Source organism: Artibeus jamaicensis, unplaced genomic scaffold (genome assembly GCF_021234435.1).
Source record: "Artibeus jamaicensis isolate MK-2021 breed Jamaican fruit bat unplaced genomic scaffold, CSHL_Jam_final scaffold_537, whole genome shotgun sequence".
NCBI lineage: Eukaryota > Metazoa > Chordata > Mammalia > Chiroptera > Phyllostomidae > Artibeus > Artibeus jamaicensis.
In genome coordinates this window covers 23,753,682-23,875,577 of record NW_026522047.1, presented here as the reverse complement: position 1 = coordinate 23,875,577, position 121,896 = coordinate 23,753,682, and the positions used below count along the sequence as shown (strand labels likewise).

Genomic DNA, 121,896 nt, shown 5'->3' with positions numbered 1-121,896 from the left:
CTAAAATAGACCGGAAATTCAAAGACCAAGGTTTAATTCCTTTGAACTGATTCTTTGGTATATGTGGTATGCCCAATAATAAATGAGCAGCTCTGTCACCTGCCAGATGAGCAGGAATTTTTCTAAAAGAGAAAACTTCCAGAACCATTGCATTTTAGATCAGAAGGAGATTTTAGGAAACATAAAACAGTATTTCTTGAAGTATGTTTGTTCATCAATCAAAGTCAGAAATACCCAGAGTTCTTATTAAAACCTGGAACCCACCTCAGACTTAGGAGTCTACACTTTCACAAACGAATAATCCAATCCAAACCTTTCATTTTATAGGTAAGAGAAAGAAACTTCTAGGATGCAAAGAGAGCCCTCTCAAGTGAGACCACATAGTTGATAGGACTCTACCCATTATTTAAAAAAGTAAACAACAACCCATAAAGTTGAGATTTGAGAGAAAACACGCCCTTTGTTTAAAGAGACAGCTGAAGGGCCACACAGAATAACATGTTTCCCTGTGTCGTCACTACTTCATACGCCCCACCTAGTCACAAATGAGTATGGAGACCATGAACTGCTAACATGAAAGTCTTAACCTTCCCCTTCTGAAGTTACTGGTTTTCAGCTACTCTGTTTTCCATCTCTATGTTTCCAAGGTGGCTCTTTTGGGCTTGATTTTAGAAGCATAATTATAACTCTGGTTTTCAAACTTCTGGACCATGTAATCAAACACAGGCTGGTCATAGTGGAAAATAACCAGTTCTTAGCTCTGCCTGCATCGACAAAGAACATGGTTGGATCCCAATTCAACCCAATGGCATGTCTTTAGCAGGGCAGCTTCCCCCTAAACGCCCCCAAACGAAGTCCACATGGCTGGGGGGAATGTAGACAGGCAAAGGGGTTGAAAACCAGCCTCTCCAGCAGCACTTTTTTGGGGGGGATCCAGCAAAATAATTTAAATATCTGGATCATACTCTAGGAGACAGTTTTTTTTTTAACTTCAGTGCAATTCATTGTTAGATGGAGAAAGAGCAACTTAAGAAAAAAATGTCTAGTATGAAAAATGACATACACAGTGTCCAGTTTTTCTGCTTGGTGGGAATACCCAGTGGATTATTTATCTGTTTAGATTCATGCTGTTCTTGAATCCAAATGGCAACCTCATCAGAATAACATCTGCTCCAGAGTTGCTCCAGGAATATCAACCCTGTGTACAGACTGGGTATTTAAAGCTGTAAATGATTTGATATTTTTATAGTAACTTGGAGAGGAGAATGCAGATGTTATCTTTTATTATCAGAGTTTTCTTTTTATGATAGGATTTAATCTTTTTATTTTTTCTTGGAAGAAGGTTCTCCAGCCCTAATCAAGGCCTCAGGTATCTGCAGTCCTGCCACATCTTGGTTACAACCAGAGCCAGAACCACCCAGAAACGCAGCTCCTAAAAGATTTAATCTTAGTGCCAAAATAAATCCTTTGTCTAGTGCACCCCCAGAATTGTACTTTATCTTTACCTTTTTTTTTTCTGGAATAATTCAGGAATGTGCATAATACAATTAACAACTGCATCTGCAAACTGATAGAATGATTAAAAAAAAAAGTCTGTTAACCCTGTAAATCAAACTGTTCTGTTTTCCAGCCAGACCTTGCAGTAAATGAAAATCCATCCCTTGGGTTTGTGTTTGAACTATCACAACATTACTAGAGATACATCACGGGGAGAAGGCACGCAGATGCCAGTTTCTTTATTTCTGGAATATTCTCTAATTCTTGGAGCATCAAGATGGAAACCCAAGCCGGCTTGGACTAGAGGTCACTTTAGAGGGCTCCACTCACAACCCAAGAGTGTTTTTTCCACACTCAACGTCATGGCTCTCTCAATGAAAACAACGTTTACAAACCCGGACCCCAGCTGTCATTTCACCTGTGTCGTCCCCTGAGCCGTCTGGCTTTTGACGTGGTTCTGAGCCAACAGATCACGCAAGCAGCCGCGCTGCTCAGCATCAGCTGGGCGCGCGGCGCGGCCGCCCCTCCTCGCAGTGGTTTCTCCTGCAGCTCCCCTGGGCTCGGCAGCGGGTAGTGCAGCCCGCCCAGCGCTGCTGGCCCCTCTCCTCTGGGTGGCCCCCGCGCACGGGCGGACACTCATTCCACCCGGGAAGGTGAGACGCGAGGAGGCTGGTGCAGAATTTGCCGCCCTAGCGCAGCCCGGCCAGCTCAGTCCGGGGGCCAGGCAGACAAAAGAGGCCGCCCTTGCAGAAAGGCACGGGCGATGGCCGGGCGGAGAGGCCGGGCGCTGCTGGCGCTGTGCGGGGCACTGGTTGCCTGCGCCTGGCTGCTGGGCGCCGAAGCCCAGGAGCCCGGGGCGCCCGCCGCGGGCATGAGGCGGCGCCGGCGGCTGCAGCAGGAAGACGGCATCTCCTTCGAGTACCACCGCTACCCGGAGCTGCGCGAGGCGCTGGTGTCCGTGTGGCTGCAGTGCACCGCCGTTAGCCGGATCTACACGGTGGGGCGCAGCTTCGAGGGCCGGGAGCTCCTGGTCATCGAGCTGTCCGACAACCCTGGTGTCCACGAGCCTGGTAAGCGCGCTGTCCATCCCTCGAGAGCCGTAGACGGTTGGACTGGTGGTGGTGGGGGTGCGAGGGAAAGGTGGGCCCAGCGGTGCTAGTGGAAAAGGGCATCTACGGTGGAAGATGGGAGTTAGGGGGAGGGATGGAGATGAAGATGAGCCTGACCGAGAGCGTTGTGGTTTGCCGGTTTCCAGTCTCCGCGGTTCTCCCTCCCTCCCCAGCCCCAAGCCCTGCCCCAGCCGTTGGGCCACCTTTTGGTGAGCTTAGGCCAGAGAGCCTAGAGGGATGGAGGTAGGAGCACGTAGCAAGCAAATCTATGCTTTCGCCAGCCCAGCGGTCACTCTCACTTTGCTGTATCAAAGACCCGAGGGAGTAACAATCCTCAGGAAGAAGGTTGACCTCCCTTGCATATAGGAGTAGAAAGAAAGCTAAGGTGCAGAAGGCGGGGACTTAGAGGGACCAGGAAAAGCCATTTATCATTTGCTGCCGAATTTCCGGAGCACCAGCTTTATTCAGGCTCTGCATACCCATCTCTACCTGTACGTGTGTATTAGGCGCACGAGCACTGTCAATGCGCAGGAAATGTTAAGGAAATTAGCAACATTGGGAGGCTCAGATCCCATAGACCCTCCTCCGAGGGTGGGAAAGTGGCTTCTGACAGGCATTCGGATTTTGAAACTGGACTCCACCTTTCTAAGGAAAAAGGAATATTCTGCTTTTGATACTTGGGATGAGTGGTTTGTGACCAGGTGTTTATTTCAGGTGACGTTTCCTTACAGCTAGTTATCTTACACATCTTCCTCCTGGGTATTTCATTTACGTTAAATGTGACTCATATAATATTAATCAGCAGTATTTAAAACTGCTCTTGGGGCTTCCCCCCATTATGTTTCTGATCTGAAGAGTTATCTTCAAGACCGAGGCTTCTGATAGAAAAAGTAACCTCAGCTATTTTTTCAAGGAAATTATAGGAAAGCTAATGCTTACTTTCGTTGTCCTGTTTCAAGTTTAGAAGTGAAAGTCTAACATAATGTCACTGTTTGAAAGTGATACACTTTTGAAAATGAAAACAAGAATTCTTTGGCTTGAATATCTGGAATGTATAGTTTGTCAAGATTTGTAAATATGTCTTTCAGACTGCAAGCTCTACAAGGTAGGGACCCCTCCGGCCGCTCCTGCCCAAATCTACAGCCTGCAGGTGCCCAGCACACATTAGGGAGAAGAAAGTGGATCAGTCCTTTGTTGAATAACACAGTATCTAAAAACGTAATGGTCTGTTCCTCCTAAACACAAAATACACAGGTTTAATTCATTTTATGAAGACAAACTCAGAAATGTTTTTTGTTATGTGCTTTATAATTTCTTTTTAAGCGAAGCAAATTTTAAGGTCATGGTATTACTTAATAGTTGAATATGAAATGTTTATTGTATTTTTAATTGTAATGTATTATTATGAACACTACATAATCTCAAGCACAATAGCTTCCCCTCTTCCCCCACCCCACCTTTTAAGAGGACATAAGTAAGTTAGAAAGCTTCTGGGAACTAGTGTTGTAAAACAAAATCCACCTGAGTAAGTTTGAAAGAACTTACTGGCTTTATCCAACAATGCATGAATTGGGCAGCAGATTCAAAGGAGCTCCAAGGTGCTAAATAAAATGAAGACTTTCCACAGAAGAGAGCGAGAATAAGGAAGCTGTAGGCAAAAAAAAAAAAAAAAAAAAAAAGAAGCAAGTTGGTTATTGCAAGGTTGCTTTCCTTTAGAGGATGGCAAGGGCTTATCAGGCAGCCAACCTAACTACAGGTGATTCCTGCTTGACTGGTTTAAGATTCCATTTCTGGGAGAGCTGAAACTATAATTGTCCTGGTTTGGTGACATGGGGCTTAGCATAAGTGACTCCATTTTGGGTCCATTGTATTGTTTTTAACACTGGAAAGTGGAGAAGTCTGATCAATATATGTTCGATAATGCATGAATTAACTTTTTAGGAAGTTTTGGATAAAGGAAGCATTCTTAGATGGCCTTTAAATTCCTTTTAGATGAAGATATCTTAAGAAATAAGAAATACATGCTTCATTTTTTTTTGAGCACCCCACACACTCTAGGTGGGCCAGGTTCTGTGGGCTGTGCAGTGATGTACAAGACAGTCCTTGCCCTTTGTGGAACTGGGAATCAGTGGTTTCAAGGACAGTGTAAAGGATGTGAAAGGACAGCAGGGACCTCAGTTCAGGAGGATTTGGTCACTGAAAAATAAGTGACTAGAAAGTAGGAACTATGTTTATAGAATGCTGAATGCTGAAATTTACCAGTTCCAAGGTGGCTCATAGAGGGTAGATGTTTTAAGAGGCCTCTGCTTTTGAAAGAGGGCAACTGTCTTAACTATTTTCACCTTATAAGACCGTTTTGTTTGAAACAACATTTGTGATTAAGCTAATGGGAAATGATGGTTAGCTTGACAAATTCATTTACTTGACTAAAACTTTGATGAAGTTGCCCAGGTATCGAGTTTGTTAGTTTTCTTAATCTAAATTCTTTTTCTGGATTAAAATAAAATGTAGCTTGCCCCAGCCAGGTGGCTTGGTTGGTTGGAGTGTTGCCCCGCTCGCTGAAAGGTGGAGGGTTCCATCCCCGCACCAGGCCACATACCTGAAGTTGTGGGTTTGATTCCTGGTCAGGGTGCATATAGGAAGCAACCAATCAATGTTTTTCTTTCTCTCTCTCTCAAATCAATAAACATGTCCTTGGTTGAGGATTAAAAAAATAAACAAATAAATGTAAAAATGTAGCTAATGCGTAAGGATTTAGTTAGCATAATAGAGGAACCTCTCCCAAAACAAAACATACACACACAAAGCCTTGCCAGGAGAGCTGGCAAGTGAGAGGTTTACTTGGTTAGATTAGTGGATTATGCAGAGAAGGTATTTGTTCGTTCCACCAGCTCTCTTCCTGAGCAGAAAGAGGTGATCATCAAACTTGTGTGGTACCAGGCTGTGGTCTGAACTTGAACTTATCTCCTGAAAAAGATTCATTCTCGTAGATATTCTACATTAGAATTCAGCAAAAGGGAAAGAAAATTCCATTTTGAATTGATCAGCAAGGACTATCCATGCTTACTCTGTTATGACACAATGGGAATCAGCTTGATTGCTGACTGGCTAAATGTGGAGTCTCAGTTTTCATTTTGTATCACTTTGGAGGCCTGCACAAATCTGTTGGAGGAGGGTTGCGGATGTCAGCCATCCTCAGGAGAACTGGGAATAGTCTTGACCCCAGTCTCATTGCCTCACATATCGTGATTCTGGGCCCCAAAGGCGGGACAGGCGTGAAGCCTGAGCTGAGATTGAGTCTTTGCACTCTGAATGGCCTCTTGGCTGATTCTAGGTGCTCAGATGTGTTTCCATTAGATGTGAACCTGCCAGGGCTCATCATATTCCCCACTTTTCCTTTATATTTGTTTATATTTTATACTTTAAAAATATTTCTATACATAGGGACTCATGTGCTCAAACCCAAACATTTGCTCTCGCAGGCATGCATGTTTCTCGTTGCAATACTCATAAAAGGAACCTTTTTTCAGTTATGTCAAAGCAATGGAATCCATATTCCCAGACCACTCCTCCCAGAGTTAAACATGAGTCAAGATTAGTTTGTTTAAAACACTAACTCTTTGATGTGTACTTTGGGATGGCTCTCGGGGAGTGATTTATAACCAAAATGCTATCTTAGAAACATTCTTTAGAGCATATATTTTTCTCTCTCAAAGGCTGGAATGATTATTTTGGACTCATTCCTCCCCAGATCTGTTAAAATGTACAATGTATGAATGCCAATGTGTATTTGCCAAATATTGTGATGGAACACTTAATACTGGCAAAATTTCTACATAACAAACGAACCCAAGAGAAGGGGGGATTTTGGTTATTTGATATGGCCTCCTTTCATGCCAGATCAGAATGTATTAGTGGAAAGTGATTACAATTGAGCAGCACTTTGCAATGAATGGCTGTGGATATTAGATTCTGGAGAAGGATGTAGATGTACCACATGTGGTCAAGAGTTATTTTTAGACCTGAATGAGTCAGTGCAGCTCTTGCCAGAAATAATGCACTTGATTGACTGGTGATTGGCTAATGGAAGAGAAGAAATCGGGCTGGCTTCTCACATCATATCCCAGGCTAAGATAAAATAGGCGGCTTTCTATGGAAACTGATTGGAGAGGTGGGAAAGGAACCATCCGCCAGCACCTCCCATATTGGCACAGCAGAAGGGTGAAATCCCTGCCTTCACAGATACTTCCTTGGGGAAGATACTTTGGACAAATGCAAAAATAGCCCATGTGGGGTTGACACATCACCCATCTTTTCCCAAAGTGTATGCAATGGGAGATTTGTTCAGCTTGGTTTGATCAGTTAGCTACACAAAGATAAACAGGTTTGTGCGTTGTAGGAGTTACCAGAACCCTTCATATGGTGATGTATGTTTCATATCTCCAGGTCAGATGTGTATTAGATGGCATTTCCCTGCCTTGTTTCACCATGGAAACTCTTTGATTTTTGGAAGGAGCTTATCTGGGAATTAGTGTTACACTGGTTTGAGAAATGCGGCCTTAGCCCATTATCATTCACTATATTATGAAGGAGTAATTTGGTAATTCTCTAGCAGAGTGATGCATACAAGGAGTTCTTTGGGGGTAGAACACATGTTATCCATTTTTTGCCCATTAGGTGCCAGCATAGTGATTTATGCAGAGTGAGCTCTTAAGATATGCTTATTGAATTAAGAACCTGATTCTGAGGTAATGAGACACATAATTTTGACTAGAAAGATTAGAGTAACAAATGCCATCCCATTCTTTTATCAAGTAGCTTCATGCTTTAACTTCTAGTTACCTCTTTTTCTTGTCTATAAAATAGGGATACTTTAAAAACTCATACTTCCTAGGGTCACTGGGAGGCCAAAGCACTATCGTCTATAGAAAAGAATTGAGTGAAGTTGCTTGCATCTAGTTACGAAGATGAGCTAATTTGTTAAAATCTTTCTTCACTTTTAGCCAGCCTGGAAAATGTGCCCCCACTGGCCTTACTCTCGTTCAGAGCCAGCCTGTGTGGCCACACCGCCACCGGTGACCATCTCCCTATCACGGTGGCATTGCACAGGCCCACCTGGTAGCCCCTAAGGCCTCTCTCATCACTGCCTCCTTGTTCACAAATGTTTGCCCTCTGTTGATTTTTAAAATGCAGGTCATTTCTGCTTTTATTCAGCCTGACATCTTCTTTTGCTTTATTCAATAGGAATAGTGAAAGTGTTTGTCATTTTTTGAGCATGTTTTTATGGTTGTTTCTTCAGGATATTAAATAAATCTAGGGCAATTCCAACATTTCCTTTGGCAAGACTAACTTATTTTCCTGAAGAATTCGATGAAACTACTCAGGACCCGACTAATTTATTCTTTTTCAGACTTGGTATAACTGAAAGATCGCCGAAATCATCTTTGGAATCCCCGCCCATCTTCTCACCCCCACGGGGCTCCTTTCTTTGTTCTTCCACAGTCCCCTGCAGAGTTGTGATGTAAAGGTTTACCGTCTGTGCTCTGATGTCAGGGGATCCGAGTTCAAATCTTTTCCTATTTGTAACTAAATGTTCTTGGGCAAGTCATGTCACTTGTAAGTCCCAAATTCATTGCCTATGAAATGACAATAATGTGATGATTAAATGAAGTAGGAAGTATAAAGTTCTTTTTTTTTTTAAAGATTTTATTTATTTATCTTTAGAGGGGAAGGGAAGGAGAGGGGGTTTGGGTCTGGTGGGTTCTAATTCAATATGTGTCATCAATTATTATTACCTTTATTATGGCATTTTTCCATTGTTGGTCTAAGTGTTCCCCTGGTAGACCACAAGAGCTTCTGGCTAGGGGTTATATTTTGTTCAAACTGTCTAGCACTATGCTTAGGACATAGTGGCCACTCAGTGAATGTTTGTAGAATACATAAAATTTCTCAAATCAGCAGAAATATGCATCACAAAACAAAGCCATATTGAAGGTCAGTGTTGACTTTTATGTATGTTAGCATGACAGAAGTATGGAACAAGAAAGGATAGAAGTAATGTTTTTCTTATGTCTGTCCCGAGATGAATGCGGTCCATCCCGTTGACATAATGGAGCGCTCCCTCCACGCTGGCCTCTCCAAGTCTCAGTGGAGCCCTTGTGTGTGCTGTCTGTTACAGCTGCACTAGCAGGAGGCTCTTTTCCTCTTGAGACATTTTAGGAAGTCAGACTGCTTTTTAAAGGTTAAGTCCAAGTTCTAAAGATATTAAAAGCTCCAAAGATAATCGGTAAAAGTTCACTTTGTAACATGTTTGACCTTTTAAAAATCTGCATGAGTCCTTCGTGTTACGAACTAAGAACTGAGTGCTCTTTGAACACAGGCGTCTGGCACTTGCAGGTTTTCAGTCCCCTGTCCCCCAGGAAGTGGCATTCAAGTCAGACGCTTGTGCGAGGACGCGCCAGTGTACCACACCTTCTAAAAGGTGGTTCATGGGTCAAGCGAGCTCCAGTTTGAAACATGTTTACATTTGCTCTTTCCTTCCCTTCTCCTTCATTACTGAGTTGCTGCCAGTCCATTGCTCTGTGAATGTTTCTCTTTCTTTAAAAATTCAGGATATGGGCCCTGGCTGGTATAGCTCAGTGGATTGAGTGCAGGTCTGCGAACCAGAGGATCGCGGTTCAATTCCCAGTCAGGGCACATGCCTGGGTTGCAAGCCAGTTCCCTGCAGGCCAGTTCCCAGCAGGGGACACACTAGAGGCAACCATACATTGATGTTTCTCTCCCCCTCTCCTTCCCCTCTAAAGATAAATAAATAAATATTTAAAAAAATTCAGGATATGGCATTTTGCAGGCAACCCAGCAGGCAGCTCTTTCTAATAAATTGTGGCCTTGAAGAAGAGCCTATTTGTGTTACCAGTACCTTTTATTATATTCAAATGGTTTATCTACATCTTTGTCTGTCTCCAGTTTGTAATTTTTGAAGGATAAGGTGGCTTATATATGTATTACTGGGCTGATTCTTAAAAAGAAATGAGTTAATTATATAAACCCTGGAACAACTTTCTCCCAGTAAATATTTTTTTTCAAATATCTGTTTACTATAAAATCACTGCTGACCATGGTTCCTGTACTGAGGCTTTGAAAGGTCATAACTCAAATGTCAGAGTTTGAGGGAAGGACAAGTTGATTGATTAAGAAGGTGCCAGGAGTGAAGATGGGAGACTTAGGGTGTCACAAACCCGTCTTGCTCACTGGGCTAGTTTAAGGGTTTTAAGAGGTTATAGGGAACAGGTAGGGGCAAATTTGAATTGGAGGATCTTGGAACTTGGCCATTTATGGTAAGGGGTATCCATAATGGATCTTCCTGGTCAATGGACTGTTCACTTTGAAAGGGTTTCAGGGTTCAGGTTCTGGATATGTCCTGGTCCTTTGGTTTTCTCTGTGTGTGTATTGTGTGTGTGTATGTGTGAGAGAGAGAGACTGGTTTCTGGTGCAGCTGGTGGTCCAAGTTCTCTCCTCAGTGCATCCTTCACCTGAGTGACTTGCAGTTTTGGTCTTCTGCCTCTGTAAAACAGTGCAGTATCTCATTAAATAGAATAGGACTGTTCTGAGCTGATTTTACAGTTACAATAATAATAATATCCCTTATTTTTAAGGCATTTGATTTCAAATGAAGGATGATTATTTTAAAAATGGATGCAGAAGACTTCTGCCAAGATGGAGGTGTAGGTGGAAACACTTTGCCTTCTCGCACAACCAAATCTAAAAATAACAAAGTTTTAGCAACAATAAATGCAGCCAAACCACAGAAAATTGAACAATACGGAGTCCGACAACGAACCACTCAGCCACGCTGGTAAGGGGCAGAGCCAAAAGCCTAGTGGGGTCATGCAGGAAAGATCCCCCAACCCAGGCAGCCAAGGGCGAATCCCAGGTGTGGGGTAGTGACAGGCAGACCCAGTGAAGGTGCAAGGTGGCTGGCTGACCAAAGTCACACATTTGCTCGCAGATAAACCAGCGAAGGAGCGAGCATTGAGACAGACCGGGCAGGCCCCAGCGTCGAGAAGAAGCAGAGGGGACCACTATTGCTCCCTCTCTGACCTGCCCCCACATACAGCATCACAAACCAGTGACCTGGGTGCCCCACCCTGGTGAACAACTAAGGCACCTCTCCTCATACGTAACAGGCATGAATAGATCAAAACATAGCTCAAGAAGAACTAAGAGCCCATAAATCTAAGTGAACAAGAAATTGCCAACCTATCAGAGGCACAGTTCAAAACATTGGTGATCATGATGCTCACAGAACTGGTTGATTTTAGCCACAAATTAGAGGAACATAAGAAGGCTAAACTAATTGAAATGAAGGGGAATGCACAGGAAACCGATAGTAATGGAAAGGAAACTAGGACTCAAATCAAGGGAGTGGACCAGAAGGAAGAAAAAATGACCAAACAGAAAAATATGAAGAAACAAGAATTCAAAAAAATGAGGACAGGCTTAGGAACCTCCAGGACATCTTTAAATGCTCCAACATCCGAATTATAGGGGTACCAGAAGTGGAAGAGGAACAGCCAGGAGTGGAAACCTTATTTGAACAAGTAATAAAGGAGAACTTCCCCATTCTGGCAAAGGAAATAGACTTCCGAGAAATCCAGGAAGCTCAGAGAGTCCCAAAGAACTTGGACCCAAGAAGGAATACACCAAGGCACATCATAATTACATTAGCCAAGATTAAAATGAAGGAGAAAATTCTAGAAGCAGCAAGAGATAAGGGGACAGTCACCTACAAAGGAGTTGCCATCAGACTGTCAGCTGATTTCTCAAAAGAGACCTTACAGGCAAGAAGGGGCTGGAAAGAAGTATTCCAAGTCATAAAAACCAAAGACCTACAACCAAGATTGCTCTATCCAGCAAAGTTTTCATTTAGAATGGAAGGACAGATAAAGTGCTTTTCAGATAAGATCAAGTTCAAAAAGTTCATCATCACCAAGCCATTATTATATGAAATCTTAAAGAGAATTATCTAAGAAAAAGAAGATAAATAAGAAAGGACAGCAAACTCACAGTTATTAAGAACCACACCTAAAGCAAAAGCAAACTAAGAGGACAGCTAGATCAGGAGCGAACCATAGAAATGAAGATCACATGAAGGGTTAGCAACAGGGGAGTGGGAGAAGGAGAAGGGGGGAGAAGGTACAGAGAATAAGTAGCATAGACCGTAGATAGAAAATAGATAGGGGGGAGGGCAAGAATAGTAGGTGAAATATAGAATCTAAAGAACTTGAGACACGTGGTCATAAACTAAAGGGGGGATGGTGGGGGAGGGGTGTGCAGGGTGGAGGGGAATGAAGGGGGGAATAGAACAACTGTGATGGCATAATCAATAAAATATATTTTTAAAAAAAGATTACACCTAAAAAATGGATGCAGACTACTTATTTTTTAAAGGAGACTAAATATAACCTTTACTAGGTTGCTAAAAAAATCCCTGGTTTTCCTGTGGTTACACATATCAAGGTAATTGGGAAAAACAACAATTAGCTCATATATTTTCGTATGCAGGCCGCTCCTCACGTTCGGATCCAAAGTGATGCTGTGTGATTGGGCCCACCCAGTTTCGCTTCCCATTTAGCCTAAGTGTTCCAGACCGGAAAATCTTCCCTTACTATGCGGCTGCTTTTCACTCCCATTGTGTAATTTTTTCCCAAGAAATATTTTGTTTCTAGAGTTCAGTTCAACAACTTGCATAAATCATAAACTTTGATCATGAGTGTAGGATAGTAAGACTTCATTGTGAAGGTTGGACTGTCCCTTCCCTGACCAATGAGTGGCCTGAACACTTTTTTTTACCTTTTTCTACCCGATCAGTAATTTTACAACAGCTTTTTCTTATGACCATCAAAAACTGCTGCATGGTTTTCTACGCTAAAATCAATTTTCCAATATGAGAAGAAAATGTCAGCTTTTGTCCATATAGCTACCACTTGCAACTTAATTTAGGGAATATTTAATGAATATCTACTATGTATATGGCCTTTTACTTTGTCAGTCACTCCTTTAGGCAGAGACTTTGCTTCTATTGAAATGCAGTAATTCATTTCCTGCCTTGGATTCACTCTTTCATGCACGTGGAGCTTAACTGGCACACGGTATAACCAGGGGGCACCTTACCTGATTCTGGAAAATGTGTGTTCCAGGGTCGAAAGGTTCCTCATGCGGTTATTGATGCAGCACGCATAAAGACAATACCTACAAGGGAAGCTACTGGAAATGCAGCTTGCCATCACATGTTGCAAACTAAAATGTGATTGTTGTCCTTCCTGTGTTTTCAATACACTGAACAACTGATTTTAAAGTACAACAATCCTATTGAAATAGTTTCATTTGTCTCAAGTTGTGACATTGTTCAGCACCGGTTTTTTTTAAGTTTATTGGAGCAAATCAGTCTTTTTTTTTTTAAAATTTTAGTTATTTTTCAAGTACAGTTTTTTGTCTATTTTTCCCATCCCAGCCTCCCCCACCCCTTGCTCCCCACCTCCCGCCCTTTGCCACCCCCCTTAGTTCTCGTCCCTGTGTCCTTCCTATTTGTTCCCAAATCAGTCTTATTCATTGTGGGAACTCAGTAAACGTTAAGCCAAATTCCCTATATAACCAGCATCATGGGATTTAAGTTAACACACTTTTGAAAACTGCATTAACTTTACAAAGTCAAAAGGACCTTTATAGCACTCACACAATGGGAAATTCACTTGTTAAATGTATTTTCTCAACTGTCAAATTCAGTTTTTGGATAATGTTAAAGCAATAGAAAATATGGACAGGAAATTCTTGTGTGAATATTGTATAGATATATAGTGAATATACCATATAGATGAATAGACTAACATACTATGTAAACATATGGGTTTTATCTTGGCCTTGATGATGGCAAGATAATCATCAGTGAAACAGTGGTTTTAAATTGTTTTAAATTTCAGATTGGTGTATGTGTTTATAGATTTCATTCACATCTATAAAATAGCCTTCATTTCTCTTGTTTTACTTCTATGTCTACCTATTGTCAGCAAATTGGCTGGTTTTCTGTTGTATCTAAGTGGCTTACTCTTTAAAAAATCATTTCTCCAAAAGTTTTTTCTTTCAGGGAGTTTTCTTTGGCTGTTATCGCCCTCTCCTACCACGTTCAGGTAGCCTACCAGGGCTTTCCATGCTTGGCCGAACTCACCTTTAGTTCCACGCAAAGATCCCAAGTCAGGTACACCCTCTGAGCCGGTCCGGGAGGACCTAACGGGCTAACGTGGCCCCACAGTTTCTCTTCCTTTTCCCTCTTTGGCTTTTCATCTCTTCTGTGGATATTAAAATAAGACAGTAGTCATCTGAATATCAGTTGGAAGCCTTTGTCTGATAACTTTGGGTTGTAAACACACAGGGATGTATAGATGTATAGATTTACCATCAACCTTTCCATCTCTATATAAATGACCTTTAGGTTTGTCCCAAATTAACAGCTTTTCCCTACCTATCACAGATGAGGAATTAGATGTTATTTATCTTTATGGGGATGTAAAGATGCAGGAAGAGTCTGCCTATTGTTGAAAAGAAGTATTTAAAAGAAAAATTAGGAATGAAGAATTTTGTTGTGTTTTAAAAATTTATCACAATGATCTTAATTCCCTGTAAAATGCACATAAATTGTTCTTATTTGTGCATTAGGAAAATCTTTAAATATGTTAAGAATTGTGACACTATAAAAAAGGTAACTTGAGGAGTTAAGTTTTTAAGAGGTTTAAAAATGTTGGTTTCTCATTCAAGTATGATTGGTCTTTTTAAAGAGGTTTCATGGAGGTGCGGAAGGCACACCTCGCCTGCACGGCCTTTGTTTATCAGACAGAGGCCGCTTGCTCTCAGCTGTGTAAGGAGCCCTTTCCTGGTTTCCCGGCTTCCCTGTCCTTTGCCCTCTGCCTTTTGTCTCCTACAGAAGTCACTGGTGAGAGGAGGCTCTGAAAACATAGTTGTAAACTGAGTTATGATTTAATAGTTTAAACATTGCTTGTCTGAAGTCTTCTTTGTCTCTAGAGGACCACCTGTCCTGCTGATTGCTATTTTATTTTAATTATCGACATTGGGTAATAACATAATATAGGTTTCAGGAGTGCCATTCTATATACGTCATCTGTATATTGTATTGTGTGTTCAGCACCTCAAGTCAAGCCTCTTTCTGTCGCCGGTTGTCCCCGCTTTACCTTCCTCTACCTTCCCCCACCCCCTTTCTCTCTGGTAATCACCACACTGATGTCTGTGTCTATGAAGATTTTTGTCTTTTGTCTTGCTTAATCCCTTCACCTTTTTCACCCAGTCCCCAACCCCCTCCCCTCTAACAGCTGTCTGTCTGTTCTCTGTATCTGTACATCTATTTCTACCTCGTTAGTTTGTTTTGTTCATTAGATTCCACGCATAAGTGAAATCATATGGTATTATACTTGTTTTCCTCTGACCAGCTTTTTTCACTTAGTATAGTAATTGCCAGGTCCATCCATGCTGTAGCAAAAGGTAAGATTTCCTTTTTTTTCACGGTTAAGTAGTATCTATTGTGTAAGAGTACCACAGCTTTTTTAGCCACTCATCTACTGATGGACACTTGGGCTGCTTCCACATCTTGGCTGATGTAAATAATGCTGCAATGAATATAGGGGTGCACATTTTCTTTTGATTTAGTGTTTTGCGTTCCTTCAGATATATTCCCAGAAATGAAATTGCTGGGTCATAAGGTGGTTCCAATTCTTGTTTTTTTCAGGTGACTGTACTGCTTTACACAGTGGCCGCACCAATCTGCATTTCTATCGGTCGTGCAAGGGGGGGGGTCCCCCGCCCTGCAGCCTTACCAACACCTGTTGTTTGTTGGTTTATTGATAATAGCCATTCTGACAGATGTGAGATGATGGCTCACTGTGGTTTTAATTTGCATTTCTCTGATGATTAGTGACATTGAGCATCTTTTTGTATGTCAGTTGGCCATTTGTATGCCCTCTTTGAAGAAGTATCTATTCAGGTTCTATGCCCATTTTAAAAATTGGATTGTGTGTGCTTGTGTTGAGTTTTATAAGTTATTTATAAATATTGGATATTAATCTTGTATCAGATGTATCATTGGTGAATATGTTCTCCCATTCAGTGGGTGTCTTCATTTTGTTGATGGTCTTCTTTGCTGTGTGAAAGCTCACATGCCCACCTTGAGTACATTAATTTTATTCATCTGTCAGAATTGGGAGGCTGCGTGTCGAGGATAACTGTAAGCCTTGCACTAGCAGTAGAAACCATGACTTATGTGATAATTATTTTAAATATTTTTGAGACCTCATTTTTATTATTTCTGGACTTCTGCACATGCCTTTTATAGTTGTTTAGATTGCTGGATAGATGTGAGTTGGGGGCACCTTGTACTGTTGTAATAAACATTTCCCCTTCTCTTTTGACTCCATTCCAATCAGCGCAAACTGCATCTTTAAAAAATTACATGGGATTGTTAGGAACACCAAGTTTTTTTTTTTTTGACTAGTTTTAAACCTCTTACTGTTGCTGCTGTTGTCATGTGGACATTGAGGCTGAACCCTTGGTTGTTACAATTCTGTGAGCAGTGTATACAGGGAGAGGGAATGAATGACAGTGTGTTTCTTGAATGAATGTACATATGGGTGAGATTGGCTGGTGGTATTTCCTCCACAGTTCATAGAATAAAGGTCATGTGTGCACTGACTCTGTGAAGACAGTAGCAGAAGCAAAACACTTATATCTGTGCCAACATTTCCAAGGGTCCAAGAAGGCCCTGGTTTGTAGAACATACCGTATTTTCCATGGTGTTCTCAGCTCTCAGACCAAGGTAATAACAACACTTTATAATAAAAAAAAGCCTGTTAACAACTCACAGGTATAAATCTCTCTAACTGAATAAATTACTAAGAATTCTATAGACATTTCCTTCACTAGGCATTTGGAAGTACCAGGTAGAAATGCTATGAAGCAAGTTCATGTTGGAAAATCAAATTCGGAGTAGTAGGGAGCAGCAAAAGAAGTACTTTCATTATTGTGTGCATTGTTGTTTTCATAGCTCTAATGAACTCATTTAAAATGACAACCAGTGCCTGCTATGTGGGTGACATTCTGAAAAATTGAAGAGGTACTTATAAAAATGGAGCAACAAACAATAGTATTTTATCAAATACTTAATATGGAGGTATTGACTCAAATTCTGCAGAGAGCTGAGAGAGAGACCATGTCAGAGACCCTCAGGGGAGGGCTTCCGGAAGGAGGCAGGGGCAAGAGCAGGACTGCAAGGCTGAGTTGTATCTGGAAAGTAGAAGAGAGGGCTTCATTCTCTGTCGTAGAGTATCATTCACGCTTCTTGTGTTTTTTCTTCACTGTCCCCAACAGTGATGGCATGTAAGTATTCGACAAGAATTGTGACATAATTACATTCCATTGACATGAAATTCCCACCTTGTTAGAGAGAATGTAATTTTTGGGGTTTTGTTGTTTCCTGTTGATTTCACTCATCATCTAGAGAATAAAACTACTCAGGAGGATAAAGATGATGGGATAGAGATTATGCTAACATTCTCCGTATATGTAAGTTAAACATAGACTATAACATGATTACAATTTGTCAAATAAGTATAAATATAATTATATTAAGCATTAATCATTTAGTATTAGTATCTTATATATCATATAATTATATTAAGCATATAATAGATACTATATTGTAATAAGCAACAATTGATTACTAATACTTTCTGCCTTTCCTGAGTATATTTTTTAACACTTTTTAGTAATTCATGTAGTAAAAAGAAGTTAGTTTGATTTTGTTAGGCCAAGCGTTAAATATTGCTCAATTAGTATTCTCTGTGACCATGTATTTCAAAAACTATGTCTAACAATACAATAACAACAAAAGTAAGAACAATAACAAAAGTAAGAAGAACAACAGAAAAGCAACGCAGCTTGAGCTGCTGAAGGAGAATTCAGCCAATGGCTTTTCTCCTTGCATCGGCAGCCATTTCTGAGCATGTCTCCAGCTGCAGTTGTCTAATGCTGGAGTAATGATCATGCAGTTTGTCAGATGCTTTGGGGAGAGAAGTTCGCTATGCAGAAATATTTAGCATTTAACTAATTTTTCCAATTATAGATTTTTGATTAGGGGAAATTTATTTTGAATTACCCCTAATGTTAAACACAATCTTCATTAGTGTTACATAGAACTGTGAAACATTAAAATTATAGATTTATTTCCGAGCTGGAAAGAACACTTTCATTTAAAAATGAGTCGATTGAATTGAGCTTCAGAGAGAGAATAAACACCCTGCCCAGGGTTGTATAACCTGGGAGTCTCATTTCCTGCTGTACGGTTAGGCTTTCTCTTTAGAATGTTTCCTTTAACAATGTATAGAGATGGGGGAATAAACATAACTATTTCTTGTGTGGCCACTGACAGTCATGAACTACTTACAGGGACTGAAGTCTTTGAAGGCGTTCACAGGAGTGCAATTTACTGAGTGTTTCCAATTCCTTAGGGCAGAGTTTCCAGACCATATGTTGTAAAATGGGCATGGGTGTGCCGGGGGGTGGATGGACTGGGCCTGGGGTGGCGTGAGAGAGTGTAGGGTGGCAAAAAAAATCAGGAAAGGACTGAAATAATCTACTTTAGCATACTGTAAGTATATATAGAAGATACTATTTTTCTTGGCAGTAAGATCCAATTCTCTAGGAAAAAGCAAGCTTTTGTTGGAAGGCGGCTCTGATGAGCCCTTTTGAAGCTAGGGCTGGATGACAAGGAGAGGAACGTTTGCAGGGGCTGTGTGGAGAGTCAGAAGAGGGAAAGGCTCAATGGCCAGTGGTTCCAGAGGAACTCAGGGAAGAAGAGAAGTGTGGGACGGGGATGGTGGAGCAGATTACTCTGGGAAGTGGGATGTTGTGCTTACTCCTGTTTCAAATTAGCACCCGCAAAGCCAGAGATTGTCCAAGGGAGGACAGTTATATACAACTGACAACACGATGATGAGAACTTGTTAACAAAGGCTGGCTGCACACTCTACCACAGCGCTTCCTAGAACACACGAAGGCGGTGTTGTGGAAATGAGCCAGACATCTCCACCCACTGACCATTTACAGTAAAGCCTTAGGTCCCCGGGCTGTTTTCTGAATTCGGATCCTGGTCCCAGGAGGGCGTAAACACTGGGACAGAGCCTCTGGGAGGGTGATGTGGTTTTTATGGCCAACTCAGGGATTGTGTGAACCGTGCAGAATGAATCATGTGTTGCTGGAAGTTAGGGGTGCAGAATATAAATAACTGAAACTGGGTAAAGTTTTCTTTTAAAAAGCAGTACTTGTGCTGACTTTTTAATGGTCTACATTAAATTCTAATGTGAACAAAGTTATTCGTGCTAAAGAGGGTTGCATATTTGTTGAGAATTTTTCTAAACCAATATTCGGCACCCAGTTTTTTAAAAGAATTTTATCTCCATGTGTGTGAATATTTATTTTATAAAACATGTTATAGTAGTATTACATTACATTGCCTATCTAATAAATAGCCTTGTTAAAAAGAATATATATGTATAGGAACTATACCTGGAATAAAGTACCCCCTTAAATTATTATACAGACACTAGTGGTATATGTTATTGTAAGAATTTAAAAATATATGTGAAACATATGTGGGTGAAAATTTTTTGTTTTGTTTTGTTTTGTTTTTGCCTTTGAGAAACTCTACCAAGATGATTAGATGAAAATTTCTGTTGGTAATTTATAGTCAGGATATCGGCAAGCAAACAAAAAAGCCAAATCTTCAGGCTGATGTTTGAGTGAGAGGATGTGTTCTCATGAGGAGGAACTAGACTAGGTATACAATGAAAACACTTGTGATAATATTACTGTGAATTCAGGGTAAAATTACTTTCATCGTCATATAATTTCGGGTGAAAGTATTTGGTCTGAATTATTCAGATAATTGCTTTAATTCCCCATTGGATCTGTGTGTAGCCATGACTGTTGGGCGTTAATGGGGTGGGGGGAGTCCAGAGCCTAAGCAAGGTCAGGGTCAGGAAGACGGGGTCTACTTGGGTCAGGGTCAGTGAATAATGCTGGTACTGATTCGAGTTTTATTAGCTGCCATTTCTTTGCCAGTCTAATAAAACATGACTTTTTAGGGTAGTTTTCCAAGTTCTCTCATTTGGGTTAGAATACAAAGAAAAGAGTATAGACTTAAGCTCCATCTTATTTCTGCTTTCTATTAAGTTATACACTCAGCTTAGAAGCCACATGGACAACTCAGAATAAAACTTGACATTGTAAATGCTGCATATTCCACATAGTTCAAAGGCGTTATGTGTTATTTCACATACAGAAATAGTACAAGGATCTTGGGAAATGTTTTTCAGACCTCAGAGAATGCCAGCTGGGCACATGCAAGGCCTGTGGATGCCTGAAGTACTTCAGAAGTAGAATGACTAAAAAAAAAACCCTTATAGAGAAGGGTTATGACAACCCAGCCTCACACGTATGAGCCAGGGCACTGGGCTAATTCTAATATGAAGAAGAGTGTTTCCGTGTCTTAAGTGAATAAAAAACTAGATCGATTTTTATTTTGTCCTTTATTCTAAGAACATTGGTACTTTTTCTCCTTATACAAAGAAGAACATTTTTTCCCTTCTTACAAAAAAGACGTGGCCCAGAGATGGCCCATTTACTTTTCCCTCTTTTCCCTACTCCCTTCACACGAGCCATCAGGTGTTGGAAATGTCCAGATAAGGAGACAATAAAGATGATAAAGATGGTTAAAAAACAGTTACGACAGACCCTGAAACATAACATTTAAAATAAAAGAAGTGAAACAAACTTGAAAACATTAAACACAGTATAAGTAAGGTAGAAAATAAAGTTTAAAGATGAAATAATGATAAGCAAAAGTATCAAAATGTGAAAAAAATAGGAATTTTTTGCTCATATTTATGTAATACTTAATATATGCCAAACACTGTTTGAAGGCTTAACTCATATAATTCTCAACCCCTGTGTGGTTGGTACTGTTATTATCCTCATTCCATAAACTAGGAAACTGAAGCCCAAGAGATATGTGATTCGTTTACTGTCACAGGCTTGTAAGTGGCAAAACCAAGATTAGAATATATCTATGTTATTAAGTAAATACCCCAAATCAGTACATTAGACACATATCTGCATCACCCCTTCCTCCTCCTGAGACTAGCTCCTCTCTTCTCCCTTCCTCTCTCTCTTTTTTGAGGAAATTCTCCTCCTTGCCATGTGGTTTGAGTGGGAGCTGCTGACAAGCTCTTCTTACTAGACATCTCTCTTTTTGCTTCCAAAGTAAGCATTCTTTTGGCCCCACCACCGTGTCTTGGTCGATCTATATCAAAACGTTATCAGGGATTCTCTGCATTTTCATCAGGTAAACAACATCATGTCCCTTGGGGCAAATGATCATTTCAGTTTAAAAATGGAGCTGTATTAACAATAAGATTGTTATCTTGCATTCATATTAGGTAACTTAGAGGCTAGTAACAATGAGAATATAATTCTGGTCTTTTCCACATTATTTGTTTCCTTGATTAAGCTCTTTAAGCAGATATAATTTTAATAATAGACTGAGCAGAGTATGCACCAGTGGCCCTGGTCGGTGTGGCTCAGTTGGTTGGAGCACTGTCCCAGGATGGGGCAATTCCCAGGTTCCTTTTCACAGGTTCCATCCCCAGTCAGGGCACATGCCTAGGTTTCAGTTTCATTCCCTGGTTGGGGCGCTTACAGAGGCAACTGATTGATGTTTCTCTCTTGCATCAATGTTTCTCTCCTAATCTCCCTCTCCCTGTCTCTTTCTTAAAAAAAGCATGCACTGGTGAAAATATCCTAAGACACTGACATTTGTTATCAAATTTAGGATCATTAGCTTACAAGTGCATGCAGATATACATATATACTCATTTTAAACGAAATGTGATTGTTTAGGATATCAAGAAAGTTAAAAATGGAGTGTACATAAGTACTTTTAAATGGAAGAGCAAATAGCTTTTCATAGGTACACCCGATTTGAGGTGAGTGAAAAGATCTAGGCATATTTTAGCCAAAGTATTGACCATTATACCTTAAGTGTTAAGGAGTGTTAAGATGGGTGGCTCATTTTGCTTGAAAATACAGTATTTTTTTCTAAAGTAGGTGTTGCTATGGTGACAGACTGGCTTAGCAACTGAAGACTAATTTCATTGGTTGAGTGTCTGCAGACTGGCTTGTTGAGTAACATTAATATGCTGCTTCCTGCTCTTTTTTATTGAGGAGACCATCTGGCATTAGCCATGTTTAAAGGCACAGTTCTGTTTGAGAAAGAATACTGGGTGACGTGCACTGAGGTGTTAAAGATAAGTATTGCACGCAGTCGTTGATTTAACTAATCAGTGAGGAAGAGATTCCACTTCACATCACTGCCTAGTACAGCCAATTCATTCATAATTCTAGGCTTTGACACTAGGAGTCAAAGGGCTGCACCTTTGAGCTTGCATATGTTATACAAATTTAGTTGCCTAGATATACACCTTTACATAACCATGTCAATCTCGATGTGCCTAAAAATGAAACCATTTGATAAACTGTTCTCCCACATTACATGTCCATAAACCATATAGAGATATATTTTTAAAGTAGTGATTACTGAGGATGTTTTATATATTGGAATATGAATAGTTGTCATTTTTTCTTTTGCATTTGAGGATGATAAACATAATGGATTTTCAAATTAACAGTGAAAAGATGTGAAATGCATTTATTATGCAAATACTTATTCATTCTAAATAATAAATATCTGTTGTGTATCCGTTAAGAGTTATACCCTATCCTGATGGAGCTTCCAACATGGTAGGGGGGGTAAGATGCATCTATATGATAATCAAGACAATGTGGCAAGGACCTCAAGGGAAATACAAAGTGAAGTTTGAGATTAAGGAATGGAGGAGGAGCCATTCAATAGGATACCAAGAGGTCCCTATGGAAGAAGTGGCACCAGATTGGCCTGGACTTTAGCCAGTGCGGATGAAGAGAGGATTTTAGATAAAGTAGTAGAATTCATTAAAGTTACAAGGCCAGCTGTTCTAAGAGTGGGCTCTGATACAATGTTCAGAGAATAGCAATAGCGTACTTTGTGCACACCATCAGTGTATGAAGGTTCCGATATTTCCACATCCTCCCGAAGTTATTTTCTATCATGTGGGTCATGGCCATCCTCCTGGGTGTGAAGCATTATTTCATTGTGTTTTGATTTGCACTTCTCAGATGGCTTATGATTTTGAGCGTTTTTTCATGTGTCATATATGTCTTCTCTTTGAAGAAATGTATTTTCAAGTCTTTTTTCCAGTTTTAATTGGGCTATTGTCTTTTTATTATTGAGTCATAAGAGTTCTTTACATATTCTGAAATCAAGGTTCTTTTTTTTAAAAAATATATTTATTTACTTTTAGAGAGAGGGGACAGGAAGGAGAAAGTGAAGGAGAAAAACATCAGTGTGTGGTTGCCTCTCATGTGTCCCCCACTGGGGACCTGGCCTGCAACCCAGGCATGTGCCCTGACTGGGAATCAAACCAGCGACCCTTTGCTTCACAGGGCCTCGCTCAATCTGCTGAGCTATACCAGCCAGGGCTGAAATCAAGGTTCTTATCTTACATGTGATTTGGAAAATTTTTCTCCTGTGGATTGTCTTTTCACTTTCTTGATGGTATTCTTTGAAGCACGAAGATTTTTAACTCTGATGTAACTCAGTTTATTGTTCTTTTGTTCCTTGTACTCTTTGTGTTGTATCTACAAAACTGTTGCTTAATCCAGGGTCACAAAAATGTGTAGCTATGTTTTCTTCTAAGAGTTTTATAGTTTTAACTCTTAAACTTAGATCTTTGATCCAATTTTGAGGCAATTTTTGTGTAGGGGTCCAGCTGTCTTCATTTGCATGTGGCTATTGAGCTGTCCCAGCACCATTTATTAAAAAGACTATTCTTTAAAAAAATTACCCTCTGTCCCAATATTTGCACCTGTTGTGGATGGGTCTTTATTTGTTTCCCAGGCCCCAGGGGTTGCTGTAACTCTCTGGGGCCAACGTTTTCTAACCTCCAGGCTACACTATGGGAGGAAAATGATCTATTTCCAACTGAAGGGCGTTGTTTGGCAAACAGCCGCAATAGGAAGTTTCCATGATGCCATAACGTGTTCCCAGTGAGTATGGCAGGATTTGCAAAATGTTGGATAATCTTCCCCAATGAAGTGTATCCCCCCCTTGGTGTTTTATCTGATTTTCCTCCTTACTCACCAGCTACAAGTAGCGGTGGTGTTTCTTGCAGATGTGATAAGGTTTGTTTCCCAGTGATTGTGTCTACTTTCCCTATTTCATTCAGTTCATTTGGTTCAACTAAGTATCTGTGTGGAGGGCAAACTACTTTCAGAGAGTTAACAAGATACTGGGGTTAAAGGTAGGAAGTAGAAAGACAGTAGTATTTATTTAGAACTCATTATACATCAGGCTTTGTTTAATATCCCCTCCACTTCATAGATGAGGAAAGGCAAGTCAGAAATGTCACATGGCTTGCTAAAGTCATCCATGGTGCAGCAGGAATCAAAACCTTAAGATTATTTGTTTCCAAAACCCATACTGTTCAAATATGTCAGAATTCCCAAGCTTGAGCCTGCATCAGAATCGCTTGGAGGACTTGTTGAAACACTAGGTTGCTGAGCCCACCCTTAGGGTTTCTGATTCCATAGATCTCATGTGGGGCCCGAAAATTTGCATTTCTAACAAGCTGTTAGGGACCCCGATGCTGCCAGCCCAGGGACTGACTGCGCTTTGATAGTCCTTATAACCCGCTGCCATGATTCTCCTGTGTCTGGTTCCTGATTCAACAACAAGAGCTTTCAGTTGAAGGGAAGGAGAGTCAAGAAAATAGTCTAAAGTCAGTAATAGTTACAAAGGGCTAAGAGTGAATAGAGAAGGAAAACATTACTTCTGATAAGAGGGTTGGAAGAGGTTCAGTAGGAGACACGGGGATGGATTTGTTTATGGATAAGCTCAAGCCTTTACTCCCAACTGGTGAAATCACGAAGAAGCTACTGTCCCTCCTTACATTTGTTTGTCACAAATGTGCCTTGAGCAGCGAAGCTCTTGAGCACATGAGCAGGCTTGCTGTGGAGGGGGCTGGCTCTGCGGTGGCTAATGTGAGACGTGCAGAGAGAGCGGCCAGACGGTGAAACGATACAGCAGAGTAATGCGGGTGAGACTGGTTAGACTTCCAGGGACTCGTCTGTCCCATGGTCCCTCTCGGGGAATGATGCCATTTGTGGGAGAGACTAAAAGTAGATAGTGGACTTAGTTTGATGATTCTTTTTGGCTGAGTCTTTCAATGTACAGATGAAACCTTGATAAGGAAAATATCGACAATAGCGGTATATCACTGCTTTTCTAAGAACTTGTGAAATGCTGTGTTGATGTCATCCTGCAGCAAACATGGGTGGACCAGTCTTTACTGAATTGTTTTATACTATAGTTTATTTCAACTTTATGCTCACCCATAACCTTCATATTGCTGAATTCTGTAAAGTTTCATTGCAGACGCAGTATTAATGGCATATACATGCTCTCAGGATTGTCTACCAGTTGTCCCTCTTTCTGAAGTATTTTTCTATTAACCATCCAAGGCTTTTTAATAAACTAATTTTAAACATCAGCGGTCTTAATGGGTCGATCTTGAACTATATGAACAATTCACTCAGAAGAATACTTTCAATTTATAAAGGGTCAAACAAATAATCCTTGAGAGCCTGAGCTATGAACTGATCTCTTTTTAATGCCACCTGATTATCAATAGCCCTATTCACAGCTGTGCCCAAAGTAGAACTCACACCCTGCTGGGTGAGTAAACGAAAGAGGCCAGTAACTCTCTCAGCTGCCAAAGACCCAGCTATTAATGGAGATTTATTTTTATTATGTATTTGGAATCTCGTCATCCTAGAAGGTGCTAAAATAGAATCTCAGTAATACTTGACTTAGGAAGCAGAGGTTTTATAAGTTTTCAGCAATTAGGAAAAATGAAAAGATAAAGGACAGGGGACCATATTTGTCTTTGCATTTGTTCCTTTCCCCAGACGGAAGGTGGAATAACTTGTTAGAAGATATTTTAAGAGCCCGGCTGAGAATCGGGGATTAGTTTAGAAAACAGGAAAATCTTGCTCCGAAATCGATTTCCTGTCCTCGGTGCCACTACCCATGGGCGCATGAGTGTGTGTGCACACCCCTTGTGTGTGTGTGTATTGGGGTCTCCTTCCCGCGGATGCTGTAGGACCTGGGGCTGAAGGACAACAATGTGGCAGCAGATGCCACTTCGGGGGCATGTCCGAGGTAGTTTCCTGGACGCACTGGTAGGGGATCCAGGACCAGAGGGAGTGGAGAATGGAGGGGACTACACAGTTTCCTTCAATCTTGAAGGAAATCAGAAGTGATTGCTTTAGGGAATCAGTTGCTTCAGTATTGCTTTAGGGAATCTTGCCCATAATGTTACTTAATATAAAAATCTAGCTCATTGTTTCTGAGAGCTGGCTTCTTTCTTCTCTCTTGGAGGGACTATTTCCCCTGCTTTTCTCCTTGGTGGAAAGAAATTATTAAAACAAAAAATCGTTATTGAAAAGAGAGTTTGTTTTAGTACATAGGAGAGGTACTCCCAGTACTTACTTACTGAAAAAAATGGACATTCTTTGTCAACTGTTTTCCTTCATCTTTCCTTCTTTTTTCCCTTCTTTCCCTCTCTTCTCTGCTTTTACCTCTTTTCTCTGGATCACTTGTTTGATTTACTGCATCTCATTCTGTGGAGCTCACAGACAACCGTCTGGGAGAGTGCACTTGACATTCTACACAGTTGGTAAATCAGTGCCGTGCCAATTGCGTCATCATTGGCCAAGAGCAGCCTTGATCAGTGAATGCATCCTCTTCTTCTTATTTTTTATTGAATGAAGATGGAAACCAGCTTTCTTCTCTTTTGGGGGTTATGGCCACTTGAATTCTAATTCTTCACTGTATGCCATGGAAACCTGGTGATGTGCTTTTCTCATGGGTGTCTAGATACCTGTGAGGGTACAAGGCAAACACCTTTTGTTTATTTGGCCAAATGGTTAATGCAATAGATGCTTTTATTCAAAGTGAACAGCGTGCAGTTTTTACAGGGTATGTTAAATCATTTAGTGGATTCTGGTTCTGCTAGATGAAACACTACTCCTATTGCCGATGATTTGAGGAGGAAACCTTTTTCTATCAGGAATGGGTATAAGATCAGTGTGGGGAAGAGAGTGGGCCTGAGTATCTTAAATTGCTCCCTGAGAATAAAACAGCCTCTTTAAATAGGGATGCACTTTCCATGAGGGAACCATCTTTGGAATCATTCATAACTTTTGGTAGAGCAAATGGCCCCTTAGCAGCTGCTGTTGGCTGAGCTAATACATCTTTAAAGATGTCGAACCTACATCTAAGGGAAAACTTCTCTAGTGGAACAGTGTCTGTCTACATGCAGAACAGGTTTAGGTGATTTTGGAGTTTCAGCCAGTTTGAAAGTTAGGATTTACAAATGCATTCAGCAGAAGTGTTGTTTACAAGAGTAAAGCACATTAGAGAAAAGTCAAGGAAGAAACAGAAGAGAAGGATGTCAATTGACTTTTATATTAAAAAGACAGATGTGTGATTAATATAGAGACTTTGAAAAATATGTAGTTCGGTGGTGAGGAAAGTTTTAGACATTAAATGTATTTTATGGTGATTGTGACACCTTACAAGTACATAATCCTCTATAATTTTCAAAAAACCCATTAATATTGGTAAACACTTACTGCATACTAGGAACAACCTAGATGCTGGACATAAGGTGATAAATAAAACACATTTTTCCATTAATGCCTCTGAACAAAACTTATGAATCAGATCCTAGTATTATTTCAACTTGACATGTCAGGAAACTGAGGCACAGAGAAGAGATATGACCTGTGCAAAATTTCATGCTCAGGAAGGAGAAGAGTCTGACTTTCTTATTCCGGAGCCTGTGTTCTTGGCCACCACACCGTCCCCTCTCTGTCACTGTTACTGTGTACTTAATCTTGAAAATAAGGCACGGTAGGTGTTTTTCTTCACATTTAGAAAGTATGAAAAAACATTAAGAGTGACCCATTTAAATTGGTGTGTCAGGAAGAAGTTCTAGAGTCTTCTTCATCTCTTTCCTTGATTAATACCTCAGTCTCCTCCGTGCCAGCTGCTGACAGCCGGGTCCCGTCATTTCTTTTCTCCCATTATCACTGAGCCATTTTTCTCCAACACAGACAGAAGTCTGTGTCTCCCCTCAGCTTAAAACCCTCCTGTGGTTCACGTGTACCCAAACTCCTCAGCATGTTCTCTCTCTCTCTTATAAACTGAGGTACAGTGGACATGTAACACTCTGTAAATTTAAGGGTTACATGCGTTGATTTGATACATTTATCTGTTGCAATATGATTGCCACCCTAGCTTTAATATCTCTATCATGTCACATCATTGTCATTTTTTTGTGTGTTGAGAACATTTAAGATCTCGTGGCAACTTCTGAGTTTATAGTTCAGTATTGTTGACTACAATCGCCATCTCTGGAGACTTCTTGGTGGGTCCCTGCCTCGTCTGTAGCTCTGTCTTGTCCCTGGTTGCTCTGTTCTTCCCCCTGTGAGCTGTAGTCCTACTGAACGTTGGCCTTTTAATGAGACATTCTCTTCCTTGCTTCTTTCATGTTATATGTTTCTTCTTCCTTAAACATCTTTTCTTTTCCTCCTCGTTTCTTCTCTTAGTCTACTCTTCTTTTTTTTTTTAATATTTTGTTTATTTATCTTTAGAGGGGAAGGGAAAGAGAGAGGGAGAGAAACATCAATGTATGGTTGCCTTTCGTGCGTCCCCTGCTGGGAACTGGCCTGCAAGGAACTGGTCTGCAACCCAGGCATGTGCCCTGGCTGGGAATCGAACCGCGATTGTCTGGTTTGCAGGCCCGTGCTCAATCCACTGAGCTACACCAGCCAGGGCCTCTACTCTTCTTTTTTAAGTAGCTAAATCCTAGTCCTTTTTCAGTCTTTGTCTAGAGACCACCTTTACACAATGCAGTTGTCTATTCATCACTTTCTTCACTGGACTGGAAACCCCAGGACGATGTGGCCAAAGTGGGGATGGAGGGATAAGGGAGGGGGGCTTCTCATAGTTCTGTCCAGCACCCAGCATGGTATTGCACAGTTTGTTGCATTAACACATTTAATCAGTTAACGGACACCCTTTGAACACGTGCTTTGGCTAGATGTTGAGCAGAAGTGGGGTATAATGGAGAATTTGAATGTACTGGTAATCATATAACTCAACTGAATTCTAGCTTTGGCTTCATCACCTGCTACTCTTGAGACTTTAACCCAGTTATTTAACCTTTCTGAATTTGTTTCCTCAAATAAAAAGTGAGGATCACTAAAATGGCTTGGAACTGTTGTGTGGGCAACTGAGTAGTAAGTAGATAATTATGGCGCATGCGATGTGTTGTGGTACAGGCGCTGCCAGTGGAGGGAAACCAGCCCCACCCCGGGGACTGGGGAAGACGCCGGTGAAGCTGCTGCTTCCTCCTTCAGAGCTTCTGGCCTAGACAGGCCTGGGGACACCCGAGAACTGACCAGCTGTTCATCTCTCTGAAAAGTATAGTCCGTGATCTTTCTGAGCATGAAGATGGAGCAAGTGATCTTCCAGTCATAAATATTTATGAGTCTATTCTAAGTTAAATTATTAACAGCATCTGGGAAAATATTCTATTTTTAATATGGACAAAAATGTTCACATTTTGTTTCGTGAGTATGCTTGCTTATAGCATACTGGGAAAAATGTCTTAGCCCTGTTAGTTTCTCAAAAGACATATATATATATATGTTTGAATATAATAGTAAAGTATAGTCCATTACTACTTGAAGAAAGTCTTCATCTATCAGTCAGATGGGCAGATCTAGAAAATAGTTCTTTGTCTTTAGGTAAAATCTATTTTATTCTAGAGAAAGCCTTTTTTTTATGAGAAGTAAAAATAAAGCTATAAAGTTTTAAGAATCTTATAGTGAATAGGGTGACCTGCTTTAAAGGAGGTTGAGTTGAAATCTGAGTATATTTGTGCACAATTTAAAGCCAGATGTTTTTATTTGAAAACCAAAATTTGTGATGCTTCTAAAAATAGTTTTTATGTAAGAAAAATAAAAACACCGGCACACTCAGGGCTATGAACATTTTCTTGCCTACACAGTGTGTGTGTACCAGCTCGAACATGTTCCCTTGTTGGCTACTTGGCTGCATCATTATGGTAATTTGGTGAAAATCAACTAGTGTACACAATTTGTCCAAAGAAGTGCTGAACGAAAATGACCTGAATGACGTGTGCATGTGATGTGAAGACTCAGAAGATGAATTTAGAAATAACAATGAACTTTAAAAGCACCAGCTGACTTGCCTGCAAGGACAGCTGGTTGTGAGCTTAAGATAATATTTGCATTTTGATGTGAACTACAGTGACTTTGCAATGTGCCAGATTTGGGGAGCAGGAAACTAATTTTTAAAAACAAAATGAATACTAGAAGAATAAGTTTTCCTGTAATTATCTCATTATTGTAAGGAATGATGCTTTATACTTGGTAAGGGCTATGCCCGAACTTGAACCCAGTTGATTAAGAATCCAAATCCAGGATGATCTTATCCACAATGCACACTCTTCCAGCAGGGCTGTCTTCAGTTTTTATAATCTCATTGTTATAAATTAATTCCAAGCAAATATGTTTAAATGCAACATTGATCTAGAATCTTTATAATGTCATTAACCTTGCTGCTCAGAAAGCATAAGCAGGTACTGTTAGTGAGAATGTTGGTAGAGCCAAACAGAAAACCGTCTGCAGATCAGTGACCTTCTGATTGGTGGAATAGCCTTTGTGGGAAGTTTGCTATGGGCTCCCACAGCAGCGAGCTAATCTGCTTCTTCCCCCAACGTGGGGGCGGCAGACGGGGGTGTGTTTTGGCCTGTCATTTTCTGGGGTCCATTGTTCTCTAAGAACTGACTTGAATTATCTTTTCCCCCCTCCTATAATTCATTCGTTCACTCATAAATATTTATTGACAGTAAGTGTTTTTCATCATTAGTTTTGTATTTTTTAAAGACTTTATTTATTTATTTAAAGAGAAGGGAAGTGAGGGAGAAAGAGAGGGAGAGAAACATCAATGTGTGGTTGCCTCTCACACAGTCTCTACTAGGGACCTGGCCTGTAACCCAAGCATGTATCCTGGCTGGGAATTGAACCAACGACCCTTTGGTTTGCAGCCTGCACTCAATCCTCTGATCTATACCAGCCAGGGCAGTTTTGCATTTTTTTGATGGTAACAATTGCATTTCATTTAGAGCCATGATTAATTTTTTAATTTAAATAAATTAAAAAGATTTCAGTTTACATTCAATATTATTTTGTATTAGTTTCAGGTGTTCTGTATAGTGGTTAGACAAGTACATACTTTACAAAGTGTTCTCCCTGATATTTCTAGTACCAGACTGGTGCCATACGTAGTTATTATAATATTATTGACTAAATTCCCTGTGCTGTAGTTCAGAACCATGATTTTAATACAAAGAAAACCATGTATAAAGAGCACTAAATTAAGTAGATCATGTGACTATAAATATGAAACTTCATCATTTTACTCATCTAAAAGTGTCTAGGGCTTCAAGTTCATTTCCTTTTATTTTAACTGTAATATCTTGTCTTTTTTTTTTTCTTAAGCCATTGAATCCCCAGCCCTTGGAACATGGTTGGCACTTAGTAAATAATTTATAGTGGATGAGAGAAATTAGAACCGTAAGTCATTTTCTGTTCAGTGTTAACAAAGTCTGCCCTTTTTTTCTTGCTTCTGTGAAAGGGGCATTTCACTGAGTGTAAATTATGGACTTGAAGGATCCAAGTTACAGTCACTGCTCCACTCACTATTAGAATTGAATTCCTAGGGGACCTGGGAGTTCCTTGTCCTCTGAGCCTTTACTCTAAATGACACCAATGCGGGTAGTCATTTCAAATAATAGGAGCAGGAATTGAATAAATGTATTGGCATCAGCCAGCAGTGATGCAAACGTGTTTTATAGGAAAGAGAACTTAGTCCACTGATTGACATGCAAGACCCATTGGGGGAATCAGGAAACAGGGGAGTGGGAAGAGCGAGCCAATGGGAGCAGCGATGGAAAAATGCAGAAGGCCAGAAGGTGGTGCGAAAAATGCCAGACAGCAGACTGGGGAGAAAAATAAACGAGACGAGAAAAGTCCTATTTGGCATTAAATGAGACAGATGGTGACAGGAAATATTCAGGGAGGGGCGATTGTGCTAAAATCACCAGAGACTATAAAATTATTCATCTGTAGTTTGAGGTCTGGGGGAAAAATGAACACTCTTTGCTAGTATTACAAGAGAGGGTGATGGTACAGAAACAGAATATTAAGTAAGTGTGTATTTGTGTCAGGATGCTAGAAGTGTGAGATGCAGTATTTCATCAGAAAAGAAGTTTTGTCGCTTAGAGATTGTGACCAAAATTACAAAAAGTGTTTTTGTTTTGCATAAAAAAGAGTTGGATTTCTCTTAAATCTGTGCCTTTCACATTTTTTTTCCTTTCACATCTTTGATGTAAGAAAGAATTCTCCTAAGAATGTTAATAGGTTGCTATGGTAGCAATAATAATTTTCTAACTGAAAGAATGCACAAAACATTCTTCCTTTCTTTTTTCATTTCTAAAGAAAGGTCTTTGGAATGTAGGAAACAAAAAAAATGACAATGCTGAGGTTTAAAGTAAATACTTTAAATTTGAAAGTTGAGAAAAAATTATAGCAGAGAAAACTCATCATATAGAATGGTATAGGAGGGTTTGAAAAAAATATTGTGAATGTTTTAAGATAGACATGGCTGAACATTTAGAATTGGGAGTCATTTTTAAATAAAGGCCCTGATTTTCTGTGCTTTAATTTTAATTCAGAGCTACTTATTCCACTTTCCCATGGTGCTGTCCGACCTATGTAATCAAATAAGCCTGGGTTTTTACAGTTCCCTTCTAGACCACTGAAGCATTTCTGCTTGAATATGTCTTTGATTTCATTCATCAGAAATATTAGATATTTCTGAAGAAGTAGTCAATAATTTCATGTACTGAATTCTTAATCTACTTTAGTTGTTTTACTCTTAGGTTTTTAACCACACTTACCTAAGTGTAAGTACTGTGTTTTAAGTTTAAATGAATAAAATAAAAGGCTGGGAGGTGGACTGAGGGGTGATGCTTCTGCCCTTTTCCTTGAGAATGGAAGGCAAAAAATTAAACATATTATGAAAATTTGTTTTATGTTTAAAAACATTTTTTCCAGACAGAGAAACAAGCTCATGTATCAGGACATTTTTAAATGAACTAGAATCATGAAATCTAGACACTTTGCACACGTTATTTTATGTAACCTCAAAACACCATTTTAACATAGTTATTATTCTCATTCTCATTTTATAATTGGGGAAACAGGATCATAGGAAGCAAGTCAGTGTCCAAAAGTCACACACCTTCACTTTAAGTACTAAGTAACGGAGTCAGGCTTTGAACTCAGTTCTTTCTGTCTTCCAACTCTTTCCATTGTGCCCGTGCTTCTTAATAGGAAAAGAGGTGTGCACATACGATCACTTAATCCTGTTGTCCATTTGACCATGCATTTGACCAGGAGTGTGCGCAGGCATATCCATATTGAAGAAGTTTTGGAGGAGGTTCTGAATCTAACCTTTAGTTGGGGACCGCTGGATCCAAAATTTCGAAAACCAACCAACCCACCCCACTCACCAGTCTACTTATCGTTTGGTGGTAGGTAAAGATTTAAACATGATTTTCTGCAAGTTGCCAGTTAATAAATTCAACCTTCTTCACTAAATAGTATTTTTAAGTCACAGATTAAAATGTCTTTTCTTAAAAGGTATTAAGAAACATGAAAGGTTATTTCTCGGAAATGCATATATTGTGTATATACACACATATCTGTTTCTTCCTGTGCTTTTATATTTTTTCACTTTTATGGTTTTTCATGGGTTAGTATCGCTTAATATGTCAAAGGATTAGTTCTATCCTCATTCTCATACATCATCTCTTCAATAATATTCTTTGTTTTGTTATTCTCATGATTTCTGTCTTCCAGGAGGTCTTCAGAATCATTTTATCATGTAACAAAAAATGCCCTCTTTTATTTTGACTGAAAGTGCATCAAAACATGAATCTGGGCAAAACAAAAATATATCTTCTCTTTCTCAGAAAATTCTAGCCGTTTTGTTTAATATTGATAGTATACTTCTCATTATAGGCATTCCTATACAAATAGTATACAGTTTTTTTTTCAGAAAATTATTTTATTGAGGTCTATGTATATATGAATATAGTGGGAAATGGCCCTGTTTTGGTCTGCATCATACAGGAAAATGATAGGTCTTAACACTCTGCCTGATTATCAGTTATTTCCCCTTTACTGCCAAGGCTGCTCAAATCAAGCATGATGTTAATGTGGAAACTTATTGGGTGCACAATAATAAAGTCAAAACCACTTTCCAATCCCACCCTGCTTTTTTCTGTTCCCTCTGTACTAGGAAGTGGAGACTGTTCCTTGCTCTATCGAAAGGTGTTCTTTTAGGACCTACATGCCTGGTAATAGCTCCTTGTCCTCCAGTGGGCAGAGAAGGAACCGAATCTTAATTTTGCTGTTCCTTGTGTGATTGGGCAGCAAGCAACCCCTGCTGCTATTCCACCTCTTGAGTTTGGTGGTTTATAGCACCCACCCCACCGCTCTCACTGTCAGAGACAAGGCTCATTCCCAGAGAGGTGAACTTCTTGTTCTTCTCCAAGGTTGACCAATGGGCTGACAAGCCCTCTGTTTTTCCTGTTTTTATGTACATTAGGGACCCTTGAAGTTTCTTTGTCTTCCTTTAGACAATTATATAGAATAGCTTTTGACCCAGGAAAGGACCATTTGAGTTGTTCGTAGTCACAGAATGCTCATTTAAAGTTTGATTTAGGTGAAACATTTTGTGCGCACATTTCCATCCAGCTTATAAATGAAAAGCTAGTTAATATCATCTTGGATTTAAACTCCAAATTATATATAAACAAGAAGGCATGTCTGGCCTTTGACTGCTTTCTAAAATTATGTTCTCTCATTTTAATTAATGTGCAATTGTGCATAACTTTCCATTTTAACACATTGTTTTCATTTATTGTTTCTAATCTAATTATTTTATTTTTTCCATTAATAGTTTTGTCTAGCAGTTTGTCTAGTTCAACATTTCACAAGCTGTTCTCAGAATACTAAAAAAAAATGGCAAGCGAGCTTGGGAAATTGTACTAAATACCCTTCTTGAGGGCTCCGAGTCAAAGTACATATTAACATAAGAAAAGATCTGAGAAGTTTTAAAGTAAAGGGAAAACATGTGAAGTCTATTTAATGTTTTAAAGAACTTAAAAATAAAGAACTTATTTGTGTAGAGGAAGACTTTTTCTTGGCACAGTTATTGATTTTTTTCCCTGAACACCAATTTGAGAAGTGCTAGTCTGTTTCATCATCATTCTTACTGAAATAAAGAGCTTTGGAGTTTATTTATTCAACTCATTACTTTCTTTCTTCTTACTCTTTTCTTATACTTTCCTTTACTTTTTATAGGTAACTTTTACTCTTTTTATAATTTAAAAATAGTTAAGTCCATTTCTTTTAATAATTAATATTGAAAGAAGTTAAAGCTGTGATGACGTCCAGGTATACTTTTGGCCAATCCTAAAGATTTTGACACTTAGCAATCTCATTATTGCTATTTTAAAAAATAAAATGTTTTGTTTTTAATATTTTTCTTTAATCTCACACTTTTTAAGGAAAAGTTAAAAAATTTCCAGTTGTATGTCTTTTATAGATGAATTTTCAGTTCACATATGGTTACTGAGATGTGATCTATATTCTTTCATATTTGTAAACTTTTGCTGTTTAAAATTTATTCAAAAAAATTTTAAGACCAATTTTGTAATTAGCCATTATGTTTCATGTGTACATTAGAAAGATGAATTCCATTTCTAGATTATCGAGTTTAGTATTCTTTGATTAATTTTATTTTTTCTTAAAAAATCTTCACTAACCTTTTTGTCTATTTGACTTACTATGAAGACAGGTTAGTTTTTTATGTAATTGTACTTTGATTATTTTTCACTCATATTTCCATAGGTGTTTGCTATATATACTTTTCTTGGTGCATTATTCCAAGCTATTTGCTCAGTAGATAGTATAACTTTTCAAAGAACTACTTACTTTGCCTTCTAAAAACATTTCAAGGCAACTGTGCGGAAGTAATTTACTTTTCTTTTTTGGCTTTGCTTGGTATACATGTACATATTCTGTGAGGTCTTTTTTGTTCTGGTCTTTTTTTCCATGTCATTTTTTCTCTTGACATCATAACCTAAAGACAACCTAGTCTTCCCTATGTATGCCTTACACATTGTATCAGTTTCCTGTGCTCTCTGTAACAAATTTCCACAAACTTGGTGGTTTAAACAACAGAATTTTACTCTCTGCAGTTTTGGAGGTCAGGATTTTGAAATTAGTCTCACTGAGCTGAAGCCGAGGTGCTGGCAGGGCTGCTCCTCCCTCCTACGGCTCTAGGGCAGAGCCCCATCTTCCCTCTCCCAGCCTCAGGTGCCTGCCCACATTCCTTGGCTTGTGGCCACAGTCATCCAGTCTCCGCCTTGGCGGTTGTGTTGTCCAATCCTCTTCTGTTACTGGAATCTCCCTCTTTATAATGATGCATGTGACTGCATTTAGGACCCGCCCAGGATAATCCAGCATAATCTTCCCATGTCAAGATTCTTAATCCCATCTGTAGAGACCCTTTTTGTTTTTGCTGCATAAGGTAACATTCTCTGGCTTCAGGGATTAGGACATTGAAATCTGTTAAAGGGCTCGGTTTATTTTTTCCAGCCCACCACACCATAAAGACAACAGGTCCAAAATGGACTCACTTATGTTAAGCCTCATGTCACCAAACTTAACCTAATTACAGTTTGAGCTGTCCCAGAATTGGAATCTTAAACCAGTCAGTCAGGAATCACCTGATCAGCGCTTATGAGGTCAGCTGCAGGAGAGGCCACTGCCGTCCTCTGAAGCAGGGGTGTCCAACCCTCAGCTTGGGGGCCACAAGAGGCCCAACACAAAATGGTAAATTTACTTAAAACCTTTTTTTTGCTCATCAGTTTTGATTAGTGTTTGTGTATTTAATGGGTGGCCCAAGATAACTCTTCTTCCACTGTGGCCTAGGAACACCAAAAATTTGGACGCTCCTGCAAGGAACTTTTCAATAAACAGCCCACTTTTTTGTGTGTGTTTGCCAAGTATAACTTTCTTGTTCTTGCTCCCTTCTGCCTATCCATTTTTCATTTTGTACAGCTCTTTGGAGCCCCTTTCTATTCGCTAGATTAGATGATGCCTGATTCGAATCAAACATGTCGACATGCTTCAGTTTACCTTTTAACTACACCAGTCTTTAATCTGTCTCCTACCCAGTCCCATTACTCTTCTCCCTGTGTCTGTTATCTATCTCTACATAATGAACCGTCCCCCAAATCTGTGGGTCAGCCTTTTGGGCTGGACTCAGTAGGGCCGCTCCTCTGCTCCTCTTGCCTGAGTTCACGTAGAAGCAGGCTGGTTCAAATGCCTTTACGTACATCCGACTGTGCGGACTGTGGTTTTCTGGCAGCGGAAGGGACTGCACAAGCATGTGAATGCAAGGGGTTGTGATTCTTTGGAGGCCATTATTATAACAATTCCTGCATCTCCCATTTTCAATACTTTCGGAAGTTCAAGTTTATATGAAAGTATTCCCAGTGTAAGCATATTGGAAAGATTCTTTGTTCTTTTGTACACACTTTGACAAGTATTAAACTCCTCTCACATTACCAACCCTTCAAATTTATGAGAAAGATTAAGTATATTTATATTATATATAAAATGTAAAAACAATAATAAGCAGCCAGGACTATTATAAGGAATTACAAGTCCTTGTTCATGTTTGCGTGTGTTTTTGGTTATATTTTTATGCTGTACATACGCTTCACAGGTGAGAAAAAAAATGTTATGCTTAACATCTAATCCCTAGGGAAGTCATAACAGCTGGCACCAGGCCGGCCACTACTGTGCGGGGAGCCCTCCTGCAGGGAATTGCTGTGCACCTGGAGGATTTTGGATGCTTTGTTTCAAAGCTGAGTGAAAATGTCAAAGAAAAATAGAAGTAGTGTTATTGTTTTTCCTGTTGTGCTTTTTAAAATGAATTGGTTCTAGTCTCTTTATTTTTCTACCAGTTTTTAATAGCTACAGAAATCCCACAGCCTAGAGGTAGTTTTTATTTTTTAAAAATTACTGCTTGCAAGTAACCATATGTGGCCAAATTGATTGCATGTGTTGATGCAATTTTTGGAAGAAATAATCTTAGTCATATTTACTACAAGACCTTCTTGTTCTCTGAAGAAAATGTCACTTTGGGGAAGTTGCACAAAAAATAATTTATTTAAAAGCAATGCAAAACAACATGTGACCAAAAAAAAAAGTATTTTTTTGACCTGATTTCAAACCTAGGTGCTTGGGATTTCAGAATGATGTTCTACAGAATCCCATTTCTGTGACATTTTGAAGGTAATAGCCTAAAAGTTTTGCCAATTAATTTTTAAGTTACATCATTTCTAGTACAAATCCCAAAGGAAGATGATAAGGACTTTCTGAAATTCACCATATGATTGATGGTTATAACTGTCTTATAGTAAAGTATAGTTTTCACTCCTAAAAAATGTAGATTTGTATGAAAGTGGTTTTTATTTACATTTAACATGTACCTTACAAAAGAAATGTAAAAAAAATTGATTTAAGGATATATACCTTTTAGGCCTACTAAGAGAAGAGTGAAATTTATTAGGGTGAAGAAGTGATATTTCCAGAAAAAGCAAAAAGAACAATCGGAAAAGGGTTTAAGTTGAATATTTGGATTTAGCCTGAAGGATGCTGGCACGGTCCGGAGGAAACCAAGAACTCAGTGGTCCAGTGGACGAGGCCTGTGTCCCCATCTCGTTTCTACTGATGCCACACCTTGTCCTGCCAGGAGAAAGCCCGGCCTTACTTGTGACCAGCCCTGCACTCTGGCTTGTTCCAATAAACCTGCCTCACCTGAGTGGAGACTTTGTGATCATTTATTCCAAAGTCTTCGGCACCTGGCCCGGCTCCCTGCTGAGCCGCCTTCTCAGGAAGGGAGCCTTGGCCTTTCCTAGTGAGGTTTCTAGGTGTGCCCACCTTTCCCCCAGCACCTTCCCGCCTTTCCTGCGTTTGATCACCTCATCTTGACCTAGGAGCCATATTTGCACTTATTTGCACTAAGCTTCAGGTGCCCTGCGTGTTTCCTCCCTACCTGTCAATTCCTGCTCCGGTAGGCCTTCCCTGTCCTAATTTCATACCTTCGTTTTCCACTGTTCACATGTACTTGGGTCGGTGTTGGCTTTTGTTTTTGCATCTGCTCCCTGCCAATCTGGCTATGTTAATACTTCAAAATTGGGCAAAACAAAACAAAGGTAACAATCAATGTAAGACAAACTTTGATTTTAAATACTCAAAAATTGGGAGCTGGTCCATGTAGGCTGATTTGCTTGTGGCTGTGTTCCTTTACCTGGTGTTTCGTGGGCGCAGCTATACACAGTCACTATGCTGGACACAGATGATAGATTCACATATTTGTAATGGGTTATTCTTATTTATCTCTAAAGTTCAGGGTCCAGTTCCTGTTCTGCCCCATTACACCTGTGTATTCTTTGTTTTCTGCCTGAGTGGCCCTGCCACCTCCCAGCTGTTCTGCCACAAACCTGGGAGTTAACTCCGGAATGCCCCCTTCTGTCTCATCCCGGCATCACCAAGCCCTGCCAGTTCTCCTTAATCTTTCTCGCATCTGTCCACCGCCTTCCATGACCCCCACCACTGCCCTAGACCAAGCCAACAGCACCTCCTGTGTAGACCACCACCACATCTCTGACTTCTTTTTTGTTACCTTCTTGGTCCCTCCAATTCATTCTCTACACCATAGGTCAGCACACTTTCCCCATAAAGACCCAGACAATAAATATTTCTGGCTTGGCCAGCCCTACAGTTTCTGTCTCAATTCTGCCATTGAAGGGGAAGGCAGCTAGAGCCAGTTCCTAAACAAACGGGAGTGGAATTCCAGTAAAACTTTATTTATAAAACAGACAGCAGCAAGGTTTGTGGTTGGAGCCATCGTTTGCTGAGGATCCCTGCTCTTTACTGGGGCTACAGGCTTGACTGGTGCCAGACCCTCGCCTAATACTATTTAAGTGCTTCTCACTGCTGCCCATAAGAACAAATTGGTAGGCAACGCCTCGCTTCTTTATTCTCTTCTCTGGAGCCCAGTCGTCCTGGCCTTGTTTCCTTCCGATCCTTGAAAGCTCCAGGTTGCTTCCTGACTTGGGGCCATCACAGAAGCAGCTCTTCTCTCCCTGCAGAACTCCACTTTCCGGACGCCCACTCAAACCTTCTGTTCTCTGCATGAATGTCACTTGCTCAGGGAAGCCTTCCCAAAGGACTAATTTAGGTTCTTCTGCTCTATCCCCACATTTCTGTAATTTTATCTTAATTTTGATGGAATAAATACTCGTATGATGATTCGTCTATCGTTTAGCCCCCTGCTAGGCTGTAACATTGGAGGGTCAGGGCATGATTTTGAAGTTCAGCTGTGAATTCTCAGCATCAAATCCTGTTCCTCGCATGGTGGGCACTTGGCAAACATTTGTTAAATAAATAAATTTAAGTCTCTGATTTTTACTTTTTCTACTTATAATGTGAAAATTGATGTTAGAGAAATAATTGCAAGTAGGAGAATCAAGGTGAAGTAGGGATAGTTGTAGGGTTTGACTGGCAGACAAGGGGGAGCACACAAATTTTGGAAGGAAAAGTTTCAGGCTGAGCTCTAGGAAACTGCTTGCATTTGACCGTTCTTGACCTTCCAAAAAAGGCAATTTCGTGTGCCTCAATCTAATACCCCATGTTGTGTACCCTCTTTCTTATAGCTCCTTCCTTCCTTCCAGCACAGGAAGAACTCAGTGGAACCCACAGACACTAACATGAGGTCCCAGTGCCTACTTGGCTTCTGTTACACTGACTGTTGTATGTAAGATGCTCCTGAGGCCCCATTGCCCACATCCCCGGCCCCCACAACCACCATTCTGTTGTCTGACTATTGTAGATACCTCATGTAAGTGGAATCATGTGGTAGTTGTTCTTCTCAGACTGGCTTATTCATTAGCATAATGTCCCCAAGGTTCATCCACATTTTCATGTAATGCTGGGTTTTCTTTTTTTAAAATATAAAGGCTGAATAATATCCCATTGTGTATGTATACCACATGTTTTAATCCATTCAGCTTAACTCTCTCGAACAGTGCTGCATTGAACACAGGGGTGCAAATATCTCTTCAAGATTCTGAAGTCAGTTCTTTTGGATAAATATTTACTCAAGACATGGTTTTGCTGGATCATATGGTGGTTGTGTTTTTAATTTTTTGAGGAAACTCCATGTTACTTTCCATAATGACTGTACCACTTTGCATTTCCACCAATGCTATACAAGGGTCCCACTGTTTCCACATCTTCACTGACACTTGTCTTTTTATTTTTTTAATAATAGCATCTATGCCATAACAAGATACCATGGACTAGTTATGTATAAACAACAAATATTTATTTCTGAAGTTCTGGAGGGTGAATATTTTCACCCAGAGATCAGGGTAAATATTTTCTTTTTAATGATACTATTTATCCTTTCTACTTTTTTTTGTTTCTGTTTCAAATATTAATTTTTGCTTATAGTTTTTTCCTAGTTCTACCTTTCTGTGCCTGATTTTTGTATTTTCTTTGGATTTGAAAATATAAAAGGAATGACAAAAAAGTTAACAGCTTTTAAAAATAGTAGCAGTAACAAGTTATATATAATAGTGGGAAAATATTCCTTTCACAATTACATTCCCAGGAACAGATTTGATAAGAAAGGGGCAACTCCTATGTGAAGAAAGTGTACATCTTCATTGAGAGGTGCTGAGTCAATGGAAGTTGAATTCATATGTTTCATTAAGAATGTTTTTGACAAGCTATCTCAAATATCCAAATGCAGAATCCTAAATAGCAGTGTTTTGGTTTGTACATGTTATTTACTGGGGGTGTGTATGAAATGAAAGGTCATTGGTTAGTATTTAGTAACTTTTAATTTTTTCACTGAAGCCAGGTACTTTAAATTCAGCAACATATCTTTATATTCTTTTTATTTATAAATGCTTGTAAAATGTTTGTTTAAATTAACATTAAAGAATCCCTAAGGGAAGGGACTGGTGAAATACTAATACAAACTAGCAAATATATTATAAGATCAGAAATTTCTAGTCTTTTGGGGGGCAGGATGTATCTGTTTAATTATCTACTTGACCTTGTATGAGATTTTTGTCCATCATTTTACTGCCTTCTCCTCTTCATTGGGGAAAAAATCCTCTAAAGGGCTTAGTCTCAAAGAAAATAAATAAAATAGTAGCAGAAGAAGAGTGAGATGGAGTGGGAGATAAAATTAGAGCAGTAGCAGTCAGTAAAAATCTTGAAGTACTTTAATGCAAAAACTATAAACAAAATATGATCGTACATGTCCTATAAGAATGCATGATTACTCATAATTTATTCACAACTACATTAAAAATGTAGAACTGTGCATAACTATTTAATGTATATTTAAATATTAAAAATTAAATTTAAGAATTGAGAGGAGCAATATACTTTCCTGTAATCTGAATAGTTCTGGAGCTTTGTTCCAGACTTACTGAACAGTAAGTCCTATGATATTCTGCCATCTTCCCGCATCTAACATTGGATTCGGTGCACATTAGCAGCTGTTTTTTGGGTCATGCAGTTTAACACTTACAGTGAGTCTTAGACCCGAGGCCACAGAGTGGCTTCCAAAGTTATGCTGGGCGTGCCTTTTGGTGGGTGGGCACTCAAGTTGGTTAGAGTGAGCCAACAATAAGGAAGAACAGCACTCGGGTTTCTAAAGAGTTCTTTTATCATTTAAAAGTCAGCGTCTGCTACTCTCCTTTTCTGCCCACTCTTGGTTTTGGAAGGTCTAAATAGCCTTTCTACTTTCAGAGAGCAGTCTGCAGGCCAGCAGCCTGGTCCCGGATGGGAATTTATAGATGCTTCAGGCTCTCAGGCCACATTCCTGACCTGCTGAATTGCAACCTGCATTATAACAGGATCTTCAGGTGGTTCAAAGGCACATCCAAGTTTGAGGAGACTGTTGTGTGGGACACTAGGCTGGTATTTTTTATACTCCTGGAAGGATTGATTAATCCACTTACGTTCCAAAGCTCTTTGAAAGATCCCAGGGGCACCTCATAATCCTGTTGGAAGCTTCTGTATGTCCTGAATAGGGAAGATTGTTCAGCCGTGGTAACAGTGTGAGTCTGGGCAATATAAAATCCATTGATTAGTTGCCTACTCGTTGTTGGGCATGGTGCAAAATATCTATCTGTATCTTTTTTCATTCACTCCTCTCACCAACTCAACAAAAGAAATTTTAGTAATCCAATTTACAGAAAAGAATATCATTGTGTGTTTTTTAAAAGTTAATCTTTATTGTGTTTTTCCCCATTACCATTTAGTCCCCTAGTACCCCCTCCCCCCAGCAGTCACCACACTGTTGTCTATATCCACGAGTCCTTTTCCCTTTTGGCGCAATCCCTCTGCAATAGGAATTCAAAGAATACTTGTAGAATAAAAGATTGAATGTCATTGTGGGGGAAAAACATACTAAGATTAGGATAAAGGGTTACTCGCTCAACACTAGATACTGTGTTAGAGCTGAAATTCCAATCCAAGTCTGTCTCATCCAAATCCATGCTCCCCCACCCCCTACCTTTTTAAAAAAACAGCCCTGTGTGGCCAGCAAGCTGCTGTGTTTTATTTGCAGTGAGGAAGGACATAGAATAGTCTCCTCTTCATCTGGGGTCAGAAAACAAGCCCGTGTAAGAGATGTTTGTCGATATTTATGGCGGCTGTGATTTCCCTCTTTATAAATGTCTAGTGTAAGATTCCTTAAGTTTGCTAAATCTTTGCGTAATTTTGTGGATTCTTTTTGCAAATATGAAGGAAAAGAATTCATAGTGTTGTTTAAATCAAATTTTCCAAAAGTCCTTGACTCATAAATTGTTAAGAACCTTCACCCTGCAGTCTGTGTTTCAGTGGCCTTCAGCCTTTGGAATTCCATCTGTCTGCTGGTGTCATTGAACATCTTTTCATAACTAGACTTTCCCTGCATTTACCTCCAAATTTACTCCATCTCAGTCCTGGAAGGGCATCCGAATCACTTCTAAATCCTTAAGAGCTACAGATGCTCAGGCCCCTTCTCAGACCTTTGGACTCACAATCTCTGGGAGTGGAGCTCAGAAATCTGTGTGAATGAGAAGCATAGGAACTCTGACAGAGAGTTCTCAGTCAGCACAAGGGGGGTTTTCTTTAAAAACTTTGAGCAGAGCAGGATACCTCCTGCATGCCCTCCTGTGGAATAATCTGGAGGGAGACCTGGAGTAGACCCAGTCCTCCCACAGGGAACCATCACCAGCTTGGCATGGCCTCCCTTGTGCTGAGGCACGTGGGAAGGCCCACACGCATCCTTTGGCCCTCTACTGTCCTTTAAAAAGATTCTATTGCATTGCTTAATGCTTCTGATACTGGTGTGTGTTTAGTGCTGCAAGTCTTTAGTTATGATGTTGAAAAGAAATAACATCCTGAAGATGTTTTGACAAATCAGTTTGACATCTGAGTTACCTTCTTCCTGAGAGAAGTAAAAGGACAGTTCCAGGGAGTTCCTGGAAAGAGATTGTTCAACGAAGCCTTTACATTGCTGATTTTGTTCTGGGTAGTTAATGTTGCTACCATTTTATCTGCTGAACAGCAAATTGAAGTTTTTCTTTTTCATTCACTTGTGTCTGCTAAAATGCTTGACATTTTCCACCCCCACAGGTTCTGACGACATCGCTATGACTCATCCTCTCATCAATTCGTTTTGAAAATGGGATGAGTTGTTCATTCTTGGACATAAGGCGAGCTGACAGGTGGCAATGGACTTGTGTTTTTCCATTACTTTTTTGTAATTGTGACTTGGTTAACTACCATGATCTACATTTTCTCTGTTTTAGAGAACTGTCAGAATTTTCAGCTAACACAGAGAGCTATGGTTTGTTTTTACTCTTTTGCCTTTCCTTTGTTTCTTTCCCTCCCTCCCTTCTTTATTTTCCTTCCTCTCATAGGTAGAAGAGGAATCTATTTTTATAACCATACTTACCCTCTTCCATGGTTCCTTGGGCCACTGGAGATTTGCATTTCTTTTAGGAATATGCTCAGTATTTTAGGCTGCTAAGATGTGCTAAAACATGAGCCAGTTAATGATCTTATTGACGCGTTCTAGAAACTTGCAGGGTTCGTTCTGCAAGAATGATTTATAGGCTATGTTAGCTGATCCAACAGGTGGAAACAGTAGCACTAATAATATCTGACGCCCAGGTTTACCATCGAGGTAGGCGGATCATTGATTCAAAGGCCCATTTGTTCCAGTCATGTTACCAACTTGCTTGCGTAGTTGTTTGTGAACCAACTCAGTTCAGTGATTGTGCTGCTTTTCTAGCTATTTCTCAAAGCCATTGCTTGTGTGCACTTTTTACCACAATACCTTTAAATATTGGGTTTTATTTTTCGATACTGTAGTTAATTCAACAGTGTGTTTAGTATATTGCATGTACTAGGAACATGTATTTTGAACTTTTCACCACCTCTAAGAATTATGTAATCAGTGAGTTAAGCATATAATTTCAAATGAGTAGACTTATGTTTTGGTAATAATTTGATGTTAGAGAAAGAACAGATTCATCTGAATGTGAGTTCATCTCTATTTACAGAATGAAAGCATGGAAGCATTCTGTTACTATAAACAAGTTCTTCCTTTTTTGTTCACAACATGAGAATGTCCAGCATAGGGAATATAGGTAATAATATTATAATAAGTTCGTAAGGTGACTTATCATGGTGATCTCTTTGTACAGCATGAAAATGTCGAATTACTATGTTGTACACCTGAAACTAATATATAATGTTGTATGTCAAGTATAATTAAAAATGTTTTTTCTTGAAATACCATTAACCTAATTATTTTTTTGTAAATAGCGATGCTGTACTTATGTAGAATTCCACAATTTACAACACACTTTCACATTTATCTCATTTTTCATTAGATATTTCCCCTCTGCTGTTTTCTTCCCTTATAGAGGTCATTGAATAATTAACTCTAAGATTTGAAAGGAAACTTAAAACTTTTCTGGTCAGGGTTCAACCAATCAACTGTTTCTAAGAGGAGAAAATGTTAGAGAGACAGACAGGCTGATCATTGGATCAAGTCAAGCAGTGAAAGAAAATTTTAATTTTTATGGGAAAGGCAGACAGTGTTTTTTCCCCCTTATTCTGACTTTTTGTTTCAGGCTCAGCCTATTGGGCCTGTGGACATCTGCTTTAGGGGTTCTTTGGACACTTTAAGGCTGTTAATTCCTACCATCTGGGGGCTTTGTTAGTGCCAGTCAGCTTCGAACCTGAGCTATGTGCCACGCCTAAGGAGTGTGAGTTTCTGGGGTGTGATTTCTTTAAGGGTTTTTTTTTTGTTGTTGTTGTCATTTCACTAATTTAGTTATTTCAAAACACAATATACAGTAGGGTGAATTAAGAGGTATAAGTATGGAACTTAAAATCATTTGCCTGCTCTGGTTTGGAATTTATTGCATTATTTCTGATTTCATAAAACTTTGGAGCCTATTTTTAAAAACTTGTAAGTTATTCTTCTCTTGTTCTGATGAGAACACAGATCCAGTCAGGCACATTGATTGTTCTGTGATACAGAAGGAAAAGATGGGAACTTGGCCCAACCAGGCTGGATTAGGTTTGTGAGGAGATTGTCTATTAGCAATGGTGTGATTGATGATTGTGTGTCCCGTGAAGTGACTGGGAACTGGATGGTCACACAAAATTGTGGGAAAATTGACATGACAGGGAAACTGTACTCCTGAGCTGACGCAAGGCACCCTGTGCAAATACGATGATTTTCTGTTGCAGGATCAGGAACTCAGTGTCACTACCATGTAAAACAGAAAATGAATTAGGTAGTAAGTGAGGAGAGTAAGATGAAAGGAAAAACAAGCATCCTCAAGTGTACCGACAATAGTTCTCAATGCCGTTCCTTCCTGTTGCTAGGAGAGGGATGAGCGTGGTACCTGTGCATCACCCACTGCACCCACAAGGAATGACGTACCTGCCAGACCTGGGATTTGCTCTCGGTAAACACTGTAAACAGGCATACACGCGTCATCCATTTAACAACCGGTTGTAAACTCTGTGTTGCCCCAGCAAATGAAGTGAGGATGAAAAGCTGTCATTCCTTTGCTAAAGAAATTGAAGTTAAATTGATGCTGGGAGGCTTATTCAAAGTCCAAAGTCTTTTCACCTCTCTTTCTGGGTTAAGGATTCTGAAGGCAGTCTCTTTGAAACCCTTGTTTAGAATTTACAACAAAAATACCCCAGGAAGTTGCTTGCCTAGGGAGGTTTTGTGGTTCTTTCGTGACCATGGAGATTAATCTTCCTGGCGAATCAGCTGTTCACAAAACTGCCGCCTTCATGCCCAAAGATTTCCCAGTCCTGCCTGAGAATTTCGGGTACAGCAACAAACACTGAGCCCTCTAAATGCTCTGCACGAGTACCGGGCTCCCTGACACTGGCCCAAGTCCCCTGCAGCTATTCATTTATGCCCGTCCCTGTTCCAGAAGGGTGCCCAGGCACCCCGGCTGCACCTGCATCTCAAGGGCACGCTGTGCTGTCAGCCATGCTGCTGGGAGGATGGGGCTAAGGGCAAGGCCATTCATGCACTCGTTCGCTCATGAATTTGCTTTATGGCTACTTACTGGGGCCTTACTGTGCTTGTTTCCTACTCTGCGGGGGGGGGGGCGAGGGGGATACACCAGTGAGCGAAAATAGATGCTGCCTCTGTACTAACAGACCATGCAGTCTTGGGGTGGGGGGATTAAACTAGTGACCAGGCTGCTTCGTGTATATTTTCAAATGAGATATGAAAAATAACAAAGGGACTGGCCTTAGACTAAACATACTCTGAGAAAACCGTATTTACCCACGATCAGAAGGATGTGAGGCCCCAATCTGTGTGTGAGAAGAGCGCATCAGAAGCAACAGCCCTGTGGCCAGAGCAAGTGTGGCTGAAGGACCAGGGGGTGGGGGTGGGGGGTTGCTGATGGTGCCTCAGGAGTCGGGGAGGTAGACCAGCCCAGACCACGTGGGAGTTAAAAATTCTGTAGAGAATTTTTGGGCTTGATGGTAAATACAAATGGGAGGTTAACTGACATATATTTAGGTGTTAGAGGGACCTGAAGGGGGTTGTGTTTGAAAAAAATAACTGACTCTGGCTTTGGGAGGGCAAAGGGCCAGAGAGGCGGTAGGAATACTCCAGTTTAGAAGCTGGAAGATAGTTGCGTATGATCCAACATTCCTTGGTCGCTGCCTTTCTCCTGGACACTGTTTTGGGCACATCTGTGTCCTTCAGACCCGACATTCCTCGAGTTTAGGAATGCTGCTTGTGATGTCTGACCCTGGAATTTGCATATATTCTTCCAGCAAAAGCTGCAGTTAATCTGTGGCTCTTCTCCAGTTTACAAGACACGTCTGTAGGCTTAAAAGAAGACAGCCCTTCTGTATTCTGGTGATAGCATTATCTAGCGATCTAATTTATTCCTGAAGACAGAGGAAGATAAAAATACTCTTGCCTTTTCTGTTGCTAACTCATGTGCAACCCCCCCCCCCCCCCACCACTAGAAATCTGCATCTGAACACCGGAGTTGCAAACACAAAGGTGTGAAGTGGGTTAGAGTCGTGCTGCCTGGGAGAGCTGGTGCTGCCCCAGGGCCTTCAAATTCAAATGCAGAAGGCACCCTGACAGCCACACAAACACAGGGGGCTTCTCACCCTGCATTTGCCATTTCTGCTTTAAATGGCTAAAGGGGTGTTTTTTTGTCTTTAAACTCAGAGAAGTAATAGAGAATTTCATTGTACTCTTACTGGTCGTGGGCCAAGTTCTTCTGAGAGACCAAAGCTTCAGGGCTGGGCTGGGTCGAGGGAGCGGGACCAGAATGCCTGCTGCAGTGCAGTGTTCTCAGAGAACTGCAAAGCAGGCTCTGATATTCCTCTGGCTACTGGGGCTCTATTTCACAACAGACTGCTCCAGTTTCTCCTGGGCTGCAATCAAGCGAGTGCGTCCAGCCAGGGGAGGGTGTAAGGCACCTGCGTGTAACAGAAGGGAAGGAGATTCTTATGCGTTTTGAAATCAGAAGCAAAGAAAACATCTCTTCCCGCACATCTCCTGGGAAAGTCTCTTGGACGTCGTTTCATTAGAGAGTTTCTTTGAAAGTAAAAAATGAGGGGCATATAAATAGCACTGACCTGCTCCCATCTGATCCTTGGAAGAAGATCAGCTTAAGCTCAGGCCGAGAGGTCACACAGGACGTGGTTTTCTGTGGCCAGCAGTCACTTAAGCCACACTCAGGAATCTGTTGCAAAGAATATTTAGATGACATAATTCCAGGAGAAACATGAGGCCAACTGTTTTTTAAACCAGAGTGAGCAGTCCCAGTGGTTTTGTAAATGGGGGAATCTTTACCACTGGTGACATCGGACCTGTGGGATGGATGAAGCCAGTAGGAGCAGAACAACAGGATTGGCTAAGTCACTTCGCTGTTTCATTCCTCCTCCTGAAATGCAGTGGAGAGCAGCAGGCATGGGTGACCGTGATTTATGTTGGAATTCTGAGCCCTTCAACAAAACATCCTCTCTGGGCTGCATTCGTACAGTAATGGTAATACACATATCTGTCTTCCCTCTTTTAGTGGGCTACTGTAAAGAGAAAACTAGGTTGTGTGTGCTAAGGCACCTCACAGTGAGAAGGTAATGTCACATAATAATAATAATAATAATAATAATAATAATATTAAAATAAGTGTAGCAAACACACAGCATTTGTTATTTGCCAGGCACTGTTCTAAGCATGTACACTTATTATTTCACTTAGTTCTTACAGTCACCACATGAGGTAGAATTCGTCATCTGATTTGTAGACAGGTGAACAGAGCCACAGGCTGAAGTAACTTGTTCAAGGCTGGCGGTGCTAGGACTTTAATCCACAGAGTCTGGCTCCAGAAGTTTAATCACTATGGTTAAAAAAACACAAAAACCCAAACAACTGAAAAAGCACAGACCTTTAACTAGATAATGAGGTAAGTGCCTGAATCCTGGCTCTCTGGCTGTGTAACTGTGCTCAGGCCTCTTACGCAGTTGGAACTGCAGTTTGCTCATCTTAAAATAGATGGATAATAAAGCCTACTTTTAGATGTCCGGGGAGGACTGGACAAGGTCACATGCAAAGTTCAGTGTTTAACCAATAGGAGGCACACAATGTATTGTTTGTTATTGGGGAGACCGTGGTATATTTGTCTACTCGGGCTGCCATAAAATATGCCATAGACTGGGCACTTAAACAACAGAAATTAATTTTCTCACAGTTCTGGAAGCTCCATGTCTAAGATTAAGGTTCCGACAGGGTTGTTTTCTGATGAGACCTCTCCTCCCTGGGTCCTCACAGGGCCTTTTCTCTGTGCACCTTAGAGAGAGGAGGGAGATCTGTGTGTGTCTTCCCTTTCTTCTAAGGACACTGGTCCTGTTGGATTGGCGCCCTCACCCTTATGACCTCATTTAACCTTAGCTCTCTCCTTGAAGGTGCTGTCTCCAAATACGGTCACATCGGGGACATAGGGCTTCCACATAGAAATCTGGGAGACACGATTTAGTCCATAAGAAGTGGGTAACTAGGGGGAGAGAAATAGAAGAACAGAAAGGGAGTTTAGAGTATTTTGATATTCAAGGTAGATTTCTGAGGCATCAGTTCTGGAGGGAAAAGAAATTGTCAGCTATGTGTAATAAACTAGTAGACATACAGTGTTTTTTGCATTGTATGTCATTTGCCTTGTACGGGTGTTACAGAAAACATCTCTACACTGTTTTTATCTTGTAGGTGAGCCTGAATTTAAATACATTGGGAACATGCATGGTAACGAGGCTGTTGGACGGGAGCTGCTCATTTTCCTGGCCCAGTACCTGTGCAATGAATACCAGAAAGGGAACGAGACGATAGTCAAGCTGATCCACAACACTCGGATCCACATCATGCCTTCGCTGAACCCCGATGGCTTTGAGAAGGCAGCATCTCAGGTACGTGCGAGCCAGTGCAGAGCAGGGCCTGCATTCCTTTTGTGAGTCTGCACACACAGGCTGATGTACAGGTGATGCGCTCACATCAGACTTGCAGTCGGTGCAGGAGGAGAGTGTGTGTCACAGGTGTTGCTGGTAAGAACAAAATTCCGAAGGGAAAGGGTGATGGGTGAGAGTTTCTTCAGCAGAGATTGCAAGTGAGAAATGTTAATAAATCAGTATTTAATCAACATTTTGGGGTGTTGTTAAGTAAATCATATTACCCATGTTCGTGACTTGGTCAATATCCTAAAAATCTACAAATATGTAAAATATATACTGATCTATATTAGAGAATAATACCATTGTTGTATTTCAGTGATTTTCAACTTTTTTCATCTCATGGCACACATGTAAACTAATTACTGAAATTCTGGGGCACACCAAAAAATGTTTTTGGCTGAAATGACAAAAAAAAAAAAAAAGGGTATAATTTTGATTCATTCACACCTGGCATCTGTTGTTGTGTTGGCTGTTGTCTGTCATTTTTTAATTTAATGGTCTAAGGGAAAAGAGGTCACTACCCTGATAAATAGGTATCGCATGTTTTAAAAATTCTTGTGGCTCAGGTTGAAAATTGCTGCATTATCTGAATGAATTGATGTCATAGCGCCCTCTACTGAAGCCCAGGAATAAAGATTTTTGTTGGTCAGAACAGTGGTTCACCCATGCTTAATCCTTGTCTATGGGTGATGAGTAAAGTAGAAAAATAAAACAAAGCAAAAAAACCTCTCCTACCTCTACACTAAAATTGATTTAACACATTTTAACTGTACGAGAAGCTTGAAAGTAATGATGTTTTAAGAGAAGATACACGGTATTTCTTCCCTTTTTGTTTGAACAGGGAGATTACATTTGTGTTTTCTACAGTTTCAAATGATTTTTTATATATGATAACATAGTAAAGTATATATCTGCTTTGTATATATAAAGTTGAGAAGTCACTTGTACCTTAAACGTAATAGATCCAGTGACCTGATAGTTTGACATTGTAAGAATTTCTGTAATGAAGTGTAACATTGATATATAGTTTCTGAAGTTATGAGAGAAGAATTCTAGGACACAGATAATTAAATCATGTAATGTTTTAAGGTGATATTCAGAACTTTAAGAATTGACAAAATAGGGGACTTCTGCCAAGATGGAGGCGTAGGTGGAAGCACTGCGCCTTCTAGCACAACTGGGTTTAAAAACAATAAAGTTTTAGCAACAAAAATGCAGCCAAACCACAGAAAATTGAACTACACGGAAGTCTGACAACAACGAACCCTTCAGCCAAACCGGTAAGAGGGGCAGAGCCAGCAGCAGAGTGGGGTCAGGCAAGAAAGATCCACCAGACCAACCAGGGCACGCAACCCAGGTGCGTCAGCAGATGTGGGCGAATCCCAGGTGTGGAGAAGCAGGCAGACCCACTGAGGGCGCAAGGCGTTGGACCCACTGAGGGCGCAAGGCGTTGGACCCACTGAGGGCTGATCGCGGTCACACATTAGCACACAGATAAACCGATGAAGGAGCTAGCAGTGAGAGGGACCACGCAGGCCCCAGCAGCAGAAAGCAGCAGAGGGGGCTGCTATTGTCCCTCTCTGACCCCGCCCCCACATACAGAGTCACAAACCAGCGACCTGGGTGGCCCTGCCCTGCTGAACAACTAAGGCTCCGCTCCTCATAAAACAGGCACGAACAGATCAAAACGTGGCTCAAGAACAACTCAGAGCCTCAGAGCCGATAAATCTAAGCAGTGAAGAAATAGCCAAACTTTCAGATGCACAGTTCAAAACACTGGTGATCAGGACGCTCACAGACTGGTTGATTATAGTCACAAATTAGAGGAACATATGAAGGCTAAACTAGTTGAAATGAATGGAAATACACAGGAAACCAATAGTAATGGAAAGGAAACTGGGACTCAAATCAAAGGAGTGGACCAGAAGGAAGAAAAAAATGACCAAACAGAAAAGGATGAAGAAACAAGAATTCAAAAAAAATGAGGACAGGCTTAGGAACCTTCAGGACATCTTTAAACGTTCTAACATCTGAATTATAGGGGTACCAGAAGGGGAAGAGGAACAGCCACCAGTGGAAAACTTATTTGAACAAATAATAAAGGAGAACTTCCTCAGTCTGGCAAAGGAAATAGACTTCCAGGAAATCCAGGAAGCTCAGAGAGTCCCAAAGAAGTTGGACCCAAGAAGGAACACACCAAGGCACATCATCATTACATTAGCCAAGATTAAAATGGAGAGAATCCTAGAAGCAGCAAGAGATAAGGGGACTGTCACCTACAAAGGAGTTCCCATCAGACTGTCAACGGATTTCTCAAAAGAGACCTTACAGGCAAGAAGGGTCTGGAAAGAGGTATTCCAAGTCATGAAATCCAAAGACCTACAACCAAGATTGCTCTACCCAGCAAAGCTTTCATTTAGAATGGAAGGACAGATAAAGTGCTTCTCAGATAAGATCAAGTTCAAGGAGTTCATCATCACCAAGCCCTTATATATGAAATGTTAAAGGGACTTACCTAAGAAAAAGAAGATAAAAAAGATGAACAGTGAAAGGACAGCAAACTCACAGTTATTAAGAACCACACCTAAAGCAAAAGCAAACTAAGAGGACAGCTAGATCAGGAGCAGAACCATAGAAATGAAGATCACATGGAGGGTTAGTAACAGGGGAGTGGGAGAAAGAGAAGGGGGGAAAGGTACAGAAAATAAGTAGCATAGACAGTAGATAGAAAATAGATAGGGGGGAGGGTAAGAATAGTAGGGGAAATACAGAATCTAAAGAACTTGAGATACGTGGTCATGAACTAAAGGGGGGGAATGGTGGGGAAGGGGGTGTGCAGGGTGGAGGGGAATGAAGGGGGGAATAGAACAACCGTAATGGCATAATCAATAAAATATATTTAAAGAAAAAAAATAAAACAACTATGGGATATTTATACAATGGAATACTACTCAGCCATAAAAAAGAAGAAACCCTTTGCGACAATGTGGAAAACATTATGTTTAAATGAAATAAGCCAGTCAGAGAAAGACAAATACCACATGATTTCACTCATATGTGGAATTTAACAAACTGAACTACCACAGAGAACAGGGACAGACTCATAGATGGGGAGAAGGATGATGGCTGAGCGGGGAGAGGTGCGGCAATGGAGGGATTGAGCAAAAAGGAGAAAAGACTCATGGACACGGACAACAGTGTGGTGATTGCTGGGGGAGAGGGTATAAGGGGATTAAATGGTAATGAAAATAATACAATAAAGATTAAATTTAAAAAAGAATGGACAAAATATTATCATTGCTATTTTCTTTCTTATACACATTTATTCCTCATAGTCTAGGGTATCTGAGCTTCTATGCCCTCAGAAATTTGGACATTATATAATAGATTTGATATAACTTCATAGTGAAATAAAAAAGTTTACATTATGGAATATAACTTAATATCTCTGAAGTTTAGTGAATTTTCAGGGTATACTTAGTGAAATGAAGGGTTAAAGGTTGAAGAGAAATTTCTCACTATAAAGCTCTGGACTTTTGTTCTGGAGCTCATATTCTTTTTTCATGAAGACTAAAACTAGAGTTTTAGAGTTCATTTTTTTCCATGAAAACTACAAGAGGGAGGTATATTATTAATATATAATTAGTGTTAAATTCATTTAAGCTTCTGATTGTATGTAGTAATTTATTCTTTTGAATATTTAAAAACAGACTGCTGTGGTTTACAGAGGCCCTGAATATTTATTTCAACCTTAGTATAGAATGGCATGGTTTGAAACGTGTTATCTATTACCAGCTAATATATATTGACTTTTTTGCAACTTGATGATAAATATATTTTAAATGCTATTACTGTTAACATTTAAAATATTACTTATTGAAAGTATTTTCAAAATAGCCGTAACAGTTATTTGAAACCTGATTCCTTCATTTTTATATCAGTAAAATAGGGGAAATGCTGTGATAGGATAATACTGTTGAAGTAATCAATAAATTCTTGTAAAAATTATTAATGGAAACCTTAAATACATAGTAACAATAATACTAAATAACTGGTGATTTTTCTCCTTGATTTTTTTCTAGCCTGGTGAGCTCAAGGACTGGTTTGTGGGTCGAAGCAATGCCCAGGGAATAGACCTGAACCGGAACTTTCCCGACCTGGACAGGATAGTGTATGTTAATGAGAAAGAAGGCGGCCCTAATAATCATCTGCTGAAAAATCTGAAGAAGATTGTGGATCAGAACACAAAGGTAGAGGTCATGTACAGACTCTTGGGTTCTGTCCTTTACCTAAGGAAATATGTTCCAATGTCTTCGTCACGATGACGGATGTAGGAGTCATGTCCAGCGCTGCGTCCTGGTGGCGTGGCTCACTGTGGCCGGGAAGTCAAGGCTGGAGAGGCTGGAGCCTTGATGCCAGTCCTGCCCCCAGAGTCCAGCAGGGTGGTTGGGGGCGGGAGCAGGAGAGTGGAACCCAGTTGTGGGTGTCTTAGAAAGTCACCCGGCCCTTTCAGAGGTGCTTATCAGGGCGCCTGATTGTCTCCTCCTACAGCATTTTACACTGTTGATCTTTTCCAGAATCTTCTCCTGTCTTGCTTTGGACAACTCCTCTCTGTCTTACCTCTTCTACTGCCTTTCGAATCACTGTTTGGTTTCTTTCCCTGCGTCTGCCACCTTGACTTCAGTGCTGGCTTTCGGGGTCCCACCCGCTGCCCCTCTGTCTTCCCTTAGGTGTCCATCCTTCCCTGGACCTCCCAGGCCTCCCAGGCCCACGCCTGTGACCGCAGCTCTGACCTGGAGCTCTGTTGCTCCGTTTCACTTGCTATGGTGTCTTTGTCTGGTGGCACCCAGAGCCTCAAGCTCAGCCTGACCCAAACCTCATCTTTTTCCCAAGAAAACTCTGTTCTCTCATTGAACTGTCACCATCAAAGACTGATGTTTTTCATGGCCATCACTGCTTGTCAGCAATTAGTCACCAGATCTCAGTGATTTCACCCTTTGACACCTGTCTGGTCTTCCCCTGCTTGGCAGACTCTCCACGGCTCTAGGGCGGGCCCCCTCCGCTGCCCTGATGACCACAGTGGCCCCATATTCTTGTTTTGGGCTCAGCCTCTCTCAACTCCAGTTTCCTTGGTTTATTCCAGAGTGACCACCTTCACACACAGATCATTGCTCTGTGGCTTGAAAAACCTTGTTCATTCTCCACTGCCCAGAGGTAAAGTAGAAACTCAATGTGGCAGACTTGGGTGACGGACTAGCATAGAGACCCTGCAGGCAGCCACCATGGTTCAGTCCTGGCTCCATGCTTCTGTGTGAGTTTTTGGACACTTACTTCAGCACTATGTGCTTCTACTTCTTTCTCTGAAATACGGGGATGATAATAGTATTTCCCTCATAGGGTGGTTATAAAGATCAAACTATTATTACCATTTCAGCATAATTTCCCAGTGCTCTCTGTCATGTAGTTCAGGCTTAGCTGGACACAGTGACATCCACTACACATCTGATGCTCCTACAAACCAAATCGTCTGCATATTGTTTTCTGTTCCTTGGGGGAGAGGGAGAGCCCCTCATGTACGAAAGGTGAGAAGGAGTCCCTTGGGCAGTTCTCAGTTCCTCCTCGATGATTCCAGGCAATGCCACTGTGGCTCAGCATCTATTCTCAGTGTCTTTCCTACGTGAGAACTTGGAAAGTACCGTTTCTCCATTGTATCATCCTTCCAGGGCCGTCCAAGTTTCCCTTGACCTCTGGCAGCTGCCACGGCCCCGCTTGTTAACTCGGCTCTCACACCCCATGTACTTTAGTCCAACAGCTCCTCTCTGAGCAAGCAGTTTTCTAAGGATTTTCTGTCTCTTTATGTGTTCCAATGGTCTATAATGCTCTTCTTTCTCTTCCACGTCCCCTCCTCTGTGAATCCAGCTTCTGCCATTCAGACAGAGCCTTCCTTTCTGTTCTTTGCATGTCCATGCTTTCAGGATGCGGCTAATTGTTAGAGAGCTTTATTCTGTATGTCATGTTATAGCTATTTGTTGATATAGCAGTTTTTCCCTTCGATTCTAGATTTCAATCCTTTGATTGCAGGAATTAGAATTCATATTTGCGTCTGACACATAGTAAGCTGAGGGCCTGTTATGAATGCACATAATCCAGCCTGGCAAGCAAATCACAACTGAAAGATGTAGCCACTGAAAAATCGACAGCTGGAGTTGCAGACAAGCATTCGCCATGTGTTTGGGATAGTGGGGAGAGGATCCAGGAAATAGGCAGTTCCAGATTGTTGGTCTGAAGTTCTTAAAACTCTCTTGTTTGTATTTAGGATTTATTCCAGAAACCTGGGCTGAGCTTACAAGTCGGGGCCCTGGTCTGAGAAGAGGGTTGGGGGTGCCGAGGGTTCTGGCAGCACCTGTTAAGACAGTGACCGAAACACTCCCGCTTCTGAGCCACAGAGATACGCATTCGCAGGTTCTCAGCCCCCTAACCATGCAGAGCAGCTGGACAGGTAGAGGGCTGAGGGCCAGCCGGGGCAGCCAGAGGTGACAAGAGGGCAGTCCTGGGGGGTGAGCTATGAGGGCAAGACTGAAACACTGTAGTGGAAGCCCCGTGCTGGTGTTGGCCCACACACTGTCTGTGTGGCTTGGGTGAACCTGTCTGTGCCATCTTTGTTAAGTCCAAACAACGAGGAAAATAATTCCCGTCCCCTCTGAGAATTGTGAAGTAAACTCACGTGGATAGGACATTTGCATAAGTGCCACTATCATTCAGCCTGCACTGCCTTCCTCTTCTCCAGCTGAACCTGTGTCAAGCTTGCAGAATCTCTCTATTAGATGTTTCCATATTTCTGGCTGCAGCAATACTTATTTAAAAGATGCACGTTTGTTGTGCTTTTAAAATGTTAAAGCTTTCGTTTTAAAAACCTCAATGCCAGTACTTCTTGGTAAACATAAATTGAAGAGGAATATGTAAAAATTAAAGTTTAGTCTCTTGTCTGGAACAGAGGCATGGTTTGTTCACATTACGCGGCATTTCCAGATGACACTGCCCATTCTGGTTCCTCTTCTTCCTTTTCCATCTTTGTTATTAAGACTGACATAGTGGTTAGACCCAGCCTGGTACTAGGCGTGGCAGGCATTTCATTAATGTTCTTACGCTTCCTCCCTTTCCCAGTTCCCCTTCTCAGGGGAAGTGATGTGCATGTAGTATTTATATCCCTCATGGTGGTCCTTGAATGGCAAGGTTTATGTGTGTTTGGTGTGCTGGACTCAGGGGCCAACGATGCAGATGCTGTGGATTCCCACTGAGGAGGCCTGCAATGCGTATGCTGCGGGGCAGGTGAAGGAAAGGAACCTGTGCCTTTACCAAGTTCTCCAGATGCCCCACCCCCGAACCTCGGAATAAAAGCGCTTGCTCTCCTGGAGTTCTTTTCCTGCTAAGTCATTTCTTGTCTGCTCTTGAACTGTTCAGCTGGGTCACCTCCACTGTCATCTGGGATCAGACCATGAACCTTGACCTGGATTGCTTGAAAACAAAGTGGCTGAACATAAATAATTTTTATTAAATTTATACTTGTCTTTAATAGCTAAGGTTGTGAAGAAAACAGAATAAAAATAGCTTTAATATATTTTAAGGACCAAAGCCATCTAATTGTAGAGCATAACATTAGTGCTATATTTATACTCTTTAAGTGAAAGTTTTAAAAATAGGTCCCCATTGAGCCTAGTCTGCATTACGGGCTTGATCATAGGGTGTTCCAGAAGCTTCTCTGTGGATCCCGAAAATATATAATTACAGCACCTCAGGGTCTCAGCATTTAGTCAGCCTGAAAGACTCTATTAATACTCAAAGAGGAGCTTTATCGAATTGTGGAATTTGCTTGCTAGCTGCCAAGCATACTGATAACATGCATGTTAGCAGCAGTAGACACACGAGTGTGAGAATCAACAATAGGCCACACCTAATAGCTGCACATGACTGTATGTTCAGGATTGGGTCTTTAACTTTACTTCAAAGCACAGTTTCTTCAAAGTGTTTTTTATCACAGAATTAATATTTTATTACAAACAAAAAGCTAAAGTGACTATAAATGAGGAAAATACCTATTAGCCTACAGTCCTAAGTGACCACCATTTACCTTTGGCTATGTAGCCTTCAAAATGATTTTTTATGCATGTATCAACCTATAAATATGTGGAAATATGCCAGTAAAGCTTTTATGTTATTATTTTTAAATCAGAGAAGTACTTGGGAATTTGAAAGTCTGCCTAGTTGCTGTTAAAAACCCATCACATTAAAAATATCAAGCTTTGGGCTCCAGATTAATTCTTTGGAATAAATGTCTTTCCTCCTTCATTTTGTTTCCAAGATATGAAAGATTGTGCCTCGTTGAGAAGACAACGTGATTTGCTAAAACTCTCGCCTGTGTTTTCCAGTTTAAGAGGATCATTTCAAAGTGACCTGATATTTTTCAGTGCACTCTGACAGAGACCCAGGCCAGTACTTTTTATAGGGATGATGTTTGAAGTAATTGAAAGGAATTAGAAAAATAGTAAGCAAAAATAGGAAATAAAATCGATCACGTGTCTGGAATTGAACCACCACAGAAAAGGAACACTGTTCTGTGGTGTTAAAAACAAAATTCAACTGAGTAAATTTGAAGATCTCAATTGGCTTTATTATCAAGCAATTCATGAATTAGGTCTAGCGAGTGGAAGGGCCCTTGGAGGGGTTGTAGGAGATGGAAGGGTGAGGCAAGGGTGGGGCAAGGCAGCTCTTAAAAAAAGAAGGAATTTCTTTTTTTTTGTTGTTTTTTTTTTGTTTTGTTTTTTAAAATAATTTATTTTTATTGTATTTTTCCCATTGCCATTTAGTGCAATTATACTTCCTCAGACCAGGACATCTTCTGCTGGGAAGAGAAGAGCAAGGCTTTTTATCGTTTAAATTGCCTCTTCTTTCTTTGCCTGCCGGAGGCTACTTTACTGATGTTTGACCATAAAATTCGAGACTGGTTGATTGATCACCATTGTATTTCTGGGAGAGATTGAAATAGCAATAGGTCAGGTGTTAAATCTAGGTTTGGCATCATGGACTTTAGCAAAAGTGATGCTATTTTGGGCATCACTCTTTAACAGGGTTCAACTATTTTCTCTTTGTCTTATCCTTAGCTATTATTAACACTGAAACATCAAGTGGCTATATCCCAAAATTTGTAAGTGGTTTACATGCTTGTTTTCGGAGAGAGAAAAGCTGGCAGCCCACAAAAGTAGAACTTGTAAGGAAATTTAAACACAATTAAAATATTTTTATTGTAAACCTATGGAAACATAGAGATGGGGAATGCTGTTCATATTGGAAACTTTTTTTAAAAAAATGAAAATGAGCCACAAAGTCATCAACCAGCTTTTAGGTGTTTTTTAAACCTTTCCTACGTCCTTTCTGGCAAGTGATCTTGCTGGTGATTGCCAATTTATAATCCTTCTAACTGCCGATCTTTAATACAGCTTGCTCCTGAGACCAAGGCTGTCATCCATTGGATTATGGACATTCCTTTTGTGCTCTCTGCCAATCTCCATGGAGGAGACCTCGTGGCCAATTACCCGTATGACGAGACGCGGAGTGGTAGGTGGTCCTCCCATTTCGCTAATTGGTTCAAAGTTTACAGTTACTTTACAAGGCTTTGCAGGGTGACTTTTATGATATTCTTCTAAGGAATTCATCATTAAGTGATTTTGCCCGTAGAAATTCATATGTTTAACAGGAACAGCCCCTAACTGTTTCACATGGCATTGGTCATATATGTCTGGCAGGAAAGGGCTGTACATTTTTAAGCAAGTTTATATGAAGAGAAACGTAATTTCAACAGAATACTTGGACAAAAAGAAAGGGATAAAACAGAAGTCATGAACTTGGGTCACTCTTGGACACTGGTAACAGAGAGATCATGGATGTTATGTAGCTTTGTGTACAAGATGGCTTAAAAATGGAGGCAGACTCTCGGTGCCCGACCAGGGCCCCCGGGGAAGTGCACACGTGTCTCTCGAGCTCTCACACTTTGCATTCGGAACCGTTTGTGGTGGTGTCAGGGAGGGAAAGCGGTGCTTGGATTTTCTCTGACATGTTTTCGTTAAGTTTCAGGCATAGCAAGCTTTAGCCAGAGAGATAATTTCAGCTTAATTTTTGTTGCTCCAGGAAATTTCCTGCTTTGGGTGGATTCTCAGGGACCTTTGAAGAGTTAGCTCTTTGCAAACACAGAATGATAATTTTGGATTTTGGAAACTTTGAGTTTTGAAGAAAGTCTTTGGTAAAATATTGTTAACATTTAGAGATTTTTGTGCTATGTGAATAGCTAGGAAATATAAAAGCCTGCCATATTTTATAATACACGGGTCAGAATATAGTGTATTAAAAATACTATTTGTTTTCATAACACACAGAGGAGATTTTTTAAAACTCTACATTCAGATACTGAAAAGTATGGGTGAGAGTGGGTTATAGTGGCTATGAGGTTAGTACAAGTACATTTTTTTCAATTAAAAATTATTTTTCAATTACAGTTGACATGCAATATTATTAGTTTCAGGTGTACAACATAGTGATTAGACATTTATATGACTTACAAAGCGATCGCCCCATTAAGTCTATCTAGTACCCACCTGACACCATACATAGTTATTACAATATTGTTGTCTGTATTCTCTATGCTGTGCTTTACATCCTTATGACTATTTTATAATTGCCAACTTTATAAGTGCGGTTTTTAGATTAAAAATGCCAACAGTGGAAATCTTACTGTCTTGCCAGGTCCAGTTTACTATGAACATATCACTTTTTCTTGTGAAGCTCTGAATTCATAAGTAGAATGTACATCCCGTGAGGTTTTTATTTTGTGCTATTAGCAGTGGAAGTTATATGACCTAAAATCTAGGTGTAATTGCTGTGTACTTATACCTTCATTTCTTTCTCACAGTGATGTAGCTAAAAAAAATATATCAGCAAGGGGTCAGCACTGACTCACCCTTCAGAGAACATGTGGTTTCCTGGGTCCCTGCCCATTTCTTTAATCCCGTGCATTTATTTTCTAGGTAGTACTCATGAATATAGCTCCTGCCCGGACGATGCCATTTTCCAAAGCTTGGCCAGGGCATACTCCTCTTTTAACCCACCCATGTCGGACCCCAATCGGCCACCGTGTCGCAAGAATGATGACGACAGCAGCTTCGTAGACGGGACAACCAATGGTGCTGCTTGGTACAGCGTCCCAGGCGGTGAGTTTCCACTTCACTCTTCGATTCTGTGATGGTTGCTTATTTATAGTTACCATTTGGATTTAGAAAATCTTCCATCCTCCTTAACCATTAAAAAATAGACAATCTATAGTTCATCTGTTAAAATTAGTTTTCTGCATGAATGATTGCTGTATATACTTTTGTTTTTAAAAATCAAGATACTAATCGAAGAGGTATAGGACGTGAACGGGAGACGTCCATTGGGAAAACAGACATTGAATGTCAACTACCCTACTTTTGTAATTCCGGCCTTAAGGAATAAGACAGCATTCTGATTATTATATGTTAGTCATGCTCTAACTATAGGTAAATGTATGTTTCAGAGGGCCGGCTTTGACCTTTCCCATATGTTGGGCCACTTACTTTTTTGTTCATATTTTATTTTAATGGAGACTATTTGATGTGAAATATTTATTTTATATTCATTGCTGTTGTAAGCACTGTGGGGTCAGGAAGCTCTTTTATGGAGTCTGAAAAGGGAAAGCTCACGTGTAGCATCTTGTAGAAAACATCAGGGCGCTGTCGTGGCTCCCTGTGCCCCAGCGTGGGCTCTGCAGACACTCACTCTTCTGGCTGCTCAGACCAATCACAGTTGTGACACACTTGCCTCTACCAACGATGCACAGTGAAATGTAAAGGCACTGATGTTTTGTTCCTCCTTGGCTGAGAATAAGATTCTACAGCCTACTTGGAAGTGAAAAAGAGAATTAATTAGGACAGTAGCAGTGCTACCTAATTATAGGATTTTGGTTTGTCGAATATGCTTCTTTTGTTGACTTATGCCCCGAGAAAAATATTCTTCCTGATTTCTTTCATTTTGATACATGTTTATCCTGTTGTAATTAATATTTTGCACTAGGTCAGATCAGATTTAGCACATTCCACTCTCCCTCCCCCATGGCTTGAGAAATATATCAGATTTTAGGATTTAGACTAAGTCAAATAAAATGGGAAGTCATTTTATACTTCGGTTTTTCTAAAAACTTTAGTAATTCCTTTGGAATTACCTTTTTGGACAAATAGTGCATTGTCTACAGGATATCAAGCTATCTAGATCAGTTAAATAACAATAATATCAATAATAAAATTTTAATCATAGTCAGTGGCTATGTACCACAATAATTGAATAGTCAAAGAAAGCTGTAACTTTCCTTAGCAATATAGTTAGCGAGTAAAATTAGTGTCTTAGGTCAGGTTTTTTAGAAGCAGACCCTGAGACAGGAGTTTGGGTTCTCATACTTTGTTGAAGGACTTTTTTTTTGAAAAACCCTGTATGGAAACGAGGGAAGCAAGATAAGGAAGGAGATAGAGCTGAGCAACGATGTTGTCGCAGGTACAGTCTAACCTTGGCCTGAGCCGTTGGGAGGAGAACCTGAACTATAAATTATAGGCAGGGTTGTCCTGCTTTGAGGTCAGGGCCCAGACTTTGGTGGCTGCATATCTGTAAGTCATTGATTGTGAGATTTTTTTTCTTAATATGGGCATTTACCACAGCAAACTTCTTCCTTAGGACTGCTTTTGCTGTATCCCATAACTTTTGGTATGTTGTGTTTGTTTTCATTTGTTCAAGATATTCTACTTCTCTTTTGATTTCCTCTTTGACCCATTGGTTGTTGAGGAGTATGATGTTTACTTTTCTTCGTATTTGTGAATTTTCCCATTTTCCTCCTGTTATGATATCTAGTTTCATATCATTGTTGTTATGAAAGATATTTTATATCAGTCTCTTTAAGTTTGCTAAGACTTGTTTTGTGTGACTTATCATATGATCTATTCTGGAGAATAGTTCCATGTGTGTTTAAGAGGAATGTGTAAACTAGGCATGTGTCTTGTCCGGGAATTCAATCCACAACCTTTTGGCTACAGGACAACACTCCAACCATTGACAAAGTTCCAGCCACGCCAGGGCTTTTTTAATGGGCTCCTAGACTTCCTCTAAGACACTCTATTCATGAGTGATTGTCAAAATGGGTGTTCTTTGGGGAGGGAAGACCATGGAAAACTCCTGTTTTGCCACTTTGATGACGTCACGCCCCTGCTGTGTTCTTAGAGGCCAATTCCAGCAATGTGGCTGATGCGTGAGCACCTTGGAACAGCAATGCATTAGGCTAAGAACTTGAGAGTTTGTGCTTCTAAGGTAGTAATCATTTCCCAAGTATGTTATTCTGTCCTTTAGGGGAGGTGATTTTTCTTGTGCTTTCTCTAAGGCTCCCCCAAATGTATGGCCTGTTGTATCTTTTACTCGGCTCTCAGTTGAACAAAACAGCTTGTGTAGAGTTTTAGTCACCACATGCATGCTGAGACTTTCCATTTGGTGTTTTGGCAGGAATGCAAGACTTCAATTACCTGAGCAGCAACTGCTTCGAGATCACTGTGGAGCTGAGCTGTGAAAAGTTTCCACCTGAAGAGACTTTGAAGAGCTACTGGGAGGATAACAAAAACTCCCTCATCAGCTACCTTGAGCAGGTAAACACAGTCTCCAGTGTAAGATGGAAAACTTAAGAGCATGTAAGCCTGGTATACAGTAGTCTCTTAAGAGAAGCCCCATCCAGGGGAGTGCATTTGACACAGAATGAGGATGCTACATGTGGAAAATGTGTCAGCAGTGGTTCAAATAGGCTTTCATTTGTCATAGGTGTTGTGGTTCATGAATATGCACTGAGAACTGATTGACCTGGAGGGTTGCGGAGAAGCCAGGGAAAACCCTGTTTTCATTTGTATCACTCCAAGCAAGGGAAGTCCTAGGACTGACCTCCACTCTGGTCACCTTGGGCCCATTCGACCTCCCAGGCAGAACTAGGACTAGAATGAGCTAAGTGAGGCATCTAGGATTTAAGGAGGCATTCCGTCTCGAAGTCATGCAGGCATCGGATCAGCACCTAAGAGTGAGTACGTCCTTAAATCTTGTGTCCCACCTGCTTCACTTATCTCACACTAAACTCAGCTCAATGTGAGATAATAATGATGATAGCTTACATTGGACGTTTACTGGACGTTTACTATTTCCCAGGCATTCTTCTAAATGTCTTACATGCAGTAATCAATATATTTAATCCTGACAACTCTGTGAGGGAAGCTATATCAGACAAGATCTGGTGCTTTCAAGGTTGTATGGCTGTAGACAGAGGGAAGTTATATCATTATCTTCTTTTTCTCCATCATCATGATCATAAGCCTTGATCTGTACCAGCCACCTATGTAGCCATTCCAACAGGATCTGTAAGAATTTAGGGGCATCTCACCATCTCCCAGAATAAAATACCTTCCCTGCCCAGGCCAGTCCCCTGCCAACCCCGCGTCTCTGTGCCGTGTAGACTTTGGCACTTTGGCACCAGGGCAGTGATGGTGAGAAGACCTAACGACTGTTCCTTGTGTGCGGTGCCTTGACAGTTTTCAGATTCCACCCTGTGTGTGGCCATTTACACCCAGAGTCAAGCAGAGCAGTGTTAGTTTCACGTGCCAAATAGTCCAGACTAGTTTTAGAGTAATTTCACATAAACGAATGCTATTTAAATAATATATAGCCATTTACATGTATGCATACATACATAAAACCGATACATATAAATCCAATGCATTTAAAACGTGTAAAGTCAGCTTAAAAACTCTTTTCCACATGTCAAATTTCCATACGAGGGGCCTTACTCAAAGGGACCATCGTGGAAAAAAAGATCCACAGATGACAGACGGTGATGTTCAGAAGCAGCCATTAAACAGGATCCTGTCAGTCAGTGGTCTCCTGCTGCATGTTAACATAAAAAGGCATTTTCAACAACAAAACTGAGGATTTTAGCCACATTGACCCTGGAACAACTTCGGTGGGGGCCCCTGTAGAACATCTCCTGTGAGGAGGGCTGTATTGGAATGGATCTTCTGAGAGCAGAGTTAGCTGAACAACGGATTTTGGCGGGGCAGAGGAAATAAGACGAGGCTATTTGGTATGCTTTCCACTTTGCTGTCAAAGAATGCCCCCTTAATGCAGTGCTTTTCATTTTATATAAATATTTTTCAACAACAATTTATTGAGCTACTTTCTTGTCTTTGGTATCATGTGAGACGCTGGGGCTGTGGCCACCCTCAAGAAGGCTTCATATTAGTGGGGTTCAGAAACATGAACACCTAATTACAAGAGCGGATGATAAATGCAAAAACAGAGGTTAACTGCAAAAAAAATGGCAATACGTAGATGGGTTCCTAACCCGGGCCTGGGACTCAGAAAAGGCTTCTTGGAGCTAGACCATACGATTTACTATAGTTGATCCCAACAAGATTATTACTCTTAGTTCTTGAGAAAAAAAATCAATACAAAACAAAATAAAACACTAATGTGTGCCATTAGGAAAGAGGAGAATAGTTGTCATATTTATTGTTGCAGGTGGGCATGCATTAATCGACCTAAAAGCTCTATCAGTTTATATAGAACTAATCTGGAAAGAAGAGAAGCCAGGTCATGGAGGCCTGTTTTATGCCACTTGGAGTGAGAATTTGGCCTGTCCGCACGTCTGCGCGAGCTGCCCCCCAGGCACCAGTGTCAGGGTGCAAGTCGGGTAGAAGCAGTGAGAGTGGCATTTCCCCTGAGCTCCTCAGAGCACAGTCCAGTTAGGGACTCGGAGTCGGGCGGAAGATCAGTGAAGACCGCCGGAAGTTCTGTGTGGAGATTGTTTTCTTGACAATGAACAGAGCATGGTGCTGATTAGTAATCGAACACCTGGGCCTAAAATGTAAGCCTGGACCAGTTTACAACTCCTGGGAAATAGGTGGTTAGGAGATCTGCTTCTGTAATTGGTCGAGAGGAAATTTCTTGCAGAATTCTAAAGGGGTGTTTGCAGGAACTGGAATTGTAAAGTTAATTAGGTAGGTAGTTTGCTAAGGAGAGTGCCCCACTCAGTAGCTTTGGAACAGTTTAGTTCTCAAGATTCCCAAAGAATTTCTCATGGGCACCTGCTTCAGAATGATCTAGGTTCTTGTTAAAAATGGGTTTCCCGTCCCGCCACCTCCCCAGATCTCCATTTCAGCAAGCTCTCCGTGACATCTGAGTGCACAAGGGTTGAAGGACTGCGATGCCCACAGCTCTAGCAACCGTGGGGGATCTTCTGGATTTTTTTCTTTTTCGAGCATTACAAGAAGGAATAAGTATACTGAATAGCTTCTCTTCTCCAGTTGCAAGTGAAGTTTTCACTTCTGTGATTTCTTTTGCAAAAGCCAGGAAGGGACAGGGTTTTCCAGTTTACATTCATCTGGAGATGTGACAGTTTATCATACTTGGATTGAGATTATTACTGCAGTGGAATTTTTTAAGCAGAAATGTTTTGCTCCACACTTGGCATATCATTGATAGACATTTACTTTTTTATTTGTTAAATCACAAACTGTAATGTCTTGGGTTGCAGAAGCTGGAAAAAGTCAAGTCATGGTTATTGACTGGGTATACTTGGGCCTAACGCAGGTGAATTATATGTGTTTTAGAAGGTGATGGTTTGACTTATTTGCCAATGATGAGGAAATCTCGCCCTTTCATTTCTCTAAGGTTTATACTTATAGTGCCTTGAGATGCATGAATTCATCCCCACAGTTTTCTCCTCCCCAGTGACCCTGTCACCATGTGTATTTCACTCAGAAGACTAACTCTTTATGTTTCCAGTGACTAAATTTTAATCTGTTAATTTTGTTTGGCTAATTTCATAACTCAGTTTTGGGGAGAAATCAAAGATTCATTAGATCCTAAAAATGTTTTTCTTTTAAAATGTATTTAGTCTCTTCTCACCATACTGGTTGCCAATAAAATGATCATTTGTTATACCGACAGCACGTATAACTTTTTCCATTTCTAAATTGCCTTTAAAGAAAAGAGTATGTTACTTCTATCGAGTTTCATTTTTTTTTATCATAGTGAGAATATATCTATTTGGGAAACCAAATATACCAAAATATAAACTTACAATTTCAACACATTTTCAATGATTACAAATTATAATTGTATATACTTCATTTTTAACCAAATGCACTTACCTTCTATAGAAAGGGTGTCCCAATGATCTACTGCTACATAACAAATCACCCGCAGAGCCTGTGGCTTAAAACATCAACAATTATTGAATTGTCACTCAGGGTTTTTGAGGAGTCAGTAATTTGGGAACCGCTTGGCTGGGCGGTTGTGACGTAGGTCTCTCATGTGGTTGAAGGTCAGATGGTGTCCGGAGCTGGAGCAGGGATGCTGAGGCACTGGGGGGCTTCCTGGGCATCTCTCCGTCTGCATGTTGACGGGGTCTGCTCCACGTGGTCTCCCTTCTTGTGGTTTAATTGGGGCTTCCTCACACCATGGTGACTCCAGAGGTTTTGTTTTTTTAAAAAATAGAGCATGCAAAACCAGTTGACTGGTTAATCAGTCATCTCTTCCATAAAACACTGTACTGCTGACAAATTTATTCTCCGATGGCAAGGGGATACGTGAGACTTAGTCTGCCTTCTGTAGGAAATAGTCAAATGTCATCAGCAGTGAAAGAAAAATCATTCTCTGGGGCCAGATTGAGAAGCAATCTGAGCATTTGGGAAGTTGGGACATATTTTGTTAAGTTATGAAACTTAATAAATTACCATTTAGTATTTCAGAGGCAGTACTTACTCTGAAGTGACTCTGTCACTTCAGACACATACTGACTTAGTTGAATTATCATTTAAAAATCAAGAAAAAAGCTGTTTTTGTAGTTTGCCTTGTAAGAGTTGGTTGATGGCTTCAATTTAATTCAAGGGCATTATTCTCAATCACACTCTTCCAATTTATTTCTGACTACAGTTTTCAGTTATGAAATTCCCTGATCTTTCATGCCACTTACTTTAAACCAGAATGAGATTGTTAATGGGTTTAATGCCAAAGTAGTCTCAGTATATATCTTTTTATTAGCACGAACAAGTACTTAATGGCTGTAATATTCTTGGTAACTGACAGTGACCATGTAAGATGATCACAGGTGAACAATTAAAAATAGAAAGTAATAAAATGTGCTAAGACCAGAACTGTTTTACAGATACGGCACACTTTGTATTTTTTGTTTTGGTGGTTCAGAAGGTACTTCGAAGTTTTCCTTTGACTCAGAACAAGATATCCGTTTGGGGAGGATTACTTCTCATTTGTCCATGTGAGGAGAAGCAGAATAAAGAGTGCCAAGTCCCATTCAGTGACTTTGGAGCGTGTCTTGGGGATCTGCAGTGTGTTGCTAGAAAATGAGGAGATGCTTGCTGTGAGATGAGTCATTCCTAGTATGAATTTTTTTGATTGTTCTTGACCTTCACAGATACACCGAGGAGTTAAAGGGTTTGTCCGAGACCTTCAAGGCAACCCAATTGCCAACGCAACCATCTCGGTGGAAGGAATAGACCACGATGTTACATCCGGTGGGTATTCTCTGCTGTGGTCTGAGGTGCTAGCATTATCCACAGGAGCAGCATTCCTTATTATCATAGTTATAATTCTTATGCTGTTCTAAGCAAAACAACGGAAAGCCTTCTGTCTCATTACCTCCTCCCTCCCAGCTTTGATCTGGTTGGATTTCCTTTGTGGGAGAATTCAGGCAGTGACGCAGGATGGGCGGCTGCCGCATGTAGAAACCAGGGTGCAGCAGAGGGCGCCCTGTGCTCAGCTATCTCCCCGCAGAGCTGCGAGGTGGCGCCATCCACTGGAGATTCATGGTCATCCTTGAGGCGCAGGAAAAGGCACTTGCTGGCGTTCAAATGCCAGCGTCTTTCTGATCTCTCCGAGGAAGAGGGGCCAACGAGCTGTGCATTGGTGGGCCTCAGGAGGGAATGAAAAAAGTAGGAAAAAGAACTGCCAGCATCTTGTGTTAAGGATTTTTCATGCATTTCTTCATTTAATCGTATAACAAACCCAGGCTTATTCAAGGTTAAACGGGCTATTGCAGGATTGCTGTTGATGTCTGTTTTTTGAAGTTTAAACCACATTTCAATTTCCCCAAACCATTTGTACCAGTACCTCTTTCTTAACTTCCATATTTATAACTTGTATTTTTAGTCCTTATCACTTATCCTCTAAAACTTCATTTATTTTCCTATTCAACAAATATCTACCAACAGCCCATTAGGTGCCAGCTGACCTTTCCAGACTTATACCAGAATCTGTGCTGAGATGTTGTCCTCTCAGCCCTTCGGGAGGTTGGCTTTTGAAGACGGCACCTCGGCTGGATCTGGCCACTAGCAACGTCTTCTGCCTGTTAACCCTGGTGTGCCTGCCATACAGATATGACTTGCTCTGCATTCTGCAGTGTGAGCATTTTAGTAGAATCTAACCTGGGAAATAAATACAGGTGGAAAGGAATAAAAATGGAGGGCGGGTTTTGGAACACGCAAGCCTTTTGAGCAGGACAATGCGGAGGAAGTGGCAATGGAGTCCAAGGCAGGGAGGAAACTCGACATTTTCCTGGAAGCCTAGAACTGTTTTAAGAAAGAAGAAATGCTAAGAAGTGTCCAGTGTGCAGAGTCTTGATAAAATGAGCTTCAGCGGGGTGGTGGGAGGCTGATCAGGGAGATCCAAGAAAGGAGAAGAGAAGAGACCTTAGAGACAGAGAATATTGCCAGTTCTCTGACATTTTTCTGTAAAGCAAAGAACTTAAAATGAAGCGCTAGCTGGAAGGAGATGTGGGGTCTAGAGGTAGACTGGAAGAGATGGTGACGGGGACTCGTTTCTTTTGGGTTATTTCAGTTTTCATTGGGAAATAAGATGTAAAGGAGGGACTGACATTGAGGACGAAAGCTGACTTAGGGGTGTTAGCAAACAGGAGAGAGTGTGAATTGTTCTCCAGGACCTTGCTGCTCAAGGTATGGCCCTGGCAAGCAGCTGAATTCCGAGTCACCCAGGAGCTGGTTGGGAATGCAGAGTCTCAGGCCTCACCCCAGAGCTGGGGAGTTAGTATTTGCATCTTGACAAGTTTCACAAGGGTCTGCACTGATCTAGAAAAAGAGGAGAGGAAAGACTATTGAAGGAGGTACTAGCAGGAGGCAAGACAGTCCCGTGAGCTGTGTAAGGTTGGTGTTTATGAGTTAGAGACACACTGCATGGGAGTGTGCCTTTCCCAGCCCTTTGCAACCATATGGGGCAGGCAGAGAGCTGGGAGTTACCCAGAGCTGGTGGTTTGCCAGGCGTGTATCACTGAGCTGGAAAAGCAAATGCGTGCAAGGCACGTGCGTGAGAATGGTTGTACTGGTGAGCTCAGAACCTCGTCCTCTCAGTGTGGAGGAAGTGCGGATACTTGGAGAGTGAGAGGGTGAGAAACGTAACTCTGCTAAAGAATTCTCTGGGGAACTTGCTGAAGACTGAGTTCCTAGGAGGCAATCCAGACCAACCTGGCTTGTATGTTTGGAAATTTCTAGCAAGTGCCTCAGGGATTCTGGTGGGACTGTCTTTGGGCCTCGCTTTGTGAAACCCTGACCTACTCTGCTCATACCATTAGGTCTAAACCTGGCCGGGTGCGTGGCAAGGATCGAGAAGAGTCTCTGATCCCACTGCCTGAGGACTCTGTGCGTTTGTTCTTCCCGATATGCTTATGAAGAATCACTATCTTAGGAAACTTATTAAAGATACTTTCACTTTCTTCAGTAATTGCATCAAATTCCATTAATATCTACTTGAAGAATGAGAATAAAAGGAGTTGAACTGAGGTCCAGTGGGTATCCCTTAGTTGGCATAACTATGCATTTCACACGTGTAGCCTTATGTGTGATATTTTGTTTCCTTACAGCAAAGGATGGCGATTACTGGAGACTGCTTGTACCTGGAAACTATAGACTTACAGCCTCAGCTCCAGGCTATCTGGCTATTACAAAGAAAGTGGCGGTCCCTTACAGCCCTGCTGTTCCTGTAAGTGATCGTATTAACAGCTGAGATTCATTCAGCACTCCTGTGTGTCAGGCGTAGTTAAGGGACTTGTACTTAATCTTCGAAATAACATTATAAGGTGATACTATTATCTCCATTGAACAGATGAGAAAACTAAGTCCTAGCAAAGTTAATTTGACCAAGGGCTCATTGGTTGATTTAATACCAATACCAATACTTCACTCAATGTGAAGCTGTGTTACTGTTTCTCAGTTTTTGATGAGGTCGATAAGAAAATCAAACAACCTAACAAAATTAAACCCCCGCCTTTTTTTTCCACATCGATTTCAGTCTAAATGAGATTCTATTCCATTTATCTTTTTATCTTGAGTACCTAGGACAACACTTTACCCAGTGAGTATTTGGAAAAATAAGTTTTACCTGCAAGATAATTTTAAGCATTAGCTAAACATTTATTGAGTACATACTATGAGCAAGACCCTCTCTATCAAAAAGTACATTAAATTTAAGTAGATACCATTTCTTTTGCTAGCAAGGTGATGGCAATGAGACCAAAACTTCTCTTAGAGCAGGATTTTACCACTGTCTTTGTATCATGTTACCAGTACCATGGAATGGCTTCCAGGATTTCCAGTCTAAAGGCTTTAATGAGTTTTTAATGTGCTTTGGTTTTGATTATGTATATATGCATACTTGGCTGTATGTGTATTAAAATCAGGAGGGAAATTTAGGCAAATGAAATCTGGGAAAAAAATTAGCCCCGGAAACAGGTTGTACAAGTTTCAGCTGTTTCAATCCTTAGCCTTTCTAGTACATGTTACTTCAAGGAGGTTGTGAGTGTTACCACGTTCCTAAATAACCAGGGGCTTAAGCGGCCAAATCAAGGAACTCTCAGTTCCATCTGCAACGAGGCACAGATATCTAGGGGGCCCATGTTGGATGTCCTTTATGCAACGTGAATGGATTCTTCATGGATGAGGGTCCCTAGTTTACAAGGGGGGCTCAGTTTCCAGGCACCGGCCTCTCTGGTGGTTTGCTGGTGTATGGAGTTTCTTTAGCAGATTCAAGGTTCTGGGAAGAAGGGCCCTGTGTCTGGGATGTCGGGACATGGAACCGCGCCTTCCCTTAGCTATTAGGAGAAAATTCAAGGTTGACAGGAGAAGCTCCCTGAATAGTCAAAGGAAGATAATTAATTATAAGTTACATCTTTTTACTGGGAGGGGGAAAGACTGCCTTTACACAGTCTGCCATTAAATAATCTGCTTTTAAATAACCCTACGAAGCCGTTACATCAAAGTGCATTTCAAATATAATGGTGTTTGATGATTTTTTCCCCCTGAAAGTGTCTTTTATCATGAGAGATTTTTAAAGGATATACTTTAATCCAAGTGGCAAGTTTATTCTAGTGAGTTTATTCAAGGGAGTTTATTCTGAAAGCTCTGAAATTACTCTTATTTTTTTAAAATTTCAGCTCTTAAAGGACATGTGCACTTTGATAATGATATATTCTTGATTTTCTTTTTTAGGTTGATTTTGAACTGGAGTCATTTTCTGAAAGGAAAGAAGAGGAAAAGGAAGAGCTGATGGAATGGTGGAAAATGATGTCAGAAACTTTAAATTTTTAAAAAGGCTCTAATTAGCTGCTTTTGTTCCATCTGTATAATGTAGTCTGATGTAACGTGGCCATTTTCGTTTAGATTTTGTGCAGTTAATATTTAACATTGACTTCCTTTTTAATCATTTAAATATTAATAGACATTACTTAAATAATTAGACTCCTAGGTAAAAATACAATAACTTGGCCTATTTCTTCTTAAATAACATTCATTTTCCTACATATATTACACAAAGGATGGAAGAGAAGGTTTAAGGGATGTGGCCCTGTGAGACTTCAGTGCAACATTCCATGGTTATTTACAATGCAGGACTTTTTGAGTCATTCTAGCTTTTAAAAATTAATGAAGTCCTTTGGGCGTAATTGGTGACAATGTCACATAATGAATGTCATAGGAAAGGTCAACAGTTACAGCTTGGAGTCGTGCGCACTATATTGAAAGACCTAAATAGCTCAGTATAAATTGTCATTTGTCTCTTGTGCTGACCAGCTATATAAGCATGATCTTCGTTAATGCATTTTTTGATGGGAGGAAAATGTAAGTGTTTAGCAAGAGGTTTTATGAAGTGAATGGAAATCGACTTCTTGGCTTGTACATATAGGGGCTGTACCGCTCTCCTACTCAGCCTGTTAACACTTCTTCAAAGTTTAGGGTTTTCTCCGGTTGTAGACTGGCCCAGAATTGCATTATAAATTAATAAAGGTTTAAAAATATACCCATGGTCTGTTTTTTAATTCTCTTATGATTTTGGTCTAGAGTGGTGGTCTTGTGATGAAAAAGATCTATTCCCTTGATAGTGGCCTGCCATTTGTTCATCCAGCTTGAAACGTGTGTACTGACTACTGTATACCAAGCACAGTGTAAGCTCTGTGGATATCAATGTGGTGGACGAAAGGTTCTGATTTCTTGGACCTTATGGGTCAGCTGTGGACACAGACTTTAAATATATACACAAAGGACTATAATTGTGAACTATGATGAACAAAATGACAAGAAAGGATAGAGTGTGGAGAAAGAGCGTGTCAGTCAGAGCAACTTAAGTTGGACTGGATAGGGTGACTCGAGCTGACCTCCCTAGTACATATAAGCCCAGACCTAAAATATGAGCAGGTGTGAGCAGTGCAGAGTGACTGAGTGGAGGGGTGTTGTGTGCATGTGTGTCTCTCTGTGTGGATAGGGTTGATGACTGTTCCAGGTACAGGATTTAAAAAAATAGTGTCAACTGCTATAATAATAGACTCTCAAATATATAATGGCTTAAGCACGATGGACCTGTATTTCCTACTCAGGTACCTGTCCTGGGCAGAAGACAGCAGGATGAGATGGCTTTTCTCTCCAGTCATTCTGGGACCCACTCTGACAGAAGATCAGCAAACCTCTGCATGTGGCCGTCAACGCTGCATGGTGGTCATCCCATTGTAGGCAGGAGGAAAATCCATGGAGGAGTCTGTGGAGGATGTCCTTAGGGCCAGGCCTGGAAGTGATATAGTTGCTGCTCATATCACATTGCCTAGAATTGTATTCTCTGTCCACAATCACTGCAATGCAGTCTGGGAAATGTAGTCCAGCTGCACACCAAGGTGGATGAGGAGAATGTGGTCTCTGGTGAGCATCTACCAGGCTCTGCCACATAGAAGAAACTGCAGGTGCAAAGGCCTCGGGGTAGGAAAACACACGGCTTGCTGTGTGTTGCTGGAGAACAAAGGAGGACGGAACAACTGAAGCAGAGATGTGGGGGGAGGGGAGCAAAGGCCAGGAAAGCGGAAGGGACAAAATCACACAGGACCTTGGGGACTGGAATTGAGACCTGAGGATTTCGTTTTTTGAATCCCTGGATATTCTTCGGCCAGGAACGGTTATGATCTACTTTGTGTTTTAAAGGCCATTCTGGCTGCAGTGTAGAGAGCAGAAGCAGGAGTAGGATCTAGTCGGGAGGCTACAGCCGGTCCAAAAGAGCAGTGTCGTGGATCACGTGGTGTCAGATGAGAGGACGTGGGTGGGTTTGTGACATATTTCGGAGGTAGAACTGACAGACCTTGGTCAGAGACAGTGGGTGGGTGACGAGGGAGAGGCGGGTGTCAAAGATGACATCACATTTCTAACTGGAGCAAGTGGGTACGTGGCACACAGCATATTGAACACACAGCAAGTTGGGAAAGGTGAGAAGGCACGACGTTCAGTATAGGAAGCGTTAAGCTCGAGATGCCTCTGCTTGTGAGACCGACGAACGGAGGTGTCAAGGGTGTGCTGGGTGTGCTGTGGGGGGAGCTCTAGTAGAGGCCTGTGGTCGTAAATGGAGATTTGGGTGTAACTGCCATATACATAAGGCGACTATATTATTTCATTATCCAAACCGAGGCAGCTTGGAGAATGAAAGGGGCACAACTAATGTTTCCAGCACACCAGGTATAACCCACATCTATCTGGGGCAAGCTTGGAGCAGGGTCCCCTGCATATAGATCATATTAAAGCCATGGGAATATATAAATATCGTAGGAGGAGCCCATAGAGTTAGAAGAGAGAAGATTGGAACTGAGCTCTGAGGAACTTCAGAATTTTGCTCCCTGTGGGTTATACAGGAAAAGCTAGACTATGTTGCGGTAGCAGCGACCCTAAATCTGTGGTTTAATTTGACAGTAATTGACTATTCATGAAAAGTCTGTAGGTCCATGTAACTGTCCAGGAAATTCATCCTACATGTAGTGACTCCAGAAGGCAGTATGTGTCAGCCTTATGGCCCAGCCGTCTCAACATATGGTTTCCTCAGTCTCTTGTCTTGATTGCAGGAGGAGATACCTGGAGTCACTTCCATCCACGGCTCGTTGGCCAGAGCTAGGCACAGCTTTGTTAAGCCACAGCATTTGGCGAGCAACACTGTCGTCACCATAGTCTTCCCTCTGGTCTCCAACATAACTGGTTCATTTTTTTTTCAAATAGAGGTTTCACTGAACTCTTTCACAGGGGAGGCAGCTTCGAGTCACCTTAAATCAAGGCTTTGAGCTTCAAGTTTAGGACTTTGAGTAATGCCTCAGTGGCCCCTGTATCAGCTCTGCCTAAGGCCCCTCTTGCTTCAGAAACCTATGAACTAAGAAGACGGGTACACATCCCTTGCAGCCAGCAGGCAATGGTAGAATAAGGTCAAGATACAGCCAGCAAACACTCCACTTGGAATGGTGAGGAACAGGAGGTGCACACAGCACTCACCGGTCTGCAGCAGTTCTGAAGTCTTGCCTAGCAGATATCTTACAGGCCTCCTCTTTGGGGGGTGGAGACTGCTCCTGGTTTCAGAATCGATTCTATACTCTGGAAAGCGCTTCCTTCCCTCATTGTTCTCCATGGCCATGGCCATGGTCTTGCCCTCTCGAACTCCTTTTCTCTCATTCACTCAGGACCTAGGTTAGCAGAGGGCCTGCCTGGCATAGCTGCGCTACCTGGAATGTGAGACCTCTGCAGTCACTAGAGGAGAGGGACAGTGAGACTAAAGAGCCAAGAACGGACTTTTCATTGCCCTAGCCTGCAGGTGACACACATTAATTCTGCTCACATGTCATTGGCCAGGACTGGTTGCAGGGCCTCATATAAGTGGACAGGATGCAGCAAATGTGGCAGGGGGAGGTGAGTGGAGTGTATGTGTTACCAGGTCAACTCCCTGTACAGCGGCTGGAAGGAAACTGTTACTTCCATGTAGTCTTGTGCTTCCAAAGGTCCCCACCATCCCGGTCATGCCCTCGACCTGCTTTGAGTTAATGTACTGAAGGGTCTAGGACTGAGCACTATTGGGAAGGAAACCCTTTTTATTTGGTCAGTGTTTCTCTGTTGAAGGACCTGTACTGGAATAAGACTCATGGCCTCTAGTCCCAACTGTGACTCACTCCTTTTTACAGAGAAGTCAGGCAATGACAGGTGAGCTAACGACTGTCAGCTTCCCCTTGCTCAATGTTCCCTGCCCCAGGCTGTCTCCCGGGTGCTTTGGTTGGCTTTGGGTTTGTGTGGGGGGATGGAGGAAGGAGCTTGTGGGCATAGAGTATTAATCTGGCCCATCAATGTCATTTTCTCCAATTAGTTTATTAATGATAAAGCTGACAGTTTAACCTCCGTCTGTCGGTCTCTTGTGTCTTATTTTTTAACCAGTGTGGCATTATTTTTGTGTGGTTTTGCAAAAGTAATGTGGGACCAACACCTCTCACGTTCTGAATACTGTACTTCTCTTGATACAGTCCAAGATGAAACAGACCTTTTGAAGGTTATGTCACATTATTGCCCTGTATCCACTTAGCATGAAATAAAAACTCTAAATTAAGGCTTTTGCTTTGGTTTGAAGCCAAAGGTTAGAGCAGACGAGAATGCGAAGGATATGAGAGCTGAAGGCTGAAGAGATTTGGATGATAAACGACGGGGCAAATTGTTTGAGGTAACAAACATCAGAATGGGAGGGGGCTAGGCAGTTTATTTTAATGAAATAATGAAATAATGAACACATTTTGAACTTCGCACCCCCTCCATTGTCAGTGAAAACCAGACACATTACTATGGAAGGAATAGCTAATCTAAACTCACATTTTGATTTTCAATTCTTTATAGAAACCAAGATAAACATTACTTGCAGAGAGGGAAGCATGAACTTTGATATTCATCTATTATTTATACAACTCCTGAAATCTTTCCATCATTTGATGTCGTGGGAGGCTTATAAGCCATTGTTCGTTCCAACATATGACTCAACTTCTCTTTTCACAATTCTCTTACGGATTGTCTTCTGTGGTTAGGACTGGTTGGGCATTTGGAGCTCCTGTCTCAGAAATGTCAACAGAGAATATGCCTGGACCTTCAGGTCTTACCTTGTAAATATACTGCAGCTTAGTCTTGCTCTTCTTTTTTAAAAAAGATTTTATTTATTTTAGAGACAGGGGAAGGGAGGGTGAAAGAGAGGGAGAGAAACATCAATGTGCAAGAGATACATCAATCAGTTGCCTCTTGCACGCCCCCAAATGGGGACCTGGCTCACAACCCAGGAAAGTACCCTGACTGGGAATCTAATTGGTGACCTTTCAGTTCACAGGACGGTGTTCAATTCACTGAGCCACACCAGCCAGGGCTATTCTTGCTGTTCTTGAACATTCTTTTAGGTACTTACAAATATTCTGTCTCCTTACCATTTAATTTTTTCTACTGGACAGTCAGCCTGTGAATCAACTCAGTTATAACATGAGTTTCTAGGGTGATACGTGCTTTAGTTTTATGTAATTAATTGAAAACAGTGCAAAGTTCCCTATGAATCAGTATTCTTAAAAACAGGACAAAGGTTTGGCGTGGCTGGGTGAAGGGTCACCAGGGCAACCCACACTGATAGTGAATACAGTCTATAATGCCTCAGACGGGACAAGTCACCATTTGTGTGATGCCAGGGACCGTGGGCTGGTTTTGTAGGTTGCTATACTTTCCTCTTCTTCTTCTAGTTTTTTAACCTATTTTAGCTTTGCTAGTATTCTATTCTCTTCCTTTTCTTTTGTTCCTTTTCTTTTGGAGATTTGCTCAGTAATTACTGAATGCTCACCCTGTGGTCTCCATCAGAGTGCAGAATGGTACATCACCTTGGTCTCTGTTCATGGCCACCATCACTGGAATCGTCGTCACAACCATCACCATCGTCATCCCCATTATTGAGGGTATATCTTGGTTATACCCTGCTAGGTACTTGAAGTGCAGTATTTTGGAATCCATTTATAACACTAAGAAAAGAAAGTGTTGTGGCATTCTTATGTAACAGTGGGAGAAGCAGACTCAGAATTTATATTCCTCGCCTCTCAGCTAGCATGCAACTGGTTAACTCCTGTCTGCTTGGCCCACATCCATCCCGTTCCCACCTCCCCCACCCCCTGTAGCATATGTGAGAAGGGCTGTAGTCTTCTCAATTCATTTCTGCTTTATATTCTTTAGACTATTTCACACATGGTAATTGTTATACATTGGGTTTATTATCTATTTATTACCTGTTCTGAAAGAAGGCCCTTTAAAGACAATTTTAAAATATTTTGCAAACGAATGCAATAAATCTTGTGTTACAGCTCCTTGTCATGTGGCATTGCTGGGAACCCAGTTAGTTTGACCTGGTCCTCTGTAGACGTGCGGCATTGGGCACAGATGTGTGCGCAGCCCTGACACGAGCTCTGCACGGAGACGTGTTTCAGGACCGACCAGGGCGTGGTCAGGAACTCGGGGCAGGACAGGGCAGTGGGAGAGGAGGACCTGGCATTGATGCCTGCCTCTAATTGCCCCACTTTCTCCACTGGGGCAGAAGTTTCCTGGGGAAGCTACAGGTTCTGATTGCACAAGTTCAGTGTCTGGAAGTTCTAGCCTGGGCAAAGTTCAGCAGGTGTAGAGCAGGAAGGTATACAATGGAGTATTATGAACACTGAAGTCATGTGGAAAATTGATGTAGACAATACTTCAATAAAGGGACAAAGGAAGGGGCCCAGATTCCTAGCTTCAGGGCTACCTATGCATCATGTGGCTTCTGCTCCAGGATGAAGGCTCCTGTCAGTCTGCAGTTCTGGAGGGAAGCTGCCAAGGAGGGGCCGAGGGGCCCATGTGAAATGCATTAATACATGTAAAGCAATTAGAAAACTGACTGGCATGTAGCAAGTGCTTAGAAATGTACTTATTGTTATTCCACAATGTGTTATTACTACTCCAAGATGTAGTACTACTATTTCTCAAGCATGCTATTATTTTTATTACTATTGCTATTATTGCACTGTAAGTTAGGAGGTTTGGTACTGAGGGACCATGGAAGAAACCCAGGGAAGATATCCACAGGTGGGACTAGTGCTTGGAAGTGAGGTGAAAACCTAGATATTGGAAGAGCCATGTGTAATACTGGGGTACAGATTAGACTCTCGGAACCTTTAAAATATCCCTGAGCCAAATCACTGTTGGTCTAGGCACTTCCAGATGACCTGGGTCAGCTGATGGTAGTCATTGGAAGGCACAGCTAATGAGGTATGGACCTCATGCAAAAAAAAGGTATTCTTTAGTAGTAATGACTTCGGTGTCAACTATAGTCGTGCTTAAATAATTTAAACATTATTTAAAATAATTATTTGTATTTTTTCTACTCACTGTTGTGTTTACTGAGCAACCATTTAATACTAAAGCCAGAGTAATAAAATAAAATAAGAGAGATAAAACCATAATGAACCCAATACTTCGAGATTTGTGAGGCTGTTATGCAGCCTACACTGTGAAAACTCGGTGTTTCTGAAACGTTAACACCGACGCACCCACGTGGAGACAACAGTGACAGAAGATGGAGCTACAAACGTCCAGTTATGAAATAAGGAAGTCACGGGAATGCAATGCGTGGTGCAGGGCCTGTGGTCCCCATAGTAATGCCGCATTGCACGTTTGACAGTCGCTGAGCGTAGATCCTCGTTCTCCCGTGAGCAGCATACACTTGAACAAAGATGTTCCAACATGCACCTAGAGATACAATTGGAGCCATATCGACAGCAAGCAATCTGACACATTTAGAAGACGTACTGAGCAGACCGCACTTACTGATGGAATCGACGTACATGCCACGCCCTTTTTACTTTAAGCATCTAAAAAGTCACCGACTGCAATTGCTACAGAACTGAGGGAAATATAGTCTTTTTCTCACATGTATTTTCTGTACACTATTTCGGATGTGCGCTGTTCCTGGCCCTGTGTCTTAAAATTGATCTGGCTGGCATCCTCTCCGTAGCCTTCAGAAAACTGACAAATTGGATATTTCATGAATGCCTAAGAAATCACAGTTGGTTATAAAACAAAACAACACATGTGCAAAACATGTAAATCAGAAAGTGATACAGCTTTTTCGAATAGCTGACCCAGTGTTTGCGTTAGTCAGGTCTCACGAGTTTGAATATGATAATAACGCATTGTTCTTACTTTGCTGATCAGATGACTTTCACAATTTTCCAGACAACCCTCTGGCTGAAAGTGCCGTTTCTTCTTACCCACATTTACACTAATATTTAGTCTATAAATTCCTGAAAAAATCAGCCCTGACACTCCCAGGCTCCCTTCCATTCCCTGCCCTTGCGCTGACGCAATCTCAAGGCAGCTCCCTCGTCCTGAGCCTGCCGCCAGCGACCCTTCGCTCCTGAAACGCCTCTGCAGCCTTCCTTTGTGCTTATTTTAACCCCACATTTGAAGAGCACGATGGTGAGAAAACAGCCTGGAGTCCGGCCAGGGCTTTGTAAGTTTGTTGCCGCGGCTGCTCCGGCTTCGTGAACTGCGACTGGGGGATTTGGGAAGCTGGTGAGGGAGGATGAAAGCAGCGGGTGGTGCAGTGATTTTCGCTTTAAACCTAAAAGATTTTTCCTTCTGCATTAAATAGACGGGCACATTTCAAAGCCAAGTGTATGTGTAATGAAACAGGAAAGTGCCTATTTTATTGGCACTGAAGGTCCAGACCGCCGCCACGGGTGCGCTTTGTCAGTCGACAGGAGACGCCCGGCGAACGTGCTGAGCAGACAGGCCAGTGGGAACAGAAGGATTAGATGCTGGACGTGGGGCCGAGTCCGTGGCCAAGTGGGTGCTGCAGGATCCTGCCCGCACAAACTGGGTCGTGTTATCTTTTCTTCCTTCTCTCGCCCACGCAGAAGCGAGAGCACACCCCTGGCATTCACAGCAGGAGACGCTGACTCCTCGGCCAGGGCAGCTGTGGACCACCCAGTCTCACACGCAGCTCGAGGCCTGCTGAGATGTTTGGCTACTGTGCCCAGGATCGACAGGTCCTTCGGGATTGCATATAAACAAACAAACAAAAATCAGAAAAGCAGAAAGCCACTTTTTCCCCACTTAGGACTCACTTTCAAACCCAGTGTTTTAGTTTTGAGTTTTCGCAACATAAAATATGGTGCCGATTACTCTTGCATTTCCGCGTCTGTGTTTCCCCGGTTAGCTGCCTCTCACGTACATTTTGTCTGTCACGAGCGCCCATGGCTTCCCTTTGCTTGTCGTCTTTCCTTCTCTTCTGCCCCCTCTGTCTTCCTTTGCATTTTCTCCCCCTGCCTCTTTGGATCTCTCTGGGTCACCACCACAGTTAGCCAGGCAAGCAGCTGAGATCAAACAGCCTCTGGAAGGGCCTTCCTCACAAAGGGTCTTCCTTGGCCCCAGCCATTCTCTGGTCAGCTTGCTCTCTGGGGAACCACCTTGACCTTCTCCACAGCCCTTATAACACCCTCAATCCCAACAGCCCAGATCCTCATTCTGGAGTCTACTCTGCCTCATCTGAGATCAGGTCTCCTGAATGAAACAGAATTTTCATAAAGAATTATGTTGCTGCCCTGGCTGGTGTAGCTCAGTGGATTGAGCGTGGGCCTGCGAACTAAGGGATCATGGTTCGATTCCCAGTCAGGGCACATGCCTGGGTTGCAGGCTACTTCCTAACAGGGGACACACGAGAGGCAACCATACATCGATATTTCTCTCCTTTTCTTCTTCCTTTCCCCTCTAAAGATAAGTGAATAAAATCTTATAAAAAGAAATGAAAAGAATGATGTCGCTTCTCTCATATTGACAAATAGGAGAAACCGCAGCCAAACTGATGGACCACCGGAAGGATGAGCTGTGACCAGTCCATGTGGTAGGGGAGAAAGAGCCCCGGACTCAGCTCAGAACACCCACCTGCGCAGCTGCGACTTGTCGAAAACAGGCCAGGTGAGCTCGGCACCTTTTGGAACCTCAGTATCCTCACACTTAACTAGAAGACAGAACAGTTGCTTTAAGGTATTTATGAAAGTTGATTTCCAAACAATCTCATAAGTCTACACATAGGAAATGTCCTCTATCATGTAAGGGGAGGTCAACACAGAAGGCACACTAAAATCTTTAGGTTGGGATGTTGAGTATGTTTGGATTCAAATGCACCGTGGCTCAGAAATAGCTTTGTACTGCCAGCAAAGCTGGACATGAAATGTTATGACTCATAAATGTCAGTAGTGTTGACTCCCTGAGCAAGACAAGCCGTCAAATTCTTAGACATACTCCCTCCACGGCCGCACCCCTCGTGGAGTGAATCTCAGGAATGTAATGAAGCCTCTGAGCCTGATGTAGCAGCTTTAGGTGGGGAGGAACCAGTGAAGCCGGTGCTGATAACGGAGGGCACAGCCGGGGCAAGAGGGAGCAAGGCGGTGGGGTGGGGATGCTGCAGCTGGGGTCAAGTCTAAAGTGTGGGATGATGTTCTGATTGTGGGGTCAACTCTATCCTTCTGATATAGGTCTGTCTGCCTGCCAGCCTCTCCTTCTCCCTCTCCCCCTCCATCTCCATCCTCATCTCTGACTCTCCAGCCAGCTGTGCCCAGGAGCTGCGAGCACCTCCACGCAGTATCAGGCAGGCCCCCTGGGGCTGGAGGGGCCAGAACGGGGAGGGAGTTCTGTCCTGGAACCAGACATGTGAGAGAGGAGGACAGGGAGGCAGGTGATGTCACTTCTGCCTGGTCAATACTCTGTATTAAGCTTTTTTTCCATTTTTAAGGACCCCGGGTTAAGGATGACCAATTCTTAAAGAGAGCTGAAACAAGCTGTCTTTAAACTTCTCACTATTGCCAACAGGGCACTTTGGAAATAGCTTTCCTACTTATCAGAATAGTGTTGACAAGCAAATTAAATTCTGTGCTATTGACCTGTGTGAGATGATGATGGTACATGTTTCCCTGCGGATGTCTGTGTGCCAAGTAACAGCAGACCAGTTAAGATGCTGTTGAGGGGAAATTGTGTGTAGCTGCTTGGAAAAGGTATCTCTGAACTTTAAAAGGGATATTTAATTGTTCTTGTAGTGGGTTGTTTTGCTAAAAGGCAAAAGTAAATGTGTGTCCCTGTCCAAGTGAGAAAAAGACACTCCGTCTGAAGCTGCTTTGAAGTCTTTGTAGACTTCAGATCGTGTAAACTTCTGACCATTTTGGAGTGTTAGACTTCGTCCTGTGCTTGCAAGTCTTTTTCCTTCCCCTTCCCTTTCAAGAGCAGGAGAGGAGAAGGAGGCCAGCCACGCTGGTTAGCCAGTGACTAAACACCGCTGGGTGCCAAGGTAAACTCAGACCGACAGGGGGCTTCTGCTGCAGCGGGCAGTGCTCATGCCTCCCGTCCCCTGGGAGTGACGCTCAGAAGGAGGAGCGCCTTCCCTTTTCTTTTTTCTTTCCTCTGTCTGCACACACCGCCAATGGTCCCCATGAAGTGCTGACCACAGTGCGAAGGTCATGGTAAATGATCCCCAAATGCTACCTATTGTTTGCCTCTGGCTTATTTTGGCATCCTTTGCACGGTGAATTACAGTATGTGTGAAAAAAAAAACCCATCACAGATTCTGTCAGGCAAATAAACCTTGGCTGTGTCCCCAAGGCCTAGAAGACATTGCAGAGGCACAGAACTTAGGTTGCGGCCACCGGAGGTCACAAGGAAAAGAAGACGAACATTCTGGTGCTCGTTCCCCATCCTGTTTAGATTTGGTTTGGCCTGGGTTTCTTTGGAATCTCTGTTAGAGAAGCGGAGTCTGTTTGCTCCGGCATTCACGGCCTCTGAGCTCCAAGCCTCCCACAGCGGATGGAAGGGTGGGTGCAAGAAGCAAATCGCATGTGAAATCAAGGGGCAAAGAGTTGTCAATTTGATCCATGGGAAAGGACTGGGGTGTTTCAAACTTGTTTTTTAAGTTGTTAGAGGATAGACTTTGGCGAGAAGAGTGACTGCTTTCCGGCGAGTACTCTCTACAAGGGTGTTGGGTAGAACCCTCTCCCAGGCCCTGCAGCCCTGGGGGGCCGTTGGCTGTGGTTGCCCCTTTGCGTGCCCCGTGCTGATCTCTGGTTGCTCTGCTCAGCATCACTATGAGGGCCCCAGTAGGGACTGCTCTTTGGGACCACGACGGTCCTGGAAAGGGCACAGCAGTGGTGTAGGATGTTTGTCTGTTCAAATCCAGGTTCAGCCACTTCAAACCTGTGAGGCTGGGCAGGCGATTTAATCTCAGAAACTTAATATCATAATCCAAAAGCAAAAACACCTCTGTTGCCTTTTCTTTTTAAAATGAGAATGACTTGAGATAAAGTACACAAACCTCTGCCTATAAACACTGACCAACATCTCTTTCAGGACAGATTCATGATTTATAGAAAGCAGTCTTCTGCCCCTTTTAATAACAAACAAATATGTTTAGAGAACCATGTAAACAGCTTAAAATAAAATAATAGAAATGTTTTTAGACACATGAGTGGGTAGTGAAAAGTCTAGTATTGTTCTGGCCAAACCAAGACAAAACCAAATATAGAATAGAGATGTTTTCTTTTTATTTATGGAATAAGAAAATGGAGAATAGAAGCCTGAATCTGTCCTGCTAACAATATTTGGTAGTTCAAAGGAAATAAGACTTCCATTTAGCATCCAGTTGTACTTTGATCTGTTTCCGTGCAAATGAATTCTGGGTCAGTTTTAGAATTTTTGTCTAAGATTAGCACTCTTTTTTCCCAGCAATCTTGTGGAGTCGGGTACATGTCAAAAGTGTGCGTGAGAGGGTTACTCTGGGGCAAGGTAGTGATGGGATGGACGGTCCCTGAGACTCAGGTGGTGGCAATAGTAATAATAACCATGGTGATGGATTATGGTTGGCATTACTGGAGAAGTTACTGTGAGACCCAGAACATGTTAAGTACATTTTCCTACATTTTCTTTTCCTTTACTTTCCCAAGCAAATCTAGGCACTTGTTCTGATCCCTGTTTCACAGACGGGGAAACCAAAGTGCAGTTGAAAATGCTGATAATGAACAGGGAGAGGTGGCCCATGGAACCCAAGTTTGCAGTGCGGAGTGGGAAGTAGTCATCCAGTGTCTCTGAAACATCTAGCATCTCTGAGACGCACTCTTATAAGCCTCTACTAACACCATCACTAGGGTGAGTGTGGATTTGCTCATTGTTTATGCAGTTACAAGTTATTTTCCCACCTGACATTCCTTTACATCAGGGTTTCCCAACATCAACACTATGACATTTTGTAATAGATGATTCTCTCTTGGGGGTGGGGCTTCCCTGTGCATGGTGGGATGATTAGCAGCACCCCTGGCCTCTATGCAATAGGTACAAGTAGTACCCCCCAAATCTGACAACCAAGAATGTCCCAGACATTGCTAAATGGCTCTGCAGGGGAGGGGGGGACAGTAGCCAGTAGCCCCTGGCTGAAAACCATTGCTTTAGAAAAGTCTTTAGAAAACCTTCTAAGATAATCACAAAAATATTGCATGCAGTGTGGTAGCACCTAAGCAATCTCATATTGCCTAGGTGCCAGTCATCTAGGGTGGTCACAACATACAATTTATGAACACGTATGAATACCGACATTGGCCTTTCCATCTTATAAAGATAACTCATCCCTCCTGAAATCATTGCTTCCAGAAGTTTTTCATGTGCCATATTTTCTCCAAGCACAGTAGCATCTGCACGTTGATGCTGACGTATGACCTATTGTTTAATGTATACATGGTCTATCAGTTTTCTAGGGCCCCTATAATAAATGGCTGCAAACTCAGATGGCTTAAGGCAATAGACATTCACCAGGTCATAGTGGTGAAGACCGGAAGTCCAACATCATGAAACAGGGGGCCCATGGTCTCTTCCCAGCCCGTAGGAGAGGGACCCCTCTGGCCTCTACAGGGCTTGCTGGCGATCCTAGGCATCTCTTAGTTTGTAGATGCATCATGTCAACCTCTGCCTCTATAGTCAGATAGCATTTTCCCCGGGCATGTGTCCAAACTTCCCTCCTCTTACAAGGACACCAGTCACAGCATTAAGGTCCACCTTCATCAGCAGGTCCTCACATAACATGATTTTATCTCTTAAGACCCTATTTCCAAGGAAAGTCATGTACATGGGTCAGCCTAGGGATTAGGACTTGAACATACGGTTTTGGAGGACCTGATGTAATCCCTGACGCAGGGCATATATCTATAGTAAACATAAAGAATCCTTGCACTATTTTCTGTTTATTCCTCCAGATCCATCTTCATATTTCACGCTCTGTTCTGGATGGATTCTGTGGGCCCCTTTGTTTTCAAAACCACAATTTTGCAACACCACTGGGAGGCATGAAGACTGGAGGTCAGGAGAACGTGTTCCTGTGCTGGGCCACCTCCTGCCCTGGCGCCGTGGGTGGGCTGTGTTCGCCTACCAGTTCCCATAGCTCCTGTCAGGTGGTCGTCCCCACACGGCTGCCCTCTCCAGGTCCCTCCGCTCGTCCCCAGCCCAGGGTGGCCACAAGTGGCTCTGCTGTTTCGGGCCCTCACCACGCTTGTCGGCTTCCTCGAGTCTGTCCACCCCTGTTACACTCACCTCCGGAGCCCACGGGAGGCACCTTCCAATCCCTGCCAGAGTCCGACTGGCCACAACACCAAACACAGCGTTAGTTTGTTTGGAAATAAAGGCTGTGCCTGCTTCTTGGAATGACAGTCAAAAAAAGCTGTTTCAAATTCATTTTCCTGCCTCTTACCATGCATGAGTGGGAGAGATTTCCGACAGGTGGGCTCTGGACCCTTTCAGATGGAGACGTGCCATCTTCTCCTCTTGGGTCCTTTGGCCTGGCTGTAGGCAAGGAGCAGTGGCCTGTGTGGGGACAGTCTTCTCTTTCAGGAGCGGGTCATGAGACCAGCTGTCCCTTGGCTTTGCTTATGAAATCTCCTTTACCTTTGGCTGCAGCAGAGCATGGTGAGGAACGTTGGTCTCTTACTATTTGGAACCGAACCATTGAGAGTTTATAAATCATTCATCAAAATGGCAAGAAATTGCATTTCTGGGTCAGTCCAGAGCAGCTGGAGCCAAGTTCAGTGCCAGGGAGCAGCTCCCTATGGAGGGCAACACAATGTCAGAGCCTGGGCGCCGTGGCTCCCTCCCTCCCTCTGTCCTTCCCTCTGCAAATGGACATTGTTCCCTGGGCCCCAGGTCTGGGTCGCATCTGACCCCACCCACTGGAGCCTTGTGGGAAAAGTACTGGTGAGTGTGGAAGAATGCCCATCTTGTGGATGGTAGAGGGATCACATGATAAACATCCCTTTCTTCTTTCTTTGCTCGCTACTCATTTTTGAAAATTTTAAAGGCAAGTGAAAGAGAGTGTGGGGGCCGGGCTTGGACAGGGGGTCTTTGGAAGAAGAGAGAAAACACTAGGTCTCAGAGAATGGAAGGCAGAGTCGCGGGGTCTGTGTTTGCAGTCGTGTGTTTGCAGCCTTGTTGGCTCGTGGAAGATTTAATTGCAGGCACCCGGCTTGGAGGCAGTGTCTAGGTTGCTGGGGCCTTTGAGCGTACCCCCCTCCGCTGCTTTTCATGTCTGTTTGGCTCTGTGGACATCCTAGTGCTTGCACTGGGCCTGGGGGGAAAGAAGCAGGTGCTGGCTGTGAGGACTCAAGGGAAACCCTTCCTGCCTGGTCGTGCAGCCAGCTCAGCCTGGCAGGGCAGGGAGCGGAGCTCGAGGGCAGGCCCACTGGCTGGAGCTGGGCTGCCTCCCCCAGGGCTGCAGGGGGTAAGAAGGACGAGGAGGCTGACAACGCGTTTCATAAACACAGGCCTCTGGGCACCTGGAAGTAGAAGAGGCTTTAGGGGAGATGGAATCTCAATCACGCCAGAGCATTGTCTGTTCTAAAAAAAACCTTCGAAGCCCTCATTAGATCCCGATAAACACATTGTAAGTTAAAAATGCATTCAGACGCACCTAACCTACCAGACACCATGCTTCACCTCGCCTGCCTTTCCATGTGCTCAGGACACTTATCCTGACTTACCGTTGGTCAGTTATCTCGAGTTTCATCTCAAGATTAATTGCCCTTTTCTTCTCACCAGAAGCAGGAGACACAGATGAATGTTTTGTAGATATGACAGGATGTGAAAACACAATGTGCAAAAAAGTGCTGGCAGCACAGTGCGCTGGAGAGTCTGTTGTTTATCCCTGTGGCTGGCGGTTTGCTGGGAGTCGGGTCTCACTGCCCCTGCCAGAGGGTACTGTGCCGCACAGGCCGAGCCCAGGAAAGACCCATATTCAAAGTCTGAAGGGCAGTTCCTACTGAATACATATAACTTTCATACCATTGAAAGCTGACAAACTGTAAGTCAAACTCTCATAACCTGGGAGCCAAGTATATCAGTCACCCTCCGGGCTGAATTTAATAAATCAATAAACACGGACATAAAGTCTCGATAAAAATCTCTGAGCAATACGCTTGAGCATGCTTCCCTGGTGGACACACTCTGTGTGTATTGTCACACATCGACGGTACGAGGGTAACGATGTCCTAAGTCAGCAGAGGGGTCACATTGGAAACCCTTTCAGACTCTGCCCTACGTATCACTTTCCTTAATGACTTTGTGTCTTTGTCCTGTAATAAACTACAACCATGAGTATAACCGCCTTCAGTGAGGTCTGTGAGTCCTTCTCACAAATTGTTATACTTGAGGGTCATTTGGGGAACCCCTGAGACTTGAGTTGGTGTCAGAAGTGAGGGGGGATGTCTTCTGTGAACTTTCCCCTATCACTTTGCCTTTTGACTCCAGGTCTTTGCACTCAGGGCCAGAAGTCTTAAACAGACTCGGCAGCCAGCAGGACTGTGCCCTTGAACTTCACAGTAGCTTACCTCCATGTAAGTAACCTGTTCAAAGTGATCAGAGACAGAGGCACAAGTGGAACTTACATGCTGTAACACAACCACATATAACTACATACATATGTAACACAGAATGCTGTGAATCCTTTCCTATAATATATCCTAACAGGAGTGTACTGACTAGGGCAGAAATTGCCAGAGCCTCTTGCAGCAAAAACAACGGTAATCGTAGCATCTAGACAGTGAGAGGAAATTGGGAGAAGCAGGTTACCAGGTAAGGAAGCAGCAGAATTGAGAAGGAATAACTGAGAGCCCTGGCTGGTGTGGCTCAGTGGATTGAGTGCCGGCCTGAGAACCGAAAGGAGTACCTGAGAGATCTTGGGACTGAGTCAGGTGGCATGGGGCAAGGGCCAGGGTGGTGGTGACTACCAGGTCTTAACCTTATTCACCTTCAGGCAAACCCTTCGCTGTACTGAGAGAGTGTTTCCACTCATCAGAAGCAGACAGAGGGGGCTGAACTGATTCTATCTAGCACTTTATCCAAGAGCTCTTGAGCCTGCCTCTGGCAGCCAGAGACTCCAACTTTAGTTTTTTTTAATGTCTTTTTTTTTAAATGAGGACATTTTGGGGGAGGGCAGAGAGAGAAATATCCATGCGAGAGAGAAACATCGATTGTTTGCCTCTCGTATGTGCCCTGACTGGGAATTGAACTCACAACCTTTTGGTGTATGAGACAATGCTCCAACCAACTGAGCCACACCAGCCAGAGCCACTAGCTTTAGATTTTAAGTCACATTTCCATAGGCTCCTGGCCTATACTACAGCAGTGGGTTGAGTTATGATATTCAAGAATCACACCGACCTTTTCTCTAGAGATTCCAAATGCTTGCTGCTTTCCTCCTGAGATTTGAAAATCCCAGGAAAAAAATGTACAGCTGCACTAACAGCAGAGTGCTCCCCTTGAAGCTAATGTGAGGTGTTTTATAGCACAGTGACGAATCACCTGGGACAGGTTCCATACTGCCGAGGGCCCAGGAGCCCCGGGAGGATTGTGTTCAGTCATGCCACCTCTTCTCTTCAAAGAGAAGGATGCACATAATCCTCTGGAAAGCCTGCTCTATTCCGAAAGGCACCAGTGGAACCACTTTGGCTTCTTTGAACAGACAATTTAGTCCAACAGCGTGGCTCAGTTAAAAGCAAGCACTGAATGAGCTACTTGACTGTCTTATCGGGTAAAGAGCATCCTCAAGCAACTGGGGAGGCTGGGTATGCAGTCACGGCGCTCAGGGAAGTGGTGGGAGAGCAGGTCTCTGTGGGCCCCTGTGCACCGGCCACTTTCCGACATTCTTATCTACACAGCCACCTGTGCAACTCCTATAAGTGTGCCCACTGTAGAGATGACACACTGAGGCTCGCGGAGGTGAACTTGCCGAAGTCATTAAGAAAAGGCAGAGACAGCACTGAAACGCAGACCTTTCCTCTAAGTCTCGATTTCCTATAATTCCACACTGTCTGCCTGTTAGAAATATAGTTCAGAAATATATCACACCGTTGGGGCATCCCAGGGGCTATTAACTTAGGAATCTACGTGAGAAATTCTATAGTATGATCTGAATTTCATCTCTGATTTATGGACATATAAATATGTATATTTATGGGATTTAAATATCCCATAAATGTATAAAATGTATATATGTGTATGTACTTGTGTACATATGTGTATATATAATATATGTATATATATGTAAACATATATATTTCCCCCTTGTCCAAATCTGTAGAATTCAAATAAGTTTAACATATTGATATATTCACTAAACATAACTTGTCCAGTAATTTCTTCTCCTTTTTGTAAGAGAGATTAATTTTAATTTATAAATTGCAATGAAGAATTAGCTCACCTATATTTCCTTTGTATGTTGTAGAGTTTGCACCCAGAATTGTGTTGCATTATCTCTCAACTCTGTATCAGTACACATTACACTGTGCTCAGTGTTTTGTCTGAAGTGGTCCCTGCTCTGTGATACTGTGTTATGTTTTAAGAACTGGTTACATCTGGTACCATGTCGTTCTGCCATCTAGACCTCAAGGTAGAGTTCACCTCTCTGGCCTCATTTCTCAACCTCACCTAAACCGTTCTCTCACCTTATAGGTACCTAATGTACCTCAGACTCTCTCTGGACTACAAAAGGAAGTCCTTCCCTTGAAAGATTGAAACTGCAGTCACACAGCTGTTCACTGTGTGTCCCAGGTGCCGAGAAGACAATGCTGCACCAACAGACCCAAGTCCTGGCCTTGTGGAGCTCCTGTTCTAGCGGGACCCTGCCCCCTCGAGCTTCTCTTGCTGTGCACCTTGTATCTTAGCCAGGTGCGAGGTAGTTCGATGGTCAGATTGCAGGACGCCCAGGTAAGATGTGAGTGATTCACAAGAAGTCCTGGCTTTTCAAAAACAACCATGAACGTAAATATTCTTTTGACTGATGGATAACATGTAAGAGATATGCATCTCCTCTTTCTCCTTTCCACCCCCTGCGAGAGGGGTTCTTTTCACTTGTTACTAGGGAAACAATAAGTTTTACAGGGATATTTAAATTAAACTGTCACATTGCAAATTCTAGAATTAAAGGCTATTTGAAAAATGTTTTTTTCATTTTCCTTCTTTCTGCGTACATTATATGTTTCATGCGGACATCACTGGGATAGAGATAGTTGCTCATGTTCACACAGCCGGCACGGGAGCAAGCAGAATCTCCAACTCAGCCTAAGCTGATTCTAAGATGGCACTGAATCCTCTCAATGCTGGCTGCCTTTCCATGCAGCTATGTATAGTTTTCACACAGTGATGACTATGGATTTAAAAACCTGAAACTCAGTGCTATCTTGTTTTCAAACTTGCAATGACAAGAAAGAAAAATACAAAAAATATTTCAATCTCGCTGTCCACCTAGAATGGAGACAACCTAATAGGGGTTTATACCCGGTTAAAATATATCTCCGCGGTCATATTAAGACCTTTTTAATTTTTTTAAATTCTCACCTGAGGACATGCTTATTGATTTTTAGAGAAAGGGGAATGAAGGGAGAGAGAAAAGGAGAGAAACATCAATGTGTGAGAGAAACATCAACTGGTTGCCTTTCGTATGTGCCCTGATTGGGGGCTGAGCCCACAACCTAGGCATGTGCCCTGACTGGGAATCGAACCTGTGACCCTTCGGTTTACAGACCAACGCTCCAACCAACAGAGCCACACCAGCCAGGGGCTACATATTAAGATCTGTTACACTTGTTGCTAGCTACATATCAACAGCACACAAGTCAAACAGCAAGTTGGACTGGACTGCGGCTGCTGCTTAGAGCAGAGAGCTCCAGATAACTTGACTACTTCTCTGGTTGTGTTAGCATTTGGCAAAACAAACAAATGCTGCCCACTGACTGCTGCTTTGACTTTTCACTGGGTTAGATACCCAGAGGTAGTTTGGCAGGCAGAACCTGTGAGGTCAACTGCAAAGCTATTAGACTTCAAAGAAAGCTAAAGTGTTTTGGACAACTTAATAAATCACTATCAATTTGTTTTTGTATATATCTGTGCTCTCCTAATCTTATTAAGAAATGAAACAACCTCTTTAAGACTGCTGTTGGCAAATTTGAAAATAACCAGTGGAAGAGATTAAGTGAGCAGAGGTGTTTTTCCTTCTCACAGTGGTGCTGGAGTCTCCTACCGTCCTTTTCTGTGCTGGGACGTGGTTAGCAGATTATCAACTTCATCCTAGGGTCTGTTTCTAAATGGTCTCATTGAAGAACACTGTGCTGACTGGCCTATAGAATTGCATTGAAAAAGGAATTGGGGCAACACATCACACTTTTCTCAGGTGGGAATCACCCAAACAGCCGTGGGTGAAACAGTGTTGCAGACTTTGTCCAGCAGAGTTCGCCTGTTGTGGTTGACAATGAGAATGAATGCACAGGTGACAACAATCCTGTGTAAAAAGGGAACAGGCAGGACTGCTCTCTCAAGGGGAGAGTGCCTATGGTGCCTCGGCCACTCCCTCAAGAGGGGAGCGCCCCGACCCTTACCTAGACAGCTTTTATTGTTTTCCTGGGGTTTTACATCATAGAAAGACTTATTATCTATCACACAGAACATTATTGTCTACATTCGAGGTACAATCAAGGAAATAAAAATAGCATGCAGAGGGGGATGGCAAGGAGCTGATTAGCTCTGTCCTTGGGAGAGCTCACACGGGTTTTGGAAGTTACCTTGAGGATAAACAATATATATTTGCTGCTTTAGACCAGGGTGAGGGAGTTTTAGCAAGAGCAAGCCATAGCAATCTGTAAGCATTTTCTAGGCCTGATTCCCACGGGAAAACTCGGTTTGAAGGTCTGGCTCCTGCCCACCCCTTCAAATCTGTAGGTTTTCCGTATAGAGCTGAGTCACATCTGCCAGGCCAAGACAAACCGGTCCCCTACAAAACAGCACGATTTGGGCTATAGCCTGGGACTGGCACCCTATGGCACTGCTTTCCCACACGCTGACATGTGGGTTGGCAACATGCTCCTCGACTTTTTGCTGACATTCTAGGCTGATGGACTAACTACATAAAGCCAGACTATGAACTATGAACTATACTTGTACAGTTTAATATTTTGGTCAAATAAAATTTACGATAATTTTATGTTCTTGATATGTAACTAAACTGTATAATAATTCAGCATAAGTAGTAACCGGTTTCCATAAATGACAACATTTGTGTTCGTTTACTGAGAGACTCCATTCCTACTGCTCTAATCATTTTTAAAGATTTACTGTTTTAATAATTAGTCTCACATTTCCTGTTTTGTCTAACATATGTAATGTTTTAGCATCATTTTCTTAATGGTAATGCTCATTGTCATCATCAAAACACAACTGATGCCCTGGCTGGTGTAGCTCAGTGGACTGAGCTCGGGCTGTGAACCGAAGGGTCGCTGGTTCAATTCCCAGTCAGGGCACATGCCTGGGTTGTGGGCCAGGTCCCCAGTAGGGGTGTTTGTGTAAGAGACAACCACACATTGATGTTTCTCTCCCTCTCTTTCTCCTTTCCTTCCCCTCTTTCTAAATAAATAAATAAAATCTTTAACAAAACCCCACAACTGACACACATAAAGAACACACATTCTGAACTTTATATTGTCAGATATAGATCATCAAATTAAAAAATGACAACAGCCAACACAATAGCTGTCTGGTGTGAATAAATCAAAATCATATCTATTTTTTGTCAGATTGGCAAAAATATATTTTTTGGTGTGCTGCAGAATTGTAGTAATTAGTTGACGGGTGTCATGAGATGCAAAGGTTGGAAACCACTGCCCTGTGGGCTGCACTGCCGCCTGATTGATAAATACAGGAAAAGGCGAGATGCAGACGGCCTGTGACCGCGTCCTTTGTGGTGAGCGTGATGCAGAGTCCTTGGTTACGCAGAAAACAGAAGACATCAGGCAGAGGCAGCCACCACTCATGACCTTCAAAACATCAAGCTTTTCATTCAGAGTTGGAAGGCTTCTTAGCTTTCTCCTCTCACTAGTATTGAGGTTTCAGCAGCGGAGCCGTGGTGTTAGTGGAGGAAAGAGGCAGGACATCTGCAAATCAGCCATGCAGCTCAGGGGCTCTCGGACGCATAAGGAGGATGGAAAGGTCCTGGAGGCTGCAAAGCTCTACCGAGTGTATCCCAGGGGACTGGAGAGGAGCTAAGGAGTCAGGAGACGCTGTACTTCAGTTCCTCTTCTGCTTAATACCTTGCTGAGTTGCACAAGGCCCTGGGGACCCTCTGCGTGGTCAGGCCTCATCTGCAGAGAGTGGCTGCATTGAAGCCACTTTCTCTTGTCATCAGTTCAGTTCCAGAACATGTGTCAGCCTCCTTCCCATCCGAGGACGTCTGGCTTTGTTTCCTGTGGCTGGAACTGGCCCTCCCCTCCCTCACCAGCCACGCCGGCCTTTGCAGCGTGGTTTCTCCTCACCCTTCAACCCCCACATTTCTGTTAACTTTCTCAGAGATGCCGGGCCCAGCACAACATGTAGGCATTTCATAAATATTTATAGAATGAATGAAGGATTTGTTGTGGCTGAAAGAGGTAAGATACCTGAGGAATATAACAGAATGTCTGACAAGCAGTAGGGGCTCCTGAGTTATTAGTTCTTTCACTCTAATAGCTGCACTGATTCTGAATCAGCCTTCGACCACACAGAAAAAGTCAGCTTTGCTTGTAATCCCAACAATATCTATGAATCACGCAAAAATTTTGCCATACATATTATGTTTTAAAAGAAACCCATCAGAGAGAGAATGACAGCAGTGTTTACTATCTTTTAAAGCGATTTCTCTTTAAAGGATAGTATCTTTCTTGAAGTTCTCTGAGCTTCTTTTGTAGCCTGCTGGCTTTGTTTAAGTTTGAAAAGTTGCTGACCATTATATTTTCAAATAATTCTTCTATTCTAATTTTTTGTTCCTCTTCCAGTACTCCAATTACCTGTTTTTTTTTAGACCATTTAATACTGTCTCTCAAAAACCTCAGATGCTCCTTTCCTTTGGACTTGCTCTTCTTCATTTTGTTTCAGTTTGGATCATTTTTACTGACCTGTCTTCAAGTTTTCTTCCCTCTCTAGTGCCCAGCCCTCTGAAGGAACCCTTCATCTTTGGAAGAGCGTTTTCTACTTAGTGCATTTTTAAAGCATTTCGGTCTCTCGGCTGAAATCCCTCATCTGCCTACACCTATTGTCCACTGTTTCCACCAGGTCATTTAAAGGTCACAGCTATTCTGAAGTCTCAGCCAGGTAATGCCAACAGCTTAGCCCGTTTGGGCGTGATTCTACTGGCTCTTTATCTCTCTCTCTTTTTTATAAAAAATATTTTATATTGACTTTTTAATTTTTTAATATTAAATTTTATTTAGTTACTTTTCAAGTACATTTTTTTAAATCTATTTCTCCCATCCCAACCCACCCCCCCCCCCACCCGGTCTCCCCCCTCCCTCCCATTCTCCCCCCCCAAGTCCTCATCTCTGTGTCATTCATACTTGTTCCTCAAAATCCCTCCCCCTTTTTCCCCTTAAGTTCCCTTCCCTCTCCCCTCTGGTCGCTGCCCACTTGTTCTCTATTTCAGTGTCTTTGTTTTTATTCTGTTTGCTTGTTTGTTTTATTCTTTAGCTTCCTGTCAAAGGTGAGATCATATGGTATTTGTCCTTCAATGCCTGGCCTATTTCACTCAGCATAATGTTTTCCAGTTCCATCCATGTTGTTGCAAAGGGCAGTAGCTCCTTCTTTCTCTCTGCTGCATAGAATTCCATTGTGTATATGTACCACAATTTTGACAATGTCACTATTTTGTATCTTGACAATCGGTCATACACTTTTTGGTGTTCTATACTTTTGTTTTTGAGCACTGGAGGTTGTGTGTAAAACAACAGTAGGGGTGGAGGCAAATCATCTTATGCCCGGAAATGCGACTGCCTCTCCTTCTGTGAAGCCATTAGTGCGTATGTGTGAGGAGAAGGCAAGTGAATGTGGCTGCGGTGAGCTGGGTCTGGGCTTTCTCAGAGCTTCAGTGCATCAGAGTCACTCAGTTCCTTTAGTGGGTCCTGGGTGAGACCCCGAGCGCCAGACTTTCTCTCAGTAGCTGTAATTTCAGCAGCTGTGCATGGCCGGGTCATGAAGGGAGGGGGTCTGTTGCCCCAGATTCTCTGCCAGCAGTAGATCGATGACCGTTCTTTGGTGTTTGGTGTAAGACTTGTAGCGGGAGAGGAAGGTTTCTTGGTTTTTCTGCTCTAGCCTGTTAGGAATGCTCTAAGTGTCTGAATCTGAGGGATAAAAAAATCCTGAAATTTCTTATTCTCTTCACTGGCCATTCCTGGGTGTCCCTACTTGGTACGGATCTGGAGGACCCTGTGAGCAGGAGAGGTGATTTTGCTGCGTGTCCTCAGGGCCAGCAGCGCTCACTCCCTTGTACCAGGGCAGAGTCTCCGGAAGCTGGATTTCTTGCCTGTATTTCTTCCCTGACCACAGCACGTGGCTCCTGCCAGCTGTCAGTGCAGTGGCTGGGAGGGTGGGTTCCTCTTCTTCCTTCAGTGGCAGACGGCTTCTGCTGGTGACAGTAAGGGTCTTTGTGGCTTCACGTTGTTGCCTTTCCCAGAAATCTGTGTATACCGTCCCAGGAGTCCCTGGGGAAAATGCTAAGAGTCAATGGCTGACTTTGAACTTTTGGGAAAGCAGCCAATTCATCCAAATCTTCTTCGTACTCTTCTTGACAGCATCCTTCTCTTTGTAGAATAGTTATTGTTTATTTTATCTTTAGTTTTCACAGGTCTGGGTTTTCCTCATTTTGCCCCATGACGCCTTGTACATGAGCAGAGTCTTAAGCAACATTTTAATTAAAAGAGTGAAAACTACTCAAAGGTAAAAGAGTTGACAACATTGTTCTTCATTTGTAAATGTCTGGATTATATGTTGTGTACATTTAAGTTAATGAAAAGGAAAAAATAATCGATTTTATGTTTTTCAGTTTTTAAATTAGACTTGTGGGCTAGGAAAAGTAGGGAAGAAGGGGGTTTCTCCGAGAAAGGTGAAGCATTCTTGCGTTTTTCTCAGACAAACGACGGCAGTTGCTCTGTCACTGGGGGTGACATATGGAAATCGTCACCACCTGCTCAGCTGCATGCGATGCAGACAGACCCGCACCCACAGATTTCTGGGGGAAGGTTAGAATTACTATCTCAAGTAATTCTAAGATGTGTGTTTTGTGATCTTACCAGTTTACTAGGACAGCTTCTTTTTCTGTTTCAATAGTTTTCTTTATGCTCTGACTGGGTGGTTAAGTTGGTTAGAGTATTGTCCCCATTCACCAAGAGGTTGCTGGTTCGATTCCTGGGCAAGGCACATACCCAGGCTGTGGGTTTGATCCCAGGTTGGGGTGTATGGAGGAGGCAACTGATCAACATTTCTCTTTCACATCGAAGTTTCTTTCTCTCTATGTGTATCTCTTTCTCCCTTCATCTTTTTAAAATCAATGAACATATCCATGGGTGAGGATTTAAAAAATTTATATATATAGCCTTCTTTCTCGGAAAGGTGCTCCTGATGTGAAAACGAAGTCATTGAACAGATTTTAGTATCTCTCTCTTTCTTTCATCCAAGAAACATTTATCAGGCAGTCACCACGTGCTAGGTGTGAGGCTAGGCAAGAGGCCGCTGTGGCTTCTGGAGATCAAGGAGCCACACAGGGCGGTGGGAGCACGGAGGGCGGTCACACTCTGGGCCTGCGAAGAGTGGAGGCCCGAGTGGGGTCTTGATCTTGGCTTCCTCTGACCTTGGGGTCGGAACTGTGAGAAACTGCCTGCTGGTTGTAAGCCACCCCGTGCATGGCATTCACGTCTCAGCCTGACCCGACTGACAGAGCACGCAGCCTCCTCAGTGCTAATGATCCTCCACACGTGAAACACACATTTCATCCCCCCGAACGAACGTTAACAATTTCTTTCTTCTTCCATGGCAGTGGATTACTGGATTATAAGGCCTGCACCGCTCTGCCCGGTTTCCTATTGTAAACTTGCTTCCACTCTCTGAGAAAGGCTTCCCTGGGAGGTGTGAAGGGGGAGACTCCTTATTCTCCAGATGGGTCTGTGCCAAGTGTTCCCAGACAGGATGGTCCTGCAGGGCGCACGAAACCCTTATCGTTTAGATGAAAAGCAAGTAAGAGAATGTACTCCAATTTCTGTAGTGTACGTGTTTTTTTGTGTTATCCTTAGAAATGAATTTGGAAATTGTTGAAAAAAAGATGAAGCAAATCAAACAGACAAGCACCTTTATTATATTGTACAAAGTTAGTGTGATGAGAAATGAAAGGCAAATAAACTCTTACTTTGGGCTTATTTGCCAGAAAAATAGTTTTCTATAGATTTTACAATCTTGTGAAGTATGTTACAGTATATTGAAATCTTGAATACTTCTTAAAATTATCCAGAAAAGCTAGGCATTTCCAGGGGCTTAAAGGTGAGTTGAGTGTGATGATATAAATTTATTAGAAGATAAATAACTTTATGTAATGCAGGAATTTTATGATTATAGTTGATGCCAGAAATATGCACGAGTGTTTGTATTCACATGCATTTGAATGGTTGCCTTATGCCTGTCTTTAACCACAATGGTCTTACCAGTTGGTCTGTATTTAAATGGACAGGGAAGTGTTTGAAGTCCACCTGATCTGAAACATCCTCTGATTGCTACTAGGTCAGAGTACATCCCCTCAAATAGGGCATTTACTTTATGAGTCCAATTAAAGTGACTTATAAAGCACATACACATTGCTTATTTGGTACAGGGAAGATGAAAATAAAAATTACTTTACCATGCTGCAACATGTCAGTAGCAAGCGTTAGTTTAGAGGAGCACTTTAATACTGCAGGTTGTCCGGGACGAGTGTCTAATGGAAAGACACCTTGGCAGGCTAGGTCAGCTGCTTTGCATTTTTAGCCCTGGCAGCTGTCACTTATTTTCAGTTGTGCAGGTGAGTCATATACATTATTGCCACTAGGTGGCAGCATACACCAAGAAATAACTAGGAAAACCTATTTTTCCCTACTTCAAAGCAAGTTAATGTATTTTTATGCTTCAACAGTCTAAAGGACACTCTCTAGAGAAGGTAACCGTGTACTAAGAATAAAAATACATGTACATTTAACATTTAAAAATAAAAGTGCAAACCAGATTAATCCCAGGAGTGAAATTGTTTTTAGCCCTCAGAAAATTCTGGTTTGTAACTTGGCTTTTCTATGAATAAGCTGAAATAATCTTGCAGCACTCTTCTTTCTAATTCTCAGAAGAAGTTTTATTCCCTCTCAGATGCAACAAGCCTTTGAAAAAAGATGACTCTGTTTTTGCCACAGGAAAAAAGGAAAACCCTGCCTGAACGCAAACAGCCCCGCCCAGCTGTACTGCGGTGGATACGCGCCTCAGGTCCCTGTGGCCACTCGGTTCCCATCTAAATTCTCAGTTTCTTCCTGACGTGCACAGGTCCCTCTGTTGTCCCATCAGGGCACTTATCCTGGAGCAGGCCATCTGTTTGTAATAGTCAGGCCCATGGAGTCCGAACTGGAATCTCTGTTGAGGTGTTTCTTTGTCTTGTCCTCTCATCAACAGACATAAGTGAGCATCTACTGAGGAAAGAGCATTCTGCTGGTTGTTGGTGGTGAAGATGCAGCCTCAGCTTTCATGTTGCTTACAATACAGCAGAGGAGAGAGCAATTAAGTAAACAATCTCACGGTCAACAGAAGCAATCAATTAATGTTATAAGAAAGCCTGCAGAAAGATGCAATACCACATGATCATGAAGTTGGAGGGCTGACTTGATTAATTCTACATAGCTGTATATTGACTGCCTGCATCCGGGTCTCAGTGCTGAGGATTCATTAGTGGAATAAACAGGAAAAGATTTTCCTCCCTCTCTCTCTCTATATATATATACATGTAGAATATATGTTTTTGTTCAGCGACATAGACAAAACCCAAAATACTTAATTTTATAGTACATTGGAAGACGTTGTAAAGAAATATAAAGCAGGGAAGGAGAAGGAGGATTGAGGAGGAGTCTGTGATTTTGAATAGTTCGATCACAGATGGCCTGCCTGAGCGGGTGACATAGGCCTGCAAGCCTGAAAGAAATAAAGGAAAAGGTCTAGGCAGAGCGTGGCACGTGCACAGGCCCCGGAGCAGAAACACACCTGGTGAGCTCAAGGAGCTGCATGGAGGCTAACAAGGCCAGACAGAAATGAACGAAGGTTTAGGGCACCTGTTCAGAGAGGCAACGAGCAACAGATCATCCTGGGCCTTGTAGGCCTTTGTAACTCAAACTCGGACTGAGTCAGGGAGCCATGAGCGTTCTGAGCAGAGGTGAGACATCGCCTCATTTGTGAGAACATCACTTTAGTTGGTTACATTAAAAACAATCTTTTAAGGGGTCAAAGAAAGAAGTCAGGAGACCAGCAGTCCAGGAGGAGATAATAGGACCTTGGACCTGGACAGTAGTAAGTGGCAGAGGTATTGAGAAGTGGTAGAATTTGGGCCGGATCTTGCTGACAGGATTTCCTGATGGGTGTGGTGGGACTTAACATAGTCAGGAGAGGAGTCACGATGACTGCCAGGCTCTTGGCTGGGCCCCCTGAGGGGTAGTGGAACCACAGACTGACATGGGGAGGGCTGAGGTGGGAGCAGGGTTTGGGGCAAAGGTCAGGAGTTCAATTTAGGATGTGTCAAGGGTAATGTGCCTTTTACTTATCCAAAGATCAATATGTTGTTTCACTTAGTTTGGGTTGAAGGTGTAAATTTGGGAACTGAGATTATTTAGATGGTATTAAAAGCCAGAGCTGGAAAATTGAATGGCTTAGTCAGAGACCTGTAAGAGGGAACAGGAAGTCTTTCTTGAAGAAGTGACGTTCCCGCAGAGCTCTGCAGGATGAGTAAGTTGGCGTGGGAGGCGGTTCTGTTGGCACCACTAACACACAGGTCTGTGAACTTTCAAATGTGACATTAAAGTAGGTAGAAGCCTAGAATAGCTCCCGATAGTTCTTAAAGTATCTCACATAAAAATGAGGGGTGATCTTTATCATCAAAAATGACTTTGTGATATTTATGTGTTGATGCGGCAGAAGTAATGAGGGTAGTTGTCACCGACTGGTGACGGTATGTGTAGCTCCCCCCCCTGGGAACGAAGGCTGGGAACTCAGTGCGCACCTGCGGGCGGGTCACCAGGGAGCCAATCGGGGCGGGGAGCGCAGGCCCCTGAGGGGCCCTGCTCCGGGCTGACATCCACGCTGCCATCTACAGGCCGTGTAATCGAAGCAGGTTGTTCAAGCTTTTTTGTGCTTTCCTGTCTGCCGTAGCATAATAAACAGAAAGTGAGTTTTGCCATGAGGATCAAATGAGAATGTGATAAGTTACTCCAAATGCTTGGGACATGGTAAGGCTTCAGTAATAGCAGGAAGTTACCCTTTTTTATGGCTGTGAATCACCCTGGGATTAGTTTTTAAGATGAGGAATAGAAAAGCATCAGATATATTTCTGGTTAAGAACATACTGGATAATAAAAGATCTATTTGCCCTTAGCGCTGAGTTCCACTAGCCTTTACCTATAGACTCTGAAGTAGTGAGACTGAAAATAAGACAGTCACTGAGCACTTCCTGCGAGTGAAGCCCTGGTCCTGTATCATCTTAGGTCATCTTCACTGTCCTGGGCGGTGGGTGGAACGCACCTTAACTTACAGATCGGTAAACTGCGGGTCGGAGTCTTAACTAGAGGAGCAAAGCTACTGAGTGGCAGATACAGGATCTGAAAGAAGGGGTCAGTCTTTCCAGTTTTTCAAAGCACCCTGCTCACTGTCCCCTACTACAGAGCCCTTGTCTGGGGTGCATCACATCCAATGCTTGCTGCTCCGATTGCAGGCTTTGCACAGTGATTCCCCTTTGAGGAGTAGGAAGAAAACCACGTGAGAACATACCTGTTACTTCAAAGGTTAATACAGACATACACTTCTTTCTCTTTTGCAGAAAACAAGGTAGTTATATTGTTTGCTTCCACAAAGAGTTTGAAATCCGGGCAATTCTCTCACATCCACCTAGACTGCTAAACACAGCCAAACCTCTAGGCCCTGTGAACTTGGCTGACAACACCCCATTTGGCTGAAGTCATCGACTGGCTCAGTGATGACGGGAGAAGCTGAGCCAGGTCCTTCCCCGTGTCAGCTCATACCGTCGATCCAGTCGTTCGCATACCAGGCTGGTATTGTGCAACGGACCCCTTTTGAAGCCTTCGTGGTCCGTGAAGATGGCTTGGGATCCAATCTCTACACCTTCACTGAGCTTCCTACAAATGCCGTTAGCTCCCTTCCGAACCTGGCCCAAAGCCACGTCTCCGACCCCTCCCGGGCGCTGCGGGAAAATGGCCTCAAGGAGGCTCTGCTGATGTCACTACCACCTGGGACAGAGATGTTGTCTGCACACTGTTTTGCTGGTTTTCTTTGTCTCGTGGGCACTCCCAATGCTTGAAGCTTACAGGACTTACAGAGGCACTATTTTTATTTTTTTGTAGGGCATGTTGATTCTAATGTAAAGGCAAAACATGAAGTTGCTTATTGCCTGTGGAATTAGAAATTCTGGGTGGATACTTATTGGTTAACTCCCTGGGTTCTTTAGACAGGTTTCCAAGAAACAGCTCCAGGGCCAAGAGGAACATTGCTCTGTTCACATTTTTCTTCTAGAATTACATGTTTCTGGGTCTCCAAAGGCCACATTTTGGAGTATATCCAAGTCACCGTGTGCATGTTCCTTTCTTGACCACAATTCCTCGAACAGAAATCAAATTTAGAAGCTTCCTATAGTTCCAGATGGTCAGATTCAGAACATATCTAGTTACCATTTCCCACTGGAATCCATGCCAATGAGGGGCTGAGCTTCTGCCCAAGTGACATTGACTTTCTCCTTAGTGAGTTCTGACTACTGCATCTTGCCTCTTGCCAGTTACTGAAATGAAATAAAAGTGTTCGGTTTGTTTGCAGAATTCTTGTCTTCATTTACTTTGTAACATTCAACAGGAGGAGCAGAAAGGATTCTTCAAATTTAAATTGTTCAACATGAAGGGGTATTTAAATAGAGAACGCAGCTAGATCTTTGAGATATGTGTTATTTGCTCTTCCTCCTCTTCTTCTTCCTGTTCTGGAAAAGGTGTTGTTCTGGAAAAGGTGTTGTGAGCAAAGATTGTGTACAATTAATAACCCCCCTACATTTGAACAGCCTGTACTGTGTTTATTGAACTCTGTTAGCTATTATGAGGGGTATAGATACGAATATGCTTTATTTCTATCCTCTAAGAATTTATAGTGTTTTTTTACAGAAGCAAATATGTTCAAAACATGCTATAATACTACTGATTTGTGTCACAAGGATTAAACAATGTGTTTAGCGGAGAAATTGAAGGTGAGTGGTGGACAAAAGATTCCCTCTTTACCTTCAATGTGCCTTTCTTCTTACATTGTTATAAGTAATCTAAAGAAATTATAAAAACCCACAGCATGACAGAATGTCATGTGTCTTCATAGAATGTTATAGAATTTTAAACACAATGCACATGGGGATCGAGGATGGAGCAACGAATGTACCTGGGAGCAGCTGGTGTTTTTTGTAGAGGCAGCGTCACCTGAGCTGGGTTTGGGGTGGAAGTGGGAGGGAAATCCTGGCAGCGGAGAGCAGAGCGCTCATGGGAAAATTGAAGGTACATTGGGCAGTAGTGGGGTTTGAAGTTCAGCGGAGGAGCAGAATGAGTGAAAGCAGGAGACCGAGAAGTTGACAGGTGGGTGGCACCGTGTCAGGGTGAGCTCTTCGAAGTCAATAATAGAGTCATGAATATGTATGAGGCTGCCCGGGTACTGGATTTGAAGGGAGGTGGATAGAAATCGTTCCATAACTTATGTAGATGTCGAACTACTCTGCTGTACACCTGAAACTAATATAATATTGAATGTCAACTATAATTGAAAGAAAAATCAAGCAAAAGAGTTTAGATTTATTCTCTAGGTCAGCAGATTCCTAGCCAGATCTGCAAAGTGCTGGCCCTGTGAGATGTGCTGAGTGTGAGATCCACATTTCTGGAGATTCATTATGGGCCTTAGAATACTTACAACCTAAGGAAAAATCCTGTAGTAAAGATTTTTGTTTTACTGAGTTTAACCCTGCACTTGCTAAAAGCTTCTAGCCACAGACTCCTTTAAATAATAATCGTATGGAAGGAAGTACCGTCTATCTACACAGAGTTAACACTTAGCAGAACAATGTGCTAAGCCCTGTTTTCTGTGTTGTATTTATTTGCCCGGTTAATCCTTGATGCTTTGGGACGTACTCTGATTATTATCATCCTTATCTGTGTGGGAGTTGAGGTCCAGGGAGGTTGAGAAACATACCAGGGTTGCAAGCTGCTAAGTAGTATCTCTGGGACTCGAACCCAGGTAGTCTGACTGCAGGGTCCATGTCTTTAATCAGTGTGCTATATACCACCTCCAGGGCCATGAGGTGAGTGTAGAACTTCTAAAGGTATTTGAGAGGAGGGTGGCATGCTCATCACTAGATTCCAAAAAACAGGGCTGATTGCCTTGCAAAACCTCCGAGGATGAGTAGGTTAAATCCATTTGGAAGTTATTTTTTCCTTATTTTACTGTGAAAAGTTTTAAATCCACAGAAAAGTTAAAAGATTGGAACAATCTGAAAATCTGTGTATCCAGCCTCTAGATTCAACTGTTATCATTATGTATCATTGGGAACCGCTCTGCCTGGTTTTAGGAATTGTAACTGCCCCCCATGGATAAGGCTGAGTGAGCCACCTTCGAACTGTGAGCCACTAAGGAGACAAAGCTTCTCTCCCTGGCAGCAGCGCTGCTTCTGCTTCATCCCCTGCCCACACCACTTGGTCAGTTAGTCAGTGACGGATAAGACCCATCAGAGGGAGGGGCAACCTAAGCCAGACACAATCAATTGGGAGGCCCTCAAGGATGGACTCCGGGGGCTGCAGCAAAGAGGGGGTGTGGATCCTTGCCTCCCGGCTATTCTGACAAAGCCTGAGTCCCCATTTCTGTCTCGGAGAAGTGCTTCCTGGCTCCAATCTACTTAAGCCTAAAAACCTATGGTGGGGAGGGTGGTGCAGCCCTCCGCCAGCGAGAGCGGGATCCGGGGTGATCAGGCATAAGAAAGAATTTGTAAAGACCTGTGAAGCCTTCTTTGCTAAGAGTGCTTTCATTCATATGATAAGGGTCCGAGCAGGAAATGAGTATGTCTCCTAAAGTTTTTGCAACCCCCTTACCTGACAGACACTGACTCAGAGTAATTCCTCAGATTTCTTTGAAATGTTATCTATTGTTTGATCCTTGCCGCCTGACATTGATTGATGAGCTTTACCTGTGTTCCTGCGTGTTATGAACCTAATAAAAGCCCTTGAGGAAGGGGCTCCTGGTCTTTCTCCTCTGAGAGATTGACCATCTCTTCTCCACAAGCCGATCATGTCTTGGTAGTTTCACTTTCGTCCATGGCGGATGGGGGGACTCGTGGGCGAAGTTGTCCCCACAATGTATTTTTTTCTCTTGAACCATTTGAAGGCAAGTTTCAGGTGTTACGACTCATTATTGCCAAATACTTCAACCTGTGCTTCCTAAAGAAAAAGACATCCCAGGAGGTTAAGTGAAAGTCCAAGTGTGAGGCAATGAGAATCTAAGGTAGGGCAGGAGCCACACAAGGAAGAGACGAAGTAAGAGGTGTGGACTACGCACTTGAACATTACCTTCAGGAAGTATGTCACTTACGGCAGTTTTCCTTATGTCTTGAGAAGGTCCTTATACACTTTGCTTTATGTGGTCAGTGTGAACACCAAGAAGGTAGGTTAATTTTATAACTTATAAATATATATATATATGTATATATATATATATAATGTATGCAATCTGTGTCAGTATGTGATAGAGCTTCACCAACTCATATTATTATTATTTTATTGAGGTCTGATGGATACACAAGATCATATTAGTTTCAGGCGCACAGCACAGTGATATGATACCTGTGTACACTGTGAAGCGATAACCATAGTAAGTCCAACAACATCTGTCACCAAACATGGTTACAGAAACGTTTTTTCTTATGATGAGAACTTTTTTTAAAATTAATTAATTTATTTTTAGAAGGGAAGGGAAGGAAAGAGGGGGAGAAACATCAATGTGCGGTTGCCTCTCATGCTTCCCTTGCTGGGAACTGGCCCCTGCTGGAACTGACCTGCAACCCAGGCACGTGCCCCGATGGGGAATCAAACTGTGATCTTTTGATTCGCAGGCCTGTGCTCAATCCACCGAGCTACACCAGCCAGGGCAAGAACTTTTAAGATCTGTTTTCTCAGTTGGTTCACATTATTAATGCTGCTTCTTATGAACAAAAATACCTGTAGTTTTAGGTTATAGGGCACACACAATATCCTAAGCATTGTTTTAGTCACATTAGACACATTAGGGTAGAAATAAAGAGAAGTTATTAATTTTATTTCTTGAGAAATTTGGGCCAGATTATCATTTTCGACATTGTTATATATCTTACTGGGATTCCGTTTCTTGTGCTTTTATCTTTTTTCCTTGATTTGAGAGATCGAGAGAGAGGGGGACATGGATTTGTTGTTCCACTTCTCTACACATTCATGGGTGGCTCCTGGTATATGCCCCGCCTGGAGATTGAACCCACAACCTTGCTGTATCAGGACAATGCACAAGCCAACTAAGCTACCCAGCCAGGGCTTATCTTTCTGCTTTTAGTTCAAACTAGATATGCCTTCAGTGTGAGCACATATATTGCCCATTACCCACTAAAATGAATTTAGGTTCCTTGAAGGAATGGCTCATTCCAGATCTGCAGCAGGAAAAGACCAGGTTTAACCTGGGATCTTTTATTAGCCAGGGAACAGGAAAGTGTCCAAAGAAAGATGGGGACATGTCAGAAAGCTCATGAGCTGACTGAAAAAGGATTCTATTAATGAAAATTGGGAAAGTGGGCTTCTGAAACAATAATAAGTTTATTAATATAATGAGATTACTATAATATTAATAGTATAATATTATCAAGATTCTTAATAATAATAATGATGATAAGGCATAGTAAATACAACAATTTTGATTACATAATGATATCAGAAAGAAAGAAACAGAGGGATAAAAGGAGAAAATAAAAGCTCTTTTTTAAAAAGCAGAATGACAGCTGATAAATGCAGAAAGATAGTTAATTTATGTGAGGAACACTTCTGAAGGAGAAACCACTGGGTAGCAGGTTATGCAGGGACAGGGTACTGACACAGTTTCAAAGTTTCACACCACACAGTACTTGTTAATCACAGTGGGACAAAATGTGCCTTTACAATGGAAGAGGTTCTGCAGGGACCACTGTGCCACATGGTCAAGCTTGGTGTTGTAGTCATGGCCTGGGCCAACATGGGTGCCTTCGGGTGTGATGTCATGGTAAGTACCCAGCATCCTAGGCGGGGTCCCTGCCAGAAATATTTTGTCAAAATTTACTCCTGAGGAACCTATCAGATTCCTCAGGAGGAAGGAGCAAATTCAGAAGGTGGAACATTTTAAAGAACAATTGGCCTGGGCTCATCAAAGGACTCAGTGTAAGGAAGGTGAGAGGGAGATGAGAGGAACTGCATGGGGTGACCTGCAAATGTAATGGGAGCCTGGTTAGACACTGAGTTTTTAAGAAGCTATCAAAGACATTTGAGGGACAAGTGGGGCAATTTGAGGATGGCTTAGATGTTAAGGGTTGTTACTCAATCAATTTTTCCAAAGTCTAAGTAATGGTATTGGGTTGTGTGGGGGAATGGCCTTGTTTGTGGGAGATATGTCCCAAAGTATTTAGGGGTGAAGCATCTTGTTGTTTTCAACCTGCTTCTGGATGGCCTGGCAGAAGGAAGTTTTTGTAGGTACCACTTAGAGAAATGAAGCAGGCGCAATGAGATTATTAATAGTTGGTGCATACAGGTCAGGGGTGTATCAATGTCCATTGAATCATTCTTTAATTTTTTCGTGGACTTGAACTTTTTCAAAATATAAAGATAAAAGATACTATCTATGGGAATCATTGGAAAAATATTTTTTCATCCCCCGCCCCTCTTGTCCTCCTATTCTTCATTATTGTTCCAGGAAGTTTAAATTCTTTGGCTTGTGAGTTTTGCCTCTTGTGTGGAGTATAGCTCTGGGGAGACTCACCCCATTTCCCAGCAGTGATGAGGATGCTGCAGATACAGGAAGTTTAGATTTTTAGGATACACTTTTGTTCAGGACTCTTTTTTGATTAACATGCAACGTGACAGCAAGAGACTCTGAGAAGATCTTGGTTCTTGTTATTCTCTGCAGCTGCAAGAGCAGGTTCCAGAAGGCCAGTGAAGAAATATGATAGAGTGCGTGGCATGCTCCTTATGGTTCAGGGGAAGGCTTAAAATATCCTTGGAATGGGTAGGGGAGAAGTACCTGGAGACCTTTTTACATGCACATCTTTTAAATCCATCACAACAGTGCATTTTATAAACTTTTGTCTGTCTCCTTTTGGTAACAGATTTTGGCAGCCTTGATAAGGTAGTCATGAGTTTTGAACTGCTGCAAAAGGTGTTCTTGGGTGCCTTCCATACAAGGAAAGATGGTAGAGAGGAAAGAGAGGGGGGTTATTTTCTCATAAGTTTTATTTCTCTGATGATAAGATAAAACGAAAGTCACAACTTTGCAGTTGTCATAGATCTTTTGAAATACTGACTGGTTGGTAAGTAACAAAATTTCCTTAAACAGTTGTTGGATGAAGATGGAGAAGATGTGGCATCATGGGACTTTTTGCTAAATGGAGTTTTATAGTAAATGACGGATATGATGGGTGATATCTGTCATATCATTAAATGACATGTGGTTTTAACTGAATACCTGCTATGTGCTTACTTTTAATACAACAATTTGGCAATATTTTGCTATTTTTCCTGCAGAAACTCAAGAGTACTTTAATGACTATTTCTTAACTTTTTAAATGTTTCTGTAAAGAGAGAATGCTTAACTTCTATATTTTTACTGAGTTTAAGAAGTATTTGGGGGGTTACAATTCTGGTCAGGGTTTTGGCTTTCAGTCCCTCCCCACCCCCATCCCTCAAGCAAGAGCAAGGCATATTGAAGATGAATGATGGTTCAGAGGAGCTAGGCTGTACCGATTGTATCTGACTGTCATGGAATGAATATGCACTGACTATCCACCAAGTAGTGGGCACGGTGCCAGTGCAGGTAAGAAACACAAGAGATGGCATTGCTTAGAGTCTATTTGGTGACTAACAGGGACAAAGAAGTCATGTTTGGAGGAACTTGGCTGTTTCCTGCTCTGATAGTGTCCACGGGCTAATGTTACTATTCTCTTTTTGCAATACATTAAATCCATGAACAAAAGAGCTCTAACCAATCCCTTCTTGGAACGTTCCAGTTTTGTCTCATACAATTTATTGGGGAAAATGAATTCCATATGTTTAGTAAAGTTGTTCCAGAACTACCTCCTTTATGGCTCATTTTTAGTATTGGGGGATTTGGTGGTTTGTGTTTATGGTCAACAAATGCATGCTCTTCGTGACTTCAATGTCTTCTTTAACTCACATGCTCTTCAACCATCCTGTCCTTCAGATGTAAAACTCTTTGCCTTCTCAGTTCATCTGCGTGAGAGAGGTTGACAATCCTGGGTACCATTAGCTTTCCCTCCCAACGCTGTTTTCTCTGGAGACAAATGTGTAAGTTGTCACTAGGAAGTAGGTGAGAAAAATCTTTCTTTCCCTTGAACAAATGCATAAATGTTTAGAATTACCCTTGCAAAGTTCTAGATCAGTTCCCCAGGGCTATTGTCTCAATTTTGAAGACTGGCTAGTGGCATTCTCATGAATGGCCATCTGTGATTACAGAGTTGTGGCCATTCTGGCAGTTTACTTTCCCCGTGGGATTCAACACCCTCGATCATTTTAGTTCCTTTACATCAGCCATGCTCAGAAAGTCTTGATGGGACAGGGTGCAAACTGCTTTCTGGTTAAATTTGTTCATTCCCATTATTAATAACCCAAGGTCACTTAAGTATTCTTACTCATTTCTCTTTCAGCAGCATGAGCTTTATAGAAATATACTCTATCTTTCGTTTTACACAAAGAAGTCAGGCTTTAATTTGAGTCATATTCAACCAATTTTGAACTTAGGCAACTGGTGAGGTTTTCACTCTTCTTTGCCAACAATGTTTTACATCTGCTTTCATAGGACATCAAGGAGAAGAGCAAACTCCATCCAAAGACTTTACTTCTTCTGGGGAAGGGGCTGGTGTATTTTTGGTTGTAAGTTGAATAGATGTATTATGTTAAATTGAAATATGACCTTGTTACTGCCTTTATTTAAAGATTAAGTACGGTTTGAGATGTGTATGGGTGTCAAATGGACAAGGGGGCCTTGTCATGGTTAATTTTATTTGTGAATTTGGCTGTCAGGAGGGTGGCTAGACATTTAGTCCAAGCATGATTCTGGTGTGTCTGTGGGATGTTTCTGGAGGAGGCAAACATTTGGATCTATAAACTGAGTAAAGTAGCTTGCCCCCACTAGTATGGGTAGGCCTCATCCAATTTGTTGAAGGCCTAAATAAAACAAAAAGGTTGACTCTCCCACAAGTAAGAGGGAACTCCTCCTGCTTGATTGCCTTGAGCTAGTACATTGGCTCTTTCCTGGCTGTGAACTTGAACTGAAACATTGGCTGTTTCTGGGCCTCAAACTTACTAACATTCAGACTGGAATGTGTTGGCCTCCTTAATTGGGTGATCCAATTCCTTATAATAAATCTCTTTCTCTTTATATATATGCATATCTTGTTGCTTCTATATCTCTGGAGAATACTGTATTTCATATGTTGTTTTTCTCTGCATATGTTTAAGATTTCTTGTTACTGGCTTTTCAAAAGGTTGACTATTAAATACCTAGTGTGTTATTCTCCACCATTACTCCAATTGGAGGTTTCTGATCTTCTTGGTTATATAAATTTATGTCTTTTACTAAATTGGGGAAAATTTCTGCTATTTTTTCCCCAGAAATATTTTTTGCTCCCTTCTTTCTCTTGTCTCCTTTTGGGATTCCAATCACATGCATTCTAGACCTTTTGATAATCTCCCACAGGTTTGTGAGGCTCTGTTCAAATTTTATTTTATTTTATTTATTTATTTTTTACTTTCTTAATATTTATTTATTTAAAAAAATTTTTAACTTTTTAATTGATTATGCCATTACATTTGTTCTATTCCCCCCTCCACCCTGCATGCACCTCCCCCCTCCATTCCCCCCCTTTAGTTCATGAACACGTGTCTCAAGTTCTTTATATTCTGTATTTCCCCTACTATTATTACCCTCCCCCTATCTATTTTCTATCTACTGTCTATGCTACTTATTTTCTGTACCTTCTCCCCCCTTCTCCTTCTCCCACTCCCCTGTTGCTAATCCTCCACATGATCTTCATTTCTGTGATTCACTCCTGATTCAGCTGTCCTCTTAATTCGCTTTTGTTTTAGGTGTGGTTGTTGATAACTGTGAGTTTGCTCACAGTGAGTTCAACTTTTTTATCTTCTTTTTCTTAGGTAAATCCCTTTAACATTTCATATAATAAAGGCTTGGTGATGATGAACTCCTTGAATTTGGTCTTATCTGAGAAGCACTTTATCTGCCCTTCCATTCTAAATGAAAGCTTTGCTAGATAGATCAATCTTGGTTGTAGGTCTTTGGTTTTCATGACTCGGAATACCTCTTTCCAGCCCCTCCTTGCCTGTAAGGTCTCTTTTGAGAAATCAGCTGACAGTCTGATGGGAACTCCTTTGTAGGTGACTGTCCCCTTATCTCTTGCTGCTTCTAGGATTCTCTCCTTCATTTTAATCTTGGCTAATGTAATGATGATGTGCCTTGGTGTGTTCCTTCTTGGGTCCAACTTCTTTGGGACTCTCTGAGCTTCCTGGATTTCCTGGAAGTCTAGTTCCTTTGTCAGATTGGGGGAGTTCTCCTTTATTATTTGTTCAAATAAGGTTTCCACTCGTGACTCTTCCCCTTCTGGTACCCCTATAATTCGAATGTTGGAACGTTTAAAGATGTTCTGGAGGTTCCTAAGCCTGTCCTCATTTCTTTGAATTCTTGTTTCTTCATTCTTTTCTGTTTGGCCAATATTTGCTTTCTTCTGGTCCACTCCATTGATCTGAGTCCCAGACTCCTTTCCATTACTATTGGTATTCTTTGCATTACCATTCATTTCAATTAGTTTAGCTTTCATATGTTTCTCTAATTTGTGACTAAAATCAACCAGTTCTGTGAGGATCTTGATAACCAGTGTTTTGAACTGTGCATCTGAAAGTTTGGCTATTTCCTCATCGCTTAGATTTATGGGCTCTGGGGCTCTGAGTTGTTCTTGACCCATTTTTGGTCTGTTCGCGCGGGTAAGTAAGAGGGGCAAAGCCTTAGTTGTTTACCAGGGCGAGGCGACCCAGGTCGCTGGTTTGTGACGCTGTGTGTGGGGGCGGGGTCAGAGAGGGAGCAATGGCGGTCCTCTCCGCTAGCCCAGTCCATCCCGTCCCACCATTTGCCCTGGCCTGTTTATCCAAGCAGAATTGTGGGAGCCTGCTGCCCCGGGCCCTGCAGTCTCAATACTTGCCTCTTCACTAGTTTATCTGCATGCAAATGTGCGACCTACCGCAGACAGCCAGACGCGCCTCTTCCCTGTGTGCACCTGCGATGGATCCGCGCCTTCAGCTGCTTGCGCCACCAGGTCAGGGATCTTTTTAGTCAACTGGCTTCGCTGCTGGCTTACCCGTTTAGCCGAGCATTTCGTCCTTTTTTTCGGACTCCGTATTGTCGATTTTCTGTGTGGTCTGGTTGTGTTTATCGTTGTTAAAAATAGTTGTTCTTAGATTTGGTTGTGCACGGAAGCCAGGTGGGTCCACCTGCACCTCCATCTTGGCGAAGTCTCCCAAATTTTATATAAAAAAAAGTTAAAAAGGGGCACTGAGTTCATACAAATGCAGTGACAGAAGGTCACTGCTCACATCCTAGGGAAGAAAGTGGGGTCACTACATACTAGAAAAGGCCAAATGCAGCCAGAACAAAACCCCTTGAGTTTGGGCACTGCCTCACCTGCAGTGGTGGCTCGGGAGCTCAGAGGAGGTGGGCCTCACTCTGCAGGGCCACAGTGAGGCTGTTTCCCCTGGAAAACTGAAGACTGGACCAACTGCTGCTGCCAGAGTGGAAAGCTTTTGCTGAGGCAGGAACAGAGGGTGAACAAAGAGGAACCAGCTCCTTCTTTTCCCCAGCCTTCCCCTTTTGCTGTATGCCCATCACTGGCAGAATCTAATGGAGCCAGATAGAAATGTGGTTTGCAGTTCAGCTCCAACGTCACAAAGCAGAGTGCAGGTGGGCAGTGTGGTAGACGGAATGCTAAGACAGGCTGCACAAGTCTCCCTCCACAGTGTACATGCCTTGTATGTAATTCCTGCACTTAACTGTGGGCAGAACCTGAGGATGTGATGGGACAGTGGGTGCCTAGATTAAGTTACAGTATATGGCAAATGGTGATGGGACAGTCACTGCTGTGAGTTTACTACTATACAAGACTCAGTCATAGCTGACTAGAGAGGGACTGGAAGTCAGAGGGCACTCTCCCGCTGGTCTGTAAGAAAGCAAGCATCCACAGGGTGAGCTGCCTAAAGGGGTGGCTTAGTGAGGAACTGCAGGCAGCTTGCGGGAGCTGAGAGCGGTCCCTGGCCAGCAGCCAGCAAGAAAACAGGAGCCTCAGTCCTACAACCGCAACCTGCCAATACGGTAAGCTGAAAGAGGACTCGGAGCTCCCAGTGAGAACCACAGTGCTGCTGACACCTTAATTACAGTCTTGTGAGACTTTGAGCAGAGGATGTTCCTAGCTCTGCTCAGACTCCTGACCCTGGAAAAATGGGATATAATCTGTGGGTGACATTTTAAGGCACTGTGTTTGGGCCATGTGCTACTCAGCATGAGGATACTGATACAGGTGAGTGTGAAGCCGAGAGACAATAGCATAATAACCTACACACCTATTTAATCTGTAACCATACAACTAAAAAACACCATCACCCAGATTACCAAATGCGTATGAACTGATTGGTGTTATGGGACGAAGGGGAGAAGAAGCAGGAGGAGTAAGAGAGAAAGCCTTCAGACCACGATGCTGACCCTACAGGAGGTGAGGAGGGAATGAGGTTTGAGTATGTGAAGCTTCAGACTGCAGTGTGGCTCCGAGGCATTCCCGGAGAGGATGGCGGGAGCTCCAGATGAAGAGTCTGTCAGTGGAGTTCCTAGTTCCCTAGTGAAGACCCACCTCCACTGTCCCAGCTCAGTCTCTGGCTGGTAGCGGTCACCTGAGTCACCTGAGGAGAGATGGCCTCGGGTGAAATTCCCAGCTGATTGGGAGATGTGGCAGTTGGAGGTTGTCTGCTCAGCTTCCTCCACCCCCGAGACTGCTTTTTAAACAAATCCTCACTTGGGGATATGTCCAGTGATTTTAGAGAGAGAGGAAGGGAGGGAAAGAGAGACAAAGAGAGAGAGAAACATTGATGTGAGAGAGAAACATTGATTGGTTGCCTCCTGCCCACACCCCAACTGGGGATCCCACCAGGGATCTGACTGGGGACCCTACTGGGCATCCAACCAGGCAACCCAGGTATGTGCCCTGAACAGGAGTCAAACCTGAGACCCTTTGTTGTACTGGACGATGGATGCTCCACCCAACTGAGCTGCCAGGCCTGGGCATCCTAGCAACTTCCTGAAGGGTGGTTAGAGCAAAGGACCTCCATGGCTAACACAAACACCCTCTGTAAAAAAAAGTTTAGCACCTAGTTATGCATGGGAGGAAGAAGATAAGTGGATAGCATGGTTCCTCCCAGAACTAATGCCCGTGATGTGGGACAGAAAGTGCTGCACTGACTTTGGTGGAAGTTTCTGTAAAGAAGGGCATGTTAGGCTTTCTACTGATGATTCGAACCACAAAGAGCAAAAGGCTTAATCCCCCTGGTAAAAGCTGAATTAGAAATTGGAGCCAAGAGCAAATATTTATTTTTAGTTCAGTCAGATAAGTAGAGTAGCTTCTGATATTGCTTGAGTCTCTAATAAGACAAAGCAGAAAAGCCTGCTGAGGCAGTAAATTGTCATCACCAAGCTAAAATGCAGCTGCCCTGAGACCAGAGGGATCACAGTCCTCTCTGACCTTAAGAAAAGAAGACGGGCAGGGTACTGTTCCCAGATTGGAGAATGAAACCCAGAGGACAACTAAGCAGTGATTGATGGTAGTTGTGGCTTAGGGTGGGACGTTGCAAATCTCTGAAAATTAAAATAATTATTGCTTTTCTAATTTTGCCTTTACCAAAAAAATCATTTCCCGTGGATTCGATAACTATGCAGAGTGTTTGAAAATACCTGTTCTTTGTTTCTTTCAAACTGATGTGTGGTTTTAGTTTGCACTGTTTACTCAGAAGTACTTTAATGTGTGTGTGTGTGTGTGTGTGTGTGTGTGTGTGTGTGTGTGTGTAGGTACAGCCTTTCAAGTTAAGTACAATAGTACTGGGATTTTCCTTTACTATTTTAACCTTATACAATATAGGAGTATTTCACAATGAAATGCTAAAGCCTCTTTCCACCCTCAACCTCTCGTACTCTTCAATATATGTGGAAGTTCCCTGGCCAGTGTGGTTCAGTTGGAGCATCATCCTGCAACTGAAAGGTCGTGGGTTTGATTCCCCATCAGGGCACATACTTGGGTTGTGAGTATGATCCCTGGTTTGGGCACATAGGGGAGGCAACCTATCGATGTTTCTCTCTTGCATTGATGCTTCTCTCTTCCCCTTCCTCTCTCTCTAAAAAGCATGAAAAAAAAAAGTCCTTCAGTGAGGATTTAAAAAAAATGTGGAGTTTAAAACATAAAAACAGAATTGTTAAAAGAGAAAAATCTATGCATATTTTTACATCTTTAAATCTCATTCTATGTCATTTTTTTTAGTGTGTGAAACAGAGGTAAAAACTTAAAAAATTATTTATATAATTTCCAAATAAAGCATTACATATTCATAAATCAATGGTTATATTTTGTCTCACATGTTATTTCCCCATGATTATACACCAATCTTAGAATCAACTATGCAAAGTGAGGCACCGTGATTTTTATGGTGAAAACTGTAGAATGAGCTCGTCCTTTATTTTCAGGAAATAGTGAGGAGGCCGTAGTGGTTTGATGGAATGAGGAAGGAGGAGAGTGGTAGGAGGCAGCGTCAGGTGATGAGGGCTGAACTCGACAGGAATTTGTAGGTCCTGATAAGACCTTGGCTTTTACTCTGGGTGAGATGGGAGGCTGTGGAGAACTGGGAACAAAGGACTGATGTGATCTGATTCACTTTTATCATGATCTTTATGAATTTTCTGTTAAGAGTATACTTCAGGGGCCAAAGGCAGTAAGCAGGGAGACCAGTCGATATTACAGTAACTTGGTGAGAAGTGATGGAGGCTCGGGCCATGATGGTACAAGGGAAGGTGGTGAGAAGTGGCTGGATCCTAGTTTCTCCAGCATCTTTCTCTTCACCTTTTCAAAAAGCCCTCACTTCATTCTTAACACAAGTCTGGCACTGGGCTGGGGACTGTCAGCTACTCAGTCTACCCTCCTGTCTTCACTGTTCTCTCTGGACCACCCTGCAATCTGATGATGAATGAAATATAGATGATTCCAGTCTGAACCTAACCTAACAGTAGCTTCAGAGCTTTAAAATCAACATTCCCAATCTTGATAGATTTTTTAAATCAAGTTCTTCTGCTGTCTTATTCATTCATTTTCTGTCCATTGCTCTAGGAGCTCCAAGAAAGGAATGATTATTGTTTTACTTTCCTGAGAGCGTGTTTGAGTTATTTTCCACTCTTGCACACTTAATCTCTCAATATTTCACACTCCTTTTGCAGGGAACAATCTCTTTTTGTAAAAATTGTGGCAAAATATACATGACATAAAATTTACTCTCTTAACCATTTTTAAGTGTACAGGTCACTAGGGTTAAGTATATTCCTATCGTTGTGCAACCAATACTCCAGAAATCGTTCATTGTGCAAAACTGAGATTCTACCCATTAAGGAATTCTTATTTATTTATTTATTTATTTATTTATTTATTTATTTATTTATCTATCTTTAGAAGGGAAGGGAAGGAGAGAGAAAGAGAAATATCAATGTATGGTTGCTACTCGTGCATCCCCTGCTGGGAACTGGCCTGCAACCCAGGCAGGTGCCCTGACTGGGAATCGAACCACGGTGTTTTGGTTCGCAGGCCCGCACTCAATCCACTGAGCTACACCAGCCAGGGCCCCATTAAGGAATTCTTAATTTTTCCCTTCCCCTAACCCCTGGCAACCATAATTTTACCTTCTGTTTCTATGAGTTTGATCGTTATAGGTCTCTCACATAAGTGGAACCATATAGTATTTGTCTTTTGGCTTATTTCACTTAACATAATGTCCTCAAGGTTCATCCATGTTATAACACGTGACAGGATTTGCTTTCTTTCTATGGTTGAATGATAATGTTTTTAACTGAAACTCTTTTTGTAGTAAATTCCTTAACTAGAAGGAAGAACTGATGTGATATGGAAAGATACTCAGAATTTAGGTAACTACTCATTAAAATCTTTACCACTGATATACATCTTGGACACATATGAAAGAAGTTGATGAATTCTGTTTGGACGGTTGGATGGATAGGCAAGAGAGATTCAAGAGGAGGACTATGTAAAAAGATAAATGTATTACAATTTATCTTTTCCCTTTGACTCAGAAAAAGGCATACTTACTAGGTACAGACTCATTTTTAGATGGTTCTATAACACTGACTCCTGATACTCAAAGGACAAGTGATCAGGTCACATAGAAATTAGCTATGTGAGTTCAGATTTCCCATTGCCCTTGCTTCAAGGATTCCATCCAGATTTATGGCAAATAATATTAAGAAAACACCCTGGGAAGGCCTTTCATTTTGATATAGCACCACAATAAATTCAATAAAAAAGAAAAAAGCATGCAAGTGAAAAAGGAACATTTAAACTCAGACCTCAGTAGACTTCTGTTGCATTTTGGCTATTCACTATCTCTCCTCCTAATAGTATTTTGAATATCCTTGGGGAGAACCACCTTCCTCATTCTCAACTTCATGGTTTGTGTGACAATAACCTACTTACTATTCCCAGCTCAGAAAGGTTCTTACCAGCTCAGCCAGTCAGCATTTCTTATAGCCCTTGGTCAGGATGTTTTATTGGTTTAGGAATGGGTCTGTAACCCAGTCAGTGCTAAAGAGATGCACAGAGATGTTTGTTGAAAAGACCAATATTCTATTGAATGGCCTGACTTCAGAACGTGAGTTCTGGGACGGGAAGCCACTGTGCTGCTGTGAGAGCTGGCCCAGGTGTGGGCAGAGAGGAGAGCCTGGCTGAAACCCAGGATGGTGCCAGTGCGGCAGGACAGGAGTGGACAGGCTCATCTGAGCCACTGAGTCAGAACTCACCCAAAGACAGAGCTATTTCTGCAGAACTTAGTTACTTGAGCTGGTGTGTTTTCCTTATCACATGAACATCGTGGCTCTAAACTGGAGTTTGTTCCTCCATTTCACAGAAAAGACAACTGCGGGACTAAAGGGAAATATAATATTGGTGTTAAAGAAGAAACGTGTAGTTAATTACTAAAGAGGAGACAGGACACTACTATTAAAACTTTTGGAAGGAGCGTGCAAAAAGCCATAGTGACGTTTTACTTTAAGAGAGAAGGAAGCAGCACAAACCTGAGGAAAGCAAACCATTGTTGATTGATTGATTGTTAAGCAACATTTGTTTCCAATATTTTGCGATGGCAGCAATTAAAAAGGGGGCTACTGATACGTCATTGTGATTCTTCTGTTCTTTGAGTCGCCGAGTCTTACATTTGTTCCTAAGAGGGTTTAAGTTTTGTATCTTAAAGACTAATGATTTGAATAGTTTACATGTTGACTCAATGTCAGAAATCAGCATTGCCAAAGAAAACAGGGTAAATAAAAAGCAGTTTTCTTTGCTTAGAAGTCATCTTACTTTCCTGAAAGAAAGAATAAAGCCTCACATGTGAATCCAGTTAAACGTGGTGGACTGTGTGTAGTACTTATTTCTCTCCACTCCCTTCTAAAAGCCAATTAAAACAATAGTAGAGCAACAGAGATAGAGATTCACCGAGGGTGGGAAAAAAACACACACAACATACGAGAAATACCAACCAAATTTAAGAAGTTGCAAAGCATATGGAATAATAGCAAACACTGGAGAGGATGAGGAACACTAGCATTTATGACATACATGCAACATGTGTTGTAAATTGGGAAAACCACGTAGAAAGTCACAGATGCACATCCACACAGCCCAGTAATTCTACTTCTTCTCTGATTGCTCAGAACACTTTTGTACACATGCTGCAGAAGTCATGTTGAGAATGTCCATAGCAATAAAAACTGGATCAATTCAATTGCCTATTAGCAGTAGAAAGAATAAATAAAAGTGTGGAATATTTATACAGGAAAAATTATATAGCAGTAAAATAAATGAATAGCCTAATCTAAAAGCAACGATGTAGGTAAATTGCAAAAATTTTTACTGAATGCAGAAAGCCTATTAGAGAAGATACCCAAAGTATAATTCTGCTTCTATAGTG

The 121,896-nt window shown here is 42.0% G+C and overlaps 1 protein-coding gene and 1 long non-coding RNA gene across 2 annotated transcripts; both read left to right on the top strand.

Moving 5' to 3' along the window:
- Positions 1-2,010: 2,010 nt before the first annotated feature.
- CPE (carboxypeptidase E) lies at positions 2,011-74,666 on the top strand. The gene is made up of 9 exons (XM_053658742.1): positions 2,011-2,567; positions 50,971-51,167; positions 55,292-55,459; positions 60,704-60,825; positions 62,289-62,467; positions 64,815-64,954; positions 69,781-69,880; positions 72,238-72,356; positions 73,862-74,666. The coding sequence occupies exons 1-9, from the start codon at positions 2,261-2,263 to the stop codon at positions 73,958-73,960; spliced, it is 1,431 nt and encodes a 476-aa protein (XP_053514717.1). The 5' UTR covers positions 2,011-2,260; the 3' UTR covers positions 73,961-74,666.
- A 7,427-nt stretch (positions 74,667-82,093) lies between these two features.
- On the top strand, positions 82,094-88,351 carry LOC119045721 (uncharacterized). The gene is made up of 4 exons (XR_008390323.1): positions 82,094-82,193; positions 83,527-83,659; positions 86,707-86,872; positions 87,970-88,351. It is a non-coding gene; the product is annotated as an uncharacterized LOC119045721 (long non-coding RNA).
- Positions 88,352-121,896: the final 33,545 nt, after the last annotated feature.

Bases quoted from the DNA above. Each gene is read 5' to 3' on its own strand.
- CPE (XM_053658742.1), top strand. From the start codon at position 2,261: ATGGCCGGGCGGAGAGGCCGGGCGCTGCTGGCGCTGTGCGGGGCACTG. The intron at 2,568-50,970 runs GTAAGCGCGCTG...TTTATCTTGTAG, and splicing joins CCCTGGTGTCCACGAGCCTG to GTGAGCCTGAATTTAAATAC. The intron at 69,881-72,237 runs GTGGGTATTCTC...GTTTCCTTACAG, and splicing joins AGACCACGATGTTACATCCG to CAAAGGATGGCGATTACTGG.